The sequence below is a fragment of the Diadema antillarum genome, unplaced genomic scaffold, assembly GCF_040938485.1.
Source record: "Diadema antillarum isolate AM-2024a unplaced genomic scaffold, OU_Dant_1.0 seq00001221_RagTag, whole genome shotgun sequence".
Classification (NCBI taxonomy): domain Eukaryota; kingdom Metazoa; phylum Echinodermata; class Echinoidea; order Diadematoida; family Diadematidae; genus Diadema; species Diadema antillarum.
Genome location: NW_027272011.1, coordinates 267739 through 399585, shown reverse-complemented (window position 1 = coordinate 399585; position 131847 = coordinate 267739). Strand labels below are relative to the sequence as shown.

General features: G+C 37.6%; 4 protein-coding genes and 1 pseudogene across 4 annotated transcripts; 3 read left to right on the top strand and 2 right to left on the bottom strand.

Annotated features, from left to right (window-relative positions):
- Window positions 1-11582: 11582 nt before the first annotated feature.
- LOC139744934 (transmembrane protein 143-like) lies at window positions 11583-25771 on the top strand. Its single transcript, XM_071655348.1, has 5 exons — window positions 11583-11705; window positions 21077-21520; window positions 21927-22121; window positions 24376-25018; window positions 25458-25771. The coding sequence occupies exons 1-5, from the start codon at window positions 11628-11630 to the stop codon at window positions 25769-25771; spliced, it is 1674 nt and encodes a 557-aa protein (XP_071511449.1). The 5' UTR covers window positions 11583-11627.
- Window positions 25772-32280: 6509 nt separating this feature from the next.
- On the top strand, window positions 32281-44831 carry LOC139744933 (dipeptidase 1-like; annotated as a pseudogene).
- A 10942-nt stretch (window positions 44832-55773) lies between these two features.
- LOC139744916 (dipeptidase 1-like) lies at window positions 55774-81975 on the top strand. The gene is made up of 10 exons (XM_071655332.1): window positions 55774-55937; window positions 63924-64065; window positions 70210-70342; window positions 71274-71424; window positions 76534-76600; window positions 77617-77793; window positions 78849-78957; window positions 79696-79771; window positions 81105-81240; window positions 81859-81975. Exons 1-10 carry the CDS (start codon window positions 55774-55776, stop codon window positions 81973-81975), a joined length of 1272 nt encoding a protein of 423 aa, XP_071511433.1.
- A 6067-nt stretch (window positions 81976-88042) lies between these two features.
- On the bottom strand, window positions 88043-101409 carry LOC139744932 (cysteine desulfurase-like). Its single transcript, XM_071655347.1, has 12 exons — window positions 101235-101409; window positions 98497-98564; window positions 97722-97838; window positions 96193-96276; window positions 95482-95535; window positions 94410-94508; window positions 93221-93314; window positions 91878-92012; window positions 91216-91373; window positions 90604-90875; window positions 89871-89960; window positions 88043-88744 (listed from the first exon to the last, which is right to left on the bottom strand). The coding sequence occupies exons 1-12, from the start codon at window positions 101365-101367 to the stop codon at window positions 88681-88683; spliced, it is 1368 nt and encodes a 455-aa protein (XP_071511448.1). The 5' UTR covers window positions 101368-101409; the 3' UTR covers window positions 88043-88680.
- A 6052-nt stretch (window positions 101410-107461) lies between these two features.
- LOC139744915 (adhesion G-protein coupled receptor G2-like) lies at window positions 107462-119616 on the bottom strand. The gene is made up of 12 exons (XM_071655331.1): window positions 119601-119616; window positions 118912-119196; window positions 116585-116704; window positions 116030-116157; window positions 115404-115550; window positions 114456-114831; window positions 113788-113990; window positions 112554-112718; window positions 110747-110856; window positions 109783-110045; window positions 109484-109550; window positions 107462-109022 (listed from the first exon to the last, which is right to left on the bottom strand). Exons 1-12 carry the CDS (start codon window positions 119614-119616, stop codon window positions 108455-108457), a joined length of 2448 nt encoding a protein of 815 aa, XP_071511432.1. The 3' UTR covers window positions 107462-108454.
- Between the last annotated feature and the right edge of the window lie 12231 nt (window positions 119617-131847).

The window sequence follows — 131847 nt, the reverse complement described above, 5'->3', positions numbered from 1 at the left end:
TCTTCCCTTATTATCTTCTTGTTTGCTTGTTTGTTGTTTGTTCTTAACATTAATTGGTCTTTTGCAAATTTTGATATGGATTTTTATGGAAAGAGGTGTTTGAAATGATAATTTGTCGCAATTATTTAGCAAGCACACAAAACTTTCAAATTTGAAATATGTTATTTTCACTAGCATTATCATAGTAACCATTCTCATGGCATGATCTCCTCTACTTCAGACCGAGCAACGGCAGTCCCTTATAATGCTTTATTATAATTTATAATCACTTCAGGTGAATGTTTAAAATGCATTAAGATAAATCACACAATTTTAGATCATTTGAATTCAAACATTGTATGAAATAACATAAGGCGGCCTATTGTACAGTAAAGTATAAAACCGAATTAAAAAAAAATAAACGGTTCAGGAAGTGAATTGAACATATAGGCCTAATATATGTTTACAATGTCCATATTTTCACATGGCCAACATTCATCATTATCCTAGACAACAATACTCTGTCAAAATTGTTAAAGGGACTGTACAGTACTGGTTGAGGTGGGGATTCAGGTTTATAACATTCCTAAGTGATATAATGAGAAACCTCTTAAGAAATATGAAAGAGCATGTAATTTTAAGAAGGATTCAACGTTTATTTGATGAAAATTGGTTTTCAAATGGCTGAGATATCCAAAAAAGTGATAATAATAAAAGGCGACAGGCCACGCCTTTTATTAGGATCTCTTTGTTTCACTATGTTTTTGGATATCTCAGCCATTTCAAAACCGATTTTCATCAAATAAACTTTTGATACCCCTTAGAATTGCATGCTCTTTGACATGTCATAGAGTGGTTTCTGAATATCTCGGAAAACGTTAAAAGCTAAATCCTCACCTCAACCAGAACTGTACACACCCTTTTTAAGACACTTTACATCAGTGCCACCATAGCAGTCATGATTATCATTGCTTTGTGTCAGAGGCTGTTTGAACGGACAAAATCAAGTGACGCGATCAACTCGAGTCACCGATTTATTTTAATACTTCGTGATTCTAGCTATACACCCATTCTTTCTCAACTTTGATATTGTTAGTTTGTAAAGTAATAACCCACTATAGCATTTCAAGGTACATTGTACTACAATTTTCATCAAGATTGTCTGGTATGAGGGGACTTTCCCACTCTATTTTTTCTCTTTTTTTGTAATGTAGAGCGAGTTACCGAAATTGAATTAGGACCCTATTCAAGAATCTCAATGTGTTTGCCCATTAATTGTTTTACTTTTCTTATTCATTCACTTCGCCCATGTCTTATCTACTCATGTTTCAAAATGTAACTTGTGCTTGTATATAAATCCGATCATTTACAAAGATAGTACATTGTAGTAAGCACTTTAATACCCCATAGGCCTAGACGTACATTTTGTAAAACGAGTTATTGTGGACTGATCGCCCTATACATGCGTATAATAAAGGATTCATGTCACACGAAACTGTGCATGATTCGATTAATAGAATAAGAGTGAATTCCGTGGGGTAGTATACAGGGGCGTCACCAGCTTTTTTTCAAGGGGGGTGCGTTTTGACAGTAAATTTAAACTGTGAGATTTTTTTTAAATTGATTTATTGGCTCCTGTGTCATCATGTACATTTACACATACTCTATAGTATATTGTACATTATTATACATGTGATTGTATGTATACACGAATCTTTCGCTATGAAGGACTATACGGGGGTACATTATGTGACGGTGTGAGATCCTCGGCGATGATCCATTCCGCTCCTTCAGTGCGGAGGGTGTGGGAGGGGGATACCCCCTCCCACGATAGGAACTTTTTGTAAAAACAAGAGTGTAAAAGTCGCGTTAACAGAGCATAGTGAAAATAAAAATACTATGAAGGACTATTACGGAGGTATATGTGACGGTGTGAGATCCTCGGCGAGGGAGCGAAGCAACCGAGCGGGAGAGGGTGTAGGAGGGGGATACCCCTCCCACGGAGGGACTTTTTGTAAAAAGAAAAAAAAAAAAGGAGAATTGCATAGCAATTAAATGCGAGCGAGCGGAGCGAGCGAGCTTGAAAATTGTGATACAATGTATTTTACAATCCCAAACTGCGGTTTGTAGCTATATTTTTTCGCTTTGGAAATGAAGGGGGCGCACCGGGCGCAACTGCTGGCAATTACTGGCAGCAACATCAGGAGCATGGCACAATGATTAATGCGAGCGAGCGAAGCGAGCGAGCTCGAAAATTTTGGCATTTCACAGTTTTAAAAATGCAGTTTTTAGCTACATTTTTTCGCTTTGAAAATTTAAGTGGGGGGGGGGGGGGGCGCACCGGGCGCAACTGTTGGCAATTACTGGCAGTAACATCAGGAGAATGGCAAAGCGATTTATGCGAGCGAGCTTGAAAATGTTGACATTTTACATTAAAAAAAAATTAATTACCGTCTGTAGCTATATTTTTTTCGCTTTGGAAATTAAGCAGGGCGCATCGGGCGCAACTGCTGGCAATTACTGGCAACAACATCAGGAGAATGGGATAACGATTCAAATGCGAGCGAGCAGAACGAGTGAGCTTGAAAATTTTGACACAGTCAAAAAACTGCCGTTTATAGCTATATTTTTTCGTTTTCGAAATTAAAGGGGGTGGCGCACCGGGCACAACTGCTGGCAATTACTGGCAGCAATATTAGGAGAATGGCATAACGATTATATCGTCTGTATCACTTCAGTCAATCAATTTTCCATGCAACGTTTTTGTTACCCCAAAGTTCCGCAATTATGTTGGTTTTTTCAATTTACTTTGTTTTGATTATGCAACCTTATTCTATGTTACCAAAGAAAGTGAAATGTTTATGTTCTTTTCGAAAAATGAAATAAAGTTTGAATTGAATTGAATTGATTAAAATGCGAGCGAGCGGAGCGAGCGAGCTTGAAAATTTTGACATCTTACAGTCTAAAAACTGCCGTTTGTAGCTATTCCTTTTCGCTTTCGAAATTAAAGGGGGTGGCGCACCGGGCACAACTGCTGGCAATTACTGGCAGCAACATCAGGAGAATGGCATAACGATTATATCGTCTGTATCACTTCAGTCAATCAATTTTCCTTACAACGTTTTTGTTACCCCAAAGTTCCGCAATTAAATTGGGTTTTTTTCAATTTACTTTGTTTTGATTATGCAACCTTATTCTATGTTACCAAAGAAAGTGAAATGTTTATGTTCTTTTCGAAAAATGAAATAAAGTTTGAATTGAATTGAATTGATTAAAATGCGAGCGAGCGGAGCGAGCGAGCTTGAAAATTTTGACATCTTACAGTCTAAAAACTGCCGTTTGTAGCTATTCCTTTTCGCTTTCGAAATTAAAGGGGGTGGCGCACCGGGCACAACTGCTGGCAATTACTGGCAGCAACATCAGGAGAATGGCATAACAATTATATCGTCTGTATCACTTCAGTCAATCAATTTTCCTTACAACGTTTTTGTTACCCCAAATTTCCGCAATTATGTTGGGTTTTTTTTTCAATTTACTTTGTTTTGATTATGCAACCTTATTCTATATGTTACCAAAGAAAGTGAAATGTTTATGTTCTTTTCGAAAAATGAAATAAAGTTTGAATTGAATTGAATTGATTAAAATGCGAGCGAGCGGAGCGAGCGAGCTTGAAAATTTTGACATCTTACAGTCTAAAAACTGCCGTTTGTAGCTGTTCCTTTTCGCTTTGGAAATCATTAAGGAGGGGTGGCGCACCGGGCGCAACTGCTGGCAATTGATTGAATACTGGCAGCAACATCAGGAGAATGGCATAGCGTTAAAATACGAGCGAGCGGAGCGAGCGAGCGTGAAAATTTTGACATTTTACAGTCCAAAAACTGCCGTTTGTAGCTATGTTTTTTTTTCGCTTTGGAAATTAAGGGGGGGGGGGGGTGCGCCACTGGTAGTCAAGGATGTCGGTTTATGTTCATGATTGGGGGAGGTATGACCAGCGAGGGGGCGTCGAAGTGACCAAGCGGGGGGAGGATGTCCAAAATCTGCACTTTAGAGCATCCCCTAATTGTTTGTGTTTGTGTGTGTGTGTGTTTTATACATGGAAAAGTTGGGAAATAGCCCAGGTCAAGTCTTATTATTGGCAATGCAAGGCATTTTTATATAGACTATAGTATGTGGTTCGGCGCACCATATCTGAACACTAAAAATGTCAGGGGGTTTGTCGCATCATATTTGAACAAACCTTATAGTCATGTAGACTTACCTTTTCGAAAACCTGACTATCGCGATGACAGACGTTGACGACTCCGCGCCACAGCAGCAAATTTCAGGCATTGGCATGTGTAACCAATGAGATCATCGGACTGCGAACACGTGACTTTCTCTGGTGGACAACTAACACCGATACGGTGTTATTAGTGAAAACCCCCTTTTCATGACAAAACTATAACACCACTTGGGTGTCATTTTAACACCGAGAATCTAACACCCAATGAATGAGAGAATGTTGGTGTTAAATTAACACCGAAGGGTGTCAAATTGTGTCAATTTAACACCAAATTTAACACCCACAGTTTGACACCCGGTTGGTGTTACATTTTTAACACCGCATTTTTTGCAGGTTGAACAGTACTTCTCACTCCTTCTCCCAGGCAACGATGCCAAGCTTTTTTGAGCAGTGGCCAGTTTTTGGTGGAAGGTCTTGTCAAGCTAGCAAGAGGAAAGCCTTCAGAAACCACAGTCAAGCTGTTGAGTTTGCTGGGAGAACACATGCGGAAAACTGATGTGGATTCATGAGACTTGGAGCAATCATCAAATAGTGTACCACCAGACCTGGTAGCAGTCAGGGTATGCACAATACTATAGGTTTTGAAAGCCCCTTTTTATGTTCTAGATGTCTATCCATCCAATATCGTTTCTTGTGTATCATGCCGCAAGTTGAAAACAATCATCTGTGAATGAAACTTGGTAAGGCTATGTAAATCCAGGGGGCGTTCCACAAAACTTGTCATTGGTGACAACTGTTATAAGTAGCTGAAATCTTTGCATCTGACAATACATTATTTTTTTTATCAAACGTTTCCCTGGAGTCGATGAGGGTCATGAGGTCAATAATCAAGGGTCAGGAGCCCTTCATTATGAAAAAAAAAATGCAGGAAATATCTTGTGACTTTGATTTTTCAAAGGCAGATGAATGGATTTCACCAAATTCAATTGTAATATAAAAGTTCACAGTCACAAATCAATATGTAATGTAATTTTGTTATTTTGGAGATGCTGATGAAATAAAGAAGAGTTTTTTTTTTCTTGTTTTTTTTAAAGAAGTCACACAACAACCCATGGGTTCATCCTACATGAAGGATCATATGTTTTTAATACTTAATGCTCCCTGATTATGCAGTGCAATTCACTGATAATTTCTGTTGATACCTGGATACTTTGTTAATGAGTTGTAGAATATATTGTATATAACATGCATTTCTTACAACACAGCATAGAATGTAAGTAACCTGCAAATCCTTCTTGTACTCTATCTGCTTCCACCTGTGAACCAGGGCGCAAGGATTGTGCAAGATTGCTGTGGCTTTGGCTATAGACTACCTTATCCGATTTCAAAAGGTAAGTCTACATGACTATAAGGTTTGTTCAAATATGATGCGACAAACCCCCTGACATTTTTAGTGTTCAGATATGGTGCGCCGAACCACGCCACTTTCATTATGTTAATGAATGCACATGACTCAAAAAAAAAAATAAGATAAAGATAAACTCATGACATTGTATCTTCACTTACTTTTGAGCTTAATTGCACCATAACTTCTTGCCACTATGTGGCAAAATATATTCCTCTTGCCTCAGTGTTTTTGTTTTGTTTTGTTGCATTTTGATCTGTTTATTTGTTTGTTTTTTACCATCTCATATCGCATTGATTTATGCACTAAAATGTTGCCGGAGTTTGACTCATCATATCTGAAAAAGCCTTTATGAGTCATTTTGGACAGGCAATTAGAACTCACAGTACTTTGGTATTCTGAAAATGAAATTGATTTTTACGAGTTTAATTGAATTTGCATTTTCTACTTTCTATGATCTGTTTTTGTATTAGAAAAGAAATTAGAGGTCAAGGGAAATTTTCTGGGTTTTTTTTGTGTTGTTGGACTATGTAATTTGTTAAGATCACTTGCTTTTCAATGTTTCACAGGTTAACTTTTTTTTTTTGGATGTTGTGAATATTTTTGCGCACTTGCCTTTGTCAGGGTTATGTCCTGATGTCGACGAGAACTTTACTCGTGAATGCTTCAAAGTCGATCCTTTAACTTTAAAGATTGTCTTCCCCATATGTAGGCTAAAATTTTGAAGTTGCTTTTTGATCAGTCATGAATAAGAGAAAAGTGATAAATTTCAAAGCTTCTTTAAGAAAAAATAGGTATAAGTGAGTTTTAATTGTGAAATTATAGTGATCTTTAAGTAAAATGGAATAAGATCCATTTATTATCCTCTGCCAAGAAGTGGTGCCTGAATTGTTATGGTTTTGAGTAGTCCATCCCTCCGTGTGTGTGATAGCTTGTAATCTGTTAAAATAATCATAAATGTGAATAAAATGTGTTAAGCCTATGTATGACTGAGTCTATCAAATTGCATTATGGAATCGAAATAAAGGTCACAGTCAAATTTGTCTAGTTTTTATTTGTAATAGATTCATACAATGTCTGTTTGTTTTTCATTGTTTCCTTACATTTTCAGCCTGAAGCTAGTTTTGATCACCACTTGAAGAGGGAAAGCAGAAGAAGATGCAGCTCTTGATGCAGCTTGCTTGCTTGAAGATCAGAAGATGCAGCTTGCTTGACAGAGGACGTCAGAAGGATAACATACATGTGTACCAATATTACTTCATTGTTGACCACTTGGTACTACCCTGCCCTGGTGATATCATTCAGAGTGCCTTCGACACATTGTTCAAAGCACATTAAATATGTGTTTTGTCTACGGTATGCAAATCCTCTCATCAACCTTTAGACATTTGGAATTACCCCGAGTTCGTGAACCGAGATCTAAACTTTCAAATAGATAATGAAGTGATGCATTCTTTAGGAGTTCCCACTGAAACTGCTTTTTTTTTCACTGTTTGCCATACGAACATGGACTGAGTGATGGACAAACAATAAATTGCGCCCAGGGGGGCTGTGTACGGACATAATTTGATTCGTTCAGTGGTTTTAGAAGACACTTGAAGAATCATCATTGTGACAATGAAACTGTGAAGATACTCCAAGTCCAGTTCTATGGAGGAACCGAGATAGAGACTGATGATATACAGTTGATGAAGCAGTACTCTCCATTAGTCGATGACAGTTTTTGATGAGGAGGTGATTACCTTTAGTCCAGGGGACATTGAGCAACGACCTTGTAATTTTTACATGTCCTAGTTTACATGTGTCAGTATGGAGTAATGCATTACCATGGTAACATCAAATTTTCATAAAGATTACAAATACAGAATGTGGATCAAGCTACTCAGTTTTAAATCAATTCTGTTGAAATTTGATTGTCCAGAAATCTGTTGCCATGGCATTTGCAGTTTTTAAACAAATCATACAAAATTGTGTGGATCACGCTGCTCTCTTAGTTTCTTTTTTTTTAGCATTTAAATTTGAATTTGATACATATGGTCACTATGATAATATGTTATCGTGCAAGACACTTTTTGTGGGGGGTCATAAATCCGTTTCCATGGCAACAGCATCTTCATACAAATCATCCACAAGTACGATGTGGATTCAGCTAACTTCCTCAGATTTTGAGCATTTGACTTTAAATTTGGCACATGTGACCACTGTATTATGTACTGTGCAAATTTTATTTTTCGTCATTGTCAAATAGTATGTTGTCAAGTTAATGGTATTTTGTAATGAGAATCGTATAAACTACAAGTGGATTGAGCTTACTCTCTCAAGTTTTAGCAATAACCTTGAGATATGACACCTATATATTGTGACAAGATAAATTCTAGATGTGCAAAACACTTTTCTCGTCAATGTTAAACAATGCGTTGCCATGCTAACTTATTTTTTTTTTAATACAAAGCAATCGAAGATATTGTGATTGACTCATAACTCCCTCATGTTTTAGGCATTTGACTTGAAATTTGGCACGTGACCACTGTAGTCCGCTAATGTGCAAATGTCATCTTTTGTATCGGTCAAAGAAAGTGTTATCATGGCAGTGACATTTTCAAATTAAAAACTTACACAACAGTTGATTATGCAATCTCCCTCAGTTTCTGAGCATCTGGCCTGAAATATTGCACAGAGTGCTAATGTAATGGCAACCATCTTTTAAAATGAAAATCAAACAAAAAATACTGTGAATTGGGTGAGCTCCCTCAGTTTTCTAGCATTTGACTTGAGGTTTCGCTCATGTAACCAGTGTAATCTTAAAATGAGTCTCACACTGATCTCACTGTTGAGGAATCTTGCTATGGTAACAACTTTTGTTACATTGTACTTTTTTTTTCAACTAAAGGCATAAAAGAATATCATGAATTGAGCTAACTCTCTAAGTTTTAGGTGGGGGTATCAATTACATCCAGTTCGAGTTGAAAATATTGGCCCAAGAAGGCCTTATGTGTGTCATTTGAATATTTAAATGATCCGAATTTCACATGCTTGTATCGTCACTTGCAATAGCATTGATCAAAAGAAAGAGTATAATTTTTTTTAATGTTAACATTTTACAACCAGACTGGATGATCTATGTTGAATATTTGAATTATACAGCTGAGTAGGCAATTCAATTTGAACATTTGAATGATAGAGCCAAGAAGATATAATACTAGTATCAATTTCATTTGAAAATTCAACTTGATAGTGCCAAGAAGGCCAAAGGTATTCAGAGTGAGTATTTAAATTTGATATTTTAGCCTACAATAGCCATAATGTATGTCATTTGCATAGATAATCAAAGAACCAACTGACAGGGTCAAAGGTATTCCATTTTGATACTTATATTGTAGAGATGAGGATTTCATTACATGTAATAGAATTATTGTGTTTTGTTGTGACAGACAGAATTTATTAAATATTTTGATCAACCTAGTAGCACGTGACTGTCTTTCACCTACTTACATTACTGTGTTATTTTGTGCGATTGAATGTGGAGAGTGTGAAATGATGTCGAGGTATCGACACTTCAAATTGTTAATAAGTTGGCATCACTTGGAATTTATTTCTCACTCTGAAGCGTTGAATCAACACTTCTGTGGTGTCAAATAAACACCAAATAATGCAAACTTATAACACTTTGAAGTGTTAGAATAACACCATGACAGGTGTTGGGGTATAGATTCTAACAACAAATAGTGTTGAAGTTACACCGTAACTGGTGTTAAAGGGTGTCAAAAGAACACCAAAGTGGTGTCAACTTATCAATAATCTAAGCAACACCAAAGCTGGTGTTGGTATATTTTAACACCACGGGTGTTGAACTTACACCATAACTGGTGTTGGGATGTCAAATGAACACCATTATGGTGTCAACTTCTTAACACTCTCTTAAGTGTTGAAAAAACACCGAGGCTGGTGTTGGTATATTTTTACACCCTTTAACACCCATGGGTGTTGGATATTTTAACACCAGAGACGGTGTTACTTCAACACCAGATGGTGTGGTCCTTTATTGAAGTTCGGCCGGTGTTAGATTCAACACCAGTGGTGTTAAATCTAACACCACTGTTTTTGCAGTGTAAAGCATCACTCAGTGACTGATCTAGCTTTGATATAACAAAGTGTGAGGTACAGAGGTGTACATTCTACATCACATTGCGCAACATTGCAGCGACTCTTTGCCGTTCGGATGTTCTGAGTACACTGCTCCATCCTGCTTATCATTCAGAATGACAACCAGGAATCACGCTGAATCACAATCTTTTTTCGGCTCCGAGCTTTTTGAACATTCTTTCACGCTATTGATGCCTTTTTAATTATGGTTAAAAGAAATCTTAGAGGAAAAAAAATGAATTTCTTGCTCACCCTTTTATGTCAATTTCAAAAGCAGTTTACCAACCCTTGAATTACCATTTTGATTTTTTTTAAACCAGCGGATGGGGGCGGGTGGGGGGGGGGGGGGGTACGTGCCCCCCCCCCCCCCCCCCCAGTTACGCCACTGATTGGAGACCTATAGCGGGGGAGGGTGTAGGCGGGTTATCTCCCTCCCATGCGACGGAGCTTGTGTATATTCTGAACTGATAATCCGTTGCACAATGAATGAAATATACCTTACGTATACAGTACGGGCGGTAGATAGTAAACACGTGATGTATGTATAGCATCAGTGCTGCCAGAGCCGGGGTGCGATTGTTTTGTTTTTTGTATTTGTCTTTGTTTTGTTTTGTTTTTTGTTTTTTTTTCCTCCTGGTGCAAAATATAAAAAAATAAGAAGAAAAATTAAAAAAAGAACAATTATTTAGCGTCCGGCGTTGAGGTCGCTTGTTTTTTTGTTTTTTTGTTTTTAGGTTCTGAAGGGGGGTGCGTTCGCACCCAGCGCACCCCCCCCCCCCCCCCCCCTGGTGACGCCCATGGTATACACCCACTGATGATCACATTTTGTATGGGTAAAAGAATGAAATTGTTTGTTTGTTTGTTTGTTTGTTTGTTTGTTTGTTTGTCTGTTGGTGTGTTGGTTGGTTGGTTGGTTTGGTTGGTTGGTCGGTTGGTCGGTCGGTCGGTCGGTTGGTTGGTGGTTTTTTTTTTGGGGGGGGTTTGTTGTTGTCGTTAGTTTTTATTTTTTTTATTTTTTTTATTTTATTATTATTATTATTTTTTTTGGGGGGGGGGGGTAAAATTCCAATGTATCACGCGTGAGTGTCCTTGTGGGGTATATGGCCGTCCTGTTAGCAAATATTGTAGTGTCCATATGATAATTATAACGGCTCACTCCAAGTATATGTGTATGTTGATCTTGCATACTCTTGTTTACAACTTGTGTTGTCAAGTATATTGTGAATTTCTTTAATTATTTCCTGACATCTGAAGAAGTTATACCTCTGTACTACTAATTTGTAATGAACAATGACGAAGTCGACGAGAAATCAATGGAGATCACAACATATGATAAGGTTGCTTTGTGTATATATGGGCTGTTTACATATAGTTTTGTGTGACTCACACAAAACATAAACAGCCCATATAACACGAAGCAAATATGAAGTTCAAACATGAATTCATGATTTTGCGTAGAGTTGGTCGTGTGTTTAGTGTTTTATTTTGTTTTTGTTTGTTTTTTGGGTTTTTTTGGGGGGGGATTCGGAGGAGGGGGTTGGTGTAGGGATCGTGATTTGTAACCTGTAGGCCTAAACTCAAATGTTGGATGTTGATTTTTCGATGTTGTATTATGTTTTTATTGTAGGGCCTAAATGTCATTTAAAAAAAATATGATGTTCCCTCCTCCCTCCATCCCCACCCTCCTCCCCTTTTCTTCCCCCTCTTCTCCCCTCCCTTCCCCTCCCTTCCCCTCCCCCTCCCTTTCCCTCCCTTTCCCTCCCCTTTCTTCCCTTCCCCACGCACGAGGTACTCAGTACCCCGCCCTGCCATTAGGCGCAGGCTAGGCTGCGGCTTCTTCTGAGTGGCGAGCAGAAGTGACAACTGACTACACAAGCCATGATGGCTGCTACATGCAGATATTTGTTCAGGCTGCGATCAGCACCTATTCGTTTGAGCTGCATAAGCAGGCGGGAGGTGAGAGGAGAGAATTTCCTTTTATAGAAATATCAAGAAAGAAACTATAGTGTCTCGTATATCTATATAGCGCTATGAATATGTATTTCTTGGATATGTCCTGCCACAGTCCCACCTGTTTATGTTCGTGTATTGTATTTTTTTTTTTTAGTTCCCATGCACTGTCTAAATCACTGAAATAGTAATTAAACTTTATACTAGTGTAGATTCTGCAAACTGTGACATTTGTATCTTTCTGTGACTGTGTGCTGAAACAGTGCCTACAAACATATCATCCTCACATCTACAGTAATTTACAATGTAGACTAGTTTGCTAGTGTTTGTTTTGTCAAGGAAGCTCCTTGGACTTGGTGTTGTGAATAAAGAGCTACTGAAACTTGTGCACAACAGCAATTTAAGGGAAATACAAAGTGCAAACTTTTGAGACAGTGTTGTTGTAGATTGGTTCCTTGCTGTAGCCATTATTTGGCATTGCATTGTGAGGGATTCAGTGTCTCATGCAATTTTAGTCATTTTTACATGTGTACCATGTACAATATGTAAAATGTACATTTACATGTGCATCTTATTCAGTCATTTGTGTTGGCTAATCGCCCTACCTTTCAAATTATCACGGGTTGCCTTAGCTGCAGACTTAAGTTTGGGAGGCATTGACATGTATTATTTGTATGTGAGGCAATGTCCAACAAAACTATTGTACTCTGGTAACTCTGCTGCAGCCCATCACAATATATGTGCTCTATAAATTGCATTTTCTTTGCAGGGGATTTTCATGTGATCACTATGGGTATATAATTGTTATAGAAAGGGTGGTCACTGGAACAGGTTTTACTGTTCTTGTGAAAGTCTTCATCTTCCTTATTCTATGTCTGACTTCACCAGGACTTATGAAAATCCATGTATAGTGTATTTGATTTTAATTTTTAAAAATATATTAAATTCTATCCAACCCGGAGCGAATCTTCCCTTTAAGATGCAATGCCGCTCTACGTTTAGAGCCTTGGCTTTAATGAATAGAGTGAAATCAGACAGAAGATGATAGAAGGTTTGTCAAAACTGGACTTAGAATTTAAAGAAAGTTATTTAATTTTAACGTTTCTGTACATACGGGATAAGTAGTACCCACATACTCAAATCAGCAGAGATGATGATTGATTATCATCAGTGCACAAGTCTTACAATGAATTTTACTCATATTATGAATTAAGATAATTCAGCTTTTGTCACAAATTGTAAAAACTATGAACCTACTACGTGTATCCACTTAAAAACCAAGCAATAATTACTTTAATTGATTAAGGGGAAAAGTTATGTTTTCTTTTGTGCAAACCAATAGGAGATTTGTTAATGTATTGGCCATGATTGTCATAATCTTACACAGTTGATGATCTAAGAAGCAAGAGGGTCCCGTTGCATAAACATTGAGCTCAAATATTTAGTCAGAAAATCAAACATGAGTCTCTGATTTACTCAGTTCTGATGGGCTGATACCTGACTTACAAAGATCTAGTTTAATTTTCTCACTTACTTGTATGTGTAATTGTCTCGCTTTATGCAATAGAGCCCTGATCATCAGAGAGACCACATGATCCAGTTGACTTTAGAAATAAAATAAAGTTAGATAAACAGAATGATAAAATTTCACCAAAATTTGGATTGAGAATATTGAAGAAAGTGTGGAATTTTTAAAGAAGTTTATCACAATGTTTATTTTCACTGAATATCAGTACGTCCTGCAATCACAACGGTGCAAATTACATTTGTAGCTGATGTGATGATGACATTAATTTGCAGCTGTCCCATTGGTTTTGTAAAGAAAAATGCAACAACAACAATATACAATCATTTAGTAAATAATATTGTCATGGAAGGAACTCACTGGTGTCATCTGCAACAAAATATCAAAAAGTATCGGGATCTTAAAACAGACTATTGTCATACTCCAGTTCTTTGTTATTATTATAGTATTACACCCATATTTTACCACATTTGAATCTTTTAGTGTGGGGGAAATCTAGTGAGTATAATATGCAGAGACTGTTTAAATTACAAAAGCAGGCTATTCAGAATAGTCTCGCATTCACTGTGTAGGGCGCCCTCTTTTCCAATATTTTGTACTTTGTCTATTCTAACTGTATATGATTTATATAATTTATTACAGAGTGCAGTATGTTCTAATGCTATAATGATATTTTACATGTACAAGTGTATCCTTACTTGGTTATTCTAAATTAAACAAAGATAATCAAAATTATGACATAAGAAATTGTAGAAATTTTTATCTGCCTCTCATTCAAACATCCTCCTACAAAAAGTCAACATTTTTTTGAAGGCCTTCAAATCTGGAATTCTATATGCTCTGCTGTGAAATGTAAGAAGACGGTAAAAAGTGTTAAGAAAGTTTTCAAGCATATTTTACTTGAAAGGTATTCTGGAAGTAATCAATATCATTCTGAATTTATAAGAGATTAGCATGATAGGGGTGTGTTTGTGAAAATGGCATCCTGTGTGTTGTTAATGTGCTTGTGTATGTATTGTTTGTTTAAATGTTTGTATGTGTTCATGCATGTACCAACTTTTTTGTCAGTTATAGTTTATAGAAAGAAGAGACAAAATGCTGTATTTACTTTCCTGGGGTTAATCTTAGATAAGGCCCATTGCCTTCTCATTAACACCTTCACTTGATATCTTTGGTTGTTTGTTTGCTTGTTTGTTTGTTTGTTTGTTTGTTTTGTCACATTGTCATGTTATACCTGTCATACTATTGTCACATTTTTATGTATGCATGTTTTATTAAGTGACAATAAATGAAAACATTTGCTGAACCCCTTTCCTCTAAAAGTCATCGTTGTCAGGCTGTAGTGCATTACAATCAAGATCTAACGCAAAGAATATAAGTTATGTCCAAATTACACTCAACACCTGAAATGGAATTAATTGGCAAGAAAATGTTGCAATAAATGACAGTCATAGAACACACATGAATGGAAATTACATAAATGTGTGAATACAATGTAAGTAATTCAACAAATATTTTACCAATGAATTATGATGTACCATACTTCAAGATGAAAACATCCCACTGGTATTTTCATGCCAGATAGTCTTTTCATATGGTTATGGAATTCCTTGTACCGAGCTTTCTTTTATAGATAAATAGAGTGATCAAAAGTATGATTCCCCAGGAAATGAACTGTCTCAAGCAAAAGGTATTAATTGTGGACCATTAAATTCTTTTAAGGGAAATGAGAGGGAAATTTCCTTTCATAAAGACATGTTATCTTAAGAAACGCATTGTTTGCAATCAGAGAATATTATCCTGGCAACATTTGGATCATGTTTTTTCTTTTCTTTCAATAATGACAGAATTTTCATGACTTTTTTGATATCCATGTTTTTGTCATAATAATTTCTGTCATATGACCAAAAAATATTGCTTCCTGATTTTCAAGTGCTTTTCTTGGTTTATATTTACTCTGCATAGTAAAATTTATGTAGTCATCTCTCTGCTACTTTACAATTTATGTAGAATCAAATATCAGATCATCTAACATGAAAAGTTTACAGACCTTGCAGAATTGGACTTTCTAAGGTGACTGTGTTTTGTTTGTTTTGTGTTTACCCAGCAGATCAGTGTTTGCTTTTTATACTCAAGTGTTCATGGCCATCACCAGCTTTGATTTTGTCAAATTCAAGTTGAGATCGATCTCTCTAATAGCGCCAGCTCCATAAAGTAGGAAGTAGGTTGCATCAAGGAGACGGGCATGACCAAAGGTCACTTGTTGTGGATTCATATAAGCACACACCTGATGTGTCTATACATCTAGATAATAAGCTGTACTTTGCTTTGAATATAATTGCAAAGTGAATCACCTTATTTGCAACAGTTCATACTGTAGGCGGTTGTATGTGAGACTGAACTCTATATTGTTCCCAAGAGCGAGTTGAGTGTAATAATATAACCATGGTGAATGTGCCCTTCCGCATCGCTTTATGGCTCATAACTTTCCTTGCCTGTTTCACATCATCCTGGGCTGGACAGTTCAAGGATTCCGGGAATAATGTCACATTTCTAGTCCTTGCTGATTGGGGTGGGATCCCAATATGGCCATACTTCAGCCCCTTTGAATATGCAGTGGCTCGGCAGATGGGAAAAGTTGCATCCAGGCACAACGCCAAGTTTGTGCTCGCCTTGGGTGACAACTTCTATGAGCAAGGTGTCACGAGTGTGGACGACCCAAGGTTCAGGGAAACATACGAACAGGTTTTCCACATGCCCTCCCTGCAGGTGCCTTGGTATGTTGTGGGAGGAAACCACGATCACTATGGCAACATCTCAGCGCAGGTAGCCTACTCCAAGGTGTCATCACGATGGAAGTTTCCCGACTTGTACCACAGTCATGTGTTTGACATCCCCAACACTGGGAGAAAAGTTGCAGTCATCCTTGTTGACACGGTGATCTTGTGTGGACTAACAGATGACAAGACAACAGGGTCCAACCTTCCTGGGCCTGTCAGTCATTCAGCAGCCGAGGAACAGTGGGAGTGGCTTGAAAAGCAATTGGAGTTACTGTCCACAGCAGATTACCTTATTGTGGCTGGTCACTACCCTGTGTGGTCAATTGCTGAGCATGGTCCAACAGCTCTCCTTGTCTCACGGTTGCTGCCCCTCCTGGAGAAGTACAATGTCACAGCCTACCTTTCAGGGCACGACCACAACCTACAACACATCAAACAGGGCAACTCTTCCGTGGAGTACTTCGTCATCGGCTCCGCCGACGTCGTCGATCCGTCTCGCAAGCACGCAGACTCCATTCCTCCCTCGTGGCTCAAGTTTATGGATGATAACATCGCCAGTCTTGGAGGCTTTGCACGGGTGACTGCTTCCAGTGAGAGCATGAAGCTCACGTTTATAACCGGTCTCATGGGAAAGGAAGTCTATTCTGTCGTGATGCATCCTCGAGCAAAGCATTCTGAACTGTAACACAAGTTCTTAACTCTTGTGAGGGAATCTGAGGCTGGTTCACTAAATGCTGGACTTTGTCTGTGAGAGATCAATTTTTGTACTGGTTGAGCTTGTTTTGAAGTTGTTATTGTGATGGTAATTTCACATGTGATATACACTTTTATACATGAGGATTTACTGATAACACGTGATTGTAGAGACATGATTAAGATGCTTCAGGTCAGTCTGCTGTAAGAAATAACTACATTTCTGTCTTAATCTTGTACCAAATCTGTGAACTTGGTAATTGGAAATTTAGTGATTCCATGATTGCCCACCACTGCAGTGAGATGATATGTTGTAGAGGACACTCGGGGTATCATCATGTTTGTTGTGTTGAGACGACAGTGATACATTTTGCTGGTAATTCCAATCAGTATCAATGCACTAAACTTTATGTAATGCTAGTTTCCAGTAAGCACTCCTTTATGGGTGAGGAATACACTGTGTACTTTGAATAATCCCAATCTAACCCCAGCAGGTCCCTGAAAAACAGCTAAACTTTTAATGAAAATGAACACACACATACCCACACACACACAAAAAAAAGAAGATAAACATGTATAAAAAGATGTACGTATTCTTAAAGGGATGGTATAGTATTGGTTGAGGTGAGAAATTAGCTTTTAACTTTTTGCGAGATACTTAGAAAGCACTTTATGAAATGTTTAAAAGCATACAATTCTAAGAGGAATTCAAAGTTTGTTTGATGAAAATTGGTTTTGAAGTGGCTAAGATATTAAAAAAACAAACAAAGTAAAACAAAGCAATCTGAATAAAAGGTGGGTTCCACCTTTTGTTATGATCACTTTGTTTTGGATATTTCAGCCATCTCAAAACCAATTTTCTTTGAATAAACTTTGAATTTCTCTTTAAGAATGAACTGCTCTTTCATAAGAGGTTTGTCATTATCTAAAAAATAATAATAATATATATATATATCATCATAAAAAACATTGGAGACCTCAAACCCATTCTCAACTGAAACTGTACTACCCCTTTAATTTTTATAAGAATACCAAACAGATTTTTGACCAAGCATGGCAGGAATCAAGAGAATAATTTAATCTCAATGAATGATTTCTTTGCTTCTTTTTTTTTTTACAAATGAAATGATGAATAATTTAATACATTATCATTTTAGAAGTTTTTCATAGAAGCCTTGGTGGGGATTTCCTTCTTGTCATTCAATTACTGTATTTCCATCAAACAAAAGGTGATACATGATACAGAGTATACAAGCAAGGAAGTGAAGAAGTACAAGCTATCAAAAGTAAAGTGCAAAATGTATGTATGAACAAGTGCGCCGGAACACTTTTGGTTTTTTTTTTTTTTTTTTTTTTTTGGGGGGGGGGGCAAAGTCTTGACGGGGGCACATTATGTGACGGTGTGAAATCCTTGGCAAGGGAGCAAAGTGACCAAGCGGGGGTACCATGGTAGGGACTTTTTTTAAAAACTAAAGTACAAAAGTTGCATTTATAGAGCATTTAAAAGCAAATTTCTAGGAAATTGCACATAGTGGAAAATTTAGTGCGAAGGACTATGATTATAACATACGAGGGTACATTTATGTGACAGTGTAAGATCCTCGGCGAGGAGCGAAGCGACTGAGCAGGGGGAGGGTGTGGGAGAGGGGATACCCCCCTCCCACGGTAGGGACTTTTTGTAAAAACAGAGTACAAAAGTCGCGTTTATAGCACATTTTAATTAAAAATTCTAGGGAATTAAACGTAATAAACAAACATCACTGCGAGACTGTCATAACTTACGAAAACTGTTCATTTGACTATATATGTACAGGCAGAGTGAGCGAGCCACTTTCACTTTGCCATTCGTCTGAAATGTATTTATTAAAAGCTTAAACATGTTCAACGTGGTCGCAGTGTTCGAGCAATGAAAATTATTCTTATATTGCTAAAAACATAGAAGAAAGGGAAAATGTAAGGTTTACTAAAGGTATGTTTCAGGGGGCACAGTCGAGGACGCGAGGCTACCATCTATATGCTAAATTTACTCATAAGTAAATATTAGTGTATAGATATTATAATGTATATTAACTATGATTTTTGCTCCGTTAGGGGCAAAAATTTTGCATTTTCAGTTATGAAATTGACAACTTTTAGACAAGAAAAGTGCCTTTATTGTTCATTTTGGTCTTTAAATAATTGATTGATTATTTGTTACAGGGGGCACTTTGGGGGAAGGGGGGCAAAAACTCGTTTGGCCCCCCAAATATTTAATTGGGGGGGGGGGGGGCAAGTGCCACCCCTGCCCCCCCCCACCCCGCTTCCAGCGCCCTTGTGTATGAATGATATGTATAATGGTATACTAAGCATACTTAATATACCATTATACTATGCATACTTTGAAGAAATAACATTAAGAAGTAATTAAAGCGGTAGAAAAGAGTGATCCACTCAAAGCAGAGTGTGTAGACGTGGATCACGTGGAAAACTATGCAAGTAATATAATATTTATCCAAAATTTATTTACAAACTTTATGTTGAATAAAAACATTTTGTACATGCCCTGTTAATATTTAGAAAAAACACTCTTTAGTGTAGTAATAAAGACTCTAAGAAGAAAAAATGTAAACTATGATGTCAATATTGTGGCACAGACAGTATCCATTTAGACGTGTGTACCAGATAGATATGGTGACAAGAAACAATACCTGCACATACATGTATGGTTCATCACTCAAAAAAAAAAAAGAATGCACATATATGTAAACATTTGTATCATGCATATTTGTATATGCTTGTGTATTAAAAGTCATTATTTTATTTTGACATCAAAAGCTTCAAATAAATCTGAAGTGAAACTGACATATGAATGATATTTCATCATCTCAAGGTTATGGTTTGATGTGCATGCAGAAGTTTTAGACTACGTGCAGCCAGCAAATGACATGATATCTTATCTCTTAAGTTTTACTCACAAGCACTGTGTAGTGGAGATAAAGGTACCGTATTACTACCAAGTCATGCACAGAATCTGCACGGTATTGAATGACTTAATAAAACAGATATTGAATTCAACTGCAGATTATCTGTGCATTGTGTCTGATTTGACTTCACTACCTTTGATCTTTGATCAGATGAAATCTATCTTGACCAACAAATCTTCCTACATTAAAGATCCTGTTTACCTGTGGGAACAGTGATTTAAAAATTGTCAAGATATGACATTTGATGCATATTTGAAGGTCTGTTGTACCACAAAACATCCTATCATTTTAATTTTTGCGATAAAGCCTAAAATATATGGAGATATCTGTATATTTCTCAGTTAACTGTAACTGAGAAGGTTTAGTCCAGAAACATTTTTGTTAGAGCTATTGTTCACGTATTTATATTTGACAATACTCAACATCGATTTTACCGATTCAATTTTTTTTTTTTTTTACAGTGGTTGGTTCTATCCCTAACTCACATTTTAGAATTATTTTAGAGCGCTATTGCTGAGTTTCTGTTTCTTCTGCAAATGGCAAATTATGGAAGTGGATTGACACAGAATCCCTTTACAAATACCCATGAAACTTTGTGAGTAATGCCTTTCTGTTCATGTACACATTATGGGGTAACTGCACATGTATTCCAGCTACTTGAATTGAGTTTGTTTAGGGACTAGACTGGTCTCTAATTTCACAGCTCATCAGAAACTACTTTGCTTTGAATTTTATGATCAATGACTTAACATCAAAACCGATCAAATAATCAACAACCCAATCAACCAGTCTGACATAATAGAACAGAACATACATTCCTCCAAAGAATAAAGATTTCTGAATAGTTTTGAGTAGAACAAGAAGAGTTACAGAAATTACTTCATTCATAACAAATCGATCATTGCACAAACCCATGTCCATGTGTATGCTTTGCAGTGTGTGCTTATAAATAAAAATGCACTTCATGTGAGAGCACTCTATTATACTGTGCTCATGCATTTTATTAGTAATTCTTTTTTATTGTATATTGATACACCAACACATTATATATATATATATGTGTGTGTGTGTGTGTGTGTGTGTGTGTGTGTGTGTGTGTGTGTGTGTGTGTGTGTGTAATATATGATCTCTCTGTTGCTGTTCGGTGTTTACAATGCTACAGGCAGAAACCATGATCAAGCATCATCCATAGTAATGTGAACTGAAGAAGTCTGTCAAATAAGCAAAGGCTGTAGTTAAGGTATAATTTGACAAATTATTTATGCTCTCAAAATTACTGTCAATTAAAAGAGCGAACAAAACTAAAATTAGAGTTCTGATGTTGATCATGGCTCCTTTCTCAAGCACTGTAACATTTGGAAATAGCACATAATGTGACTTGGATACTAAATGTTTTGTTTATGTTTGTTTTGGCAGCTTGTCTTGCAGTCTCCCCATCATAGGTATATGAGCACTGCTGCCGCTCCCCAGCCTACTCCAGGAGGTTTATCGTCTTCATCGCCTGCATCTTCATCACCATCGCCATCATCATCTTCGTCGTCATCCTCATCATCATCGTCATCAGGGGTAACTACACCATCCTCACCAGTGACTACCACCCCAGTTCCAGCTGCCTCGGGGAAGGGGGATAAAGCAGTTGCCACGGTAACCAGCATGAACCCTGTGCTGGACATTGGACCTCATGATGAAGATGGCTTCAGGGAGCGCTTCATCCCGTTGTCACGGCGATCCCTCATCCGGGAATTAATGCAAGAGGACAATTTTCTAACAGATGCTGAGAAGAAGCGCTTTGAAGAATTTGCAATTGCTATGGATACAGCAATAAGCAAGCAGTATTATGGTGTTCTGGCTGAGTTAAAGGTAATGAAGTGAGAATGGTTTAATTTCTGGGTTTTTTTTCCCCCCAATGTATATAAGTATGTGTTGTGAGTGAGATTGCTCTACATGTAGATAAATTACAGTACTGCTTAGATAAGGACCACCTTAAAATTGATTTCAACAATTTTAACTAAAGAGCGAAATTTTCCTGTGTATGGTATATGATGAGGATACAAAGGAGTGTGTGCTTCAAATCAGTCACAATCTCAAGTTACCTGGAATTCTCTGTTTTTGTTGTTATTTTATATTTATGATGAATTCATGTTTGATAAATTCATGATAGAGGAACTTTAATGATATCAATTTTTGTCAGGTTATTCTGTGAACAAGGATAATTGTCTGATAAACAATTGTGATTCAGCTCTTGTATTCCACTTGTATTTTGCAGCAACTATTTGACCCAGTGAACCCAGACAAGGATACGGTTGCTAGCCGGTTGCTAGGGAAGAGGGAGAAGGAGGACAGTGAGTTTTGGCTGCTCCAGAAGCTCTCTGCTCTCATGGAAAGTGCCAACTTCCATGAGCTTCCCAAACATGTGGTCAAGAAGGCCCTGGATGAACACTTGTCAGGGGAAGGTGTCAGGGTGAGTGTATCCATTGTGTATCATTGTGTGTCATGGTTTTGATGTCTAGGAGTTTACACTGTGATCAGGAGAGTGTTAGGTGTAGAGTGTTAAGATAATGCACTACATATTTAAAGTCAGGAAATGGTGTGAGGGAATTACACTATAGACATAGATCCTAATAGGGTGTCATACGGGTAACATGTTTGTCAGGGGATGGTACATAGTAAAGAGTGAGCACAACTAAGTCAGGGCTGTGTTTTAAGTAACAACACTGAAGGCATTGAAGGATAATCACTCTCATTAAGGGGAAGGTGGACGGGTGATACTCTGTAGTCATCTATAATGGCAGGAAGCTGTAGTTTGTATAATACTTGTCCAGGATACTGTTTAAGGCGATAATGAGATCGTTTGATTGAAAGAATTGGGTGATCAATCATCAACTAGTCTATTTCAAGTTGTTTTTATTTTTGTATCCTCTCTAAAATTTACATTCAAACCCCAATGATTTAAAATCAGAGTGACAAAAAAAATATTTTGCAGAGGGCATGTCTCAAGTATTTTCTGTAAATATAGCATATGTAATACTCAGAGTATTGGTACACTTTAATGTAATTCTGATTTCCGTGATGGGTAGCATTGCAATTTCATTTCTCTGCCTTGATTAAACATGAATATCATAAACTTAAGTGGGTTGCAGTGTATGAAACAAAAACAAACTGCTTTATTTCAGGTCATAATTAACCATTTGACGCCTGTGATTTCTCAACAGTACCATATCACTTGACTTCATATTAGGGTATAGCATGGTTATTTCCTCATAATTCCCCCTAGGCAAATAGTTTTAATAGCAATATGCCTTGAAGCAGTCAATATTTGTGTGTAATGATACTGGCACAAGTCCAAATTGAAAGAAAGTATGACAGGATATAGGCATGATATGACATGTACAATGTAGACAGGAAACTGCGCTATGACTCATACCTTGTTTTATCCTGTTTTCTCAAGCTTACTCATTGGAGCATAGACTGAAGTAGTGACCAACTCACTACTCATGACTTTACTACTATACATGACAAATCTACCTAGTCTCCTAATCCTGCAGGAGGCTTCAAAAAAACTTGACATAATTCTTCATATTCTGTCGAACGAAAATACATACTGGGTAACTGATTTTGGAGTTGTATGTATCACTGCTCATTATGTAGTATTTGATTATCCCCCAGTTATTTCCTTTGTGTATGGGAGGGGGGACCTTCCTCACTTTGATGTGTGATCATTAAACATGAGGTACTGATGAATTGTTCATGAAAATTTATTTTGTTTTTATTACATGTATTTAGGCAGTATTTGGTCTTCACCCAACAAAATTGCAGTTGAGTTTTGAATGATATGTAGGAGCCTACAAGATGGTCCAAGTGCAATACTCAAATCATGATTTAGGGTTCTCCTCTTAAATAGAGCCTATTGATTTGACTCGAAAGAGCGAGGTTTACTTGAATTTATGATGATAAACACTTTGCCCTTGATTTAGTATGTTTTTTTCTAAAGTCAAGTTTATATTTGAAATGGTGCAGTAATTTGCCATTGACTTTGATTTAAAAAAGAATGAAAGGGACATGATCTATGTGCATGTTTTTTACTTGACACCTCATATAACCTTGCATCACCTCGTATTTCACTACTAGTAGTACCCCAAATGTTTCTGCTAAGCAGTAAGATATGCAGTGATGTGTGGAGTAATGGAAGGAACTTGCAGAATGCTGTGTCACTAGGAAATTCTTCGTATAAGGTCACAGTTCAGGTCACATGCACACTGCCTTATAAGCAATTGAACCTCCCATTAAGAATTTGAGACTTTCAGCACACTGCATATGTCATTACACATTTTGTTTCTCCTGAAATTGTCCCTTGCATTACCTCACATCAACCACCTAAAAATGTGGACTGAGTATCACTGCCAGTGAAGCATCACCCAATATCCAGTCTGTTTCTACCGAGGAAAAATTTAAGGTGTCTCCTGCATCATTGCTCATCCCTTTACATCACCTCAAATTTTTATAATTTAGTAGAAACATGCTGATTAATGAGAATGTATGTAGAAAGATGTACGGTTCATATTTGACATTACATGAGTTACTGCAGCTTTGAAATATGAAAGAAGCATTATGTTCTCAATACCCTAAGTATTCTTTTTTTTTTTTAGGACTGTGAACTAAATGATATGGAATCTGATTGTCTCTTTTACTTTAACTGTCATTGATTTTGTTTTCAGGTAAGTGTGAATGCGAAGAACTATGAGATTCTGAGATTCTGGGCACTTGGCAAGGAGCTTCCAGCCGACACCACTCCCTGGTACAAACGTGCCTCCAAATCCATCATGTACAGAGCGTCCAAGCAAAAACCTCCCCCACCAGTCCACTACTACAAGCGCATTGTGGTGGCTGTCAAGCCTAAAGGTCAGGACAAGCTGCTTCTGAAGATGTTCAAGGAGATCCCAACGGGGGCGCTAGAGCAGCTCCTGCCTGACGGCAAAATCCAGATGAGCGCTTTTGATCAGACTTTCCTGGCGCTGACTGTCTCAGTCGGCTCCCTCACTTTGCTCGTCAAGGCTGTCACCGTTCTCGCAGACATCAAGCTCCAGTGGACGCTCATTGTAGCAGCAGTATCCGGTCTGATCGGTCTGAGGGCCTGGAACAGTTACAAGAACCGGCGGACGAGATACATGATGCAACTGTCGCGTACGCTGTACTTCAAGAACATCGCCAACAACAGAGGTCTTCTGGCTCTACTGGTTGACCGAGCCCAAGATGAGAGCTTCAAAGAGTCTTTACTGGCATACACCTTCCTCTTGACCAACAGACCGAGGCAGTCACTGGATGCAGCAGAATCAGAGTCACCAAGCTCTTCTCTCCTTGGTGAGTTAATTTCCCAATTATGTATTGCCAGCTGCTAGAATCCAAATGACGTTATTCAAACTTTTCTCTACAAAAACATACGTATCACAAAATTGTTAGTCTTTTTCAAGAAAGATGTCTCCCAGCAAGAGATTACTTGAGACCAACTTATGGAAATGTAATTATTGATACATTATCATGGCATTGAAAGTGATCATTGTAGTGCATTTCTCCGCATTTCTAATGCTTTTTAATTGTTTCAAATTTGCTATTTTCATGGAATGAGAATGGAATTCATGTATTCAGCTATCTACATCACCTGACTTGGAAAAGGTCATTTCTTCAGAGCTGCTTCACTAGCCTTGACCCCTGAGTGGCGTTTGATTTCTTTAACCTCTCTTGTCATCTTGGTCTTCTTATTGACATAAAAAATAATACAATGTATTTGATTGATGTCCAGGTTTACCAAGTTCAAGGCTTGAGAAGACCATAGAGCAATGGGTGCTAGAGCAGACTGGGTCCACCATCTCCTTCAACTCAACTAATGCTCGCAGGATCCTGGAGTCATTTGGAGTTCTCCATGCTGATGAAAGTGACAACCTGTCTGTGCTTCCGCTGGATGCAGCCATCCTTGGTCTCCCTCGGCAACCTGTCTCTATGGCAATGAGGACAGAAGAGGCAGAACTGGAGGAAGGGTACGATCGTATCTTTACGGAGGATGAGAAGACGTATAAGAGAGAGGAGAAATCTCAGAGAAGACATGGATGGTCATAGATTATTCTGATTTAGAGAATTATTCGAACTTATCTTAGAATTTTTGTTTAACATCCAAACTTTGTGTTGTTTATTGCAAGAATGTGTTTTTGATTGGAATCCTTGTCAGACATGCAGTTGTAATGATTTGCTGCAAACTTGAAAAAAAGACAGCAATGAAGCGAAACAAAAAACCTGCAAATGTTTACCATAGGAGTTCAAATCTCCTCTGTAAAGACAGATTTCAATGTTTTCTTCGAAGACATTTGCTTGTTTGCCAAACTTCCACGGTATCAGTCAGTCCGGAAAAGTGCATTATTGCAATCACTTGATATTAACTGCAATGAATATTCAATTAAGATAGATGAGAAATTGGGTATCTCTCCCTTTCTTTGAAAAAGTAATCCCTGCATATGTGCTTACTAAACTTAAGTGCAACAAAGTGTGTACCGATGACTAAACTTGCTTTGCTGTTGATTCGGTTTACAAAATCTGAGCCACAGGTTAGAGAGACTTTAATGGCATGTTTTAAGAAATGTTGGTAGAATTTCAACCCCCTTGAGAGAGTCAGTCTTCTCAAAGTACACCATGGAGTGTAACATGTATGAAGATAGTCTTGTCTGGCTCACTCTTCATCAGTGCTGTCCACCATCACTGAAAATGGTTTCCAAGGAATTCTAAAGTCCCTTACCATGTTTGTATTACTTTGTATGTATTTCATCTGAAGTCATCATGCAAAATGTTTAGGGCAGTGCAGGACCACCGAGTCAAGCTGTGTTATATCTGTGTTTTTTCTCTTTTTTAACCCATTGAGGACGGACTGATTTTGCTACAACACGCATTTCCCATAGACACCTGCCCGAGTATGCTTGGGACTCGTCCTCAACGGATTAAATTTTAGTTTGGTAGATTTTTATCGCTGCACCATAATAGTTCATATGAGATGTGACAGCAGGTGCAGATGTATTATGTTGTTTCAAGTATTATTTATTTGCTCAGCACTAAAATGCTGACAAAGAATCTCTGTCATTCATATGCAATACCGTTAGGTAGTTACAGTCTTTGCTTTTGGGAGTGGACGGAACTGATCCTCATGATATAAAGTAATGTTAGCTGCAACTTTACATGTTTAATTTCTTATTTGGAGATATTATGTTTCTGCTTCATATGAAATTATGATTTCCTTGGTTAATGAGACACCCAATCCCCTGTGGTATTCCATAATGCTTGCCATGGACTAAGAGAATCTTTTTGTTACTTCAAATACTGTACCATGTGTAATATGCATAATTATTTTGTCTTCTATCCATTAATATCACCAGTTCTTCAAGACAGTAGAATGGCTAAGCTGAGAAATGACCCCCTCAGTCATATGCAGTCAGCCAAGGTACAGTCCACTGGTTTCTGTCTGGTCAGAATGTAGCTGACCTGTTGATTGAATTATCTGTAGAGAGACAGGTAGCATAGCTGTGGTGTGAAGGCAGTGTGTCTATGAATGCCATGATCATTACTAGTTTGTTGCATGTCTTTGCCCTTCTTTGGTTGTTTTAACAAAGAAATCTAACATCTGTCTTGATATTACAAGTACAGCATTCTCGGCTCCAGCTGCCATGAAAAAAATACTTCAGCCAACCTTAGGCACTTATCACATCTGGGAAAGCATCGTGTGTGTGCTTTTTTTGTTTTTTGTATTTTGTTTATATATTTGCAGACATTTTTGTTGGTTTATTATGTAGGCTGTGAGAACGAATCCAGTGACTATAAAACATGGTTGATAAAGACGGTTGATGTACAGTTGGTTAGTGAAGCTTGATGTGTATGATCAGATTTTGATTGGTGCTTGCCTTTGTCATCCTTCCTCAACATGGCATTTTGTAAACCATATCTAGTGGGCCATTGGTATGAAAACAGTCACAACCTAGCATTTTCAAAGACCATCACACTGTAACTACCACTGCAATTAGGAGCAAACCTTGGTGCATTAATAGCACAAGATCCTTTTGAAATCTGCCATCATGATTATGAATTGGGAGAAAACTCAACCAGTGCAACACTCCAACTGAATGATTAAAAATGATTTGATTAGTCATTTCAACCAATGCAATGGCACCTAATGAATGATTAAAAATAATTCATTTCGTCACTTCAACTGTGGTATTGCTCCAACTGAATGATTAGAAATAATTCATTTAGTTACTTCAATCAATAGAATTGCTCCAACTGAGTGATTCAAAATAATTCAGTCACTTCAGCCAATGGAATTGCTCAAACTTAATGATTCAAAATAATTCAGTTAGTCACTTCGACCAATGACATTTCTAGATTTGCCCATCAGCCATCAGTGCATCAAATGCATGAGCTTCTTTTAACAGACCTCCACTGATTGATTGTGAATTTGACTACCAAATACTGTTAGCAAAGTTTGTTAATTCAGAGGTGTGAGATAAGAAATTTGAGTGGGCCTCCAAAGGTCCTCTGGCAACTAGCCTTTTGCATACGACAACCCTCTCCCTGCTCACTTCTCCTACAGTTACCAGAGTTGCTTAGTCTTACCAACTTGATAGGAGGCTCCCTGAAAAATTGAACATTTCTTCATATCTTTGCTAGAGAATCTAAAAACCTTCCTGATTTGGGAATCATGCATGTTAGACACAAGTATCTCCCTAATTGCTCTTTGCAATTTTCCTGGTTTTGAGTGTGGGAAAGTTGGCAACCCTGAAGTACTACATAGTGTATTACCTTGGCGAAGGCTCTCACGGACCAAGATATCAAACAGTAACAAGTGGGATTTTCAAATGTCTTAGGCAATTCAATGTGCCCAAGCCAACAGGCCGGTTTGCTGGTATATTCAGATTTAAAGATGATGTCACCGAGTTCCTGGTATTAGGCTGTTTGATCAATATGTTTCTATTGAGCACCCTTTCAATACTCTGAATCCAGTTTGCATGTACGTACTAATTAATACTTTGTTAGACAAGGCTTTGGCATGCTTTGCGGTTGCCAGGAATGATCTCTGTTTAAAAAGTATTTATATGATTTTTAAACTGCAAAGTGTTATGTTATCAATTTAGAGGCACAGGTGCGCCATCACTATCAGTAACCTTCTGTAGCCCTGACAGCCATTTTGCTCTAAAGAGAGAATATTACGATGTACAACTTCATTAAGTTGTCAGTAGAGTACTAATTTTGTTACTCATAAGGAGACAAAGTGACCAAGATTCTCTTAATTCTGGAACCAATCATCATTTAGTGTACTCATTTCATTAATGATTACGTTGTCTGTATGCACGTGCCATATTGACTGCACAAACCTGAAGTACCCCTGTATCAGCAAATGAGTCCTTTGTTGAGATTGTTTGAATTTATACTTGTTCTTTTCTTTCTGAGAGGTGATTCATTGTGCAAAGACATTAGTACCCATCTGCTCTGTTATGCAGTAGCTTCATCTTGGCTTGCAACTTCTGTTAGTGTGTTCATGAACCGGTTCAGATGATTGTTTGAAATGATAACCAAACTTGACGAAAGCCTAAGCTTCAAATTTTCTCTCTTCTTTTACCAATTTATATGTTGCAGAATGTGTAGAATGTGATATCTGAGGACTGTGAAAGGCAATGAAATATTTCAAGGATTGAGGCAGAATGTTTGAATCAATGTATATGTATTGATAGAAAGTTGAAGTTTATCTGTGAACATGATTATAATACCACTTAGTGGGTACTGGATTCTTGTAATTTGCAAGTTTTCAGCATCATTCTTGGAATTCTGGGATGCCAGGAAGTCCAATAAATTCCTCAGATTGGGGACATCTGAAATCAAGATGTATATACAGACTTTTGACTCTGTTTCTGATGTGATGACCAGAGAAAAGTTGGTTTGTCAGTAAGGTTGCCTGTTTGCACTTAACAAACTCTTGATTGCTTTTACATCTTATCTAGCCATAGAGAGAAACATACAGAGTATACAATTTACAGAAATTTGATACAGCAGAGAAAGAAGAGTTAAATGCGGGGAGGTTGGTAAGAGACTTTCCCATCTTGCTGTTAAAAGTGAAAAAATGTATTGGCATGGGATTCCAAACATGAAAGTCAAAACAGTTAGCATTAAGCTTGTGACCCAACACACATATATCAATGACAAACTTCACATGCCATTTTCACAGAATTATGATAACAAAAATGAAATATTGATTTACTTGTGTGACATTAAAAGAGTGTTACTTTATTTGCCCAGTATAGCTAGTACTAAAAGTTCATTAAAAACCAAACGGTGCATTCTACATAGTCAAACACAACAAGGGATAGGCTTCCATACCATTCCTTGCTGTAAATCAAAGCACAACCACAAATCTTTCCACGATTTAATTGAAAGCCTAATGCGTGTACTGTAAACAAAAGAGGGAACGTGGGTATGATAATGAAAGCATCACTTTAGAGCTCACATTTGCTAAGAAGTTTGATTGATGTGAACTTTCTTGATATCAACTATAATCCATGTAATCACATTAAAGGCACAATTTACCATTTGCAGAAGAAACAAAAGCCCAGCATTAGTGCTGTAAAATAGTTCTAAAATGTGAGTTAGGGATAGAAACAACCACTGTAAGAATTTGAATCTGTATAATCAATGTTAGGTATTGTTAAATACACAAAATGTGAACAATAGTTATAAAGATGTTTCCAGACTAAACCGTCTACAGTTCCGTTTTAATGATAAAAATACCAATATCTAGTTATATTTTAGGTTTCATTGCAAAAATTTTATATGGTAGGATGTTTTGTGATACAACAGACCTACACATATGCATCAAATGTGACATCTTGAACATTTTTTGAATCACTGCTTCCAAAGCTAAATAGGACCTTTAACTATCATCTGTGAATAGCAACACCCATAAATTCCAAAGCCACACAACTTTCCCTTAAAGGTCTTGTTTGCCTTTGAGCAGTGATTTCAAATTTTTTTGAAGATATCACATTTGATGCATATGTGTAGGTCTCTTGTATCACAACACATCCCACCATATAATATTTTTGCAATAAAGCCTTAAATATAAGGAGATTTCAGTATTTTTCTCAAACCATAACTGTAGACGGTTTAGTCAGGAAATATTTTCACTATACCTATTGTTCACATTTTGTATATTTAGCAATACTTAGCGTCGATTATACAGATTCAAATTTTTACAGTGGTTGTTTCTATCCCTAACTCTCATTTTAGAACTATTTTAAAGCACTAATACTGGGTTTTTGTTTCATCTGCAAATGGTAAATTATGCCTTTAAAGTTACCATGACAGTTCAATTATATCTAAAAACACGAAAATGGTGGGTAAATACAAAAATTCCACATGAATATGTCATGATAGTCAAATACAATAACATAAGCAATTCAAGCAGTCTAACAGGCCTCTGTGCGCCTCATACATGAATGATGTGCAGATAAAGATAATAATTTTATCAATGATGTATGATGACAGTTTGCCGGAAGACCTAGGGCAGTTGTATGGAAAGGAGGTAAAATAAACAATGTATTAATTCCAGACTTGCTCTCTTTTTACTAGATTATACGGATGCACTTTTAATTGAAATGAATAAGCTAGTTGGGAGTGATGCCAACTCAATCGAAAGTAAAAGTAAAGTTTAACCAGAAAAAAAAAAGCTGCTCTCTATATCCTTCAAAATGTTTAACCGAAACTTGTACTGCCTCTTAAACAATCTGATATGATGTATGCCAAAACGGAAATACCATCAATAAGCAGGACAAGCCTCAACGTCATTAACTACGAAGGATGTATTTAGATATTACATGTACCGGTATCAATACGAGATTCTTTGACAGATTTGGAAATGATCAGAAACAGAGAGCGGAGACCAAACTATAAGTGTTTATGGTGTGATGTTGCTTGGAGATGTCGTGTCACGGGGCACGTACCCGGTACATGACTGATGAGTTCTTGTGAGCAGATGTCGAGGGGATGACAAGGTGATAATTATATACTCACGCTTGGAGAGTTTGGAAGAAAGTTAGAGTAAAGAGAACGTACGGTAGAGGGTCGAGAGAGGAAAGAGAGAAGGGGATGGGGTGGGGGAGGGACGGGAGAGATTACTCAAGTGTTACGCCAGTTTAATGGGATGAACTTCTGTTTTGGTTTGTTTGTTATTTATTTGTTTGTTTGTTTGTTTTGTTTTTGTTTTCATACACACTTACAATCTGCTAGCCGACTTTGGAAGGAATGAAAAGATGGGAAGGACCCTACATGGGAAATATACCCTGATCCATACTGTGTTGCGCTCCTGGATATTCACTTGAAACCATCCAGCGGTAAATATCTTTCCACCTCCCTTCCTCTCACCGTCCCCCGTTTAGATGCGGCCGAGCATAGGAGCTACGTACTTCACTTCGACCTCGCTGACCTTGCACATGCGATGTAACCCTACAAATCAACCCTCAGTCCTTTTCATTCTCTCCGGCTACCACAAGGAGCCGTGTCTCGCGCGTTGATGGTGTCAATGCTGGCGGTGATCGCAGATAATGGAGCGCTCCCGTTTAGTTCTTCTCGTTGTCGCCGTCGTGGTTCTGGTCACTGTAGTGGCCGTGGCCGTAGCCATCCCCGTGTCACGGAGCAAACGGCGGACCGTTTCTTGACCTCGACAAGGCGAGGCGGTACATGATGGAAGTACCCCTCATTGACACGTGAGTGGAAGAAGACAGGGAGGTGGTACCTCGCTCTGGTAGAAAATATTTGGCGTTTGCAACAAACTGTACATGGGGCCTGCATGTTACAGTAATTTCTTGACGCCCATAATTCTCTGAGATTTTATACCTCTTTCGGCGCCTGCCTCACAACACTCACAAGTTTAAAGTTCGAACTTCAAATTTACTCCGCGAAATCCATTAATTTATTCAAATATTGCATTATTGATAGGTCGAAGAGCCGGGGAGCGAGACGGGTGAGGGATTCAGGTAGATTGCCTCTTCTGTCGACTGATAATGATGATCGATGCTGATTATGAATATTATTATAATTATGTATAATAATAATAATAATAATGGTAATAATAATAATAATTATTATTATCATTACTTTTTTATCATTATTATTATTATAATCATTATTATTGTTACACATTTTATTATGACATGTACTATCATCATACTTAATCACTGTTATCATTATCAAATTATCACCATTATTGTTATCATCATTCTTATTGATTTTATTGTCGTAATCTTTATCACAAGCTTGATGCCTCTCTGTTTGCACACTGGTGTAATGATTGTATTTGAATTTGAGTATTGGAAATCTTCAATAAATCCTTTGCAGTTTAAAGGTTCTGTTTACCTTTGGGAGCAGTGATTTGAAAAATGTTCAAGATATCACATTGGATGCATATAGATCTGTTGTATCACAAAACATCCTACCATATATATATATATATATATATATATATATATATTGCAATAAAGTCCAAAATGTAAGGAGATATAAGTATTTTTCTCAATAACCATTTGGAAACATTTTTATTATAACTATTGTTCTCACATTGTGTGTATTTATCAGTACTTAACATCGATTATACGGATTCCAATTTTTACAGAGGTCGTTTCTATCCCTGACTCACACTTTAGAACAATTTTAAAGCAGTAATGCTGGGTTTTTGTTTCATCTGCAAATGGTAAATTATGCCTTTAAACACTATTACACTGATATGCATGCGGCAAAGTGATTGCTCTGCAGTATTGTATACTACTATACTCTACGTGAATTTATATCATTTATAAAAATAATGGGATGTGGGCAAGTTTCTCTCATGGACATAAAACACACCCAGTGGCACAATAAAGCCTACAGTATAGATTACCCTAACATGCCTTCAACTCCCATATATTTGAAACCATTACCTGTAATATTCAATGAAATTCAATTCAATTCAGTTCAATGCAATTCAATTCAATTCACTTCAGTTCCACCAAATTCAAACTTTATTTTTCATTTCTTCAAGAGAATGTACAAAGTAATGGTTAAAATTGGACGTGCATTTCAATAATTAACAGAAAGCAAAATGACAGCATGTTCATGCGTATATGATCAATGAAAGGAGAAATAACTAACATATTACAGAAACACTTGTACATTCTGAGAATAGATTGAGGTACTTACTCCTTATTATGCACGCTTGTAATACATTGATACCTCAAGAAGGAAGGTGGAGAGGGGTGAGAAGCTTACAAGTGGAAAGTATGAAAATAAGGAAAGATGAAACCAAGTAATAATAGAGACAAAAAGAAGTGGGAAAAAAATGTCATAGAGTACCTATTGCTTATTGGGGGGGTCTGTTGAGAGCCAGGAAAAATATCAGAGGTAAAGATATCGGATCGGAGATGAGGTTACATTACAGGTAAGTATTTGTATGATATTCATTATAGATGCCATTCAAATTTATTTAATTTCATTTTGACGTTTCTGAAGTTTTATACGAATCGAAATCTGTACATCTAGGCATAACGATCTGCCAGGAAGACTAAGAATGCACGAAAACGGAAAACTTCAACGCGTAGATTTGAATAGCGACATCTCTCATCGATTTAACGCCAGTCATACCGACATACCCCGACTGAGAGAAGGGCTAGTTGGTGGGCAGGTAGGTGAAAATCAGGTTGACTTTCGTTTGAGAAACCTGCGTGGATGCACAATGGAATACATTTTTTTTTTCAAAGACACAATGTAAAACGTTATGGAAAATGCACATCTCCTGTCCCTCCCCCCCCCCCCATAAAAGAATGAATTTTAGTTTTTGTATGTTATACTGAGATAATATTGGCGTCTATTATGGTCGCATGGTGATTTCGTACTTTTCTACCTTTGTGAATGGAGTATATTTATTTTTTTCAATGGTGATCTGTATCTTTAAAGCAGAGGGCGAAATATTTTCTATCATTTCATATCACACTGCACTACCATCCATCTCCAGTCACTGGATGATTCGCTCACCAAGTGCCTGCGCCTGATTATATTTCAAAAAAATGCAGGCCAGAATCGAGTAGAAAGAAATTTGCGTGTCATTTTGTGAAAAAAGAAAAAAAATGACCAACAAAGAAGATTTTTACTATAGATCGTAATACCCTTTTTAGAAGTGACTTAGTGGATCTATTAATGTGTGTTTCTGTTCCCTGGGAATGTAAAAATATTATCGTGAAATTGTAATGCCTTTTTGTCGGTTTTATCTCTTTAACTGTACACGCATGTGTGTGTGTGTGTGTGTGTGTGTGTGTGTGTGTGTGTGTGTGTGTGCGTATGTGTGTGTATGTGTGTGTTTGTTCGAATGTATGGCAGTTTTGGTCCGCCTGGGCTCCATGTTACTCACAGTTCAAAGATGCCATCATGCACCTCCTGGATACAATCGACATCATCAAGCGAATGGTTCAGATGTATCCAGAAACATTTGATTTCGTCACAACTGCACAAGGTAAGAAGCATTTGAATTGGTATCAAAGACAATAGTGCCTTGATGAACATACGAATAAATGAATATACGTCGTATATCATGTAAAGCAAACAAGTAATTGAATAATCCTAAGTAAGTGAATAAACGTAAATCAAATTGATGTATGAGTTATAAATACATGTAAAACAAAATGAAGAGTTCCATTGCCAAATATGGGCTAAGCGACATTTCCTAACTTGTTAAAGTAAAATGAAACCTTTCTGCCTCACCTGTAATATAGCAAAGAATATTTTGAAGTTATGATTGAAAATATCCTATATTTTCTTATCATTAGTTTTTGACTTTTTCAACAGGTTTAATAGCAAATATCTCAACTAAACAAGACGCAAGCTAGCTCGTTTTGCGATATTATATTTAAAGCATTCAATGGCAGGCGCTACATACAGGCATATAACAATAGTGCATATTTAGGCGTACTCAGCTTGGAACTGAATATAAACATATAAATACGTTTATCAAATTCGAAGATTTTGAACACAACCATACACTCGTACTTCTTCTTTGTGCCAGTCATATTGCTAATGTGAAAATGTTTCATTTTCTTGTGCATTATCGTTACAGGAATAGTAGACTCGCATGCCAACAGGAAGATTGCCTCCCTGATCGGCGTAGAGGGCGGTCACGCCATGGATAGCAGTATGGCCGTTTTGCGCATGCTCTATGATCTTGGAGTTAGATATATGACGATTACCCACGACTGCAATACTCCATGGTACGCTATAGAGACAACCCAATTATAAGCAAACACATACTCACAGTTCACGCACACACACACACACACACACACACACACCTGTGTAGCATTGTATCTAAATGGATAGTATCATAAAGATGTACACTCTTTAAAGAAGTAAGGCAAAGCCATATTTTCTATTTTATGTTTCTAAGTCATTGAAGGCATTAAGGAGACCTCCGGATGATTTTCAGATTTTTACATTTGAACAACTATAAATTTGTTATACTGAGGACAGAGTTTCAGAATTTGTGATAACTGGAATGAAGAATAAGAATATTTTCAACATTTAGAACAAATTGCAATGAACAAGGATGATGTCATGGCAAAGTCACTATAAGAGTGCATGAGTTGGGGCATAAGGAAACAGAACAAAAGAAGAAAGCATGCATGGATTTACATAGGTGACCTCGCAAGCAAGCGGTATTGTAATAGGAATTACACTGCTACATATCTGAAATATGTGAACCTCCTATGTCATCATCCTTGTTCAGTGTAATTTGTTTAAGATTTTTCAAAATATTTTTCTCTGCTCAAGAACCACAATGAATTCTACAAATGTATACTTGGAGTTGTCGATTTATGTACTACGTGATGTGAAATTATGAAAATCGTCTGGAATGTCCCTAAAATGAAGCATGGCAAAAAGTTGTAATTTGACGCATATAAACAACACTGGATTAAAGTGAAAAAGTCCCATTTGACGTCACGTATACAGTCAGTATGATCCCCCCCCCCCCGAGTCAAGTACTGCTTGGTACGCCTATGGTACCTCTTGTCTGTCGAAGCAGTCGATGTCATCTTGCTGAATTGTAGCCCTCTCGCACCCTCCAAAGCGGCACCTAGCTGTTGTAGTGTCTTTATAGGCTGGAGTTGTAAGTGTCGAAATGTATGTCTAGTTCATCCCGCAAATGCTTGATTTCGATTTTGATACAGTGATCTGGAGGGCAATGGAAGAACACTGATGTTGATGATTGCTCGAAAGGCTCTGGTGTTCAATTACACTGTAGTTCTGTATGAGGATGGGCATTGTCCTGGTAGAGAGAACAAGCGTTGCGGTAATGGCCTTGTTCCATGTTGGGGACGACGTACGACGTATGTGTTGTAAAGCTTACCCTGATGTGCACCGAGTCTATCATGGCGTTCTGAAGATTGACTGCCCACATCATCACACTCCCTCCACCAAAGCTGGCCACTTCCATTGCTCAATTAGCTGCAAAACGTTCTCTTCGGCTGGAGACACAATAAAATATCTGGTTCTCTTCCAGTTAGCCCTATGTCTGCGGAGCATTACTCTCTAAAAAAAAAATCGAGTGAAAATTTTCACTCTAAAAAGAGTGAATACAAAAAAGAGTGAATTTCGAGTGAAATTGGAGTGAATTTTGAGTGAAAATGCTCATTTTCACTCATTTTGGAGTGACGTCAGGGATCACTCGAAGATTTTGGAGTGATCCCTGAGGTCACTCCAAAATGAGTGAAAATGAACATTTTCACTCAAAATTCACTCCAATTTCATTCGAAATTCACTCTTTTTTGTATTCACTCTTTTTAGAGTGAATATTTTCACTCGATTTTTTTAGAGAGTAATCGAGACTTTTCGCTGAACCAAACGTATCTCAGTTGCGGATGAGGCCATACCCTGTATACTATGCTTAGCACTATCTTATAGTTCCCTCATTAGCGCAACTCTCGGAGGTTGTGCTAGACTCGCGCTTGAGCTTTCTATCGCAATCTTTACCTCAGAGTCACTCCAGACTCACCCCAGACGCATTGTGCCGTGACCGTTTAAATTACCCATCGTGTGGGGTGAACACGGAACGTCTCTCGTGCTTTGGGGGATTCTAACGGGGTAGTAGAAAGTCTGGGTCGCAATCCTGCCTCTTGTAGACGGTTCCGGACAGGCTGGTCAGAGATCCTGCGCAGTCCCGGTCGAGGATGCATACAGATGAATGGAGACAGTAATGGTCGACCTTTTGTTTATCTAGGTTGCTTTACCGGACGTATACTCTGCAGGAGTGCTGACACGCGGTCTAGCGGATCTGCGAAGTCACGTGTTGATCCATGTCCCGGGTAAAGAGTCCATAATTGCAAAACAGTTCTAGGGGACACATGGAAAACTTTCGCAACTTCAGACCTGGATACGCCTTCTTCCGATGGTGTTGTTCCCATATGCATGATTCATTTGTCGATCTCTGCATTGTGACAGTTGTTCTAGCCATCATTTTTAGCTGAGTGCAGACAAGTCCTGAATTCTAATGTACTTTCATAGAGCTTCTTATGTGCTTCAAAGTGCACATCATGCTGACTGTTCAAATTACATGTACTGAACAACAAGAAATTTCGAACAACTTTGCAGATAAAATGCATTTGGTAAGCTCCATACACCATTATACTCAGCGTACCATGTGTACTTTAATATCAGGGAAATTTCCCTTTGCGTTACTATTTTTGAAGAGTATATTTACTAACTCGATTAAAGTTTGCGATTACAATGCCATTAAGGACACTTCCAGACACTTAATTGGATCGAGTCAAGGAATATCTCATGAACACATAATCTAATAAAAAAAAGCAATCACTGGTTGTAGCGAATAATATCTCAGAGGAGAGAAACGACAAGAGAATGCAAAAGAATTATTATTAAGAATCGTGGCGTAACGCCCGAAAATATATCCGTACCAATAGTATCACGGTGCGATGTATTTGATGGAAGATAAAGACATCACCATGAAATGAGATACTGAGGTTAAAAGGTTAGGAAATATGCTTGTTTGATAGCTCCTACAACACGATTCCTAGTGTGACCCTGGTAAAGGGAAAAGATAAAGCCATCAGGGACTCTAACATGTCAGAATCGATCATCCTTCTGTCTAGTCTACTCTAAAGACTCATTGCAGATTTTGATAAATTTAGATCTGTGTTAAGAACTCAATTATTCTTTTTATAATCTTTATGTTAGTCATATGGATATTGTTTTTATGAGTTTTGTTTATACAGTTGTTATCTATTGCATCATGAGACAGTCCCTTGCTTGTGAATAATTGGTACCATGTTTCGAACTCTCACTGGAGGGACACTCAACAACAAAATGTGATGTCATATTGCTGCAACAATACACAGAAAAATATAGGGCGCATTTCATCCCCCAGCCCCTCCCCCCCCCCCCCCCCCCCCGAAAAAAGACTCAATATTGATGAAAAATATACGATCCTTCGACGCGTTCCCTTGGTGTGTCAAACAAGTTTTATTCTCCGCGCCAGAATTTCTCTAATGCATGAACACGAAACATCAATTTCCTGTTCTCATGGTATCCCATTTTTCGTTGTTTATTTAACCAGGGCAGATAACTGGCAGGAAATAACTAACCCGAATCCAGAGCACAACGGTCTCACGGCTTATGGGAAGGTAGCTATATTCATCATACTCAATTCACTTATGCTAACCGCCTCTGGCACGTTGTGTCAAAGGGTGCACGTCACGAGACCGACACTCACGAATCACACAGTCCACAAGTCATACAGCCCACAAGTATACAGCCCATGAGTTCACGAAACCGACCGGTGTTCTATCAGTCGATCTCGTGGGCCTTATTTGCCTACCGTCAAACTCACGGGCTGTACGAGTCGTGGGCTGTATGATTCATTGACCTTTTTAAATGTCGAACTCGTGGGCTGTATGACTCGTGGGTATGGGTCTCGTGGGATGACCCTGTGTAAAAGACCAACGGTGGAGAAGAGGTTTGTGTATAGAGAGTGATTTTTTTTCCTTTATCATTTTTGTGTTTCATTAAGGAATCTGATGTAGATCGATGGGTAGCACATCTTTCTCTATAATCATGTATGCCTGGATGACCATCATCTCTTTCACTATACCCCTCTTAGCAGAGGAGACTGTGCATATCGAACGAAAACTATCACCTTGATTGCGTGCCACGAAGAAGATGAATACGTATTGGTACGGCAGGCATGCAGTTAGCACGACCACGACGCGCGATACATTGAGTTCACGAGCTATTCACAAACTTGGTTTCAATCTCCATTTAGTTGTGACAAGACATTGAACCAAACTAATTTTACACATTGGTCCGCACATTATGCTTAACTTATTTCTCGGCAAGACATCGGGTAACGTGTTGTGATATAATGAAAAAAGAGAAGGTATAACCCTCAGGCATTTCAATTTTGACAATTTGTTTCCTATTTCTGTATGAATGTACTGAAGCTTGCATCATAGTTTCAGTCCTGTTTAGTACAACGAGTAAATTAATGTTGTCAGGATACTAAAGTGGGTAAGGGAATTTGTCAGAGCTTTGTTATATTTCGATGGCCAACGCAACTTTGTCCTTCGTAATATTACAATAACTTCACTTAACGATTTCGAAGTCCTCATGTCAAGGTCTCGGGACTGAAATTTACAGTTATATCTCACGCTGCGCTGCGAATAATTTGAAACTTGAGCTTTGAGATTTAAGACTTGAGACCGTGTCAAACTTTTAACACTGTCCTAATCAATTTCACTTGTTTCGAGTCACAACTGACTATGCGATCATTCACTCATGATTATCTCTATGTATTCTGTTGAAGCGCGTGATCCACGAAATGAATCGTCTGGGCATCATGGTCGACCTGTCGCATACGTCCACCGAGACGATGACCGACATTCTCAACGTCACGAAGGCTCCTATCATCTTCAGTCACTCCTCGGCCTTCGCACTCAGCAACCACTACCGGAACGTACCCGATGATGTGCTCAAGATGGTGGTAGGACAACAAGGTTTAACTCTGTCGTTACCTTTAGGTGACTTGTTGGTACAAGATGTTGGTGACATTGGGGGTGGGGTGGGGGGTGGGGGCAGTGATATCGAGAGAGTTAAAGGAGAATGAACCTTCACGCAGAAACTGTCGTCGCATGGACATAGAGAAACAAACAACAAATTAGTGAAATCTTATCTGTTTGTAACGAATTGTACGAAGTTGGTAATATATTTCGGCGATGTTTTGACTAAAACCAGAGAGGTGGCCTCCCTGCTAAAACTGGTGAAATCAAAAATAGTTTGACTAGGTATAGAATTCAAACTGTTTGTTATTGATTTGTTTGTTTCTGTGTTTTGTGTATTGAAAAGATCAGGACTGATTATAGGATGTAGGCTGAAGACAAACTGATATTGCATCGGTCGCAAGTAACACAAGGCATTAAAACGCTGAATCTTTTCTTTCCACGGCGTAAAACACTTATTGTGTAAGTTCTTCAAATCGTAATTATATAAATACGAATATTTTCAGCGATGTTATTGCGTGCGATATTTCATAATGCTCGCTTTTGGAGGTTGAACATGAGAAGGGAGTATGTGGGCATCACACATGGACATACCTGATGAGGCGTCTGTTTCTAAATGAGGTTTCTTTGAATAAGTTTTGGTTTTCCTCCGTCATATCTGTGGGAAATTGAACACTGGAGGTAAGAGGTGCAAAGAGCTACTCTTTGGTAAGTGTAAGCCAACAAAACTTGAATCATCGAATACACACAATATAACGTATTTCAGAGACAAAAATAAACAGAGAGTGAAAATGAATCCAGACGAAATTCTCAGTTGCAAACAGGGGAGCACACTCTATGCTGATTCATTAGGAAGAGGCACGCGTTTATCTAAACTGAATACCGTTTGGAATGTAATACTCAATTGCATACTAACTCGTCTTGTTTCGCAGAGCCAAAATGGCGGTGTAGTGATGACAAACTTTTACACGGAATACATCAATCTCCCGCCCGGTAACGTGTCCACCGACACGCGGGAAGGTACACTGGAACAAATAGCGGGTGAGTGTCGGGAGATAAACACATTACCTTAATAAAATCACACTTTTATTTTGACAATAAGAACATTATTTTGATCCTTCGAAGGTAGAAACTTTCCGCCTATATAATGATTGAATATGAAATATCAAACGATTGATGATGTTCAAAATTAGGACTTTTGAAAATGATACTCTACTGATATTGTAGAAACAGGATGTCAGCAACAATGACAACAAAACGTTCAAACATTCTTTTGTCATACGCACAAGGGACTAAAATATACGAAACGTGTTGAAAATTTCTTGATCACTATCTCATGCAAATACCATCTTGTGATTATCAATCTCTGACGATGTAAGTCACAATATATCAAGCCTAATTCGCGAGAATGAACTACCTCATGTATAAAGTAGACATTAATGTCACTGTAAACATACGTAATTTGATGAAGATAAAGCAGATAAAGACGAAGATAAAGCTTTTTAGAATATTCACTTTTTGGAAGGTATGTTGAGAAAAAAAAATCTCGATTATTATTATTTTTTTTTGTTGTTGGATGAAATAGTTTAACTGTCTATGACGTTCAAGATAATGGTTATGTAAGATTATATCCCACATCAATCATCTTTTTTTTTAACGATAAGCCACTTGACAGTCATGTGACAATTCTCCAATCAAGTCGGGTAGCTATGGTTTTGAAACTTCGGAGCTTAAATGAGCTATAGTCCTGTACCTTCTGCTCAGGACAAGTAAACGCTGACGAGCGTGGTATAGAGACCCTAAAGTGATGGCGCGAATTGACTGCTTTGTGTTATTATTAGACTACTTCTACTACTACTACTACTACTACTACTACTACATATATTAGAGCAGGTGATCAATCCAAATGCCAAGCTTCATTTTTCGTCAAGTTCGAACTTGGAAGTTGGAATATCACAGTAGTGATATTGTTTATCGGTGAACGTTTATTGCTTGTGTTATCATGTAGTGATGATAATAGGGCTTAACCATTTTACATTTTACAAGAAAAAAAAACACTCACACACACACCACACACACACACAAACACACACACACACTTATATATATGTATATATATATATATATATATATATATATATACATACATATTAATTCATAAAAAAAATACGATTATTATGTTTCCAGTCATGAGCTTTTGACATTGAAAATGATAAAACACGTATTAATTTAATTTCTAGATCACATGGATCACATAAAAAAAAGTCTGCGGCTGGCAGTGTGTTGGGCTCGGCAGTGACTTCAATGGCGGAGACACGTGAGTCATCTTCAATCCAATTCTAGACTTCCAGACCAATTATCTTTAAGTTGATATCATGTTCAAATTGAAAGGAATATACACATATACACATACGGACATTGTAGCAAATCTGACGATTTCAGGGTGTCTTGTTTGCTGTTCTAGGGATGTAAAAATGTTCCTGGTATATAGTGCTTGGGTGATAATAATGGCAATGCCTTCAGACCAGTGTAATCAGCAAACTTTGCTCTTATTGGGGAGACCATAGACGGGTTCATCCCACGAGCTAAACACTCTTGAGTCATGCGGCCCACGAGCTATAGACACTAAATAGAACAGGCCCACGAGCTAGACACTACGTTAAAAAAAAAGTCACGAGTTCGACACTACGTGAATCAAACTCGTGATGTAAGTCGAGCTTGTGGGCCTTTTTTGTCTATGTAGTATCAAGCTCGTGGGCCCTGTATAATACGTAGCCCTATCTTGTGGTCCTTTATAAACCTATAGTCAGTGTCTAGCTTGTGGACCGTACAGCTCGTGGGTCTGTAGTTAATACTTGATGTCGAGCTTGTGGCTTGTTCAGGTGTCCAGCTTGTGGGCTGCATGACTCGTGAACTGTATAACTCGTGCATGTGTCGTGGGCTGTACTCGGTGTCAGGCTCATGACGGGCGCTCCCAAACAACCTCAATATATATATATATATATATATATATCTTTTCTCTCTCATAATGAGACAGCCACCCGACGGGTCTTGAGGACGTGTCCAAGTTCCCGGATCTTATCGCCGAGCTGATCAGACGAGATTGGACGGAGACCGAGGTGAAGGGCGCCATCGGAAATAACCTACTGAGAGTCTTCAGAGATGTGGAAGCGGTATGTGTCCAGGGGGCTTGTTTCATAAAGATTAAAGGTCCTGTTTACCTTTGGGAGCACTGATTTTTAAGACAAAATATTCAAGATATCACTTTTGATGCATTATGTGTAGGTCAGTTGTATCACAAGACATCCATCCGTACAATATCTGTGCATTAAAGCCTAAATGTATAGAGAAACTCACTATTTTTTTTCATTAAACCATGTGTAGACAGTTTAGTCTGGAAACAGTCATATTATAACTATTTTACAAATATTGTATACATCTGACAATACTGAACATCGATTATGCTTGTCTAAATCTTTACATTGGTCGTTTCTGTCCCAAATTCACATTTGAGAACTATTTTGAAGCACTAATGCTGGGTTTTTGTTTCATCTGCAAATGGTAAATTATGCCTTTAATCGTAAGATTGATCTTACGATTGATGCCATTCAAAAGATAACGCGTTGCAACCGATTTGCATAAAATCATGGAACGTGAAATCTACGCATGAGAAATTGTGATTTTATTATAGACTTTTCAAGTTGCTAATGTTGTCACGACAGTAATGTTGATGGGTTGAAATATGCAAAATGAATGAAATGATATGGAGATAGTGCTCCCTTTCAATTAGTTATACGATACAAGAATTAAAAAAAATACTGAATATTTTCTCAAGACGGTATTAACAATGTGTTTAGTATTATGTTCTTTGTCTCCAGAAGAGAAATCCCTGTAACCTGAATTGTGTATCACCCTCTTGGCTCTTCCAGGTAAAAGCAAAGATGAGAAGCATTCCGCCTGATGAAAGCATGATCAGCAGGGACAGCGAGGGTGAAGCCAGCAACCCGTGCCGAACATACGTCTACAATCCACCATCAGAAGGCTGAGTTAACTTCTACCAGGGAGGTTGGGAGCAGGGGCGGATCTAGCTTTTTATAAAGGGGGGGGGTGGTGGGAGGGGGTGTCCCCCCCCCCCCTCCCACAGTAGGGAGAATTTTTGAAAATCTGTGTGTGAAACTGGCGTTTTCTTGCATCTAAAACACCACTATTTTTGGTATAGAGGTCATTGCCATGTGCAATACATAAATAGAAAAAATAAAATTACAAGTAAAAAAAAAAAAAGATAAGATAAAAAAAAATGGTCCCCGGATTTTTTTTTTTTTTTTTTTTTTTGGGGGGGGGGGGTTGCAACCCCCCCCCCCCCCCCCCCTCTAGATCCGCTTCTGGGAGAGATACAACAATACCAATATCAAACAGTATCGGCGCCATTTACACTTAAAGAACAAGAACTGTTACGATCGTTTCAAGACAGCAGTGGGTGAATTCCAGTGGATTTTGCTTTGTGACAAAGTGCCACTTTCTGTATCTCTCTGATATAATGTTCTCAGTGAAAGCAAAATGGATACAGAGAACAAATTGCTATAGAAAGTCGACGTCGGTAGAGTGACGGCCGTCCTCACTGACGGTTTAGACGTTGTCAATACCATGTCACAACGTTATATTGTAGCCTAAATATCTTTTTCTATACAATATAGGCCTACATGATAGTGTTAGCAGTTCGGTTTCACTTAATTCTTTTACTTTTCATATTTCCCTTGCTCCTCAAGAAAGCAACTATACACATTTGTCATCGAAAAACAGAAAAATAAAACGTCTAGAGAAATTTGAAATAAGGCTTGGGTCACGGTTACTTAAAGAATAATCACGTGACTGTGGCACCATTTTGTGAAAAGGGGAAATCATTGTTATTCTGCTTAAAAAAAACAACTATGTGTAGCCTATAATCAGGTGCGTGATATTATTTCATCAATATTGTGTGGAGTTATTTAATGACATGTTATTTTGTGGTGATAGTACTGATGTATATCCTCTTAACCAAGATGAATTACGTAATTCCTGAAATTTTGTGTAAGTTAAATACAAACAGTCAAACTGCTATACATATATATCCTTGTTATATGCTATATCCTTGATACTATCATAGTTGCTTAACTTTTTACTTATGTCACTACATTCCCATATCAAACTCTTGTCACTTGGTTCCACATTATTCTACAAAAATGGGCAATCAAACCTAAGATACCTAAATTCGAACAGAGATGAGTTACACATCATTATGTATTTTTAATGTCAAAACTGTTGGCTAATGGCTAGTGGAATATAAGAGAGAATAATTTAGAGTCACCCTTAGCTTCCATCAACAACTATGCACTGTGTCGTGAAGTATGAATTCTTGTTAACTTATCGATTTCTTGTATTCTTCAAGAGGATCTGCCAATTTAAAGTCCAGGTATAACTCACAGGAGTTTTGAAATTCTGTGACTTAAGACGCTGTACATTGTATGACTAATTGAGGCTCAGATGAATGAGAAGTTTGTATTATACATTATGAAATTTTAAAAACAACATTATTTTGTTTCTGGGACTTCTTGGCCAAATTGAATAAGCTCATTCAAAAAAAAAAAAAGAATGCTATTGATACAATGGCTGAAATGTAACTGTTGTACTCTATACTTCTTCGTGCATCGATACTTATCACTGTGTAGTAAGATATCATTCACCTGTTTAACCTATAATTAAGCTGTGGTCTATGCTTTGCAACTAATCTGCTGTACAGGATATGATATTATTTTAAAATGAAATGAAATTGGTTCACGATTGTAGATATCAACTGACGCTTTACATTTACGTCGATGTACAGCTAAATGGTAAGCATTATTAAGTTTGAAGGATACCAGTAAGTGCATGAAAGTATTCAAATTTTGAATCTTTTGATTAACGATTAACTAACATAGAGTTTCTTTTATGACGGGTAATATAGGAGCGAAACCGCCGAGTAATTTGATGGAAAAATTAGGTTTGATATTCAATATTTAATGATATCATTAACTGGAAAAATATTTTCATATTGATGGAATTAAAATTGTTTTTATTGAAATCTTACAACATTCAACCAAGTTAGATTCGTTTTACCATCTCAGTCAAGTCGTCATTTCTTTGAACGTCAAACAATTATGAATTTATTTTTTTTTAAACACAAGTCCTCCTTACATGCTTCTGTTATTGTTCCGTATATACCAATGTGTCTATTCCTTCCTTCTTAGTGGGACCCTCCATTTCTATCCCCGTCCTTATAATTAACTTATAATACGCCTTTTGTATATATTAAAAAAAAGATAAAATTGTGGGTTTTTTTTTTTCATCTGCTATTCAGCTTCATATGTACTCTGTTAAATCACATTCTGCAATTATCAAAAATATCATGTGCATATACATTGTACATAAGTTCTTTGTTAATTTGATGGAAGTGAAAATAAATTTGAATCTTGAATCTTTGAAAATGTTGAGTTATTTGAAAATAACTGAAATGCCACACGGTATGTACATATCCCATTTTTTATTCTTAAGAATGCTCAATAGGCTTCACAAAAATTCGTTGGAATGAGTTAATCAGGCGTGCCTCGAAAGGGATAAAATTCGTCATGAAATAAGATTCGATACTCCGAAAGTCCGAAAATGAAATAAGTTGAAGTAATTTCGAATTCCGTTATTTCGAAGGTTTCGTATCAATTCCGAATACGAAATAATGTACGTAATGTTGGCGGTTCGTTAAATCGCACGTCGAACCGTTAAGAACGGGTCTTTGGAATAAAGCCTGAAATATTCTGAATAACGAACCCTATTTCACTTTCGGAATAACGAACGTAAATATATATGTAAAAGGAAGTTGTGTGTCTCGAAATGACAAACCTTATTTCATTTTCGGATTAAAGAACCTTTTTTTTTGGGGGGGGGGAGAATGTCACCCCTTCGAAGGTAGGCCGTTTTGACACGCTCCCCTAGATGCGTTTTCGACTTGAATTGATTAAAATGAGGGAAGTCACACATTAAACAGGTTACCCAATTTCGCTTTGAAATATGATGACATTGATGTTCTCTGAAATAAATCAATTTACTGAGTATGCTATTAGGTCTCATGCCGCACCAAAGTTCATGCCTGCGCTTTGTATTTTTGAAAACTACAATTGGTGTAAAATTACTTTACGAGTTATGTAGTTTTAAAAATGCAGAGGTCACGTGGAATTTAATGAAATCATATTATCTAGAATCAAATGCAAGTATACATGTATATATAGTAATCGTAATGTCGTGGCCCAGAGCAGTCAATGTTTTGATGATCTCCCTTGATTTATTTTCTAACTTCATGAAAGTAGAATATTAAGTTCAGTCATTTTTGAGGCTCGCCTTCCTCTCCCCTTCCGTCTGTTTATTTTCTCTCTCACGCAATGTCTCTGCCTTGGTGTATCTCTATTTACACATTACAGCACACACTAAGAGGTTTTTGACGCTAAAGCTAACAATATCATTGACATGCATTCTGAATAACCCTGAGTTCATGGGTGCAATAAAACGGATATTCGAGGCAGTTATCTCATAGGTTAATTGACTCATGGCGTTATCTGGGAATTTTGGGCAATCTATTGCCTAAATAGTCCACTTCACTTAATTCTCACCGCTGAAAGAGTTTGCTCTAATTCTTACCCCACTTATACACCAATAAGAGCTGGAATTACGGCATCCGCCAATGGAAAACACCTTGTGAATAGTACGGCTTTCGACATTTGGTGGGCAGGATTTGATTTGAATAGTTCATGCTTTTTTTCTTTGGTGGTTTTCCAGATTATACATTCGACAGTTAAAAAAAAAAAACGGTCAGGACTTTTTAGAAGTTTAATTTGAGAGGAGCTATAATGGCTTAGTGGATAAGATCACAAACTCTCAGTTTGTGGAACCATGTTTCTATATACACCGAACACACACACAAAAATCTTAGAATAACCTTGCAGAAAACAGTATGAAATATTCAGAGACATCAGCAAATCGTATTATGAATTATTCAAAGTAAAGCCTTTTCAGTGGTAAAATGCTTCAAAATCCTCTCTCTTGAGTTATCATCATACAAAAGACGAAGAACATAGTTCCCTCAAAAGTAAAAGTCGCTAAAAACAAACGAATAAGACTTTAGGTCTGTTCATTTCTTTCAACAACTTCACTGATTGACACTGGCCGCCAAATTTTGTATGCCGTGTATCTCTGAAATATGGGGCTTTTTCTTTCAGTCACTACACAGTAATGTTGTTGCAGACTCTAATTTAATGTATCTAAGTACTGGTTCATGGGTATATTTTAGGTAAGAAGGATCAGTTGTTTGGGATTTAGGTTGGGCGATAAGACGGTGGATAGTTCACATTACGGATTCATGAACAAACGCTGCTCTCAAAGGAATTTCTGCGACAGCTTTGTGCAGATTGATCTGATGTAGTCTCACATTACGTGATAACACACAGAAAAGAAAGAAGACATATTCAGATATGTTTTAAGAATAAGAAATTATGTGCTTCGTGTTTTCAGCATGTGCTATCATTAGGCTTATCCACGAAATGGATACATGGGAAAGTGGGTGTTCCGCTGAACGTCATTCACTGTAATGTAGATTACCACGTTGGCTTTTCCAATAAGGTCTGCAAATCAACCAATCGAATATCTATAGACTGCTGAATACTATTGTCAGGCCACATTAGAAGACAGTGAGATGAAATGCTAAAATCTTAATGACCTTAAAACAATCTCCACGAGGGGGTGTGTTCTGCCTAAAAGTAAGCATGGTTTTATCATCAAATAGACGTAACACGACCCTTGTCTTCTGGATGTTTTTGTTTTGCTTTGTTTTGTTTTATTTTGTTTTGTTCTGTTTTTTGTTTTTTTTTAATACGGATGAAAGCAAACTCTATCAGACTTGGCTAGTTTTCAATGAGTCCAGACATCAGTTTACAGCAGAAAACACCATAGCAAGATAAAGTGCAAGATAAAACATTCACAACAGGAGAAAGAAACGAGAGCTTAACAGAAGTTAAAAAAGAGGGTATTTACTACATAATAAACAACAACAAAAAGGGGGCGACATATGGACAACATTATACAAATGATGCACAGGATAGAGTGCGTTAGTGAAGGTGCGGCGCACTCGAGAGTATTGACAATGGTGCAAACATGCACGAGGCGCAATCACTAACGCACTCTATCCTGTGCATCATTCGTTTTATAAAATGGGTCGAAAACTAACAGCATTTTTCACGTACCTTTGTGGGTCAATACCAGTCAGCTACATGTAGCACTCGCTCAAGAGTCACGCATGTCGCACTCGGAAATCCCGCACAGTACGTATAAGAGTATACGTACGCCATGTTATGCACAAGAAAGGCCGGCCGGCAGCAAGCCCGAACTAGAAGTTGTTTACAGGATTGACAGCGCGTATAGTAGCGTGCGACGCACTTTTAACAACTGATTGAGTGCACACTGCTGTGTAAACATTGTGACGTCAGGCCGTGCATGTTAGTGAGAAATTAATGCACGCACACGTGACTCATTTCAGCGCTTCCAATTGGCTACATTCTTGAACCCATTTTATAACACAGATTATTTCAACTGATTGATAAATTGCCCTCATCGACGAAAATAAGGACCAGTTTTTCATTGTTTTAGCAGTAGAAATGATTACAAATCATGGGGAAACATTTTGTATACTCGCGCTGGGTTCGGACGAACGGTCTCCAGATTGCTGAACAGGCGTAATATCCACTAGACAACGGAGCGTCACCCAACAGCCAGTATGTATGTTTGTCCATATAATATATATATATATATATATATATATTTGTAATCATTGCTCTATACTATCAAAACACTGAATAATAGATCATGTTGCATGATTATAAACGAACAGAATACATAGAATATCAGAGTCTTACAGGTCTCAGTTTACCCTATAACACGGAGTTTGAAATATGAGGTAATTAGGTATAATCTCCGTTTTGATCACATCAGCTGGTCTTTACATTCTTTACATTAAAGAGTAAGTCATCATGGTCTAAAGGGGCTGTACAGTACTGGTTGAGGTGGGGATTCAGGTTTATAACATTCCTGAGTGAGATAATGAGAAACCTCCTATGAAATATGGAAGAACATATAATTATAAGAAGGATTAAATGTTTAATTAATGAAAATTGAATTTCAAGTGGCTGAGATATCCAAAAACGTGACAATAATGAAAGGCGACAGGCCACGCCTTTCATTAGGATCTCTTTATTCACCTTGTTTTTGGATATATCAGCCATTTCAAAACCAGTTTTCATCAAATAAACTTTTGATACCCTTTAGAATTACATTCTCTTTGACATCTCATAGTGTGGTGTCTGATTATCTCGCAAAACTTTAAAAGCTAAATCCTCACCTCGACCAGAACTGTACAGTCCCTTTAAAAGTATCTATATGCAATGTAAAAGTTTATTTCGACTTATGTCGATTCATAAAACCCTGATCTTCACAAACAAAAGAATATCCACAATGCACCTCATAATACTTAGTAACTTACAAGTGTTTTTCTTCGGATTACTTGGATTATACTCTTACAAAAACAAGCAAACAAACAAACAAACTCCCAAACTAAGATTCTGACAATGACACCACTGCTAAGTATATCAGACTGACAAAATACTTTGGAATGCATCTTGTATGTTGTCATTGTCTTCTTGATCACAATTGATAGTAAACAGAAACAAGCAAGTTATCATATTCTCAGTACATATAGGAGAAGATTAATTCCATTTCCGTTTTAAAACGTTATTCATACTTTAGCAGTGGTTGATATTTGGCATTATGGACTGGACCTTGGTTTGGAAGGTTCTTTGTGGGCGTATCCCAAGTATACTCTGACGAAAAATTGTAGTAAAAAAAATCATAAAATAGATATCGCACGTATTTACATATTCTCTTGCCCACATTTATAGTGATGATCAGAGTGTAAATAAATCAACGTAAATCATCATGCCTTTGCATTGCATTACATAGGTCCCTTCCAATTCATTATTGGCACTAAACTATCGATTGCTTGTTTGTCATCAAACACCGAGAATAGTAAAGGAAAGGAGACCTTGAAGTGGCATCATGTTTGAATTTCCCTTTAATGCGCATGCAATTAACCCTTCCCTTCTTCAGTTACTTATAAGGTAAGAACACTCCAATAAACACTCCTCAGTAGATATTCCATTATCCACTTCATTTTCGTTATGAGCATTACTTCTCAAGTTTTAGCCGCAATCTTCATTATCTTTCAAATGCAATGAAATTTGAGAAATAAGGCAATTTTCAGATTGTCACTACCTAACCCCTTTAGGGTTTTTTTAATACCATTGATCCTAAAACATGGAATAGAGAAAAGAGCGCAGTCCAAAGTCCTGTCACTATAGGCAAAGTAGGGTGCTTCATGAAACACCTGACTTTTTACATATTAACATAGATCATGTTTGTATTAAAGCCAGTAGATTCGAAATTGCGTCGATGTGTAAGTGATATCCTGCCTTCAGGGTTTTCGTTAAGAATAATCATTAAGTTCTCAGGAATTATTTACTCCATAGAAGATGACAAAGAAAATGTCAAGTAAATGTTTCATATATTTAAGAACCTTAATTTCGTCCAATGAGGTCTCACATCCGCTTAAAGAATAAAAGAAAAAATATTTACAACATACCACTTCCGAAAAATGACCGTTCAATTCAATTCAATTCAATTCAATTCAATCATAGTTTATTTCCAATCGCAACGAAAATCAAAAACATAGTACAATGTATACATGTCATTAAATGATATTGTTCAAACGCTTGCAAAAGATTCATGTAATATACGATAATGTACAATAATAAAGAGGAACACTGTACAAATACTACGTGGGCGAGCGGAAAATAAATTCGATCATGGAAAATAGTGATCCACTAAAAAGCAAAGCTTGTCGGACGTGGATCGCTAGATAAATAATGAGTGAATGATATACTATTCTATAACAATATACATGTAGTTATTTTGAGATACACAGGTCGGGAAAAAAATATAGAATACCAATGCTATAGTGCCCGGACACTGTTCATTGAACCACGTGTACCGGGGAAATATGACAAGGACAATACATTCGTACACACATTCAATTACCCACACGCATATACACTGTTGGACGCGAGACAGTACCGAGAGGAGAGAAGACGGTAACAATATACAAGTCTACGAAGAACAATAGACGGGAAAGGAAAAGGAGAGAAGAAAGAAGAGAGGTCTGCACACAGAACACAGAACACAGAACACGACCGTTGATTCAAACATCATCGTCTCTCAAAAGGACTCGAGCCATATTTTTGTCCTGGTACTAACTATTATTTCATAATGGAAACTGTCTTAAATGTTTTTCAGCACATATTGGTGCGGGGGGGGGGGGGGGTCTTTGAGCGTCATTTGTATCTCCCCTGCAATCTCCATACTTGAGAAATACAGCACTGAGCTTATTGAACTCGATGTCAAACAGGTAGGTCCTACAACATTTTCTTGTTTGTTGCCAAATGTAATATTATCCCATTTCTCTAGTGTTTTGATTTTTAATTGAATTGAATTGAATTGGATTGAATTGAATTGAATTGAATTAAATAACTGAATCTGCTCTGGTCTTACACTCGAGAAACAGTGAACAGTTCCAACACGTTTATTTTCATATTTCACTTGACATCGAGATACATCGCAAAAAGAATACAAACATGCAAGATACAAAATATGATATAAATCGGGTCATGAATAGAAAGTGTGTCAGCATGTACATAAAACAATTCTCTATAACGTGTGAAATATGATGGAACCGCAAAAGCAAAGCTTGTAAACGCAGGTTTCAGGAAAAAATACCAATGCAAGTTTGCTATGCAATCAATGGAGATAGGATACAAAGTAATGACGAAACTATATGAAAGCTAAAATATCAAGGTACAAAGGAAAGAAGAAATAAAAGAAAAGAAAAAAGGAAAAACAAAAACCCGAAGAATAAGAGCTGAGTGAACAAATAGCATATAGATACACAGGTATACGAGCATATATCTAGAATCAAGTTCATAACGAGTTCAAAATGTAAATACTGATGTAGCGATTATAATCATAATGGGAGCATAAACCTGAGGTGAATCGGTCATACACTGCAGGTTGATCGGCCATACATTGAGTAAGGATACTGCAGATAACATACTAAAAAGTTCTAATCAGGCAAGTTATATTCATTAAGTAACATTGATTTTAATTTCTGTTTAAATGTAAACATATTGCAACATTTGATTAAGTCTGCGGGAAGATCATTCCAGAATTTGGGTCTGGTACAAACAAGAACAAAGAGTGTGCGAGTAAGTCGTTTTAGGTGATGGTGTAATTATCTCCGAGTGTATAATTACACATGATCATAGTATGTATTTACTTTCACATTGATAACCTGTACCAAAGTTGCAAACCAAAGTGGTGTGTTTGTGTATTGCAGTAAGTGTGGTAAATCAAATATTTTAGGTTGGGAGAAGTATGCTGGATTACAGATCTCCTTTAAGTTGTTTGTATGTCACAACGCCGGGTACGCCCTACAGAATTAATTGTAGTAAAGTATATGTTGTACAAGACGATCCTTTGGGAGTGAATCTTAGCATAATATGTTTGTTGACACTTTTTAGTCTACAAATGTCGGCTGAAAATGTCGCTGTTGAGGTATGTGTAAAGATTTACTTTTCTGACGATTTTTTAAAACATCGATTAAGAAAGAAGCAAACAAACATACACTGCAAATGATAGACAAATTGTCCTACATCGACGTAAATAAATAAGCACTGAATCAATCAGTGTTTTATTAGTAGCCATGATAAAAATCATGGGCGTACATACTCGAGCAGGATTTGAACCAACACTTGCTGTCGGGCGAAAGCTCGGTGGTCTAGTGGAGATGACGCCTGTCCGGCGATCAGGAGGTCGTAGGTTCGAATCCTGCTCGAGTATGTACGCCCATGATTTTTATCATGGCTACTACTAAAACACTGATTAATTCAGTGCTTATTCATTTACGTCGATGAAGGGCAATTTGTCAATCATTGGCAATGAAAACATCTCGACGGAAGAATTTCATAAATTTGAAAAACAAATACACTATGTCATATATGAGCACATTAAATGCGTTTAAAAAAAAAAGGCCTGCAAAATTTAGACTAGATATAGAAAAAAAAAAAGCGGCGCCCGCCTCCCGCTCGTTGGTAGCAAAACGCTCATTGGTAGCAAAACAAGTTGCGCACTTGGAGTCAGTTCGTTACACGACGAGAAGAGCGAGAATCGGCTGTGACAGCTGTGACTCCCGTCCCCATATCAAAGCAGTTTCGCTATCCTGTGAGGACGGAGACGCGGTGACAAGATCCCTGATTGGCTGGCTGGCTGACTGGCTGGCTCACTCCTGCCCAGCATCGAGACCGAACGCTATTTTGGCCGAGCACCGCACTCGTTTTCCCTAGGACGGAACGTTTCTTCGATCGGGGGGCGGAGGGGGGGGGGGGGGATTTCATCAGGGAGGTGGGAAGATATCCCTTCCCACCTCCCTGATTTCATGAAGCATTTTGGTCGGATATCTTTATGACAAACTGTTGCAAGCTACTGAAATCCTTGCATCTAATTGGCTGAGAGCAAATTTGTCCGACAACTTTGTCAAACAAAATGCTTCATGAAATGCCCCCAGATCATGTACAGAAGCAAATTTTGCACACGGCACTCTCAATTCCCGGCCGCGTCGTGCTTGCGAAACTCCCTATTGAATTTTTTTGAGGGGAGGCAAGAGAGATACATATCAAAGCTTAGGCCTTTGCGATCGAGGCAACAGCTCTCACAAGACAAGAGGAATACTTGCTGCTCGCTGTCTGTCTTCCATTTTGTTTTCTTTGTGGAAGTTGGCAGCCTATTTAGAGGTCGATGAGCATGGAGCGTGGTCGTTTGATTCTTCTCATCGTCGGTGTCACAGTTGTGACATCAGCCGTTATTGTTGCCATAGCTGTGCCCGTGTCCCTCAACAAGAGACAAACGAGCGAGATCGACAGAGCAAGGCAATACATGAGAGAAGTACCTCTCGTCGACGGGTGAGCTGAAAGAGTTTACACCAGTCATAACCGTTCTTTTAATTTCCTCTTTTTTTGGGGGGGGGGGGTAGGGTGGAAGGGAATGAGTAAGAGGTTTTAGAGATTATATTTGTGTCGCGAGGATTAGTTAAGTGCAATCATAATATTATTATTGACAAGAATTTTTAATTTCAGGTGTAAATTTCACAAAACAACTTTGGTCATGCAACTGATTGACAAATTGCCCTACATCGACGTAAATAAGCATTAAATTGATCAGTGTTTGGTAGTAGCCATGATAATAACACAAAAAAATCATGGGCATACATACTGTCAATCAGTTGCAATGAAGAATCCTCGACGTAAGAATTTCATGAATTTGAGTAACTTTGGCCATGAATGTTTATTTCATTTCAAATATCATAGGCCTAAATGCAGTATACACCTATCTAATTTTGTCGACCTCTGATTCCGTCCTTTGATAAAGAGAGAGTGCGATATGTTTCTGAGTACAGCTAAGTTAAAAAAAAAGTTTCCACTTCCCTGGTACCACCCTCTGCTAGCTGTCTCTCCCCCCCCCCCCCCTTCTCTGACCACTTGTCTACCTGATGGGATGGGGGGGGGGGTCTCCTTCTATTCTCTTTATTTCTGTACAGAGAAGCAATGGACAAAGAAATATAAGAATGAACAGCTAGATATAAGTCATGTCACTTTTCATCGGGCAGATTTGTCAGAAAACAGTCACACTCACCCAATAAGTTTCGAATTGAAGACAAAAAGAAATTTGTTTTTACATATGTTTGTCTATATGAGCATATACGTGTATGCGTGTTTGCCTTCTGTTGCCAAGACATGCTAACAGTTAGAAACGGCTTTTCAACGCCATAAGGTGAATAGCATATGTCTTTAGACTAAAATACAAAACAAAACTCACTTTAATGAATAGCAACACACCTGGTTAGAATTAACAGGGAAAACTGGCGAATTAACGAAACAAATAACTGTTGGGAAGTGTATCCCGCCAACCAATCAATAAAAAAGCATGGGGAAATTGATTCATGAAAGGAATATTCTTACTTGATAAATCACGTATTACAGGCAGCGCTCTAATGTCAGCTCTGCTATTAGTATGACAGTGTTATTCTCTGCTATTCTGTGCTTTGATAGCATCATTTTCTTACTTTGTAGCTCTCAAATGGGTATGGTTCAGGCCTAAAGTTATTTCTTGTACCTCCTATGGATGAATCATCTCCATGTATTCATCAAACACACCTGTAGTTCAGTCATTTTCTGACAAGTGTTGATCATTCATTTCATTCGCTAGACAGGTCCAATTAAACGCTATCATGTGATGCAACATGAGTAAAACTCGAAGGCCATGTTACAGGTACAGCTGTAGTTGAATCCGCCCACCTGTTTAGTTGCACGTTATCACTCAAATTCGATTACCCCCTTGACCCCCTCAACCTTAATAAGTATCAGTTCTCTCAAAGCCGACTCACGCATTCATTCTATACGTCTTATGTCATTATTTGTTCAGCCGATGGTTGTCGATTCTCCCTCATTTTGTATAACATGCATACTGTACAATAAAATCCATTGTGGGAAAACTTTGCTCCTGAATAGGATCCAGAATTAATGTAAACAGACATCACTGCCATATCATCTCTGAATAACAAATAATACACAACTTACAACTTACAGGTACTCTCCTCAGAAATTCAAAGTTTCGAAAGCACAATTCTGTACTTCACAACGCAATTCATAAATAGTCCGAAGGTCATGAACATTTCTTTTTCTGGAAGTCTCACAAATAATATTAAGAAGTTCGTGAGAGATGAATGTTTTGTATACCGGATAAACATATTTGCATTATCCCCATGCACGGTCTCCGTTGTGATGTTTAACATTTTGATTTGTGACATCATATACCTGATTGACAATATATTTCTCTTGCACATCCAAAAAAAAAACAACATGTTTGAAAGTGTATAATGTTGGAGAATCGAAAGCAGACCATTTTGAGTTTTCTCTTTCTTAATCAAACATCGAACTTTGTCCTTCTTTGTTACCAGGTAGAAAGATTTAATGAATATTTCATCAAATAATTCATTCAGTCAGGTATGGTAATTCATCTATATTTTTTCATCATTGTATTATTGAAACAATAGTGAATAAATTGAAACTGAATTTCACTAAAATTGATGTCCTGCTACAAGATGAGTGTCCTATTTCATTTTTGTACTCTACACCAGCTGTTGTTAGTCATGAAATTCTGCCAAGTAATCCAAGGCAAATGAAATGCAGGACACAGATAATTCACCAAACTCACGTTTCCAGTACCATTACTGGTGATACCAGACAGCAACGAGGCTTAAACAATATCAACAGTCTGAATGGTTATAGGCTCTTTAAGCTTCCTGTGAAGGTATATGATAACAGGTGAAAGACTCAACCGTGGATATACGCAACGACAAAAACGGTCGCACTTCCTATCGCCAACGCACAAAACAAAAACAAAAACAAACAAAAATGTAGGTCGTACCCGCGAGGAGGTTGCAGCTGGGCCAGACCCCCCCCCCCCCCATCCTTCTTTTCAATATGTCTCTTTTTAGGTCTACATGTCCAATACACATTGAAAAAGAAAGTGGAGAAAAGGACCATTACATTTATCTAACATCGTCAGCAAGCTTTTGTATAGACGATAATAATGTATATATATGATTATATATATACATGATTATATATATATATATATATATATATATATATGTGAATATAAGTGTGTGTGTGTATGTGTGTGTATGTGTGTGTGTGTATTTATTCATATTTTCATATACATGTATGTATATATATATACAGTCAAACCTGTCTATAGCGGCCACCCAAGGGATACGGAAAAAGTGGCCGTTATAGACAGGTGGCCGCTATAGACAGGTAATCCAACTTTGTGTGCATTGCCTACATGTACATGTATCATCGTTGTATATACATGTACATGTACGTGTGTACGTATGCACACGTGTGTATCATGCATAGAACAATGCCGGTGTTTATGAAATTGTTGCACAGTACACTAGATGTAGCATGTGCACAGTCATGAATTAGTGCATTATTGTGACTGAATAAGTGATGAATGCAACGGTGGCGATCACTGAATGTTGCCCAGAAATGACTGGCACGGCTAAAAAGCAGAAAAACACCCTGAATTATCAGCTCGGCTACGGCTCCATCGGGTTTTTAGCCGCTATAGACAGGTTAAAATCTACCGCGGGAAACAAAATTTGTGGCCGCTGGCCGCGTTAGACAGGTGGCCGCTATACACAGGGTCTTTAACATGGCTTTTCTGTCGGGGGGATTTTTCAGTGGCCGCTATAGACAGGTGGCCGCTAAACAGAGGTGACCGCTAAGGCAGGTTTGACTGTATATATATATATATATATATATATATGCATCACGGAAACCTTTGCAGGAGGAGTATCGACCTCTATGATTCCCTGTGTACATTGGGAACCGCATCCCTGGTACATTGCAGACGTGAACTATTAAAGTCAGGATAGGGTTGTGTCCAGGGGGTGTACTCAGCACACACTGTCAAAATATTCATTGCCGTCATAACGGAAAACAGAACAGCCAGCAATACGATATAGGCATGCTGTTGTAATTTGCATACTGTTGTACATTCTCCTTTGGATGTTCAAGAATGAACCAGCACTTTTTGACGATTACAATACAGTTAAAAGGGGAGTTCATCTAAAACATATATTTCATATGTGACTTCAGTGAGTGTAGAAATGTAAGAAACTCTTGAAGTTTGGACAAGACGGTAAAAATTTACATCTCTGCAGCTGCATTTATTTGAAATTTTGTCAAAACTTTGTGTCTTGGTAATCGCTTGATCATTTTATATGTCACAGTAGTACGAAGATGTAAACATGGTAAAGAAAAGTAACAGAGAATCCACTTTTTAAAAAAATCACACAGTTAGTCAACTTTATACTGACTTGTCATTCCTCTGCTTTCTGCAGGGGGCAGGTCAGGTGCTCTTTCAGAGTGCTAGAAAATTAAGAATCTGTGGAAACCTCTCCATTAGTCAAGTATACTTTGACATCAGAATTGTTGCAGATATTCTAGTATCCAGTGATGGACGGCATACGGATGCAAAAAAAAAAACAACAACAACAAACAAACAAAACAAAAGAAATGTTAAATTTTCATAGATTTGACTTTTTGAGAAAATCACCAAAGGAGGAGCTGAAATCCCAATGCGTCGACATGAGTGGCAGAATGAACAAAGGTAGAATAAAAGAAATATGAAAGATTAACTAAGACATTTGAAATTGTCAGAATCAAAAGGTGTAGATTAAAACTGATTGATTGCAGAATGAATCACATAACCTAACTGTACATGTCATCCAAAATACAAGATATTACCTTCAGCCGGCATTAGAAATGAAGGGAGTTAAATGTTGCAGATTTACAAGTGGCTACTTGATTCATCAAACTAACCAATAATTCCAGACTGCCTTTTATACATATTTATTTCCCAATCAATGTAATTGGGTAAAGGTCACTTATCTAATCGACTCATACTATTATCAGATGATCTTTTTATCAGTGCTCACACTCGTCACGAGGATTGCACTTGTCTTTATCTCTGTCATAAAACGTTGATTGTTCCTCATACATCATTAGCTCTCATTTAGAGCTATCTGGGTTGGTTCTTTAATCCTTAACTTAGAATACCATGTCTGTATATAGGATAACATTAGATAGTCCCCTTTGTTATAGACGTCCCAATGGGATACAACTGTGTTGATAATGACCCAGTGAAGTTAATTTGTGATTACAAGTTACAACATGACACGGCATCTTGATCACATGACTGGAACGTCACGAAAGATCAAGGAAACATTACGAAATAATCTCTTGTCTTTGTTCGATGAATTGCTCAATCAATCCTTTGGCTTTTTTAAGGGGAGGGGGAGGGGCGGTTGGACTACTGTTGTTTTACATAACAGCCGACATGGGTGTACGCCCACTCCGTTTTAATGTTGTAAACAATTGTATATCAAGAACCCTGCCTTCACGTCATCCTACACGTCATCATGAAAACGATTCTCACGAATACACATCTGCCAAATAAGAAAACTGAAGAGTTGAGCTCAAAATCACATGTGTGTGTGTGTGTGTGTGTGTGTGTGTGTGTGTGTGTGTGTCAAACATTTAAATGGTAAAGTTTTATTTGTATGTAGGGGAAGATAGCATTTATTCATTTATTTATTTATTTGCAGCCGCAATGTCAATCAAGCTTAAACAGCTGATTACATTGTAGTTTGCTAGTCCTTAAAATCTGTTATAATCATGCGGGAACCGTGGGCTATAATGGAGTCGGTGTTTGCTGCCGAGCTGTTATTCAGATAAAACAGACGCGAAATTGTGTTATTAGAATGATAAGATGCACTTAACTCCAATCCAATGAGCGAACCATTCTAACTGTCCTATATGACCTGCGATTAACAAGAATGATAGGGCTGCTGCAATTAATAGGAGGAAGCCGGGGTGATCATTTTGTTGACATAATAACACCCACTTCGGGGTCTCTATTAGTTTTCCAATAGTGTGATGATCTTGATGAGGTTCTCACGTTGTATTAGAGCGATGGACCAGTGATTTGTTTACCTACAGGAACACATGGAGAGCGTTTTCATCACAAAACGCAAATAACAGTTTTTATTAGTTGTGCAATACTGCTCAAAGACGTGTTTTAGTGACGTTAATTTTGCAATGTATGTGGATAATATGAACTGTTTAGTCAGGAAAATATACAAATAATATGATTTATTTATAATTCACGTCTTCAGACGATAGAACAAAATAAAATGCTCCTCGCAGAAGAATTTAATGTATTTGTGTCCTGACGAATAACAATAACAACAACAATGATAATAATAATAATAATAATATTAATAATAATAATATAATAGTTATCATTATTACAATGATAATGATGATAATCATCATCATACAATGATAATGATAATGATAAGCATCATCATCATCATCAGTGGATAGAAGAGGCGCTCTACCTGGATCCCCCACCCCACCCGCTGATCCCCTTCGACCAGGTAAAATACTAATTTAATTGATTTCCAGAGTAAATTTGAACTTTGAACTTGTGAGTGTTTCAGAGGCAGCGGCGAAAGAGGTTTCAAATCTCGGAGAATTGTGGGCGTCAAGAAATTAATAGGGTCTAATAATAAGGTCTTTTTTACCCAGGGTAGCCTCTTCAGTGTTGCCACTGCTCTACCAGAGGGCCCTGCCATTATTATTACCCTAGCGTTGCCAGGTACCCATTTATACACCTGGGTCGAGAGGGACATGGTGGGTAAAACATCTTGTCCAAGGACCGTAAGCGCTGGGCGGGATTCGAACTCGGGTCCTCCGATCAGGAGTCTGGAGTCTTATCCACTTTGCCACAGCGCCTCCAAGAACTTAGATGTGATTTTGCAAAATGTTTACTCAGGATGCAGTTAAAAACTCTGGTATCTTGATAACTCTTCATCGCATGGAGAAATATATTTTTTTGATGAAACAGACTGACTTATTTCAGTAATTTGATCATGTAGTGAAAGGCACCTCAAAAAACAAGAGCAAGATACAACAGCCACACAAACAGCTACTATGATATCTGAATGATTCATCTTTATTCATTATCACATCACTGGTTCGCTAATAAAGAATTTCTACAGGCACCATCATACGGAGGCCATAGGCACATTTCTTCCCGAATACATCGTACACGAAATGTGTTAATACAAGGGACTTCTACACGATTATCTTGGTAAATGTCAAGATCTGTCAAGGGTGTTCACAGCTTGCTGTGAATGGACAGACAGTCATAGTGACTAATTTCCAGGAGCGGTAGTGATTTTGAGATGACTGCACCTGTTCGCTTTTCTCAGCGTGTTAGAAACGGCTCGTAATGCCCACCTGCCTGTTCTGTCTCACAATGTTGCGAAAATATCCAAATTCATAACTCACAGCTCTTGCAGCACCAGATTCAAGACAGCAAACTTAGCAAACTTTGAATACGACAAAAAGAAAACCTTATTATTTAAGCTTAGATGAATAAGAAATGATTATCTTTTTTTTTTCTTACACTAGTTTCGGGCAAGTAAATATATGAAAAGTTAGATATCTGAAATTGGAATTTGATTGAGAAAAAAAGAAATTTGTTGTGGAGTTTTGATAGGAAATATATACATGCACTGTAAAAACATCGGTGTTAGATTTAACACCATGGGTGTTAAATTTAACACCGATCAAGTGTTAATAGAGGACCACACCCACAGGTGTAGAAAATGCACTGTGATGGTGTTGAAAAGTGTTCACCTGACACTTCGTGGTGTTAATTTGACACTGTCCCTGGTGATATTTTGACACTGTACTGGTGTTAATTAAAAAATGACACCACATGGTGTTGATTTGATATTTGTTGGTGTTAATATCAATGGTTTAACACCCGTCCAGCTTAAATAAGAGACCACACCAGCTGGTGTTACTGTGGTATAAATTTATTTTCACATTTTTTCAAAAATCTAGTATTTTAATGTAAAATTCTTGATCGTCTTGTTTAAATTAAAAATCAACAAGAAGTGCAGTTACTAAGAAACTCTTCAAAAAACTGTTTTATTTTTGGAAATGACACCCGGAGGTGTTAACTTAACACCATAAATGAGCACCGAAAATTTAACACCAGCTCGGTGTTCAGTATTTAACACCGGACTTTTTGCAGTGTATTATGTACAAAATTACAAAGTATATTGATCGATTAAATCGAAAATGTTTTATTTCATTCATATATAAACAATATATCTGTTAATTTATTTATTTCAATGACTTATTGGCGTGTTTTGATTATTAAACGAAATCATGAGATTACGTGATGAGTTTGTTTGTTTGTTCTGTGCGTCTTTTTTTCCCGCTCCTTGCCGGAACACATAGCCACAACGACTGGCCCTGGCAGCTGAAGCAGAAACAAGACAACGCTTTACAGACCATCGATTTGAACAGCGACCTCACCACTCTATGGAACATCAGTCATACCGATATTCCACGCCTGAAGGAAGGACTTGTTGGTGGTCAGGTAAAACTTCAGATAAAATGGTGACATACTACGATATTTGCTCCTGCGAAATGTGCTCCCGTGTTATTTTCTCAAAGGACTTAGGGTTAGGGTTCTGATAGGGTTTTAGTTACATGTAAGGATTAAGGTTAGGGTTATGTTTCTTGGTATATAATCTAAGTTTGGCTTCGCGTGCAGAATTTTCATGGGAGCAATAATATCGTCTCAGGAGCAAATGCCATGGAACCAATAAAATAACATCTGTATTTTGAAACACTCAGCCCACGTTTGTGTGTGTGTGACTTTTTATGCAGTTTCAATACAAGATGCATAAACAAAACAGAAAGTAAATATGAATACATTATTGTACCACTAAACATATAAAGTTGATATGACACCACATCCAATACTCCGAGTATTAGATTTAAACCACATAGTGTATCATAATATCTGCATAAATATTATGCTAGAGAATACAAAATCATTTGGGAAGTTCAGAGTTTGGTAGTCAGTGGTAGTGAAATAGTATTCCTGCGTGTTATTTTGAAATTCAGTATTCTGTTATAGAGATTCCTCGGCCCGCATACGCATTTTTTAAACTGTGATGTATTGCTTCCAGTCAGGAAAACCGCATTCATGGTCACTGTGTGGTAACCAGGTAATGTATAGGAAGTCAGGCCCGTAGCCAGGATTTTTCAAGGGGGGTGCGGTCACTAAAAAAACGGACCTTCGGTATCAATACCAATGATGACACACACACACACACACACACACACACACACAATTATATATATATATATATATATATATATATATATATATATATATTCTTTGGACGACCGAACTACAAAAGTTGTATAAGAATTTGCGCGCGAAGCGCGCCGCAAATTGTGAATTTTGACTGTTTTAATGACGTTTTAAAGTCTCGAGGAAATTTGTATTTTTGTCTGTCATCTAGGAAATAGTAAAAACTCATTTTGCCAGGAAGTTGCAAAGTTTAATTGTGTTCGAGACTCTGCGCGCGTAGCGCGCCGCAAAATTGAGAATAGTGATTTTCCTGGTGTTGTTTTAACTTTTATTTTTTCTATTGTATACCCGCGTTAACAGGCCTGATGCCAGGATTTTTAAAGGAAGGGGGGATTGCGTTAATTAACAAAACGGTCCTTTGATACTGTCCCGGGAGGGGTAGCGACAATTAAAAGGTGGAGACCATGCTCATACATGGACTTTCAAAATGGCCCCTAAACGAGTAATGATCATATGATTTTTTCGGGCCTTAAAAACAAGTATTCCTTAAATGTTTCCTGCACCCTAAAGAAGTACTTCATCATGACTGAACAATATACCATTTTCCCAAATTTCGGCCATTTTGATACCCTTTGATTATATACGCTCGTACATCACACTTTCCATCTAATCCGTGAGAAAAAACGACCCCTATTACGCGTTTTCTTTAGCGAGTATGGTCACGGTGTCCACCTTTACTGTGGCAGTTGGAGTTTTCCATCCCATCGGATGCTGTTTGGAAGATGAAACATTCACTTTACTATACAGTATATCAGCCGTTGGTATGCGAGTTTGTCAAAAACGAAAATAAATAAGAAAATTTTTAAAACAAAATGAATTGTAAATGTGAACCATTTATATTTTGCCTCCTTGTGGTAGGATATTTCCAGCATTTCCGAATTTTCAAATAATCATTTTAGATTTAATAATATTAAAGGTAGTAGATCCGATTCGCAAACATCTCCAATATCAGTCAAATGTCATATTAACCATCATGCTAAGAAGGTTTTCTTTGTGAAATTTGGAGGTCAGTGAAATTCAAAAATTAAACATCCGTTAGCCATTGAAAGAAGTTGAGTGCAAATTCAGACCTCAGGCTTAGTGCTCAGATGTTTTCCTATTTGATTTGATCTGTCTTACTGTGCACACTAAGATACATACTGGAATGGTAATTTCGTATTTATTAAACCATAGTTGCATATTTGGTTACTAGCTGTCTCTAGGCATTTTCGAATTTTGGCTGCAAAGAGATCCACTACCTTTAAGTTAGAAGAGAGATAAGTAAATAATGATAAAATAAACAAACAAAAAAGAATGAGTTTCTTTTGTAATACTATCTGACAAACTTTTTACTTTACCATTTTACTTCATAGCTCAGCACTTTCCATTCTCTCTCATACCCTCTTACCCATTACATTTAAATGAAATACAACTAAAATGAGTTTGCGTGCCTGCATAATACTCTTTGGAAATTATAAGTGATAATGTTCTTAGGTTTTGGCTCACTTTAAAATGAGAACCAATAGAACTGTAACAACATGAGAAAATGTATAAGTAGTAATCAACAGTACATTTCCGAATTTGGCCTGCAAAGAAATCCGCTACCTGTAAGTTAGAAAAGAGATTAGTAAATAATGATAAAATAAACAACAAAAAAGAATGAGTTTCTACCGCCGTATCCAGAACAGAGCCTGAAACGGTGCAGGCTCAAGAAATCGTTTGTACTATAATACGTCTTGAAGTACTGTGTGATACTGTTGACTCAGACTTCTACAAAGCTGTAAGTGAGAATTGTAATCCAATCCAACTCATTACCTGAGATATTTATGAAAATATATCAATAAAGAATGTAAATTAAATAACGATGCGTCACAATGCAGTCTATAACGCTCTCACAATGCTATCATACATAGGGGTTTTCACTGACTGTTTTTACTCCGGAGCTCTTGCAGTATTCAGGCTTTTGTAATACTATCTGACAAACTTTTTACTTTACCATTTTACTTCATAGCTCAGCACTTTCCATTCTCTCTCATACCCTCTTACCCATTACATTTAAATGAAATACAACTAAAATGAGTTTGCGTGCCTGCATAATACTCTTTGGAAATTATAAGTGAGAATGTTCTTAGGTTTTGGCTCACCTTAAAATGAGAACCAATAGAACTGTCACAACATGAGAAAATGTATAAGTAGTAATCAACAGTACATTTCCGAATTTGGCCTGCAAAGAAATCCGCTACCTGTAAGTTAGAAAAGAGATTAGTAAATAATGATAAAATAAACAACAAAAAAAGAATGAGTTTCTACGGCCGTATCCAGAACAGAGCCTGAAACTGTGCAGACTCAAGAAATCGTTTGTACTCATACGTCTTGAAGTACTGTGTGATACTGTTGACTCAGACTTCTACAAAGCTGTAAGTGAGAATTTTAACCCAATCCGGCTCATTACCTGTGTTTTTTATGAAAAATATGAATAAAGAATGTAAATTAAATAACGACGCGTCACAATGCAGTCTAACGCTCTCACAATGTTATCATACATAGGGTTTTTCCCTGACTGTTTTTACTCCGGAGCTCTTGCAATATTCAGGCTTTTGTAATACTATCTGACAAACTTTTTACTTTACCATTTTACTTCATAGCTCAGCACTTTCCATTCTCTCTCATACCCTCTTACCCATTACATTTAAATGAAAATACAACTAAATTGAGTTTGCGTGCCTGCATAATACTCTTTGGAAATTATAAGTGAGAATGTTCTTAGGTTTTGGCTCACTTCAAAATGAGAACCAATCGAACTGTCACAACATAAGAAAATGTATAACTAATAATCAACAATATATTGAGACAGGCAAGTAATCATCAAAAATAGAAAATGATGATTACACAGCAGGAGTTAGAGGGGAGCATTTGCCGGTCCTTTGAATGTGCACTTGTGCAGTGTGATCTTCGCTTAGTCTTTTTCTAGTCTTTAAGCATTGTTTGAAGTTCCAGTCTTCTGGGATGCTTTCTGGCGAACAATTTCACCACCTTCTCGTTATCAACGTCAAAGTTGTAATGGATATGCATGAGTGCCAAAGCAGACAGCCTGTCTTGTGTCATGCTGGCCCTCAGATAGGTGTGCAGTCTGCGTAAGGCACTGGCGCTTCTCTCGCATTCGCAGCTGGTTGTGGGGATGGGGCAGTATATTTTTAGCAATGTAAAAACATTTGGAAACATGTCTGCATCACACTGTTTTATTGTTTCCGCTGCAGTAGACGGACGTTCATTGGGGGGTTTTGTTTGGTACTTGTGCTTCCATCGGAACAACTCCTGCGGAAACACTTCCGCTGATGGCATAATGTGTGTGTAGGCGACAGAAATCGGGTTAAATCTACAGTAAAAATGATATAGTCTATGACCTTATCATTCCTTTACAACATTATTTCAGTTGATTACCTGTGTACAACACGTGTATATAAGCGCCCGATTGCAGACAGCAGGTGGCAAGGTGACCGTTGCAACTACTTACATTATTACCACCTCCGAAGGAAATGCACCAGTCCGACTATACAGCCATCATCGAAAAATGAGATGGAATGTGGAATGTATTTGGTCGTTTTTGCTCGCAAACTTAACAGTTATGTTGTCAATAAGGCTGCTACGTATCTAGATAATGTCTCACATACAACTGTATCTGGATATTGCGTTGAAAATGATATTTGGCGAGAAACAAAAGCTTGAAATCACAGGAATTCACACTGCTGACAACGGCAGACAGTGAAGGTCAACGGCTCAAATTTTCGTTGGTAGTCTCGTCACGTGATAGTTCTGTATGGATTGTACACGTTCCCTATGACAGCAATTGTGAATGGGTAGTCTAGTTTCACTGCAAATTTGCGTCAGGACTGCTCAACCAATGGACAAGATTCTTATGTCACAAAAATGGGCAGAACCTCTACTTTCTGAAACCGTGCGCCCCAAGTTTGTGCGATCTTCCGTTCTCAAGATATCCCGTCTGGAAGAATTGCAAGACGCAAAATATGCTCAAATTCGTCAAATTTGACTGTTCGCCATATACAATTCTACTCATAAGGTACTTTTCTGATCTAATTTGCGTCACTGGCTACTAATGTTACAATAAAGATATATACACATAAATAATCCCTAAAGTGTCCACTTTCAGAATCCGGGCGCCCCAAGTTTGCTTCTTAAACAGTTTAAAAGTTATGGCAGATTTTGTGGAAAATGCGTCGATTTTTGACCCGTTTTACGTGTTGTAGCGTTCGCGCGGAAGCGCGGTCTTCGCAGATGACCGAAAGTTTTCAATATGTAATAGCTCGCACAAATTGATACATAACATTTGTGTTTGTGTGCATGGGGACGATCCGATGGTTCATACAACAAAAGGGTTTCGTACAATTATTTTTAACATTGTTTAAACGTACTCTTCCACATTTACGTAGCATATAATGTGTCTTTATATTTATTTGGATTGTTATCTTGAGAATTGCTAAAAAACCGTTATTATGAAAAAGTGGACCTTTCAGAATTTGGGGGGTGCGTACGCACCCGACGCACCCCCCTGGCAACGGGCCTGGAAGTCCGCTGTCTGTAGCACGACTACTTGCAAAATGTCAAAATGTGTAAAAATGCGTTCCTTGAGACACATCTGTAACATAAATATTTATATCTCCTTGGTGTCTGTTTGGATGGGATGTTTTACATAAAATATGTTTCCTATGTGTCATGAGGTCACTCTGAACCTTTACCCTCCCCCTGTGGGGTAGAAATGGTCCATCTGCAGTTTGTTGTTGTTTTAAAAAGAAAAAGAAAAGAAGAATAAAAAATGGGACCCTATTAGAAATAATTTGCCACAGACAATACTGACATAGACTTTAGCATAATAAGTGCAGTTTGTCCCTCGATCTTTAGTTTACCAGACAAATCCTAGATGATGATACGAATGGAAAATGTGTGGTTTAATTTACCCATGGTTGCCTCTTTACTGTTAAAACTGTTCCTACAGAGGGCATTGCAATAAGGATTAATATTATGCCGACATTTTTTTGTTGTTGTTGCAAAGTCCTTGATGTTGGCACAGGCAGAATTCGAACTTTAGCATAATGATGATAACAAAGTTTGAGCTGCTTAGACAAATCGCTTGATTTGATCTAAAAAGCAAAAACAAAACAAACCACACACACACACACACACACAGACACACACACACACCAACACCACCACCAACAACAACAACTGCAACTGCAAACTGCAACAACTACTACAAACAGGTCTTTAAGAAAAGATCCTTACACACTATCTAGGGTATCTAAAGGAAAGGAGAATGACGTCACTGTTTGCTTGTTGTTGTTGTTGTTGTTTTTTCAATTCTAGTTTTGGGCGGCCTACACGAGTTGCGACTCCCAGTACAATGACGCCGTGAAGCATATCTTGGATCAGATTGACGTCATCAAGCGAATGGTCCAGATGTATCCGGAGGACTTCGACTTCGTCACCACGGCCCAAGGTGAGAACGACGATGGCGAAACCAATGTTGGATATATTTTCCCTTATTACCTGGTCGATCTGATATAATCAAAATGTGGCTGAATGAAAGTTAGCACCTTCTTCTATGCATGCAGCAATGTTAGAATGATTATAAAATCATTTGGTTAAGCGCAGAAACTATATCTATAAAGTTCGACTCCGCTGCAAGAGCTCCGAATGGTATATTTGTGCTGCACTGCACTATATGATTCAAATAATTAACAATTAAAGATATTAAATCCATTAATATCAATCTTCTGTACTTATTGGCTAACATAATTGATCAAAAAGGAAAAAAAATTAGTCAGATATAATAAAACAATCTTTAAAAAAATGAGTGTGCATGGCTAAAATAAAGATGTAAGAGACCTTGCAATTCATGAAACAGTGTGATCATTATTCATTATTAGATATTAAGCAGTTGTGTGGTTAGAACAAAATAATGTAGACTAAAGTAAGCATCATAACAAGAACTTGATTTTTGTAATTCTGAACGGTCATAAACGAATTTCTTTATGACTGCAGTAAACTTTTTCTACCATGATTTACTTCATACTTGTTATTGTCACATCGTGCAAACTCCTATAAATTTCATTAAAAATGTATTCCACCTGTCACGCACTGCCTTTTTTGAATAGCAATGCATCCTACTGACTTTTTGAAAATGTACACTTGGACTATCATCTAATATGAAAAGGCGAAATAATGAAAGTAAAAAAGAATGAATGAATGAATGATAAAAGGAGCAGGGATATTTCCACATCAAGGTAAAGTATCTTCGTCACATCTTGCAGTCCTTCACAATTTTGCGTTTGCTCAGTGTAGATGAGCTTTCCCCGTCGCTCTGATCTGGGCCTTTGCTGTTCTCTTGTCGTCCAACTGCTTCTTTTTTCCCCCTTGTATCATGGCAGGTATCGTGGATTCCCACGCCAACAGAAAGGTCGCATCCCTCATTGGCGTAGAGGGCGGCCACAACATCGACAGCAATATGGCGGTACTGCGCATGCTCTACGAATTGGGTGTTAGATACATGACAGTCACGCACAGCTGTAACACCCCATGGTAACAGCTCTAGCTTAATCAAAGTTCCACACCTGCTATAATGACCAACTTTCTAAAGCACATGCAAGTTGACATTTTTATAGCAAATGCCACCAGAACAATCAATGCGTGTCAAATTATACCGGAAGCAGTAGTTTATGGAAGCATCTCATTATAAAGAAATAGTTTATTGTATACTAATTAGCATTCTGCATCGACCTGTAAAAAAAAAAAAATAGAATTGTTTGGTGACGCATGAAAAGGAACATTTTTTATTTCTTTATTGATGATTTCATAAACCAACCCTGAGTTCACTGAATGTACACAGCAGACGCAATTTTTAAGTGATCAATTTCAAAAACCCTAGACCTAATAGCTTTTATCGCTGAAACAACATTTTTATGCCTCCGACCGAAGGGTGCCGGATCGAGGCAATATGTTTTCGGGTTGTCCGTACATCCGTCCCCTTTTGCTTACGCGTTAACTTGAGTATTATTCAGTGGAATTTTACCAAACTTGGTCCAATTGTATACTTAAAAGTATAATGGGGCTATTACTTGATTATTAATAGTTTTCGAGTAAAATCGGCCAGAGGTCGAAGGTCAAGGTCAAATCCTGAAATTTGTCCGTGTTTACGCGATAACTCAAGACTGGATGAGGCAAATTTCACCAAACTTTGTCAAAGGATGACACAATGGGGCAATTAACTAAGTAGCGGTTTTTGAGTGAAATCGGCAAGAAGTTAAAGGTCAAATGGTCAAGGTCAGATGCTCAAAATTTCACCCATATCTATGCAATTCTTGAAACTTAATGTATACATGTACTACCAAATAAAGATTCTCCAGAGGGGGATTCAGGTCATGAGGGCAAAGGTCAAAAGGTCAAAGGTCAGGTGAAAATGTTAACATTTCACTTTTTTCTCCATATCTCGCAAATGGTTCAAGGTATCTTCATGGTACATCTTCATGATAACTTGGTACATATGCATGTATTGCCTGACAGGGATTATCTAGGGAATTTAGGGGTCATGGGTCGAAGGTCAGGGGTCAAAGGCAAGGTAAAACTCCTCAAAATTTCACTATTTCCCTCATATGTATGCAATGCTTGCAGGATCTTTCTTGAAACTTAATGAATACATGTATTACCTAATGGAGATTCTCTGGGAAATTTCCTGCCAAAAGAGCAAAGGTCAAAAGGTCATTGCTCAAGTAAAAATGCTTTATTTCACTTTTCCTCCATATCTTGAAAGTAACTCATAGTATCGTGAAACTTATGCATGTTATACCTGGCAGTGATTCTCTTGGAAATGATAGGGTCATATGGTCAAATGCAGAGAAAAATTCTGTTTAATACTGAAAGTACACTTTTTCTTCATACCTTGAAAATTACTCAATGCATAAACTTATAAAAGGGTCAAAAGTCACGTAAAATCCACAAATTCCCAAATACATGTATCTGCACTCTTAGACAATATAGCAAACCTATGGTGTAGTTCAATGAAAGAGAACATTCAACACATTTGTGACAAACCTGTCATTTCAATATTTTGCCAGTTACGTGAAACTGTCATCACACATTGTCAATACGTGAAACTGTCATCACACATTGTCAAGACATTGTACTACAGTACACTACATACTAGCAGGACCATGCATTATGGCGAAGGCATACCAGTCATCATAATAGCGATGCATTTCTAGTCTATCTCGTTTGATGAAGTTGTCTTTCTATCATAGGGTTTTCGGTTTGGGCTATGTTGTCAAACTTCAAATTACATATCTCACAGAGAGTTTAGCAAAGGAATATACTTCATGATGCTTATATTTCTTTAAGTGTTTTATTTTTTGTTCCTGAAATACTTTCCATGCATTTGATAACTGCGTATGCGTATTTTACGCGGTTGTAATTACACAGTTCGTTACTCCGAAGGTTAGATAATCCGAAAATGATATAAGGTTTGTTATTTCGAAGGTTTGTACATCCGAAAATGAAATTAAGGTTAGTAATACCGAAGGTTTCATAGTTCACACCTTCTTCTTATTTTGGCTTAACAAACCTAATCATATTTGAATATTTTATGCATATTTTTACTCAACTCTTGGACATTCATATTCCAAAACGAAGAGAAAAGTCATCCAACTATAAAAAAAGTACCCAGGTAACCTTGGATTTCTAAATCACTTTTGCGTTCAATAAATAGAAAGAATAATTTATATTACAAATTTAAAATGAAACCTACTGAGCAATCAAAACTAAAATATACCAGTTATAAAAATACTTTGACGAAAATTATACGTATTGAAAAGAACAAATATTATACAAAGCAGTTACAATCTTATAAGCATGATATGCAAAATACATGGAAAATTTTAAAGCAAGCTATGAATATATCAAATAACACGTCGAATATTACTAAAATTAGATTTGATGATGAAATTTATGAAGATTCTCATCATATTTGTAATATTTTGAATAATCATCTTTCTTCCATTGGGGAAAATCTTGCAAGCAAAATTCCTTCTTCAAAAAAACATTTTCCGAGTTTCTAGGTCCACCAAATTCAAACTCAATGTTTCTTAATCCAGTCAGGAGATAATCAATATTGTTTCTGATTTTCGTTCCAAAAAAAGTGCTGGACACGATGACATCAGTAATTTTCTGCTGAAGGGGGTAATATCTTCAATTGCGGATCCTTTAGCTCACATATTTAATATATCCCTTTTTTATGGTATTGTCCCTGAAAGTATGAAAATAGCAAAAGTCATCCCTTTGTTTAAAAAAGGTGACAAATTAGATGTTAAATAATTATAGACCAAATTCTTTGTTATGTACATTGTCCAAAATTCTTGAAAAAATTGTTTGCAAAAGAACTATTACTTTTTTGAAATTCAATAATATACTCTCAAATTCTCAGTTTGGTTTTAGGGGAAAAACATAGCACCACACATGCATTATTGAGTTTTGTAGAAAAAGTGGCACATGCTATCGACAAATCTTCACATCGCATAGGTTTGTTCCTGGACTTCTCCAAGGCCTTCGATACCATTAATCATGATATTTTACTTAATAAATTACACCATTACGGAGTCCGTGGGAAGGCCTTGGAGTGGTTCAGGAGCTACCTCATGAACAGGAAGCAATATGTCTCTTTAAATGGTTGTAATTCACAAATGTCAAATGTTAAATGTGGGGTCCCACAGGGAAGTTTATTAGGTCCGCTTCTGTTTCTTATTTACATAAATGATTTCTGTAGATCATCAGATATTCTTTCTTTCATTCTCTTTGCGGATGATTCAAATTTATTTTTTTCGCATAATAATCCTTTTACCCTTGTAAATACATTAAATTCTTAATTAGAAAAAGTTGCTCAATGGATAAAAGCTAATAAATTGTCTCTTAATCTTCAAAAAAGCAATCTTATGCTTTTTAGCAACTCCATAGAGGCACTACCTGTTGATATTATCTTTGATGGCACACCACTGGAAAATGTTTCTTATGTCAAATTTCTGGGAATAACAGTTGATAATAAGCTTTCATGGAAATTTCATATTGATAGTATATGTAAGATTATTTCACGTAATATTGGTATAATCAACAAGATTAAATTTTGTCTTCCTTTGTCGTCCCTGCTTACATTATATTCATCCCTCATATTGCCTTATTTAAATTATGGTATTCTTGTATGGGGAAATACATATCAAACACTTTTGGATAAATTACTTCTGCTACAAAAGAAGTCACTGCGTATTATATGTCACACCGCATTTTTGTCTCATACTGATCCGTTATTTTTTGAAAATCAAATATTCAAAATTAAAGATTTGTATTTGTTTGATTTAGGACAATTTAAGTATAATCATAATAAAAATAATCTTCCATATATATTTGAAACAATGTTTTCAAAAAATCAATCCGTTCATAATTATCCTACAAGGCAATCCAATGAATTTCATTTGCCATTTTTTAGGACTTTGCTGGCTCAGCACACCTTCATCTACGAGGGGCCAAAGTATTGGAACTCACTTCCCAACGACATAGTAACAGCACAAACTTTGAATTATTTTAAGAACAAATTAAAATGATTTCTATTGAAATCTTATGATATACAACCAAATTAGGTTCGGTTTTATTGTCTCAATCAAGTCATCTTTTTACAAGCATTAAGATATCATACAGAAATCATCTTTTTAAGAAAATAATCTGTCAAACATAAGTTTTCCTCAGATATTACTTTTATTGTACCAGACAACAGTGAGTCTATTCTCTTTCTCTTTTTTATATCCGTTCGTACGCATTCATACCGGTATATGCACCCAGTCCTTCGCAATATCAACCCAGGGAGCGTTTTATCATTGCACTTACATCATGAAGTCCAGTGTGCTTGTGTCCACGATGGCGTGTATTGTACCATAGTCTCATTTTCCCCTTTTTTCTTCTTTTTCCTTGTTTTCTTTCTTTTTTCCCTTCCTAAGGTAATTTTATGTCAGTTGACATTGGTTTCTTAGATTTTGTATATGTATTTTCCGAGGGTCCCATACCCTACCAGCTTTGCTTTTTAGTGGGACCCTCCATTTTCATTCTAATCTTTATATTATGTATATGTATATACCTTAGAAAGGAATTTCTGTTGTTACTCGTGACCACGTGTACGTTTTCTTTGAATTTGTTACAAATATGTTCTGTAAATGTATTGTATATGATTTTCCCTGTTTATTCAATGGAAATGGAAATAAAGTTTGAAAGTTGAAAGTTGAAAGTTGAAAGTTGATATTAATTTTCGGGTTAACGGCGAACCTTCAGAATAACGATCCTTCGAAAAAGCTCAACAAAGGTTCGGATTAACGAAACTTATTTCATTTTCTGATTAAAGAACATAGCATAGAGAATTTGTGTTTAGTGGAATAAGGGGGGGGGGTGGCGTATTCGTGGTTAGGTCAAGAGGTTAATGTTCCCCTTCTCCCTTCCGAAGTTTGATAGCTGACTTGATAAGGAGAGGACTTTTGAAAAGTCTACCAGTACTGGCTATACAAATCATGCTTCATGTTTTGCGTTCTATCATGAACATATATAAGTCCTAAATACGTATAAACATGTGCGTCAGTGTCTATTCATACCAATATGCAATTTCAGGGCAGATAACTGGAAGAAAACTGATGAGGAGCCTGCGGAATTTGATGGTCTCACAGACTGGGGCAAGGTAGGACAACGTCTACTCAATCTTCAAATTGATTGAACTTGATAAAGCAACATGAAAAACATAACAGCAAGCGTTTGAACAAATAAGAGTAAAAATTATAGAGTTACTGGTTCTAAACTTTCATTTTCCCGGAACATGAATTCCCTTAGAGCTACATAAAGTAGACAAATAACAATAGGAGATGATGTCATTCGTCGCGCAACAGTTTGTACTAGTTCTAAGAAAAAAAAGATGATATCACTGTGGTTTTAAGGTTGCTTCAGATGTTAACTTTCTTGTGAGATAATGAAAAACCTCTTATGAAATATCAAAGATCGTATAATTCTATGGGAAATCAAAGTTTATTTGAATACTCAGTGGACCACATTTGTGGTCGACAGTTAAGCATCCGCAACTATACTGTCCTTGTGCAAATCATCTGAAACTTCAGAATCTCGTAACTTTCTTGAGACTTTCTCTTCTAAAGAAAATTTCACTAGTTGTTTGATTTGTCTATTTCTATGGGGGGGGGGTCTATTTATCCAAGATGACACCTAGCAAATGCAGATACGTTAGTTAAAAGGATATCGAAAACAGTTTAAAAAATCTCTAGATTGTCTCTTAAGGCAAAGAAGAAAACCTTGTGTAACAATATGTTTTTGAGGGCCATAAGGAAAGCAGCTTACTCCATCCAGGAAGGTGGAAAGACATTCTCTTCCGCCTTCCTGCTCAAATATGTTGATAGCTATAATATAATGCTGGCACAGCTGATAGTATATATTGAACAAAATATCAATCTGTGCCGATTGTGATATGTAACCATAATGTGGTTGTTTCATAATGAGAAAGTGTCAGCATCCTCATGACATTAAATACTTCTCGCGTCAATTAATAACTTCTGGTTTGTTTAATGAGGTCAATCTAGAAATGGAGATCACGTGTTGAATATCTCACGCAATAAGTCTCTATCTCAACGTGTTTGTATACAACCTGAAAGGACATATATAGACAGTATATTACTGTTCATATCTCTGCAGGATGTGATTCGTGAAATGAATCGACTGGGCATGCTCATTGACCTTTCACACGTGTCTGAAGCGACCATGATGGACGTCCTGGACGTCACTTCGGCCCCCGTCATGTTCAGCCACACCTCAGCTTTTGCGCTCTGCAACCACTACCGAAACGCTCCCGACTACATCCTCGAGAGAGTGGTAAGATTACGGTTATACGCCTGATTCTTTATTACAATGAAAAAAACTAGAATATCGATGAAATGATAAATTCCATGATAAATATTCTTGAGAGGGTGGAATTATTTAACTTGCATTAAAGGGATGATATATAGTATTGGTTGGTGTGAGAATTAAGCTTTTAACTTTATGCAAGATATTTATAAACTGCTTTATGAAATGCATAAAGGCATACGATTCTAGGAGGAATTCAATGTTTATTTGATGAAAATCGGTTTTAAAATGGCTGAGATATCAAAAAAAGTAAAATAAAGCGATCCTAATGAAAGGTGAGTCCCACCTTTTATTACGATTGCTTTGATTTGGATATCTCAGCCATTTCAATCCAATTTTCATCAAATAAACTTTGAATTCGGCTTAGAATGTTATGCGCTTTCATAATTCATAAGAGATTTCGCATTATTATCTAAAAAAATCACCATCAAAAAACGTTAGATACCTGAAGCCCCATGCAACCGAAACTGTACTATCCCTTTAACAGCGATAGGCCTATTAAAAATTAGATTTAATCGACTCAAAAGAAGATGTGCGATATGAACCGATGAACTCGTGTGCTCGGAGAAACTATTAATTACTGAACTCATCGGATGTAAAATGCAAGGAGGAAAACTACTACAAAGAGAGAAGGATAAAGACTGCTGGATTATCAGAAAAGGGGAAATTGATAAAGTGACGAAGAAATAGGAAGAGAAAAAGAAGCAGAAAAAGGCAACAGAAGAAGAAGAAGGAACAGGAGGATAAATTTGAGAAAAGGAGGGCACTTCCAACTAGATGGCAAAAGCAAAGTCAACATTCATCACAGTTTCCGATTTCGCTCTCAGAATAGTGTTTCTGTTTTTGTTGTCTTTTTTTTGTCTTACTCGAAACTACACCTACATGGTAATGTTCCTGTGTACAAACCTGCTTCATGTGAACTGCTGTGGGGTTTCTTGTGCGTTGTTATTGCTGTTGTGTTTGTATTCCTCAAAGAACATAATAATTATAATGGTAATCATCTTTCTTTCATCATTTCGCAGAAAGAAAATGGTGGCGTTGTGATGGTGAACTTTTACACTTTGTACATCAACTGTCCTCCTGGGAATATTTCGGCGGACACGAGCGAGGCAACTCTGGATCAGATCGCTAGTCAGTTACTCTCGGTGAAAACAACCTGGTCTATAAATACAAAATATCATTAGTATATAAGTTATCTCTCTGCACTGCAGCGACGATGATTGACTATAACATGCTCTAACTTCTCTGCAAATTCATTTTGTTGTTGTTATCGTTGTTGTTGTTGTTGTTGTTGTTGTTGTACATACATCTCCGGTCGAGTGTTGATATTGTATTTGTATAATATGAAGAGCTTAAAGAGAAGAGAGAATTGGCAATTTCTCTGTTTTATATTGTTTTGCATTGTTTTGGTTTTGGTTTTGGTTTTTTGTTTGTTTTTTGCTGTTCTGTACAATATTATTTCTGATGTGTTAGATATATAAAGACAAAAAACAAATAAACAAACAATGTACCTAGAGAGCTCATGAGTTTTTAAGTTGATAGGGGAGAAACAAAAATAATCTTCTTGCAAACGTTGTCTCTTGTGAACTCTGATTAGCAAGATTTAGATCTAGAATTTGATTTATATCGAACGCTAAGAGGACGCTAATGGGTGGGGGTGGAGGAGATGGTGTTCTGCATAATATGCGCGACACATCTGTGTTTTATTGCCCAACCCATGAGTAGGAGGTAGCGTCGCCTCTTAGCGTTCGCGTCGCAGATCTAAAGCTTGCCACAGTTGGTGGCGCAGCATGGAATCCTTCCAATGAAATTTCCTCTTCAGTTGTTTTTGATTTTTGATTTTTTGTGTTGTGCTGTTTTTCTGTCCAGATCACATGGATCACATCAAGGACGTTTGTGGATGGGAGTGTGTGGGTATTGGAAGCGACTACGATGGTGTCGATACGTAAGTTATTCCTTATATCCGCAGAGACTCCAACCCGAAGCACCTTCTGATCTGGAGATTCTCCCGCCTGAAACCCCTAGCAAACGGGAGACTCCAAGTTTATGTGTGCGAAACGCGAAGTTCCTAGGGTTATAAATGCTCTCTGGTGCTATCTAAGGCTTATTTTTGCAACATACGATAGCAATAAGTAAGAAATCCTTTCCGACAGGAGACATTGAGCCAGGGCAGGAGAAATTAAATCTCAAACGGGAAAACGGGAGATTTTGCAAAAATGGGTTTTCGGCGGGAGATCTCCCGTCGAAAACGGGAGAGTTGGAGTCTCTGTATCCGTTTCTTTCTTACTCCCATCTTTCCCTCTCCCATTCTCTCATTTTTTTTTCATTCATGATTTTTCTTTTTTATATGTATGTATGTATGTTTGTATGTATGTATATACATATATGTATATATATATATATATATACATGTATACATATATATATATATATATATATATACATATATATATATACATGTATACATATATATATATATATATATATATATATTTATTTATTTATACACATATACATCGCACCCTGTTCACCTTATTTTATATCGTTTTGACTCTTTCATATCACTTATGCAAACACGCATGAAATTATATAATACGATGTATTTGAACACAGTGCGATGAAAGGCATATATGAAGACTTCTGTCTTTCAATCGAAGGTCCCGTGTTCTTGGTCGAGATGTCCTTTTTACCCACGGTGTCCCTCCCAACCCGATTGTCCAAAAAAAGAAAAAAGAAAAAAGGGATGAATACATTATGCATGGCATTACTGGGGTGATAATAACGGCATACAGGGCCCTCTGAAAGAGCAATAGTAACACTGAAGAGGCTATGCTCATGGTGAAAAGAAGATACCTGAGGTATGCGATAAATATTATTTGCATTTGATAGCCATGATAGCAGAGAATGTTTTCCAACCAGCAGCAATCAGTTGGTTTGATGTGGAAACTAGCGCGGTGCTGTCGCAATGATGACGTGTTTTCTTTGTTTTCTTTGTCGCCCCATAGGACAGGAAACGGGAACATAACAGTTACTGTCCGCAGTAAAGTGAAATAACACGATATGAAAGACAATATTGTCCGGCAAAGATCCGCATGATGCATGGATTATGTGCACAGCAAAAACCACATTCGGTAAATGAATTTTATCATGTATCTTGTTATGCATCTGTTTTAGGTTATGAGTAAGCAACTACAATGCATATTAACTTGGAATAATGTTCTGGTCAGTCCTCTTTCCTTTATTTTCTTTTCTTTTTACGCGTTGTCTTGGTAACGCAGAGTCCCGACGGGTCTTGAAGACGTGTCCAAGTTCCCGGATCTTATCGCCGAGCTGATCAGACGAGATTGGACGGAGACCGAGGTGAAGGGCGCCATCGGAAATAACCTACTGAGAGTCTTCAGAGATGTGGAAGCGGTTAGTCTTCGCTCAAAAACCTATTTATCTTATTTTTCTCCTTTACGTTCTTCTGCAGCTCAGTCATCATATTTGTGGTTTTTTTTTTATTCATCGCCTCCTATTAACGCAAGAAAAAAAAAATACATGCTACAAGATTGGACAAGATAGCCCTTATATTTCGATCTTCTAAGAGAAAACAGCACATTGATTATACAGGGCCCGATTATACAGTAAGTGTAGGTAGGGCAAAAATGTGTAGAGAAGGCGTTTATGAATTTCACATCGATTTTTTTTTAAAGAGAGTGCATTATTAAATTTTCTGCACATAACCAATCCAAACAGGGTCCTTAAGTGGTCTCCATAATCCACGTTGTCAATGACGAAAGGTATTCCAATTTCGTCTTCATGGACATAATGTTTTCTTTCTCATGTGCCTATTATGTGCAGGAGAAATCTCTTATTTCTACGAGTAATTATAGCAACTTATCCCCCGGATAAACGTGACGGTGAATATGATCTTAACAGACAGTCAGACAGTCAAGACGGTAAATAATTCTTGCATCTATTAATTGTATAATCCTTCTTCCTAGTTGGTAAAGTAGATCCCTAATGTGTTCTTGTGTCCCGTTTCCGCAGGAGAGAGATAGGCTACATGAGTCAGTACTGCCTTACGAAAACTCCATGCCTCGAAACAGCGGTGGTGAAGCGACGAATCAGTGCCGCACCTACGTCTACGATCCTCCGTCTGTATAAAGCTAGAGACGGATTGATTATCATCATGGACATTGAATTCAGTGATTTCGAATCAGTGCCACACTTACGTCTACGACCCTCCATCTGCTTAAAGCTAGAAACCGGACATCAAATTCGGTGATAGGTCGTCAGAACCCGGTCTTTGTTTGTTTGCTTGTTTGGTCGTTTTTTCTTTCTTCGTCTTTTTTTTTTGTGTGTGTGTGTTTTTGTTTTTCAAGCCTCAAGCAAACCGTGGTTTCTGCAGAGAGAAAAAAAAAGGGCGGGCTAAAAACAGTTTTCACGTGAACCCACTTCATTGCCCCCCCCCCCCCCCCGCATTTGTCCATTCAGGCAATGTGACAAAGCGTCCATGTACATTTAATCATATAATGATTGTATTTTTGTATTTTAGCCATTGGTAATGGCAGGTGCTAAGAAGTTAATTTTATGAAAATTCTCACAAACATAAACACACACACAAACACTCGCAGTTCTAAGTATTTCAGTTCATCTTCTTTTTTTCTTTTCTCATATGATAGGATGATTGTGATAGGTATCGTACAAGGCATTTTTTTTTCGATTTTTGTTGTGATTGTTGGTTGAAAGTCTGGGGTGCAGTGTTCAATTTATTACACATAGTCAAACCTAGAGAAATGTATCGTTCTATATACTTCTTTCTGATTTGTTCATTCCACGTTTTTTTTTTTTTTTTTGAAATAAATTTCCATTCCATTACATTAATACTTCATACGCATTACGAGTTACTCTACTATGAACGATGACTCTGATATTGCAGATTTTGAAATGAGAATGATATAAAAAAATAAGAGTCTCTTGAAAAGGCCGCTGTATGCCTCAAGTTACGGAATATGACGGAGACCAGAGATTATATACATGGCTGCAAAAATTTTAAGTGCCTTTAAAGGACAAGTCCACCTTCATAAACATGTGGAGTGAGTGAATGCAGCAGTATTTGTAGAGCACATCAGTGAAAGTTTGGGGGAAATCGGACAATCCGTTCAAAAGTTATGACTTTTTAAAGTATCTGCGTATCACTGCTGGATGAGAAGACTACTACAGTGTATGATGTCATATGCGTACAACGATATAAAGAAAATATAAAGAAAATTTCACAAAATTGTACTTTTTTGAAAAGGTGCACATTTTCTCGACTTGTCACTGAGGTATATGTTAAGGACGATATTATTCCCCTTGCCTTCTGAAAGAGGGAAGTCAAGCGTTCTTTTATTATACGAGAAAAGTGAAAATATCTTGAATTTTCTTTATACTTTCCTTACATCGTTGTACACATGTGACATCACAAGCTGTAGTAGTCTGCTCATCCAGCAGGGACTAAGCAGAAAGTTTGAAAATTCATAACTTTTAAACGGATTGCCCGATTTTCCTCATATCAATATTGCTGCATTCACTCAATCCATATGTCTCTGAAAGTGAACTTGTCCTTTAATTATATTCTCGTAGGGCAATCAGGTACGTGAATATATACCTTGGTATGATTTGTGTATAGGTCTTTGATATGAAATGTATAAGTAATCAACTAATCATGTAAAGTCATTAACACGAAATAAACAATGCAATGTATTTCATTTACGGCATTCTTGGCTCAAATTTCATTTCTCTTTTATTCCATGTCTCTATGTGGCACCTTTTTTTGGATTTAATTGAATCTATTGTGTAGGTCGGCAAAGGTTGTTTGTATTGAATGTTTCATGATTTACATATGAATGTTAAAGGAAAAGTTGTATTGTTAACGTCTTTATGGCAGCCACAACAATGCAGTCTAAGGGGTGCGAGTGTGAATCTGTGTGAATAAAAATTTTCACCTTTCTCAACCCAAATACTTTTTTTTTTGTCAAGGTAGGCGATGATCATATTATGAGCCAGGAAATACATGTGGGCTACAGTATCACATCAGGTGCCCGCTGACGTCGTGTGTGAGTTGAAAGTACAGAACATTACATAGCATCCATTTATATTGTAACAGCGACTCTCAATTATTCGGCGTTAAGTGCTGGGAGAGTATTAAACAACAAAACTGTGGAACACACGTGCGTAAGATCCCACATCCTGTATGCACGAACGAAATGATTGCACATAAGTCATTTGTGACATCAGATATACAATCGAAATTAGTATTTTTTTTTAAATGATGGTCTAATGGATTTCTTAAAAATTAGACACTGAAACCCAAGTTGGCAGGAAGGCGACTCCATAATTTTGGGTTCCTGAAAATGCACGCAGACCACTACTTCAAATTCTGTAGAATGGCAGATGTTGTTCAAGAAGTTAATTGTATAAAACAAAGATTCCTCAGGGCAATTTTACACGTCATATACCTGTATATAACGCGCACTATACAGACGAAGATTTCGTGTCGGCACACACATCTCACTCTTATGAACACGCACCACTCATATCACATACAAACTCCCCATCACATACATGTATACATACACAGCCACTTACAAAAAGACACATGCAGGTTCTTGGACTTGGTGCCTTATAAACGATTCCATACCACATGTAAATTGGTTAATATGACAAATAAAATAAGCTCCAATACAGATAATGTTAGAGAAGTCACCAAAGTCTGACCTCGGCTATTTCTAAGTGTTTGCAACCAACAAAAACCAGGGTCCATTTCATAAAAGATGTTAGGATAGCAATTCTTGTTGATATAGCAACTTCCAATAGCAACAGCCAATCAGGAAGCTGGATTTTTGTCATTTCTGTCAATTGCATTCCAGTAAGAGTTGCTATTGTATCATTTTTTAAGAAATGAAATGAGGCCCAGTATCACAAATTATATATAAAGACCTGTGGGAATTTGAACTTTCCCAACTTTCTTTCAGACTTTACGAGATGTCTACTGCTTTGTTTGTCTGATTTCACTTTACATGGATCTCTTATAGTCAATTTGTAGTACATGGTGTGGAATTGTAAAGTATATTGGATCCTGGCTGTCATGGCACAGCTGACAAGCTGAGGGAAAGGAAATTGATGCAAAAACCAGCCTTTTGCCAAGTTTGAGCGGATGACATTGTGAGGTGACTTCCTGTTGATGTTCACAACAGAAATGAAAATCCAGGTCACAGCCTCATGCAAGGACATGGCCTTTGACTTGAATCTTACTCCATGTTTACTACAGTACCTAATGCATGTACTCAGTGGTGTACGCATTGTCTTATTCAGTGTGTGTGTGTGTGTGTGTGTGTGTGTGTGTGTGTGTGTGTTTGTGCATTGTTGTTGTTGTTTTTTGTCCCTCTATAATACCTCTTACCCACAAAAAAAAAGAAGCAAAGCCTACAAAATCCTTGCCAGAATGAAAAAAAAAATCACTATCAGGGACAAACGGTCGTATCTTGGGTCCTACATAAGCAAAATCAGTTTTGCGACACTGAGTAATTTTCTTTGAGAAAACATGTATATTACATAGGTATTCATGATCTCCAATTCTTAACACTTTTTTTTCTTGAAAGAAGTTCACAAACCATGCATCATTCCACACATCCTGTTTCATAAATATTTACACTTTATTTTCAATACCAAAGTCTCTATATTTGATTACTTTCACAAATTTGATTTTTTTACTTTTTACTTTGAAAGTTGAATAACTCTATGAACTTCTAGCATCAGAACAGGCTCATTTTATCTATTAATTCATAACAAATAATTGAAAAAAAAGAAAGAATCTCAAACTTTCCTGATTGAAGTAAATTCCTAGGGAGTGTAGATTATCTACCAGATTCATTTAATGATTGCTTACACTTTACGTATTTGACAATTTGTGCGATTCACTCACAAGATTCAGACATCTCATGACCTTTGTATACACCAAGACTCAAGATTTAAGTTCATTTACTGTATACGCTATATATTTCACGGGGGTTTTATTTTCGCGAATTTCGCGAGTCAGGAGCTATTCCCGAAATTAACAACACGTGAAAATATCACCTTCCAAAATGAATCCCTTGCCTTGATGATACGAACATTTCAGTACCAGTATCACCATGTCACGGCTTACCGAACAGACCATACTGGCTAAGCTTGTTTACGTACATAATAGCACGTCCACGTCTACTTTCGAATACTGTAGAAAGCCAATCCATTTTCGCAAGGGGACCACTCGTCAGAAATCTAGCATGATGGACTTAACCACTTCAAAAATGTTGAATTCTGACTTACTAGTTCGCAGAGTTTGGTAAGTTTTTTTTTTTCATGCAGTGTATACTATAACTAGTATCATTCTTATTTGCTAGTGAGTTGAAATTCACACTTTCTTTGCCACTTCATATTTTCTCCGGTCCCCCAATCGCGAATTTAACCACTCGCGAAAATGTGTGACAGCGGCAATTCGCGAAAATTATAGCGTATACAGTAACTATATACTTTTATGTACATGTACATCAGCATGCAAGGTGAACATTTCTCAGGAAAGAAACAGACAGTGCTGCACCACTCATTACTTGTGAGAAAGGGATATGAGCCACTCTTGCTGGCTATAAAACTTCTGTAACACGATATGTGCTGTTACTATTCCCACCATATGATCAATTCAGGATTAGTGGGAAGTTGTGTATGTTTGTTGATTTCCCCCGATGTCAATCTGGGATTGAAAAAGCTACATCACAATTATAGTTTTGTTTCAACAGAACCACCAACATGACAAGTTTGGTGCACACTTTGGGGACTGCACATTTTCTATGTATTACTACATGTGCTATCCCCCTCCTTTTGCTATACTGAGTAAATATGTTCCTTTGTTTTGTAACATTTTGCAATTATTCAATGATGCACATTTAGTAAGGAAGTGAATGGTTATTATATTCATAACACACATTAATAGATAACCAACTACCTCTCAAAACATGGCAAGCTATGAGATTACATATTGCAACATCACTGCACTCCAATTTCTTTTGGTGAACATCCCCACATTGATGAAATTTATCCAGCAAGGAACTCTGACTCCATGCCAACTAAAAGTTGATTTGAAAGAGATTGTTTTTATGCAGAGGGGAGATGATGTACTGTAGTAGACTTTCATGAAATGTCACCCTCTGTAAACTATAAGATGGCAAATGCTGATTGAAAATTTTAACAAACATGATGGAAAATTGCCAGCAGTGACACAATGAACTACAATACCCAGGCCCTGAGCCTCTCAATTCAAATATTGTTATGTTAGATAGTCCAAGGCAAATAAGGCTTACTGAATGAAATAGAGAGATTGTTTATGCAGAGGGGAGAAAATGCATTATAGCAGATCTTTTGTTCTCCTCAAATGTTTCAATCTTCATTTTAAGATCGCAACTGCTGATTTACAATTTTTGACAAACATGTCAATGATGCAAAATCAGAGGGATTCTGACCCAACAGCTACAGCACTGCCTTCTGGACCACAATGCTACAACCAGACTATCCCCGATAGCTGATTTCACTCAAACCGTGTGAAAATACATGTGATTCCTGTATATTCCCCAAAAGACCATGTACAGCAAAACTTTCCCACATCCAACAAGTTTTTCATCATTGAAGAACTTGTGAGACTGAGAGTGTAACCATTGTTACAGCTGTCACAAACACTTGCACACAAATACAATCAAATCTGTCCATAGTGACCACCTGTCTTTAATAGCCACTCTTAGTGTCTCCCTTGGGTGGCCACTGTAAACAGGTTTGACTGTACTGTAAAGTATATAAATTGGTTCTGCACATGATTAAACTTCCCTTGAAAGTTAAAGCTGCTCTATGCACCTTGGCTGGAAATACACTGTAATTGTCTTTATCTCAAATGCCAATAAATGCCTATCATAATACAGGATAATGTAATGATTTTTCCGAAAACCTAGAGGAATATCACAGTCACACACCAAGTTATCTGGAGTGCATTCCCGATTTGCACAGCTAATGCACTTGAAATATGCTTGCATTGTATAAATATGACCTGAAATGTTATAATCATGTTTACATTAAAAAAAAAGAAAGGATTATACAGGACAATGATAACACTGATCGGAAGAGAGTGAATATCTATAATATTGTTTTCATGAAGATCTGTCCAACTTTTAAATATTTGACATATCAATTTCAAGAGGTTGTAACTGTGAACTGGCCAATATGTCCAATCCCTTTTTACAACCAGGATCAAGTTATGTCGGCATTTTGTCACTTATTTTAGATCCACCATACCATCTTATCCAGTGACTCACAACATGAAATGTTACTCCTTTTTTGATAGTTTTGAGTGATATGTATGAAAAAAAGAAAAGTAAAATAATGTCACGACTTCTGTTGAGTCAGCTTAATGATACAATGCCCTACGTCCCCTAGGCTCGAACAGCATCATATGGCTGAAGCCTGCAACATGAGATGCTAATTTACATTGCTCAAATCCAATGCTACTGCTTCATATGACACATACAAACTGGAATTTGGAGTTTGTGGATTTGAGAAGGCCGACACTTTGACAATAAATAAGGAAGTATTGCAATAATCAACAAAAAAAAAGGAAAAAAAAAAGAAAAAGAAAAAAAGAATCCGCAAACAGTTTTGGAGTGCCAATAGCAAGGAAGCAGCAATCAAAATGAACCAAACGCACCAGCCTGATGGCACGGTGCAGAATGTCATCTGCTGAGAAAGAAGTGTCCTGTTGTACGGAAGGAAGTAACCCTCCTGGAAAAGATTAAGAGATTTCTTCGTCCACTAGTGCTGTGTCCACTTGATGGTCTTCAGGTCAATGCCTTCTTGCACCATCTCCCAGAGTGGGCTGACAGAGGAAAATTTATGATATATGATAAAAAGAATCATCAACCACATGCTATGTAGAAAAAAACAGTAATATTGCATTTCAATCAACATTGATAACAATTTTTTATATGTTAATTAACACAGAAGTACTATGTAGTAACAAATAATATGGATATAAAGGAGTAATAAAGCTATTGGTCTACTGCTCAGACTTTTAGTTGTTCTATCTTGTCATGTGCAATCCCGATAGACTCTCCTCTCAATGTAAAGAGCATTTACAACGGTCCTTTAGAATAAGTACCTAGCATTGAATATTTATTTGTACTTCGCCATCTGCACTTGTATAGTTATTCCAGAAATTTGTCTTCTGCTTTCACGAATGAAACTAAGGTGATATGCTTAATTCAAATGTTACTCAAGTGTGTTGCTGGCACAAAATGTTCAGTTTCATGCAAGTCCCCAAACTAATCACTCAAAAAATACTTGGAAATACAATAGTGTAATTGAAATGCGCTTTATGAAATTCTGATTCATTCATTTAGTAGGCATGAATAAGGAGGAAAACACACGACACAAAAAGCTGATTCACTCTTGATTTTGACACATGATTGGATTATCTTTTCACTTTCCTATAAACAAACCACAAAAGTTGTAAAATGTCTTATAGTATTTGTCTCAAATTCATCCCTGCTTTGGCCACACACTGTACAAAAGACACAGCATTACTTCCATCGCTTTCTCAATGCTTTCACCGACCACTGAAGTTGGATTACTGACTTCACAGTAAATTTCTGGGAACAGTGCATTCCCATTAAAACAAACAAAATCAAAATTCCAGTCAAAACGAAACAAAAATTCAGGCCGTAACATTTTCTACTCTATGTATTTCTATTTGTTTCGTTATAACAAAATGTTGATATAAAACTGCTGGTCCAAGGACTTCGTTATAATGAGAGTCCACTGTACACGGCTCTTTCCTTTCTCATTCCAAGAATGCCACCTTTTCTCCTGATAGACAGTCAACCCTCTTGATTAAACCTCTTTAATATTATCCTAATCAAGCAGCTAGATATATCTTGATCTTGTGTGTGATACTGGAATTGCTGTCCGTGAAATTGACAAACTTTGGGGCTTTTTTTCTTCACCTCATTTCTCTGAGTTGCGTAACCTCCTTGATGCATTTCTCTGCAGTGTAGTCAACTTCTTCTTCGGTGGTAAACCTCCCAATACCAAACCTGTGAGAAGACATAACAAATACATATCAAATACTCTTGATTTAAATGTCATGTACTTTTGGCACATTATTGTTTGTTTTTTGTTTTCTCAAGTGAATGTTCTTGGCCTCTCTTAGCTCTGTGGATAACAGCGTTTGTGAAGCAAGGCATGAATCACTAATCATTTGGCAAATTGTGTCTCCTCTCATAACTTGCTGGTCCACACAATCAAAGCTAGATTAATACGCATACTCATATTTTCAGAATGACATAAAAGCATATTTTCATATCTGTTTGTGGGACTGGATTCAAGGCAACTGGACCAAAATGCTTTCTATCACTTCATTTGCCTCAGTCACTTCAGCACTTCCCATTTCTTTCCCTAAAACCACTTTTTATCCTATAAAAGTCGGATAGCATATTGCTTGAAGTCATACAATGACAATAAAAGAAAAACCAAGAAAAAAAATCATTCACTTCAGTGTTGTGTTTTCTGTATTTCCACTACATAAACCATGGTATTACAGACATGATTTCAGTGCAAAATCACAGACATTGATGACTCAAAGGTTCTGCCATCAGAGCACTGAACTGATAGAAGAGAAACAAAGTCCTGGATAGCCCTTGTCTAAGACAGACCATGGGTAGCTACTGGCTAACTTACCGAATGGAGGAATGAGCCAGGTCTTCATCAGCACCAATGGCCCTCAGGACGTAGGACGGTTCCAGGGATGCCGAGGTACAGGCACTCCCTGATGACAGGGCCACATCCTTGAGAGCCATCAGCAGGCTCTCCCCTTCCACGTAGGCAAATGAGAGATTGACGCAGCCAGGGTACGTCTCTTCCGGGTCTCCATTACGGATCACGTTCGACAGGGCAGCGTTTATCTTGTTGATCAGACGCTCAGACAGCATGCTGATTCTCTTGTGGTCATACTACGAGAGAAACATAAATTCCTTTATGACATGATACCATGCACAATAATGAATATAGAAAAAACACAAAACAAAACAGTTGCATTTCAATTCCATTCAGATGTAATGAAACAAAAATAACAATATATTATTCATCACTTCAACTATTCCCTTGCTGATCTTCCAGCTAATATTCTTGAGAAGAAGTTTACTTTCTCTCTAATAATCCTGAGTAGGTGGCTGGTTGTTTTTCTTCACACTGCTATTAGAATATGGATATACCCTTAAATCCTGCCAAGGAACTGGAATAGATGGTCTCATGGTGTATAGTAAAGGAAAGCATATATGTAAATGAGCGTACCTCCATCTCCTGCTGAGAAATCTCACACGCTGCTCCCATGCCGACCACCAGTGGGGCAGGGAGGGTTCCACTCCTCATCCCCCTCTCCTGCCCACCCCCACTCTGCAGGGGCTCCACTCGCACCCTTGGCCTGCGACGAACATAGAGGGCACCAATGCCTAATGGATAAAATCAAGAGTACCACATGTTAGATCTTCTCATATCAATGAACTTTAACTTTTCTCAAAATGTTTCTTTCACTCAGAAATCAAATGCATTTTGTATGCCATGATCAAAGAGATTATGATAAAGATAAGCACAACAGAAAGAAGTAAAAGATGGGGAAACACACCAGGTTAAAGCTTATTCACAAAAGAATGACTCTTTTTCACAATTAAAACAGTTTAATTTTTCTACTACATAAGCACAACAGAAAGAAGTAAAAGATGGGGAAACACACCAGGTTAAAGCTTATTCACAAAAGAATGACTCTTTTTCACAATTAAAACAGTTTAATTTTTCTACTACACTTCGTGTACCACATACTACCTCCCATGCAGGCTTACATGGTTTACCATTGGAGGTTGGAATCACAGCATGTGCCCTATTAATCTATTATAGACTCTGTAAGCATACACAAGAGTGCTGAAGCCAAGTTATTCATTTCTTTTGCTGTACTCTACCTTTAGGACCGTAGATCTTGTGCCCACTGATGGACATGAGGTCGATCTTCATGTCGTTGACATCCACAGGAATTTTGCCGACGGCCTGAGCAGCATCTGTGTGGAAGAAGACCTTCCGGGCGCGGCACATCTCACCTGTACAACATTTAGTCACAAAACACAACATACTCTTATCTTTATTCACATACTCTTTGAATCAAACACAAGATGGATAACAAACACACACTTCCTATGCCCTTCCTGGATGAATTCTTGCAACAGGGTTTGAGATACGATCTTAAACAAGTCAGATCTGTTACTGGGCACAAAATCTCCCTAATCATTTCCACTCAGCTACTTTGCATGAAGATGATTGTTTTTTTTTTAATATATTGCTAGGCTGTCATGATAGTTCTTCCTGGAGAAACAGTAATATATAACCCCATGAGATGATTGTATCTTTAACAGTTGTCATATGACATTTACATGTACATTGAGTGATTGTACAGTGGTTCCGAATGGAAAACTTTGAAACGATCATGTCATATAGTTGTAGCACCACCACCACCAACAACAACAAAAACTAAAGAAGGGTGTAATATATTGTATAAGCTGTTATTTTCGCGAGGGTTTAATTTTCACGAATTTCGCGAATCACAGTTAGATCACAAATTTAACAACATGCGAAAGTGCCTCCATGCACTTTGTTGATAGAGCATTAACATAAGCGTCGGCGTCAATTCGAAAAAACATCATCTCGCGAAAATGTCTGTGACATCGCCATTCACGAAAATATCTGTACGCAAAAATAACAGCGTATACAGTATAGGTATACAACATTTGCAAAGAAGTTTCATAGTCAGTAAATACTGATGATTGACACAAGTATTTGGCAAGGCATTGCATACTTCAGCTGGGATGCATCTCTCAAATAGTAGGAGCTGCTCCTATAAAAGTTCCCTTTTTTACACGAGACAGAGGACGTCACTTTTATGTCTTCAACTTAATTTCACAAGATTCTCTACACCTCCAATCATACCAAAAACGTACAAAAGCTCACAAGAGACAGGTCTCTAAGGAAGAAATAAAGTGGTTGTAACTGCTCTGGCATGGTATAGCACTTTATGGACACAGTGCTGCTGCTGCTGCTTGCTGCTGATGATGATGGTGAAGGTGATGGTGAAGGTGATGGTGATGATAATGGTGATGATGATAACGATTGCGTTGGCAATGTGGATGATGATGATGAATCATGCTAATATCCTGCACAGAGCATGAGTGTGACCCGAAAACATGCAAAAAGAAGAAAAAAACTGAAACTGCATACCCCCCCCCCCCCCTCATTCCTCGAGTATGTATCTCACCGATAGTTTTGATGGGCTGCTTCACGCCAATCTCATTGTTGACAGCCATGATGGAACACAAAATGGTGTCTGGTCTGAATGCTGCTTCCAGGTCCTGTCATATAATGAAAAGTCAAGTTTAGTACATTCACCATTCACAGAAAAATGAATGATTCTGTTCCATTATATTACATCAATACTTATCTTCTTGTTCATTGTCATTATTAGAGCATACATAGTTCAGCATTGATTAATCTGATGATTTGAGAGACTTCGTTACAAACTGCATAAATGGTCATGAGGACACCCACTTTTGTCTTAAAATAGCTCTAATGGCTCTGTTACAGCATGAAGACAGTTTGAGGTCTCTTCCAAGACACATTAAGCAATACACTGGTTAAGCATTATACTAGAATTTCATGTATACTTTTTATAATCAAGGTTGGTAATGCATGCATGCTGGGTTCCACTGGGGAGGAGCAGGGAAACTGGTTAGCCTGTCACAAGCTTCTCACAGAAAATATATTCCTGAATTTTAATTTATACTAAACCTGCCTTTTACATGTGTGACAATTAAACCAGCATGCTATTCCTAGTATAAATGTTATCATATTAAGTCAAGACAGAGTCTCTACTTCTATCTCAAATTTGCATTTTTTTTTTCATCCATATGTTTTCTCCCTTAGGAGTAAACATACAAGACACCATCTGACCAGACACAATTTGAAGCTTCACTTGCCCCATTCAGACTACGCGAAATTATGCATAGCTTCACTACCCGGTCGGTACTGTGCTTAATGTAGGTTGGGCAGTATGACTGCACAAGTCTCCAAAGCTTTCTGGCGAAACTTCCTACAAGCACTTGAGAAGTCTCTCACTTCTTGCAAAACTATGCATATTTCTACATAGCATGACCACACGTGGCTGAAACTTTGAGAAGTTTGTCACATGCTTAGCTCCATTTCATACTGAATAAGCAGACTGCTCATTATTTTGCTCTCTCTTGCACACATTTACAACTTTATAAGTATTCATGGTGGATGCATAGTTTTTGCTCTTGTAGTGCATGCCTGCTAGAGACCAAAACCATGCATAGTTTCATTTTGCTAAAATTATACAGTTTTGTCTGTTGTGCGATCATGTGCTCAAATAACAGGAAGTTTGCCGGGAAGTAAATTACACATAGCTGACCAGGGAAACTTAGTCTTGCCTTGATATCAATGATCCCATTCTCTTTCACTGGCAGGTATGTGACATCAAAACCTTCTCCCTCCAGGACGCGGCAGGAATCCAGAACACACTTGTGCTCCTGGTGAAAAAGAAATTGTATGATAAGATAGCAATCTTTCTACCACAGGCAAATTGTCTTGAGATAAATTGCATAGCTTACACCAAAACCACATACATATACAACTGGAAATCTTAAATTGTTTGTGGCCAACTACTGCACAGCAAAGCACAAAGAGCAGGAGTGTCATGGTGTGTAATGTAAGGTAGACTAATTCAGGAAGACGTAGAGAGTCACATCCAAAAGTTGAGCTGTTCAACTCTTAAGTCTACGCTTGTTAGGGAAGTAACACTTTGGAATCAATGCTTATAATGCTTATTAAGATCATTATGCTGAAAATGCTTCACAATACTGTTTGTGGTACATATTCACTATTTACATCATTTTGTTAGTAAGAAAAATATATTGGTTTTCTCATCAAAACAGTCACATGATCAATGAAATTTCAAACTATTAAAGGTCCTGTTTACCTTTGAGAACAGTGATTTTAAAAATGTCAAGATATGATATTTTATGCAATGTGTAGGTCTGTTGTACCACAAAACATCCTATCAAATAAAATGTTCACGATAAAGCCTGAAATATAAGGAGATATCTGTATTTTTCTCAATAAAACGTTAACTGTAGACGGTTTTAGTCTGGAAACATTTTATTATAACTATTGTTCACATTTTGTATATTTAATAATACTTAACATCGATTTTACCAATTTATATTTTTAGTGGTTGTTTCTATCCCTAACTCATATTTCAGAACTATTTTAAAGCACCAATGCTGGGTTTTTGTTTCCTTTGCAAATGGTAAATTATGCCTTTAAGTTCTGTGGTTGCTATGAGAGGTGAAACATTGGACAATTTTATACAAGCAGCATACTTTGAATGATCAGTGATCTTTAAGCCGCCATCCTAAATGTACATGTGCCTGAAGCTGTAGCACACACAGCTACATTCTAAATGACATTATGTTATGATGTAGAACACATCCCTTTACTTACTGTCTGGGTTGTGATAACATGCTTCTTCTTGGACTTGTAGAACCTGGCCAGTCCCTGCACATAAAAGGAAAAAAAAATCAGACACAAATAAAGAAGATGTACTTCCTCTTTACCCATTATACCATTACAAAATCATCATCAAACATTGTCACCATAATTACAAATTTTCAGTCAATGTCGGCCTACACAATAGTCATAGTACTTGGAGGCAACAACGGATCCACACCCATTTTTTTCTGAAATTTCCCTTGAGTACGAAGATCAGTCTAGACGCGAGCATAAGATGAAACGCTTAAAACACATTCAAACACAACACATGTCTCACATGCGCATAGTTTGACTCATATAGGCATTATTTACACAGTCCAAAAACATTTTCACCAGCAAAGAAGCTCATGAAGGAGTCTACACGTGTAATTATAAGGAGAATACTGATTTACCTGGAAGACATGAAGCATCTATACAATATGGCTTCTGACACAGCGAGTTTCTGTGTATATCACAGAGGTATGTACCCATTACCTGAGCTCATCTATGGACACATTTGTGATTATGATTCCTGCATGCAGATATTTCTGACTTCACTAGAAAATCAAACTTAACATCAGATTCATAGATACAGTATTTGACTCTATTGTGATCCACAGGATAACGAAACATAAATTGTTATTGGATATTTTTCTAAACATAGGTAAAATTGAATTTTCTCACCTTCACAGAGATATTGTTGGACTCTGTTGCTCCACTTGTGAAAACAATTTCTCGAGCATCCGCCCCTATCAAATCAGCAACTTGCTGTTGGTAGCACAATAGACAGAGAGGAAGACGTAGACAGACTGAATATAAGTAATAACTATGTGCGTAGAGATTGAGTTGCACATATAACATGTCACTATTAAGATCGTGTGTTACATGCCCACATGCAGCCAGAGATAAAAACATGCACATATCGTACTGGTAATGCTGCAGCTAACTACTTACATACCTATGGCACTTGCATTCTTAAAACTGGGTGGACTAAAGATTCCACTCAGATAAGTCAGCAAAGGTTGGATTAGGAGTACTCACAAGACACACATATTGACGGCTCAAGGATGAAATGGTGTATGTTTAAAAATCAAATTAAAGAGTTAATTTGTTTACACATCATAATCATATCACGAAAAAAAAACCATGTTCCAAAGTAGAAGAATTTGAAAAGTTCACAAGGTTTTTTTTTTCTTCTATTATTCATCAAATGTATCCCTCATGACACATCACGTTTGAGGTTTTCTTTAAAGGGGATGACTAGTAACTGATCAGTGGGAATCAGTGGGAATGCTGGGGGATGATTGTTCCAATCCTTGTTGGATTCATTTAGGAGTACATTATATATCTATTGTTGTGTGAAAATTATTTGCTTCAGAATGATATCATATTCAAGTAATGTGCAGCTTAACGTTTCCAGGTTAGCATGCCTGTACAGTGACGGGGCATTAAACTGCACATTACTTGAATATGAGACCGTTCTGAAGCAAATAATTTTCACACAACAATAGATATATAATGTACTCTTAAATGAATCCCACAAGAATTGGAACAATTATCCCACAGCATTCCCACTGATTCCCACTGATCAGTTACAAACTATCCCTTTCAAAATGGTCTAAACTGAATCAGACAGACCAATCACCACTCTATATAAGACATCATCCTGTGGGTAGAGACTACTGTCAAGACAAGCATATGAGAATTGAATTTAAACTACATCAATATTTATTGTTGTATCTACTTGTGAATTGTTTGGGAAGAGAAGGCATGATTACTGTTCAAATATGGCTTTCAAAAATGATGGCCGGTGAATGCAAGGCTCTGGGCTTTACAAGAATACGTCTTTTCATGTGAGACAACTCTGAAATCCATCTTAATCACCAAATCTTAACAGAACCTCTAACCAATGATGAGACTGACTGCCAGTATTCATTATCATCTCTGACTTTCAACTCCACCGACTCAATCTGACCGACCACCAGTTGGAACAATTACCTCTCTTACTTTAACCCGTTGAGGACGGACTGATTTTGCTTCGACACATATTTCCCATACACGCTTGCCCAAGCATACTCGGGCCTAGTCCTCAATGGGTTAACCATCATTTTAAACCTTTAACTCTTAACCCGTTCTATACGGGAACCTGGTGATTGTTGTAAGAAGTCTATGGGGATTTCAGAATTCAGCACGGAAGGGGTTAACTGTCTCACCTTCCTTGCAAGCTCCACTGCCTCCTCTGATTCCCAGCCATACTGGTGAGTTCTGGAGTGAGGATTGCCGTAGTATGTCACGGAGTAGGGCATCATGGCATCTAAGACTCTTGGGTCCTAGTAAGTAATCATCACAGTTATTACTTATCAAAATAACTTTACTTACTTTCGCCAGCAATCACGCTTTTGTATAAAGGGCAAGTATGTAAAGCATGTTTTACTATTTTCTGGAAAACACACTGTGATCACAATTTTTGCTGCCTGCACATACTCTGTCATATCTTTACATTTTTATTTTTTGTTCCTTCCTAGTTTAGTGCCCTAAAAATATTGTTCCCTTTGTTCTGCCATCTTGGAATTTGACAACTCAAAATTATACAGATTATGGGAAGTTGCCTTGGAGAAATACCATGTTTTTAAATCTATAATTTAGGGATTCTCACATATCCCCTTTAAACTCACAAATGTTAGGTAATTGTAACACTTCAATAAGTCAACGCAATGCATAAAACATACCTTCTTTTTTTTTCATTTCATTTCAAAATGACATTGAGTGAGGATTTGTGTGCAGGACATTGAGAAACTTGTGAGGTTATGACATCTCTACATCATCACATTTGCATACATGGTGTTATCAACCAATACAACTACTTCCTGAAAGTGAAAAATCTCAAAAATCTCGAGTATGGAGACCATTCTGCTTGTTTTATTTCAGTCTATTCACAGAAGCTAACTTGTACAAATGCAGTGGGATTGCGCTTTAACATTTACTCACCAGGGGTGTGGTGGACTGGGCATCTAGGTACAGGGCTCTTCCATCAACACTACCATCTTTTGACTGACCTGTAGAAGAACATACATATGTACATTCACATGTTAGTTATTATTGGGAAGTATAATTTGCAAAAACAAACACACACAACAAAATAATAAGTGAAATGTATGTTTCTCTGTAACATGTTACTGGGACAGAATGATAAATGATAACAAAAAGAGTACCCTGGTATGGGAAATGTTTGTATTAGTCCATCATTCATGAATGCTGAAGGCTACCATACCTTGACAAAGCATGTTGGAATCATGGCATGGCTACATTTCAGTTCAACCACAGTGAGAAGTGATCAAGAAGTAGAACATCTCCCTTGAAGTATATTACTATTTTTACCACATATGCATACATTCAAATAAAATTCAACCAAAACACCATCCATAATTTTCACTACTTGCATGACAGTAATGTATACGGCGGTTGGAACCAATATATGCGCTAAGTGATTTTGATGTAGACCCTATGCATTCAGCAATAATCTTTATTTATACGACAATAATAATTTCATTACCTACACTGCTGCAGACAAAATAAGACTGTAATCTGACAGTGTGAGGAGACTGAGACTTGTGCATATGCCCAAGTCATCAATTTAATTGACATATTGTATCATCAATGACAAGTATTGCCATTTGAGGGGTCATTTTAATGACAGTGAGATGTGAATTGCCTCCATAATCAAAACTCCATGCCATGGCCAAGCCATCTTGTCATGTCATCAGTTCAAACCCCTGCCTGCAGCTGGTGGATGTAAAATGTAGACCATTGTAGATCTACCATGCATATTTACTTGCAGACTAGTATGGTAATTTAAACATAAAAGTAAATTTAGATTGGGTCAGGTCTAGATTTCTATCTAGATCACTAGTAAATTACACTGGTATGGTAGCTCTACATGCATCAACCACCCTTTTTGAAACCGACTGCGTAGTTTTGGCACACAGAACGCTTAGTACGCACTGCACTGCGCGCACAGCACACAAAAATGTATTGGCTTTGACCGTTGCTGAGGATGTGTGGGAAAACGTGAAAATTAACTGTTCATTAATGGTTTTAATCAAGGACAAAATTTCAAATGAATATTCTAACCGAATCGTAATGTAATGTCAATGCATTTTCCAAAAAGCTTTGTACAACACAGTGTTTAATACAATTTGGTTTGTGTGTATTGTCAATACAAAAAGAGTGGTTGATCTAAATAAGGAGCGGCACGTCAGGGAGCTGAAAAGAGACCACGCAAGTTCGACGGCGATATTTTTGCACTGAAACTTCGAATTGAAAGTGGAACTACAGCATTTGATAGTGCTGGATTTTCTCAATCACATAGGTCAAGTTTTTACGTGAATTTCAGTGTTAAATATTCTTACTAAGCAAATAAAAATTAGGTGGTCGATGAGTAGTAGGTCCAACCATACAGATAGTCAGAACAGACGATGTTTATTAATAGTCAGCCATGCATGCCCATCTCCGGAAAGTCCCTAAGCTTTGCACTGTCATCAACTGCGGATGTATTTAACTAACAAAACTGCACACATCCAGAGGGACGTTATAGGTGATCAATTACACTAAGTCATGGCAGTCGATGTTCATCCATGCATAGATTCTACTAGTTGCTAGAGTAGCGAACCCAGTTAACAGTTTGCAGCAGGTTAAGGCCTTTTCAAGGGTATTTAGTAGTATTCTGGTAAAACGGGCAACAGAAATTATTATTATTTTTTTTTTTTCATTGGAAGAGGTACCAAAGGCCTCTTGACACCGCATCACAATTTTGTATGGTGGACAATTACCCTAGTCACAATAATCAATTTTATGCAGAAAATCTGCAACCACCAAGAGGACCCGGTTTGTGGCAAGGGGGGTCCAGTATGCAGCACCCCACACAAAAATGTCCCCTGATTTCTTCAAACATTAAAATTTTGCAAAAGCCAAATATTTTTTGATGGTCCAACTAGTTTTCATCTTGTTAGAACACTTTATTTAGATTCATTATCTCGATCCTTCATGATTTCATAGTTTTTCAAGATTGCATGTAAAAATATTTCATCAATTTCAACCATTTTGACATGTAAAATAGCACTATGTGCAATGTGTGTAAATCCCATAGGGGTGCCGCAAACCGGACCCATCCCTGACATTTTGGTCACTGTTGCAATCCTCAAAACTGACAAAGGTAATGAATTTTAGAATATTGAACACAGTTACACAAGGAATCCTTACCACCATGCCAGGCCTCTTAGTAAGATTTTGTATAATTACTATAAAATTACTTTAAAGATACAAACAAGGGATGATGGTGGTTGCCTGGCAACAGAACAAAATCTTAACATTTTGTTAAGAAAGTCATAGGTTATTGCCTTTTTAAAAACAGCGTGACACAGTCACAGACGGTTTAAATTAGAATTATGAAGGCCAGGCATCAGGCATCAATAATATCATGCATCATCATCCGAGTTTATATTTCATGATTCTGATATCAAAAGAAAGCTCTTCAGTTGCTCTTCAAATAAAACAATTTAGAAAAAAAATATCCGTCTACTTTTGAAGATAATTGGTTAGATATTCCTAGGCGGTGCCACAAACTGGACCCCTGGGACAAACTGCTGCCCAGACTCTATAAATTTAGTGTTTCTGGCAACCCTTGTTGACGAACATAAATACAGATATATGGGACTACACTGACTCACTGGCTACTGTCGCAGCATGTCGAATCCTTGAACATGGCGGTCCATGAGGTTTACCCACCACTTCTGTAAATAAGGGGAGAGTCTGCAAATTCCTTACAGATCGTGATGAAATTCTGGCCACTGTGGGAATCATGACGGCGGCTTCTGGTACTTCTGGTAGAGTTCTAATGTCAATTTACAGCACGTACTAGTATTTTGTTGGTGTCCACGAATTATTCTTACGAAATAACACTATTGCTTAGCCTCCAGTTCAGACGCTTGCAGACTGATGCGATGGTACTCGTTGTGTGGCGAGTCCACCTCCCTGCTTGTGACAGTACCACATGCAACAGTGCATGGTGCTTTTTGTCACAACCCATGCATGGTTAGTTAGGAGGGATCCCCCCCCCCCCCCCCACACACACACACATTTTTGTTTTGTTTTGTTTGTTTGTTTGATTGTTTGTTTGTTTTTTGAAAGCATGCATAAAACCTCTCTATTTTATGGAAAGAGTATATAGTTTAGGCCCCTATAATGTTACGGGAATGGAGAAAGTGTATAAATAAGAAAACAATCGGCAAAAGTTGGGGGGGGGGGAATCGGTTCAATGTATACTGGTAATTGGTTGAAAATATTTGATCTTTTTACAGCTTGAGTTAATTCAGTATAGGCCTATATAGCAATCTCTAAATCAGAATTCTACATCTGATTCGTGACATTGGATAGAACAATGAAAGAAAATATTACAGGACGTTTACAAGTCTTACAATGTCAAGGTATGAGTTTTCTTTAATTTGTCTCCCGCTGTAGAACAGAATTTGTGAGATATGTACAAATTTTATTTGTATAGAGGGAGACAGTGAGAAAACTCATACCTCCATCTTCAGGGGCGGATCCAGGAATTCCGTAAAGAGGGGGCGCGTTTACAAAATTAAAGGGGGGCGCACGCACCCCTCCCCACCCCATTTTTTCTTTTTATTTCTTTTGTTTCAACAAAAAATAAAGGGGGGGGGGCGTGCGCCGGTTGCGGTCCTCCCTGGATCCGCCACTGATCTTCACCCCTCTCCTTAAGGCATTATTTATCCTTTGCAGATGAAACAAAAGCCTAGCTTTAATTAGTGCTCTGAAATAGTTATGAAATGTGCTTAGGGATAGAAACAACCAAAGTAAAAAAAAAAAAGTAAACCAGTATACTCAATTTTAAGTATTCTTGAATGTACAAAGTGTGATAGTTATAATAAAAGTCTTTCCAGAATGAACCATCTATACAGTCATTGTTTAATGAGAAAAACAGTGATATCCCCTTTTATATTTTAGGCTTTATTGCGAAACGTTTATATGGTATATAGGATGTTTTGTAATACAACTGACTATACACAATCTATGCATCAATAATGTGATAACTCGAACATTTTTTTTAAATCGCTGCTGCCAATGGTAAACAGTACCCTTCACAATCTCTTGCATTCATTCAACTGTCCTTGGCAGTTTATACGGAGGAATAGCCAATTAATCGTGGCTTCTACATGAGCCAAGGCAATTATAGAACTTTTTTGATATCCTATAGGCCTATATACAAAAAAAAAGTGCGAACTGTGAAGTTTAGTTCTGAGTATTCTCCTCCTACACAAAAAGAGCTATAGGATATTGTCTTGCGTTTAGAGGCCCATAAACCAAGAGCTTGGTTAGAAAAATATTTTGGCCATATACACATCGATGGAATCATATCATAAGCAGAAACGATTATGTTTCCCCTCACCCATGCACACTCTCGCTTTCTATAATACAAATAAACACAAGTAGAGGAAAAAGAAAGGAAACAATTTTGCCTAAAGCAAAAGAAAACAAACTCATGTTAGACAATATTAATCAAAGGAGGAGGAGGAGGAGTATGAGAAGAAGAAGATGAAGAAGAAGAAGTAGAAGAAAGAAGAAGAAGAGGAGGAGGAGTAGTGGGAGCACTGAACCCGTCCACCGAATCCCACCCCTTTTACTAGCAAAACTCGTATCCGCAATGGTAAGTGTTTGATGTCGTGGATGTGAAAGTGTTGATGAAATAGAACATAGGCGAGCCTATAGTGGTGTGATGGAGTGTAGTATCTTATTACGTGGCTGTTTTTGTTATTGTTTTGTGTATGTGTGCCGCAGATCGGGCACACACTAAAATTCGTGCGCGTGTCACATGGCAAGCATCAAGGAGCCAATATCAGATTTTTGTGAATAAACCAGCGGAGGGTTGTAAGGCCGTGACGTCATCCTGGATATTTGCTTGTATGATTGTGACCAAAATCATTTAAAACTATTTTTAATCTCACTTTGATGAAATTTCTACACCATTGCCTTTTACTTTTCACCTCTTATATTAAAGTCAATTTGAAAATGGAGCATAAAGCCTCTGCTGGAAATGCTTAGCTATAGGAACAACATCAATATAGATCAGTGCTTACTTACTTTGTTAAAACTTAATTCCCCTTTAAGAATACGTTTCTTCTAATCCTTGACAGCCAAAATGCCTACAAGTCCCATACGCGGTAGCGAATACTTGACAAAATTAATGATTTCGGCAAAATCATGAGGAAATTAAAGGAAATATAAATGTTCGGCGGTTATTCAAAATCAGAGTTGAGTTAGGGGCACTGATCTCTCTGATCACTGATCTTACTCGTAGAGATCAGTGGTTTGGGCGCTGGTCTAAATTCAAATGCAGAAAAATGAAGGGTATATATATATATATATATACCCTATAAAGAGCTTATTGTATTTACAGGTCAGCCTATCGGTATTAAAATGGTGGTATAGTGAATTTCTCTGATATTTAATGTCAATGAAACACAACTATTACCTTCGATGTACTTACAATCAGCTGCAACGTGGCCTTACATATCGTCACAGCCTATTAAGGGAGATGTGTCTGTGACTTGCTTTGTACTGATTGTTATCATTGTTTTTGTATATCATACGGACCTGTTGAAAAGCAGCGAAACTGCTGAGCGCAATTAAGCATTATACCCATATTCAAAACAAAAAGACAAAAACAGGTCCCGAGTATAGAGTGGATCAATGTTGAATTCAAAGTTCTCTCTTTAGTACTCTGACTCATTCTGTTTCGGTTAAAGATTACTAACTTATGTATGCAACTCACACGTATAGGCCTATATTCACTCTAAAAACACCCGGGTCAGAACTGACCCGGAAAAGGGCCCGTTGGGGTCACACTCCGTTCCAGGTAAAAAATGACTCGGAATTTAGTCATGAAGCCCCGGAATGGGGTCACCCTGACCCAACTCATGACTCTGAATGGGGTCATATCTGACCCCATTCCTTGTCATTTCTGGCCGGAACGAGTGTGATCCCAACAGACCCTTTTCCGGGTCAGACTAACCCGGATGTTTTTTAGAGTGTCAGAACCCAGTCCCCCCCCCCCCCCCCCACTCCGCATTATACGTCACTCACATGCACATCTCACATGTTATTGTAGTCGTACATAGTATACACGTCTCCGCACGAAGGGGAACAAGAATGGGAGAGAGGAAGAAAATGAAAAAGGGAGCTCTAATTGACCGATTCTGTGACGCGCTTTGTGTATTGCCGACCCCCCCCCCCTCCCCTCTCCCCCACCCCCTCCCTTCATTAGCACGCGCACGGAATGAAAAACTGACGCATGGTTGTTCTAGCCAATAGGCGTCTCGTACTGATTGCGCCGCGAATGCTTGCTAAATGCGCGAACCTTTGTTACAAGTGCGCGATAAACATGTTGCCCGGGGGGTGGGGAGAGGGGGAGGGGGGTAAGCTGGGACACCGCAATTTGTGCTAATGGCTGCGCCCAGTGCCACATTGTCTGCTGCCCTCAACGAACTCGAATCGGTCAATAGAAGAAAAAAGCTGAAGTATAAAGAATGAAGTATATAATATCTTAGGAGAAAATAGAAATAAAGGAAAAATAGGAAAAAGAAAAAATCAGAGAAAGAGGGAAAATAAGAGAAAGGTAGAAGAGGAAGAAATTCAGTCAGAGAAGAAGATGAAATAACAAGGGGAGAAGATTTTGAATATAATAAAAAAAAGAAATTTATACAATTTATTATCAACTGCACGATATAGACACTGGTCATACAATATCGCAGTAATATATCAAGACACTGGTCAATAACAACAACATCAACAAGAAACAAGGCAAGTGCCATAATGTGTTTCGCCCATTCGCGTACAAGAAATTGTACGCGAATGGGATATAACAGATTAAAAAAAAGATATATAACAGATAAAAAAAGATATAAAAGGGTAAAAATTTATGGCAAAAAAGAAACGTGCCATAAAAAGTTAACATTGGGCCCTTAAATTTCGTTGACCCCTGCCTGTGACCTTTGACCTTGTGGTGACCATCCACTCCCCAAGGGACATCTACCATCCAAGTTTGGTCACAAACGGACCTATGGATCAAAAGTTATGACCCATAACAGAAACGCACCATAAAAACTTAACATTGGGCTCTAAAAGTTCGTTGACCCATGCTTGTGACCTTTGACCTTGTTGTGACCATCCACTCCCCAAGGGACATCTACCATCCAAGTTCAGTCACAAATGGAGTTATGGATCAAAAGTTATGGCCCATAATAGAAACGCGTCATAAAAACTTAACATTGGGCTCTAAAAGTTCGTTGACCCCTGCTTGTGACCTTTGACCTTGTGGTGATCATTTGCTCCCCAAGGGACATCTACCATCCAAGTTTGGTCACAAACGGACCTATGGATCAAAAGGTATGACCCATAATAAACATGCGCCATAAAAACTTATCATTGGGCTCTAAAAGTTCGTTGATCCATGCTTGTGACCATTGACCTTGTGGTGACCATCCACTCCCCGAGGGACATCTACCATCCAAGTTTAGTCACAAATGGATTTATGGATCAAAAGTTATGACCCATAATAGAAATGCGCCATAAAAACTTAACATTGGGCTCTTAAAGTTCGTTGACCCCTGCTTGTGACCTTTGACCTTGTGGTGACCATCCACTCCCCAAGGGACATCTACCATCCATGTTTGGTCACAAATGGAGTTATGGATCAAAAGTTATGACCCATAATAGAAACGCGCCATAAAAACTTGACATTGGGCCCTAAAGTTCATTGACCCTTGCCTGTGACCTTTGACCTTGAGGTGACCTTCATACATGGTAAAATGTGAAACTTTGTGTGACCCCTCTTCCCTCGAAGTTTGATTGCAATTGAAGCCCAGAGTAAAGAGTTATTGAAGTTTTTGTAGCGTTACGGACAGACGACGGACGGACAGACGCCGCAGGCGATCCCTTAGTCTCCCCTCACCTCCGGTGGGCTCGACAAAAACGAAGAATAATCATAAACTCAATACGGCAAAGTTATCTGACATCAATGTTATCATCACTGCATTACTAACAGGAGCTCATTGCATTTGTGCAGTGCGCATATAGAAAATACATGGTCGCAAAGAATAAATACGTACATTTTGTAAGAGGACAGAATAACGAGGCACATTTTGATATATCTTTTTAACTATAGTACTTCGACTGCAAGATGAAAATGTCTAGATGCCGCCCCGTCCTCTCAGGCTATGTTGCAATTAAGAATGACCCTTCACTTCCATTTAGATGGAAGTTCATTGATTTTCACCTTTGCACCACTGAAGTATTTCCCTGTTTCTGTCCATTATTCCATGTCACAATCATTACTCGTTCCAAGTGGGAGTTATGATCGGAAAATAGTTTAGATCCTGCCAGTGGCTGTTGATGTTGCCTTTTTATACTTTCCATCCCTGCCAGTGCCTGTCATCATAATCATAAACTATATCAAATATCAACTATCAAGACTATATCAACAACAATTAAGTCTAGCTGAAGTCATTGCTTGAAAGCGAATTTTTAATCATCTCTGTATCATTTTCGTTCAGTGCAGTCATTTGAATTCAAGTGATAATTTATTGTCGATTCATTTCCATCATTCACCCAAATCAAGATAAAGTAACATCGATCTTTCTAAGATGATATCATAGGACTAGAATGATATCATAGGCCATTGTTCATCAACCTTTGACCTTCAATGTTCATTGATGATGGCCATGATACAAGCAGCGCATGCATACCGATCATTGACACATCCGATCCATGTACTCAAAATTGTGTTACGCATATTTTGAGACGTAGGGCCGACGTACGGACGTACGGACAAGCCGGGAACATTCTCCCGGCGCCCTTCAGGGCGGAGGGGAAAAAAGGACTGATTAATCAACAATTTTCCTGACACAAGCAGAGTTTTCAAACTTACGCTGATCACGCCCTTATACGAACGTCCATTCCTTCTTGACAACTGATCATGCCATTATTGCTAGCTTATCAAGGCATACACGCATCCAAAGATTCAACATGGGCAATCACAGCGGGTATATAGGTTGAGCCATAAGGAAACATAATAATCATAGGTAACCATAAGATTAGTATACCTTATCATCTCCTTTGGTTCAGTCCATCTCCCTTTTCACAACTTTCGCACTTTATTTTACTATCGCATGGCGTCTTCGGGTCTCACTGAAAAGAACATGAGTCATTTAGTATATAGGCTTGTGATGCTCTCTTGATTCCCTATTATATACATAATCATGTTTGGCGAGATTATGTACGTCTAATGCTGATGTCATTAACTAAAAGTACACGTGAAAAGTAGCCCCTATAAGTGTTATTGAGCAGCATGAAATAATACAGTTCGTCTTTTTTTAATGAATCATAAAGACAATTTTAAGAAAGAATTACATAGGCATATTCATTAATTCTACTATGTACTGGAAATGACATGATGCTTATATACTGATAAGTTTACCTTAAAATTTTGTGTCGGCTTATGAACAGGTTGAGAAGAAGTTACATGTTGGTTACAATGGCAAGATTACCAGATCTGTGCATTTACAATATTGTACACACAATGACAATGACAGCGCATGACTTGTTACGACACAATGCTTTATCTATATACTCTTGCTCTTTGCACATTAAAACAGCACGATACACGGCGGTATGTTGTAAGTTGTAGATAACCTGTGTCATGATGTATGGCGTGATGAATGAATAAAGATATTAGATGAAAATAATCGATACTACGATCTATTTCTGTAGCTGTTGGCCACTTTCCATTCGTTTATTTGGCATCAATAAATCTAGCGCCATTTTGCCAATTCTGTCTTTTTTTTCCCCGCGATGTCATACAAAATTGATGGCTTTAGATTTCGGATGTTGTCTTTGTTCCGTCACTCATTTCGGCACAAATGGACGGCTTTTTCGAGTAGGATAGCAATGTGACGTCAGAAGCACGCGTTGTCATGCGAGGCAAGGTACTAACATCAAAGCCGCTACTTTTCCGTCTTTCGCCAGCGCTTCCCCGAGCCCGACTCATACAGTGGCCCTTCTTTGCCTTCAGCAGGTCCCGAACCTCCGGTTGTCTCATCCCAAAGAGCAGAAAGACGAAAACTCCCTGAAGAGAATTCAAGATGGCGAAGATGTAGTTGAAGAAGAGACGGGCACCGCCCAAAGCCATGAAGCCAAACACCCACGTGAGGCCAAGAAGCGTACCGATGGCGATTGCGTTCTGTGCGCGGCGGATGACCTCGGCGCGCATCCTGGCGACTTTATCACCGTCTTTTTCCAGCGCGCTTGCCTTTGAGACAACCTTTCGACCGCAGGTCAGTCTGTAGGTGACGACTACGAATATGGCGCTGTTGAAGGCGAGAATGACCGCGATAGGAAGTAACAAGCCCAAATAGAAGGCCAGTCCTGGTTCCACGAAACAGCTGGGCCAATCGAGAGAGAAATAAAGTTTATTAAGAAACAGCTGTGACGATGATGTGTTGCATGGTTATTGTTCTTTCTTTGAGATGAAATTCTTTTTTACCCAGTTACAATGATTTCCCTGCCACGTATACATATTAATTCTTTTGTTGTTATTATTATTATCATTATTATCATTATTCTTATTATTATAATGATGATGATTATTATCATTATTTTTATCAATGTTATTGATATTATCATTATCATTATTATCATTTATTATTATCATTATTATTATCATTATTATTATTATTATTATTATTATCGCCATCACTATAATGATATTTTAATGAGTGATATTCATAATTGGTCATGTTTCGTTTTACTACTCAATTGACGAGTATTTCTGTTGATCAATGCGTCGGTAATGTGTGACTATGAGTGATACAGCATGATTGTGATAAACCCATCGCTCACTTACTAAGTTTTGTGTTGGTACGCCGACCATTTGGAGGCAACGGACACAACGGTGACGACAAGTGGTACTCCTGCGGGGAGGGAGAGAAAAATGATAATGAGAGATACGAGTGAAATCACAGCTTTTTTCTGCTTTATCTATCATAATGGCAGCTTGTCATCACTTTAAGTTATTCATTATCTATCAAATGGAGCAGCCTTTAATCTGTCATTTTGAAGATGCTTATGGATTTATGATATTTCACACGCAAATAAAGCAATGCGCAAAACGCCATGTATAGGGAATGTATGATTGCGGCTTACCCCAGCCAACAATGCAGCATTTGAGGATCATGTGTGAGGTGTAGACATTCATGACTCTCACGAACATGAGGTACATGTTGAATGCCTCCACCCCCATCCACGTGACCGAGGCAAGGCAGAAGAAATGCAACAAAATGGCGACCGTGGTGCATCCGTGTCCCCAGTGACTCTTATCGCTACCAACCGCGAAGACGAGATAGAGACCGAGCATAGCAAAGCAGAGATTGATCAGGATTTGGTTCGGTTGCTTCTTGCGGATCTTCCTGTATTCAAAGTACAGTAGATAATGATACTGTTAGTATAGTATATCATAGTATAGTACATAGTATATAGTTCATGGTATAGTATGCACTATTGCATAGTATAGAACAGTATAATATAGTGTGGCATAGTATATTTTAGTATAGAATAGTATGGTAAACAAGTAGGCTTATTATATGTACTGAGAGGGCGTGTAATTGGAATTATTTCCTGAGGAGCGAAGGACTGAAAGAAACAGTGCTAAATCTGTCATGGAGGAATTTCATAATTTCACAAATTGCAATTTCTCTGGGCTTCTTAAACTCTAAATGTTAAAGGTTTTGTATAGTTTTAGTTATGATGAGGGATTTAGTTTTTAATTTTTTTTGCGGGATGATTAGACACCTCTCGTGAAATATCAAAGAGCAAACAATTCTAAGAGGAATTCAAAGTTTATTTGACGAAAATCGGTAATGAAATGACTGAGATATCCCAAGAAAAAGTGGAAGAAAGTAGTCCTATAGGAGGTTCCCAACTTTTCTTATACATCTCAGCCGTTTCAAAGCCGATTTTAACTTTGAATTTCTCTTGAGGATTGTGTCTTTGTCACTTTTTATGAGAGCTATATAGGCTTCCCATCATCTCACACACAAAAAAGTTGGAAACCTGAAGCCCCGTCTCAACCAAATCTATACAATCCCTACATGTAACCATGGAAACCAACCTGATTCCGAGGAGAATGGTTAACGTGATGACCAGGCAGACGACAGAGAAGATACACCCAATCAGACTTATCACTGACAGGGCGCGGGATTCGAAATTTCCTTGCGTGTCCTGTCATGGCGACAATATTTAGAGGAAAGAATTACTCCATGTTTGTACGTTGACTTTAATTATTGAATATAGATTGAGAACAAAGAGACGGATGGGGAGGAGTTTCATTAAACGAAAACAAAGACTTTAAAGGAAAGTTTTGATTGTTTTTTGTTTGTTTGTTTGTTTGTGTGTTGTTGTTTTTTGCATTTGGACATGTTTCCACGAAACGGTAAAGTAGGTGATAATCCACACCTAAATTTGAGGTAGTGATGATCTATCAAATATATCTCGAGTTCCCTGTGCCATTGAGTCGCTTTTTAAATACGCTATATTACAGATGTCCTGCTATGTCTAATAGTCTCTGTGGGCTTTGACGTTTAATGTATTTGCATTGATCTTGGCCAAGTTGGCTATTTTTAGTTTAAACTGTCTCATCTCTTTCCCCCATTATTCTCTGTTTCCTTTTTACCACTTACTTTTCCTTTTTTCTTTTTTTCCCTTCTTTCCTCATTTTCCCGTATTCTTTGTAGTTATAAGCTCTTTACCCCCTCTTCCCCCTTCCCTCTGAGGTACTTACATATAGCTCAAGCATGATAAAGTCTTTTAAGTGGATACCTCCATTTTTTTTTTGCAGAATGTATAAATATGTTTCTATATATCATACCTCTTCTTGTACTGACTACAGACATGAATATGTTGTGACTCTTTGATGCTTGTGTATCATTCCATACAATGCATCTCAAATTTCACATATTTCTTCGTGCAATCTGTTGAATAAAAAGTGAAAAATAAAGTTTGAATTGAGCTGAATCAAAAATATATTTGATTTGATATTTTGATGTAGAAGCCAATGAAAAATAGTGATGAGAGGAAATGGCATAATTCGTCACATCACCCATTATGGCTTGTTTTAGCCAATTACGGGGTAAATACGCAGAGTTTTCTTCGTATTTACAACCATGTTGTATGTCTTTAACTCACAGTAAGTTTACAATTTGTATGTGTGTGTGTGTGTGTGTGTGTGTGTGCGTGTGTGTGTGTGTGTGCGTGTGTGTGTGTGTGTGTGCGTGTGTGTGTGTATGTGTGTGTGTTTGTTGTAGTTTTTCACGGGATTTTCCTATTACTGGTCAACATAGTCATTCAGAATTAGACGTAGAGTCTGTCTTTTTAATTCTTGATTTAAAAAATAATCAGAACAATTAACAAATTGCTACATTATATTCTACGATATGCACACAATGCATTCTTTACCATTAAACAGTTCTAAATTTTATCGAAACATGGACACAAACACTGATAAATTACAAAAACTTTGTTCTACGGCATTCATGATGATGTAAAACTTTGTGACTGTTCTTCTTGATCTTTCAACGTGCATGAATCTTAGTAATGACTATAGAACTTTACAATCGCTGCAACGTCCATAGCCAGTGAAAATGGTAACAATCGTATTTTAAAACGATAATCTTTAACAATTCTTATGTATGTTGCCTGAGTCACAAAGATGACGATTTGGATAACAGCAATAATAGAGATAAGAGATAGTGATTATTACGAATTCCATTATAATAACAAAGATTTTAACAAAAAAGGACAAACAAAGAAAATGATCGCCATCCTCCTTAGCTAACCATCCATTTCATCGTTATGTTATCGATAGTAAAATGATACTTAAAATAAATACCATGGCAACGAAAACAGCAGTACAAGTTTACCATCAGGACGCAGAAGCTGGTAAGATGATAGCTGTCGCATATGATCAACCCGTCGTTATCGGATGTCTTCCGTGTCGTCACGCCCACACTTGACCACGCCCCTCCATTGTCCGTGGCGTTCCAGAAGGCACATCGAGCGGTGTATTGGTTGCTAGTGACGTAGCTCTAGGAAGAATGAAAGATCACGGAGAGGTCGAGGGTGTATAGAGTTCGTCAGTTTGTAATCATTGACTTCTGATTATACCACATGGGTGGTAAAGATTACTTGAATCAGGAGGTGAAACTCAGAGCATGCACAGAGCTGGAATAGGGCAGGGCCTGCGCAGCCGAAGGGGCAGTGGGGGCTCGCCCCCACACTTTTTGTGCACCATACAAAGGAATACATTATTATAAGGTGTCATCACTTTGGACCCCCACACTTTTTTCAACCCGGAAGTACGTAAGTGGCACTAAAATAGAAATAGATAGAGATCTTGAAGTATGGCGGCGGTAATGTTATGTGTTTTCTCTGAAGACCTTTTTTTTTTTATAACACCCGGAAATGGAAGGGGAGAGAATGAGCTGAGGACGTTTTTTTTTTTTTTTTTTTTTTTTTTTTTAGCTTGTCAGGTGAAGAAACCCGGAAGTGGACGGGGAGAGATGGGCTGAGGACCTTTTTTTTTTTTTTTTTTGCTTGTTAGCTCATGAAACCCGGAAGTGGGCCCCCACACTTTTGAAAACACTGCGCCCGCCCTGTAGGGGAATCATACTAAATATATAATATGTGTATAAAACGGAGTCCTTTGACATTCCCCTGTTGTCTAAATATGATTGTTATAACGCATCGTAGTCCTTTGTTCATAAACTATAGGAATTATTACTAGCATGTGATTGGTATACGTTCTTATCATTCACAGGAAAAAGAAAAGAGCAGAAGACAAACTCATTATCAAGTTGCAGCGCGTATAGTCTTTAGTCATGAACACTATCTGGGTCGAAATTATTTTCTTGACACCGACAATGTGAACTAAACTTTGTAACGTCCCTTTTGATATGGTTGTATACTCTGGTGATATTGCTGGCCTTCTCCTTTATATTTCTTCATCTCTGTGGTTTGTGAGTTACGTCGTTTGCGGCAGTGGTAAGTGACTTATAAAAAAAACCAACAGAAATTGCCTAAATGCTCACATGAGGCATAATCATTTTATTTTCATGCGAATACACGATTACATGTATTGTAGTGTTATAGCTTTACCTGATTAACAGGAAATTGCAATGTCACCGGTTTGTCATCCGGCAAACCAGAGATTTTGGCGCCCTCTATGGTCACTGACAGGATAGAGGATGCCACAAAGGGTTGTGCCTCCGTCACCGGCAATGAAGTTGTGTTCCGTGTGTCTTGAAACAGCTTCGGTGAGTCAAGCAAGAAGACGCTAATGGCGACGTCCTGGTTGTTCTCTATTATACAAAACAAATTGGGGATACGTAAACTAATCTTCTGGCAGTGACTCACATTTTATGTGTTTTTCTGTTGTTTTCTTTAATAGTAATGAACATCCTGAGCTCTTTGAGTTTTTCTTGTGATTATGTTTGCATTGTTTTAAATTGTCCTGCCCTGTCAATGTAGGCCTAACTGATATTTCATATTCTAATAAAGGTATGCAGGTTTGTTCGTAGCACATAAATCAGCTATTCACAGTGTTTTTTTTTTCTTTCTTTTCTTGCTCCCACCAATTGCGTTGCCTTTACTAATATTCGTATACCGTCACATTATTCCAAATTGTATGTTGTTTGACTACGTCCTCCATATAATTATGTATTTTATATTTTGTACCTTCTCGTCTTAATGTATGCTCTGGATATTTTTTAAATGCTTGGCGAAGATAAACTAAAAGATAAACCTAAAAAGAAAAAAAAAATTACCAGGTACTAAGTCGAGAATGGCCTCCGGGAGAGACACCGAAGCCGCGTCGTTCGCTGTGACGGGACTGACACTATTGGCCGTGAAGTTAAATTGGTCTCCTCTTGAGGGTGTCGACCCAACCTTTGCCGTGAGGGGAAAGGTCGCGCGATTCACCTTGACGGCGGCAACCACGATGTTGTCGCCACTGTACGTGAAGTTCTCATTCGAATTGTTCTGGACAGCTGCGGTCAGGGTGTTGATTGAAGTAAGGATGTTGTTTGCAACATTGCCACTCCCACCATCACCATCAGCAGCCGCATCGTTGCTGGCCTCCTGAAACGTACTTTCCGGAAGTTCCAGGATGTTGTTGACCGCGTCAATGACATTTTCGGCCACCTGATGGGCAAAGGAAAGCAAAGAGAAATGGTGTGCCTGTATGGCAACTCAACCTCCGGGCTCGTGATCAAAAGTGACAATGCATACCGGTATTATTGTTTATCATTCCCCTGTTGTCTGCTTGTTATGACGCGCATTGTAGTCTTTTGTTGGTATCATGAGTGACGAGATTGGTTGGGACCTTCGTACTGTTGTTGCTATTACTAATGAGGAATGGTTTTTTCTAACACATCTAACACGGCAGAACGTTCATTATGAGGTACCCTTAATTGCATACACTGTACACGATTCATAAATATAGCTATACATGTGACATTCTGAGAACACCGTTGGCAAATGCAGTTCAAGGATTTCTATACGTGGCGTGACGTGACGTGACGTGACGTTACGTTACGTTACGTGACGTGATGTACGTAAACGCGTATTCTTCAGATACGGCTTTCGTCTGCACCGGCGAGTTCACTAGATACCCAATGAGAAATGTCATGAAGAAAATGCCAATAAATGTTACGATAACAGAACTTACAGCTAGTGGTCGAATTCACCCTATGAAAAAAGGCAAATTTGGTTACCTCCGGGGTTGCAGACACGCTGATGACAATGGTTATGATGTTAGAAACATCTTGCAGAGCCTGAGAACTTTCCAACTGCGTTGTGTCGGACGTCAGGTTTACAAGAACATCGGACACCGATTCTGCTTCATCAGGTGTAATGTCTTCCTGTAGTAAAATACATGAATCACACAATCATATGTAAATTCTCTTATTATCACATACCTGGTAAATCTCTCAGCTTTCCTCTGTACAATGAAATATTAGGCAGCAATTGGAGTCGCATCGCCATATAAGGTAGTGTACTCTGGCATGTTTGTTTTTATTTTTCTTTGTATGAAGACATGTCTTAAGTGTGTTTGCCACAGTTCAAATGAATTTACAGTGAAATAGAGAAAGACTTATTTTATATAATCTTGAAAGGCTGATACGAGTACTAGAATCAGAACTATTCTCCTTTTGACACCAAGATTTGGCACTATGATTATATCAAACGTTTCAATCGAAAGCTCTTTAGAGCTTTCGATTAAGTAAAGATACGCGATAGCACTTGCTAATAGTCTAATGGTACAGGTCGAGTTGTAATTTTCTTTGTCAGAATATTTTGAGACTCTATGCTCTTTTTCTAAGGCCCTCCATGAACTTACATTGCCAAGTTGCTTAAGAGCTTCACCAGCGCTCTCAAACTGCTCGCAAGGTGTGTACACCGGGTCAAGCCATCGGAAGTTTCCCTTCCGGTCCCACACGCACTCCCGAGTTACTCTGTAGTTAATCGCTGTACACAAGATAGCAGCCAAAAGTACAACCACAAATATAGATAGCAGCATCACATTCAATCATTTATACAAATAATGTTCATTTTCAATTCTAAAAAATCAGATTATCTACTTGCATCCCAGTTTCCTGTTTGATCAATGACGTTAGATATCACTTTAAGAGCTAATCATGCTATGAATGTCGAACACTAAACTGCAGTGGTGTGTGAGTCATTCATTTAACAGGGCTTCCATAATATCACACACACACACACACACACACACACACACACACACACACACACACCCCGACACAAAATTAATCTGGGTAGACGATGGGATAAGCCCAATACTATATGTCGGAAAGATTGCTTTTGATACTTCGACAGAGCAAATAGAGCAGTCTGTTTGTTTGTTTGTTTTAATCTTGCTGCGTCACTATCTTACTTGTTGTGGTGTTGACGTCACACTGATATGAACTGACTGCCGTTTCCCCGATTCGAGTTACGTTGAAGCTCGCCAGATGACCGGAAGATAACTTCTCAAGATCGCGAGCGCATGACGTCACTAATTTGGGGGAAGATCAAAAGATAGGTAAATCCCATGATATATTATAATCTCGCACTGGTATGTTCCTATCTACATTGGACAGTGTAAGGATAGGAATATTTACATTTTTTTTTAAAATTCTAACTCAAATCTATCAATTACCAACTTTTTTTTTTTCACTTCCAGTATTGGATAGGTACCAAAAAGGCTCCATTTCGTGTAATATTTGAAAATATCTTCATTGTATTATAAAGATTTATACGTGAAAAAAAAATGTTATTCCCTATTGTTCATGCAACTGAAAATCAATTAATTCAATTGAAATAACCCATGTCTATTGATTTCTAACTTTTTGTCCCCGCCAATAGGGGACAGGCAGCCCAAAAAGGGCCAATATATTTTCTTATGATAGAGGTAAAGCCTATATGATACATGTCAATATAAAAGACAAATTTTTATCTCAGTTTTCTTTTCTAGTTAAATACAAAAAAAAAGAGTATCGTTATGATTCAGGGGGCAAATGTCGCGAACATTAAACCAAGTGATCAAGACCTTGAAGAGATCATCACTTGATTATCATTTTTTTTTTTTGATAAAGAAAGTTTTCTGCCTATATCAAGAAATCATACAGTCAACAACAATAATAATAATAATAATAATAATAATAATAACAATAATGATAATGATAATAATAATGATAATAATAATAATGATAATAGTAATAATAATAACAATAATGATAATGATAATAATAATGATAATAATAATAATAGTAATAGTAATAATAATAATAATAATAATAATGATAATAGTGGCCTCTTATAATGCGCTGAAGTCCATCAAGAATGATGCTCATGGCGCTCTTACACAACCAGCATGAACAGTACATAATACAACCATACAATATTCAAATGTGGTTTAAAGTCTGACCCTATTCCAACTTGGTTCATCTCCAAGTGATTCTCAAGTAATTGCTTATTCGCCTTCAGTTGCTCTCATTTCACGAATCGTTTTTCTACATCCTGTCTTACGATCAGATAGCCATGATACCTTCCTTATCAAGTTCTACAGAAATCATATTATGAACTTGGTCTACCATATAGCCTTCATGAAATCAAAGTGCTTAGCGCTAAGACATTGTGATAAATGGTTTTCCTCGAAAGTATTATCATATGTCACATTGTGCAGAAAGCTATAATAATGCATCATTTTAATGTAAAATCATTCCGGAATGTTTGCAACATCACTTTCATTCTTTTTCCGGGAGGAAACTATAGGTTCGATTTTTCTTTCTGTGGTTCTTTTTCTTTATAGAATATACATCGCAGAAATTGTCCGCAAAGGATTAAATGTTGAGCTGAAAATTACATTTAACGTCAATCCACTGACAGAAGCGCGATCTATTTTGTCACACGGGGAGTTACGACACAGATTTATAGGAAGTGTGAGTGCTTCTGAACATGTAGAGCCTATTACTACAGAATTATATATGGAAACGATTTAAAGTTCAACATAAATTATCAACGGGTGCACGTCACGAGACCGAGACCAACGAATCACACAGCACACTTGTCATACAGGCCATAAGTCACTCAACCCACGAGTTACATCTCACGAGTCATACAGCCCACAGTTCGACATTAATCAAACAAGGGTGTATGGTGACTTAGCTCAGTTGGTAGCGTGTCTGCCTAACGATCCAAAAGGACCCCGGTTCGATTCCCGGGTCCCACTGAGAAATGTTGTGTTTAATCATACACTCGATCCCTTCAGTAAGAGGCAAAACACTCTGTCCCTCGGATAGGACACAATGGAGGTCCCGTGTGTGAGAGAGTCAAAACTCATGCACGTAAAGGATCCCGCTTCATTTATTCATCGCAAAGAGCAGGGTGTTTAACCCGGTAAAGTGGTCCCGACTTACATCCAACCGGACCCCAACACCAACTATATTGCAGTTGAATATGGGCTATCCATGCAGCCATCTTCTCAGATGGAAATGAAACAAACAAAGGCACATGAGAATGCCGAACTTATGGGTTGTTTCGTGTCGAACTAATGGGCCTTATATTTGCCTGTATCGGACTTGTGTGACTCGTGGACCTTCTTTCTATGTCGAACTCGTGGGCTGAATGACTCAGGGTGTCGGTTTCGTGGGATAATCCCATCTCAACTCCCCATCCCTCCAGCCCTGGTGATCAGTGATGGCCTGGATATGGAAAACTTACCATCCTGGCAGAAGATACCAATCGCAGTAGTACTTCCGTTACCATTGCCTGCTGTGCAACGGGTTGGAAGGCACCCGGTCCGTTGAACATCAGCTGAGGAGAATGAGAATACTGCGGAAGGACCCGATTGTTGGAAGCTTTCATCTACAGAGATGCTGAACCAGTTCAGCGGTGGGTAGGGCTGGTCTCCTTCGTCCACGTGGCATTCAATGCGAAGATCGAATCGAGTCTCGGTGTAGTTATAATCTTGGAACGTGACGTTTATGATGTCTTCCCGTGGAGGCTCTTAGCAGCAAACAAACCATCAAACAAAGAAAGTGTAAACAAACTGAGAATATTGGGTATATAGAATGCCATGATTATCCTTAACAGACTCACTATCAGTCTTAATGCAGGCAGCATTTTCTATTTTCGTCACTGGGTTCTCTTTCTAAAAATCACAGGCAGATATATATTTCATCATTTATTCGTTGATTCGTGAGACTGAAAACAGGGGTTAAATGATATTGTTATTTCATATCAGCCACAAAGCGCGCGACCTGGCATTTTCAAGAAATGATAGAAGATTAGGCCCTATTCACATCTTGGGGACATGGCGTTCATGCGTGCGGAAGACGCACTTCAATTATGTGCCCTATACGTACAACTCTCCGAGCTGAAATTTCATAAAGGTCGTCCTTTCTTTTTACTTTTGCTTTCCTTCATATTACTCTTGCTTTTCCTCTTATTGTTCTTTATTCCACTTGAAGAGAAACCTAAGTTTTCTCTCTACCAGGGAATCTACTAATACCGCCTGCGTATTTTTTGATTGTTACGTTCTTTTAATATTGTTATTCTGTGTACATTTAGTTGTTACCCACGCCGATGAAAATCGGCAGGGGGTTATGTAAAGGGTTCCGTATGTTTGTTTGTTTGTTTGTTTGTTTGTTTGTTTGTTTGTTTGTTTGTTTGTTTGTTTGTTTGTATGTTTGTTTGTTTGTTTGTTTGTTTGTTTGTTTGTGTACAAGATAACAAGAGAACGGGTAAACGGATTTGCACGAAATGTTCAGGGAATGTTTGGATATTGACAGGAAAGAATCGATTAGATTTTGGTGATAATCGGTTGACCCTTGCAAATTCTGTGTGACCTTGAAGTTTTGACCCCATGGTATAGTGACCATTCCGAAAATTTCCCGTTTCTCACTTTGCGATTTTCCGCTACCATACGAAGACATAAACTCCCCAACGATCCGACTTCGCTGCTCAAATGTTCGTAAGAATTCCGAAATTTACGTTTAGGCCTATTTGAGGAACTATGTCCTTCTAGATTTATGAAAGTTCGTTCTCCGTCATCACAAACTGGCCCGTATTTTGATGATTTTTCAAATTAACATTGATTGTTTTTTTCGTTGGAGGAGCATTTTGCTCGGTCGCAGTCACACTGCACGATATGCGCGCTCAATGTCAATGCGTGTGCAAGGCCGCTGAAAATGCATCGCGCTCTACACTGTTGGTGCAAAATTGCACCGGGGACGTTGCGGCGCTCGTTGGTGGCCGAATACTGGTGCAGTAGACATTTGCATTCAACCCTTGCATTGAATAATTCCCGTAGACACTAATCATAGGGGTAATTGCCTAGGGGGTACGTAAATTTTGTTTTTCTTTTTTGCTTTTGTGGATACCATCAAAGATCGTACACTCATACGACCTTTGATATTTGATGATTTTTCAAATTAACATTGATTGTTTTTTTCGTTGGAGGAGCATTTTGCTCGGTCGCAGTCACACTGCACGATATGCGTGCTCAATGTCAATGCGTGTGCAAGGCCGCTGAAAATGCATCGCGCTCTACACTGTTGGTGCAAAATTGCACCGGGGACGTTGCGAAGCTCGTTGGTGGCCGAATACTGGTGCAGTAGACATTTGCATTCAACCCTTGCATTGAATAATTCCCGTAGACACTAATCATAGGGGTAATTGCCTAGGGGGTACGTAAATTTTGTTTTTCTTTTTTGCTTTTGTGGATACCATCAAAGATCGTACACTCATACGACCTTTGATATCATCACACTCTCGGCTTGCTATAATCAAAATATCCCGCAAGAAAACGGCGTATTTCTCGATTTTTAGCGCTTTTTCCGCGACCCGTCGCGTAGACAATACTCTTAAAACTGGACTTAATTCGCGCGCGCTTGGAAAAGTTCCGATTCTGCACTTTTGACGGTGGAATTTGGGATTTTCGATGGATTTTTGGAGGAGACTTAAGGACTTTCCTGTACGTGAATGAGTGTTAATACCGTATGTGTAATTATGTGATTTGCGTGTGATGTGACTGTAGAACCAAAGATCGTACACTTCAGTGTACGATCTTTGGTAGAACTCACTGGCTGGTGATAAAGCACACTGGCAATTAAGTGGCCGAATTCTGGTAGATGACCGAATGCACATTATGTTTACCCCGACTTTGTACTTAGGCGTGGGTCTGCCGCCTTTGACGGCCCCTCTCTAGTTTGTTTGTGTGTGTGTTTTTTAATTATCACAATCAGCTGGTTTCCCCTACAACCTATTTCTTCGACTCCTCCTTCATGCTACAAAGTAACGATCAAGTTTGATGCTTGTGGCTGAGTATACTTCATGACTGGGTGGTGTAGTTACCAGGTATGCAGTGGGGGCAACAATCCCCCTCAGCCTGAAGTGGAGTCTTGCAAAGGGGTATCTGGCAATCCTCAGGGTTGCACGTCGGCGAAGGTATATCAGCTTTAATTTCGGTTATATATATAAGGCTGGTTAAAGGAGTCGTCGTAGTAGGGCTGGTTAAAAGAGTAGTCGTAGTAGGGCTGGTTGAAGGAGTAGTCGTAGCAGGTAGATTGAGACATTCATTTTGTGAAGACGAAAGCGAAGATATACCTGGAGACACAAATAAGATAAATAAGATTGCAGCTACAATAGTCAAAGTCACTTGTTGGCACGACAGAATAATTTGGTCTCGTCTATCAAACATTCTCTTCACGGTTACACAGAATGGACAACACGTTCTCTCAATTTATAGCTGTGACCACATTATAATCAATACAAATTACAATAATTACGATATCTATGATAATGGTGATAATCAATACAAATCGCAATAATTACGATATTTATGATAATGATGATAATCAACATCAGCTTCATTATCACAGTGATGACAATTGTTATGACGACAATATTACAAAAATAAAAATGAGTTTACTTTTTCGAGGTAGCTTCTTTTGTGCATTCATTATACCATAATATGACACAACCGGATATCCGCGTAGACAAACCGGAGGTCCAGAGTTTTATAGATCGGAGGAAACAATTTGTCCAAGGGTGTGTATGCAGCTTCGCATCTCATGTTTGTCAACTCTATTAATAGAGTCTTAATCCATTCAACACATGTTTTTCAACAATAACGATTATACAGTGTATAATGGCTACCCACTTTGACCCCCACAGTTTGTAATGTAATGTTAAAAGCCAGAAAGCTACATTAGTTTTCACCTTCGAGCACGTTGTCCTTCATACTAGTGGTATTTTGTGCTGTCTATAAAGGTTATTACAAAGAACGATTTAATGATATTTTAGCAATTTAATGATATCTTGTTAAATTGTGGTACATGTACTTCATAATCTGTTCACTTGGTATTGTTGTTATCATTGCCCGTATGCACGTCGTTCCTGTTCTATTGTACATGCGCCGGGTTCAGGATTATCCTGGTGGTAGATCTTATTGTTTGTTTGTTTGTTTATTTGTTTGTAATACTATGTTTGTACGTATATTTGTTCGTTTGTTTGTTTTCCTTCTTTTTTTTCAGCCTGTCCGGGCCCGACCGTCTATTCTTAATTATTATACTTTCACTCATGACTGCATGATGCCATTTGTGCTTGCACTTTCGTGTGTTTGTTGTTATCTTTAATTTCCTGTAGCCTTTTTTTTTTTTGCAATTAACCCGGATTTTTCCTCTTTTGAACTGGGAAATGTATTCACGTATGAAGACGCATAGGCCTATACTATACTAGTAGTATAAAAAACGACTTTCGATTAGCCCTCCGTTATAAATAGCTAAAAGAGGCAGCCCTGCTGGAAAGAACACAGTGCCCCACAGTGTGTTCAAAGTGTGTTCACAGTGTGTTCACAGTGTGTTCACAGTGTGTTCACAGTGTGTTCACAGTGTGTTCACAGTGTGGTCACACTGTGTTCACAGTGTGTTCACAGTGTGTTCTGAAAACGCTCGATTTGAACATGACTGTGAAGATGATTTCATACTGTGTCACAGAGAGTTCACATAGTAATGTTCTGTTTCACACCGTGAATGAATTGATGATTCACAACATGTTCGCAATGTTAAAACGCCTGAATTTAACACTAAGTGTGAAAAGATTTCACACTGTGTTTCATAATGTGCTCACACTGTGTTCCATAATGTATTTCACACTTTGGGACACTATGTTCTTTACAGCAGGGAGGTTCTAAAACCTTGTCTCTTCAAGAAGCAGCAGTGTAGATACTGATCGGAGCGCCTGCTTATACAATGCTGAGTGACGGAAGATGAGAGATACACTGTACTACACACAGTCTAGCAAAACCTCTAAGGCCTGCAATGCGTCGATCAAACCAAGTGAAATCTATTTTAAAATCTAATTTTACAGACACAAATTTAACAAAACAATAAAGTCTGAATGTCTGAGCAATTACAAAATGGTGGAAGAAACAGACCACAGTAATGCTATACTCACATGGAGTTGGGTCAGGTACTGAGATAGATGAACCTGTATATAGCATAAAACATAAAATAGAAGGATAGATTACAGAAATAATATAAGAAGTGGCGTCGCATTGGTCAATCCGAAGTGCTTTCTGCATCTAGAATGATACGGAGTGGAGGAAAGAAAAGATTAAAATTTCACAAATCTATATCAGATCAACAAAAGAGGTGTCAAAAATTAATGGTCCTTTATATTGCACAAGCCCCATGTAATGACGTAACGTTTTCGGTCATGAATCCTCCAAACACACAAACGCACACACGCACAAGCACATATAGTTCAAATTGAGTTCAAGTTGATTCACTTCATTTCCAACAAACAAATATACGAATGCAATGAAATGTTCGCAAATACAGATAATATCACAAAATCGGTACAACAATGTGATGAACATAAAAACATGTAATAAAGACGCAGGTAAATTACCAACAGAGGTACAAATGAGTGTTATATTATAATGGTAAAAGCAGGAACAAAATTGCTGGAAATAGAGGGGACTTCTAAAAAGCAGAGCTTGTACGCAGTCCCCTCGTAAAAAGAATGATATATATATATATATATATATATATATATATATATATATATATATAATTTATGAACCTTACAACAACAAAAGTTCTCTATCCATTTGAATGTTAGAAAAAAACCCAAAGAAATGAATCAGACATTCCTTGTCCATGTTATTTCAAAGATTTGTTTTGCCTTGAATCATGCATAAAAGTTTTTAGTAGAACACGTTTGAATATGACAATAAATGTACGAAAAGTAGCGTGTATTCCTGCGTTAGATGTGTGTTTCTGATATTAGAGAGAGAGTCTACAAAAAATGTGTGTGTAATCGTAAAACGCATGTAAAAAAAAACCGTGCACTTAAAGGACAAGTCCACCTTCATGTACATGTGGATTGAGTGAATGCAACAATATCAGTAGAACACATCAGTGAAAGTTTGGGGAAAATCGGACAATCCGTTCAAAAGTTATGACTTTTTAAAGTATCTGCTTATCATTGCTGGATGAGAAGACTGTCATATGCGTACAACCATATAAAGAAAATAAAAAGAGAATTTCACAAAACTTTACTTTTTGAATGAAGTGCACATTTCTTCGACTTGTTACTGACATAATGTGTTAAGGGTAGTATTATTACCCCTTCCTTCTGAAAGAGAGAAGTCAAGTGTTCTTTTATTATGCGAGAAAAGTGAAAATATGTTGAATTTTCTTTATTTTTTCTTTATATCGTTGTACTCATGTGACATCACAAGCTATAGTAGTCATCTCATCCAGCCTTGAGTGAGCAGAAACTTCAAAAATTCATATCTTTTGAACGGATTGTCCGATTTTCCTCGAACTCCCAATGATGTGCTCTACTAATATTGCTGCATTCACTCAACCCACATGTCTATGAAGGTGAACTTGTCCTTTAAGTTCATTACTACTCTAATAAACATAACAAAGAGAGTAATTATTAATTGACGTCGCTATTTTTTTCAAAAAGAAAACAACATCCTAAACCCATAGTCATTTCTTTCAAAGCTACATAATAAATCAAATAGACAAGTATGTTATTCCTCTATAAAATCTTCTACAATCCGAGAGGGAGTTATGATCGATGATTTAGCATCTATTATACCCATCTCCGTCCAGACTTTGATTGCTTACTCACTATGTGCAGAAAACAAGTGCGATTTGATGACATTTTTCGTGTGATTGATTGATTTGGTTCGTTTGTTTTTATTCCTTTTGTTTTTTCCAAGTACAACGATAGATCGATTCAAATGAATACAAATTATCATTTTACATAGAGTCCTTTAGGTGACTACAAGTATCTGAAATACATGTATTTAGTTGGGTTTTTTAGCCTACTGGACGTGCGAGTCACAATTCACTATTGCGAAGTAAGGTTGTTGCATAGTGCAGCGTACGGGCAGATATTAAAAATAACGCAATAACATCTAAACTTCAATGACATAGCGGTGCAATACATTCTAGTTACGTACAGCCTACTTTTCAAGTCTGTTCTTTCATTGTTTACGGTTCGCGTAATTGCTTACTACGAATCCTTTTATTTCGTATTGTGCACTACTACGATCCTGCTTGTATACCTACCAAGAAGCTACGAATGCATTCATGAAGGAATAAACGATAAATAAATTTTGTACTGCCAGTGCTGAAAACGTTACGAGTTCAGTGATTGCTCACTTTAAACACAAAATCGCTAAACTGTGTTGATTGAGCATATGAATATTTTCGTGAAGTTTTGGAAGTATCTAATATAGCCTATCATTTAAGTTTCCGACACTTTTTTATCTCTTAGTGTTTTATACTAACCATTGCCTACGAGCCATTGTGATTGATATTATTTCCTTTTATTCATTTCATGTAAACCAATATTACAATAGATATTACAAGCTTTTATCATTCGTACCCTGTTTGCACTGACAAAAAGAGGGCAAAATGACTGCTCTGATTACAAGTCAAAGTTATCTAGCTTGCTTAGATTAAGTATGAACAGCACTATACGCATCATTTTGACGGCTTTCAGCGCTTTTGTAAGAAGCCGCTACTATCATCATTGTTCTTGTTATCATTATTATTATTATTATCATTATTATTATTATTATTATTATTATTATTATTATTATCATCATCATCATCATTATCATTATCATCATTATTATTATCTAGTTGCTTCACCATCATCATTATTATCAAAGCACAACACCTAAACAAATCAACGTTGGATAGACATCATGGATAGAACAAGTGTTTATCAGGTTGAAATAAAAAATTGAGGAGTCAAAATCAACTGCTTACCCCGTGTGATCTGTGACTGGCATTGATTGACCGACAGCAAGACAGCCAGTGAATAGAGAGCCCAAACACGACTCAGGAAGTCTCTCCTTCTTGCCATTTTGGTGTAATAATACTGTTCTTTACCAAGACGAGTTTTCTTTACCGTGAACTCTTGTGATGCTTTCTAATCGACTGAGCCATTTAGCCCATGTTGCCTCACATAACAATGGATGATTTACTACTTCTGCACCGTGCAGAGCAGGAAGTTGCACAAACACAAAATTTAGCGCGCGCACTCATACACACATAGACCACGTAGACACTCAAATCTAGTTCCGTCACATTTCCTTCCTCATTTCATCGGAGTTATCCGCAACAGGATACCGAATAAGCTGGTACCAGCTTCGCTAACATATTGTTTACAAGTTTAAAAGTATTCTTTTTTTTGGCAGTTTCACTGGAACACAGAAAAAAACCCAACTCTGTAAGGAAAAGATGACATTGGGATTTTCCCGAATTTCCACGGACAAGATCTCTTTCGAAAAAGTCATGACCCCAAGCGATAGATGGAAAGCACGGTATACCTTAGTCTTGAGGCAAGGAACTTTGTGATAAACTAATATGACATTAGAGGGTTAATCTTAATTTTCAAATTCGCCAATAACATTCAGACTAAGAGAAATTTTAACTGAACACCAAACAATGTATCATAAACCTTCGTGGGAGGTTAGTCTATGTATAGGATCGAACCACGCTTGAGAATCAAATTCTTAAAACTGTAAGATTTTTTTTATTCAAACATTAATTTATTAAGTTGTATGAAATCAGGATGGCTTGATAAGTATGTTTGAGCGTGAGTATGTTGTTTTTGTTCTTCAACGTAATTATAGACTACACAACCAAGCGTTTTTTAATTCGCAACGAAAGCGATAATTGGCAGACATTCCGGGTCAGTTTCAGCAACAGAAATATGTATAAAATCCTCAACGCAGAAAAAAATAAAGTGTTCTCAATCCAAAGACCTCTTTCCCTGAGAAGACCGTTAACAACAATTACATTACATTCTCTTCACCAGCATTAGAACATACACGAGTGAGAATATCGGCGCAATATGTGTATTATGTTCTATGTACTACACATCGCTCTACTCTCATCCATTTAAGCTAAGTTCACAAGCTGGAGATTAGAAAGATCACAAAATACCCAAACACACACTTACACACGCACACACACATACACACACTTACACACACACACACACACACACACACACACAAACACACAAACACACAAACAAACACACAGCATCTCAATACCATATCCTGCAGTTTCTGTTTCATAATTATGAGGCATATCCAAAGAGACAAAACTGGTTTCATTTACTTTGTTTGGCAGGAGGATGTTTACACCAACGTGAGAGAGAGAGAGAGAGAGAGAGAGAGAGAGAGAGAGCCGAGAAATTCGTAATTGAAAATAACTGTCATATAAAGATTAGATATAAGAATTTAAATGTATAAAGCATTTTAGAGCTGTGGAGTATGATTTGATATATAAACATAATACAGACATACAAACATAATTTTCACTTTTACCCATCTAGCATAATGAAAAAGCAGCTACCTAAAAACAGATAGGAACTATTATATTACCTTAGAATATAGCAGTATCAGAAGAAGTGAAAGTGTACTTTTCAACTTTTCATCAGAAGAAAATGAAAATTTGTGGAATTCTCTTTATACTTTCCTTTAAATCTTGTCTACACGAACTTTCATATATAGTATTCTCCGCCTACGATATCTGCATCGAAACTTCATTGACATGTTCTACTAATACCACTCTCTCTTTTTTTTTTCTCTCTCTCCATCTACATTCTACAGGTTCTATAGTTTATATACACGAGCATATTTTAGATGATATATAATAAATTATATATACAGTATATACAGATAACTGACATGACTGAGGTAACATGCATTACACTTGGATAATATATATTCTAACTACGCAAGCATTATCTGTTTTGTTTGTTAAAGAAAATTAGTTTTTCAAAACCTTATGGTTGCAAACATTGTAACAATAATGCTCTTACATTTCCCCATACATGTATTACTCATATGCCTCATTCAAAGTGATCCCTATTATAACTGGCGAAAAGTTTTGTCTAGTAATGTACATTCTAGCATCTGTGGATATATGTGCTGATCAACAATGAGCATAAAACAAAACTATTCACATTTTATTCATCATAATAGTATTTCTTCTATTCTGATTTAATCAATATGAAATTTATTCAAATTCATGAAGATTTTAAATCCCCTCTGCTCGTGAAAACAACACTTTCTCAGGATGAGGATGCTCTATGTAAATCAGGCTATTGGATAGAATGTACAGGGCTGGAAATGTGGATTTGTGTGAATAAATTGAAAACATTTCCGACTATAGAATATTTCAGCATTTACTTATTCCATACCATAATTCGGGTTTCATCGCCCTTTAAACATAAGTTTTAATTTTTGAATTCTGTAACCCTGTAGCTCTGCATGTGCCTAACTGCCTGTCATTTTATTTGCTAACAACTTACGCTGTGCTGGCTGTGATTGAGACGTCCTCCTACGTCGTCTGCGCCAGGCATCTATTTCACGTAGAAAAAATGGAATACATGATAGACGCAAAACCTATTTTGTTTTCATACCATGAAATTATGACACCGACAGCATGCGAACGATGATTATTCCACAATAATTGTCTTAAGGCTTAGAGTTTAAATAATAATGAAATAAACTCAGATGACAACTGCCCAATCACTTTTCAGGAATTTTACTAGCATCCATAAGTGCTCTTCCTTTGTATTATTTGTTTTCTATTTAACAATTGTTATACGTTTTTGTAATCCATGCTGATATTCATGCTTGAAATAGATTCTTTTCTCTCTTTTTTTTTTACTATGCTTCATCAGAGGGTAATGAAACATGAGTGAGACCAGGAGAGGTGCATTAGGTATTTATTCGGACATCATGTCACGGCCATGAACTGGCTTCAACTCGATGATTGTGTCGCTGCCCTGTAAACATTATGTTGTGCGCGTTCAAATCCTAGGAAGATTCCTCGATCGCTCTTTACTTGGCATTTATAATGAAACAGTTCAAGCATACTATCCTACACTCAAAAGAAATATCTATATGCATAAGATTATTTTGAAAATGTAATGGGAGCTATGCAGTACCAATTTTAAACTTGTGCAGAATTTCACTTTCGCTTGGATAAAAAAAATGCATATGATACACAACATGTATATATATGTATATTATATATATATATATATATATATATATATATATATATAAATGTGTGTGTGTGTGTGCGTGTGTGTGTGTATTCCCAACAAAACTTGCACAAGAGACGTTGCTGCGATGTTGAGTTGCAACCCCTTTAATTGAGCTTTCGGGCTGATTGCCCTTCTTCAGAATCTACAATGACAGTGTATACATCCGGTTATAATCCTGACATAGACAACATTTATTTAATATACAACCGTACTCTGCAGTAACAGAGTAAGTTCCGTCCTGTAATTGTATTTAGTAACATTATGTTTGTTTGTCACTTTGCATTTGTTAAAAACGTGTTGTATTATAGTTATTGTTATGTATAACAGGGCCCGACACTAACGGTGGCCCGGTGGCCCGGGGCCACCAAAAATGAAAGTCGGGCCACCAAATTTCAAAAAAGGGCAAATTTGGTGGCCCGCCTCGGGCCACCAAAATTTTTTGAAAAGTATGTCAATAAATTCGTAACTTTTTGCGCCGGAAATTAGCAGTTAAATTTGTTTAAAGGATGGATGAAAAGGACTTAATGAGTGCCTGAGAGTGAGTGTTGCAAGTTTGTTGAAATTTATTTATGAGTAGATATGTCACACTTCTAATTCTTACTATCATAAAACTTAAATATTTGACTCATTAAAAAAAAAAAGGACTTTTAATGTTTTTTATTGTTTTTTCGGGCCACGAAATTTTTCTCTCGGGCCACCAAGAATTTGAAATTTAGGATTTTGGTGGCCCCATCGGGCCACCAAATAAAAAAGTTAGTGTCGAGCCATGTGTATAAGTATATTTTTGAATTCATAGAATTACTATATGTAAATTTAGTTGAGTTCAGTATGATATTACACCAAGGTTAATTTTGTTAGCAATGTATTTAAGTGTCCTTGCACAGCCCCGCCATGATCTGCTTTAGTCCATTGATGTCACTGTAATTATGATTATATATATGTATAACATATAATTGTAGTAAGTAAGGCTGCTAGTATATGCAGTATTCTTTCATCCGCCCGTTAGGATGACGGTCTCGTAAATTTTAGTTACTATACTTTTCAGTCATATTGTGTATTTGTTGTAAAAAAAATTGTAAAAATGTACTTTGTCAATAAATGGTATTACGTGACTTCATTGTTGGTATCTTATATGTTTAGTATTTTGTTTGACCATGAGACAGTGATTGTACTTACGGTGTAGTTGAGTATTTTCATGTACGTACATTCATCCTGACAAGCACAAATCAAATTAAATCAAATCCCAAGTTACCTGCTTGTCCAGAAAAGAGGAGGACCATGATAACACCAACAACAAGCTTCCGGCTAACATTTCTGGAAGGAGACACCATGGTTTAAATGCTTGATAGCTCGCTTGAATTCTTCAGAAGTGATGGGAAATTTCCTGTAATAAAAGACGTGTAAGCAAATTCGTTACATTATACATTTTCTATATAATCATGTACGAGTATATAGGACCCTGGTTGTCATAAAAAAAACAACTATCAAACTAAATACATTATCAGACTTCTTCACAATGTCTTTTGTTGAAATTTTGAGTTCATCTTCTGTATTCTAAGACTACGACAGGGCGGGCCGTTACATTTCACTCGATATTGTGATGTCACGTTTCTTTTTGTTTATACACGGGAACAACATATCGAATTCTATATACCACCAATTTATTGAGGAAGATCGCCATTTTTAGAAGTGAAGGCAACATTTATGTGAATTGCTTGATTGCAAACTACACATGATCATTATCACGGTTTATTCTTCTTCTTCGCTTGATATGATATACTTCGGATAAAATATTCATGGACAATCCCTATTGATATTTTGGGCTAGACAAAAAGTCTCCTGGGTGTCGAATTAAGTAAGATAAATTATGTAACATTTTAATGACATACACTCGGGGTCCTTTGCCTATTACAAATATCATTATCTCCTTTCATTGTACATCATTATTACGATGTGACTAATACCGCTCTGTGTCTCTGTGAGACTTTAAACACTCCCCTCCCCTCCCCCCCCCCCCCCCCCCCGCCCACCCATTGTAATCAAACCAATGGC

Excerpts from the sequence above, each read along its gene's own strand:
- LOC139744934 (XM_071655348.1), top strand. The coding sequence starts at position 11,628 with ATGATGGCTGCTACATGCAGATATTTGTTCAGGCTGCGATCAGCACCT. Across the intron at positions 11,706-21,076 it reads GCTGCATAAGCAGGCGGGAG|CTTGTCTTGCAGTCTCCCCA; the intron begins GTGAGAGGAGAG and ends TTGTTTTGGCAG. Across the intron at positions 22,122-24,375 it reads TGTCAGGGGAAGGTGTCAGG|GTAAGTGTGAATGCGAAGAA; the intron begins GTGAGTGTATCC and ends TTTTGTTTTCAG.
- LOC139744916 (XM_071655332.1), top strand. The coding sequence starts at position 55,774 with ATGAGCATGGAGCGTGGTCGTTTGATTCTTCTCATCGTCGGTGTCACA. Across the intron at positions 64,066-70,209 it reads AAGGACTTGTTGGTGGTCAG|TTTTGGGCGGCCTACACGAG; the intron begins GTAAAACTTCAG and ends TTTCAATTCTAG. Across the intron at positions 76,601-77,616 it reads GTCTCACAGACTGGGGCAAG|GATGTGATTCGTGAAATGAA; the intron begins GTAGGACAACGT and ends ATATCTCTGCAG.
- LOC139744932 (XM_071655347.1), bottom strand. The coding sequence starts at position 101,367 with ATGATTCCCACAGTGGCCAGAATTTCATCACGATCTGTAAGGAATTTG. Across the intron at positions 96,277-97,721 it reads CAGTGGAGCTTGCAAGGAAG|CAAGTTGCTGATTTGATAGG; the intron begins GTGAGACAGTTA and ends TGCTACCAACAG. Across the intron at positions 88,745-89,870 it reads ACGCAACTCAGAGAAATGAG|CCCACTCTGGGAGATGGTGC; the intron begins GTGAAGAAAAAA and ends TTCCTCTGTCAG.
- LOC139744915 (XM_071655331.1), bottom strand. Across the intron at positions 109,551-109,782 it reads ATGCTGCATTGTTGGCTGGG|GAGTACCACTTGTCGTCACC; the intron begins GTAAGCCGCAAT and ends CCCTCCCCGCAG. Across the intron at positions 109,023-109,483 it reads GCGTACCAACACAAAACTTA|CTGTTTCGTGGAACCAGGAC; the intron begins GTAAGTGAGCGA and ends CGATTGGCCCAG.